General features: G+C 40.4%; 2 protein-coding genes across 6 annotated transcripts; one reads left to right on the top strand and one right to left on the bottom strand.

Moving 5' to 3' along the window:
• Nucleotides 1–14,077: 14,077 nt before the first annotated feature.
• Nucleotides 14,078–23,570, bottom strand: LOC109628727 (protein phosphatase 1D). Of its 3 annotated transcripts, none has more exons than XM_020086039.2 (7): nt 22,854–23,570; nt 20,071–20,299; nt 19,398–19,522; nt 19,094–19,275; nt 18,201–18,428; nt 17,806–17,893; nt 14,078–16,514 (listed from the first exon to the last, which is right to left on the bottom strand). In XM_020086039.2, the coding sequence occupies exons 1-6, from the start codon at nt 23,395–23,397 to the stop codon at nt 17,810–17,812; spliced, it is 1,392 nt and encodes a 463-aa protein (XP_019941598.2). In that variant the 5' UTR covers nt 23,398–23,570; the 3' UTR covers nt 14,078–16,514; nt 17,806–17,809. The 3 variants fall into 3 exon arrangements, with proteins under 3 accessions (XP_019941598.2, XP_019941597.2, XP_069366030.1); XM_020086038.2 differs by having other exon boundaries at nt 17,806–17,989; XM_069509929.1 differs by lacking the exon at nt 17,806–17,893 and having other exon boundaries at nt 22,854–23,554.
• A 6,965-nt stretch (nt 23,571–30,535) lies between these two features.
• On the top strand, nt 30,536–121,564 carry LOC109628804 (roundabout homolog 1-like). Of its 3 annotated transcripts, XM_069510009.1 has the most exons (31): nt 30,536–30,764; nt 35,898–36,034; nt 37,301–37,375; nt 60,908–61,234; nt 97,419–97,576; nt 101,212–101,332; nt 102,560–102,698; nt 102,803–102,930; nt 105,735–105,859; nt 105,949–106,120; nt 109,030–109,235; nt 109,346–109,427; nt 109,537–109,699; nt 109,795–109,961; nt 110,101–110,222; nt 111,517–111,751; nt 112,023–112,144; nt 112,286–112,457; nt 112,728–112,925; nt 113,650–113,676; nt 115,175–115,214; nt 115,418–115,572; nt 115,723–116,076; nt 116,163–116,282; nt 116,383–116,527; nt 117,566–117,718; nt 117,803–118,248; nt 118,757–118,897; nt 119,000–119,221; nt 119,332–119,477; nt 119,588–121,564. In XM_069510009.1, the coding sequence occupies exons 1-31, from the start codon at nt 30,748–30,750 to the stop codon at nt 119,600–119,602; spliced, it is 4,830 nt and encodes a 1,609-aa protein (XP_069366110.1). In that variant the 5' UTR covers nt 30,536–30,747; the 3' UTR covers nt 119,603–121,564. The 3 variants fall into 3 exon arrangements, with proteins under 3 accessions (XP_069366110.1, XP_069366111.1, XP_069366112.1); XM_069510010.1 differs by lacking the exons at nt 30,536–30,764; nt 35,898–36,034; nt 37,301–37,375 and adding an exon at nt 40,836–41,508 and having other exon boundaries at nt 119,588–121,554; XM_069510011.1 differs by lacking the exons at nt 30,536–30,764; nt 35,898–36,034; nt 37,301–37,375; ... (1 more) ...; nt 97,419–97,576; nt 101,212–101,332 and adding an exon at nt 105,423–105,531 and having other exon boundaries at nt 119,588–121,552.
• The last annotated feature ends 2,972 nt before the right edge of the window (nt 121,565–124,536 follow it).

Genomic DNA, 124,536 nt, shown 5'->3' on the forward strand with positions numbered 1-124,536 from the left:
AATATATAGTCTCAAATCAAATTAGGGCCTAATAGACACACTGTAAGAGACGCCAGTCAATTCTAACCATTTTAAAGCCTCGTGAACTCCCAGTGCAAAGTGGCATTGCCTTCAAAATGTCCAATGGCTCATAAAAAAACCCATCTTTTGTCCGCTTAATGGAATTAAGAAATATTTTTACTTCCTAAACTAGTTAAACGGTTGACTCATTGGCATGGCAGACAGACTTTTTATGTTGGAACTCAGTCTAATGCTCAATAGAGTTGACTCCCCATTAAGCCACTGTCGCACGGCTATGACTTTGTTTGTTTAGATTTATTGGATTTACAGGAAGAAGTGTTTTGCTACAAATTCATTTAGCAGGATATCAGATGGACTGACAGTCTGAGCCGTAACTGACGACCGTGTGTGGTGCTCAACTTTGACACTGAGTCAAAATACTTTTTAATGCTGTCACATTTAAGCTGATTTCTAACCTTAACCCAGTTCTTTCTTAATTCAATTACATCAATACTTTATTTGCAGATAAAAGAAAATACATCAAATGGCTTGTTTTTATTAAAAATATAAATCAATGATGTACAAATTGTCAAATTCCTTCATACAATAGTAATTCTGTAATATATATCATTAATAAAACATGTACCTCCTGGATTTTGTTTCATATCATTATGTTTGAATTTATCTTCTTTTTGCTCTTTTCTCATCTGTAGCGTTTTAATATTTCTGTATCTTATGTTGTGTGATCTTCAAATTGCTATGTATATTTAACAAAGATTATTCTGATGATAATTACTGGATTTTTGGGACAGATGCTGATTGTAGAGGGTACAAACTTTTTAACAAATAAGCAATAAAAGTACCCATCAATGAAACACCTGCACAACTTACAAAAACAATAATAGTCACTTTGAACACATGCGTTTTCAGCTTCTTTTTAAAGGCGTCACCTTTAGTGTTTTAATCCCCTTAAGCCCTTGTCAAGAGACCTAAGTGCCTTGCTGTTTTTTTTACAGTTGAAGTGGATCAGAGACGTACAGAGGTGGATGGCTCTGTATGTTAGAATACGAACCTTAAACTGAATCCTGAACATACTGGAAAGCCAATGTCAAAAATTTAAGATGTGAAGTGGGTCACCTTGGTCAGCATCACTCCTGCAGCATTCTGGACCATTTAAAGATGGCCCGGAGACGACTTGCTCGGATGATTTAAATGTGTGTGTGTGAGTGTTTGTATAGATATATAATATATATTTTATATGCAGAATCTTGTAACAATTCAGAATCAGCTGAGATGTCTCAGCCGTCACCTCCAAATCCGACTAAAGGAGTTAAATCAGGCAAAGAGATTAAACTACAGTAGAGGGAAAAAATATCTACATTGGACATTGACATCTGAGTCATTGCACGCAACTGAACTAATCGGGTGTTTCCGTGACACACACACAGAGGGGGGCACGTCTGCTTTATGTTTTGGCCCAGATTCGGTTCAGGCTTTTATGTGTGTTTGTGTGTGTTAAGTGTTTAGCTGGATAAAACGATACAAGTACAGAGGTTGTTTAGAGATTGACAATGTGCCTCCATTTGATTTCCATCCTTTATTTTAGAGCTGTAGAGATGCCACAGGGTAGGGCATGTTAGCCTATAGAGAAATGTAATATGATAAAAGGTATGTCCCTATAACAAGAGGGATGCTCCCATATACGTTACCTAGAGGGTAATACATTTTCATCACATATATACACCACTGTAGATATATGAAGAAAAAAGTTAACAACATATATGAAATACCAAAACCAATTGTCTTTGCGCATATATTCAAAATATATATACAATAATCTTTTAATGGATAATTATATATATCTAATTATACATCAACTCGAGACCTCAAAGACGAGGAATCGTCCTCATTTGTTGTCTCAATGCTTTATCTTCCTGTGTCCGTGAGGAGTTGCCTGCACATGTTGACAGTGTGACCACTATTGCATGTTGCACTGCATCCGATTATTTGCGTCACCTAATTGGAGTCCTAGTATGACCCTTCTTAACTTGGTTCCTCATTTCAGGTGACGGGGATTGACCACCAATGACCCTGTACCCCCAAGGCAACAAGATTACCTAAAGATTCACACAATATACAACTATTTAGTCACCTCTGAGGAGGTGGATTATCAAAACACACTGGCAGAACAATACGACATGGTGATAAAAGCATTATTTTATCAAAAGGGACACTTTAGCAATACCTTAAAATGGAGTACCATCCAACCATCAACCAACGTGACCCAAAAGTTCTGTTAAAATCTGTTTTAACAGATTTTTCAAAAGCCCTTATTAGCTGTCATGTCAGTGCCTGATGCAGCCCACTGCCACACCTTGCCCTTGTGATCGGGCTTAGGTCCAGTCTGTTAACCTGTTATGTATTCCACTCTGGTTCATTTGTGTACAAGTCACATTCTCAATCTGTTTGTCAGGAAGTTTTACTCTTTTGGATTTTCTTGCACCAATCTGATGAAGAATCCTGAATTATTTCGTCCGTCATTGGTTGGATTCAGCAAAATCAGACACTCCCATCTGGTTACTTTATGTTGTAGGTTGATGTTTACAAATTTCACTGTAATTTGTCAGCAATAAGAGGTTGACTTTTTTATTTCGGCCAACCCAGCAAATTGAATACCTAACAAATTGAGATATGTCTCAATTCATTTATAATTATTGGATTGAGATATCTGAATCCTGTGCTGTTTTCAGACATGGACCATGGAGGATGTCCACACAATTGGGTCCGGACTTTCTCTAGAATTTGCCTTTCCCACATAAACAGCGCAGCAGGTTGTTCACAACAACACAGCAATCACTAGAGTGTTCAGGTGCGGGTTGGTGAAGCAGGCAGAGGCGGGATGTAACAGCTTTTGAACTCCCTTGTTTTTGTTCACAGCACATCGACACCAGCGTCGTCCCTCTTGACGCCGATGTCTTTGCACTGCATTTTCATCCTGAAATATTTGCATGTTAGAAACATCATCAACATGCCCACTCACTCATCATCCTCTGAATCCTATGGTGTTTTTTTACTTGCAGGCTGGCAAAAGAAACTGAAGAAAGTCCTGAGCTTGTCACTTACAGATTCTCAGCTGTTCAGTATGTGTCTGAGAGCAACTCTGATGACTTATGTGACTTTTACTCAGAAGCTGCCATGACATGAGGACGTCTGTGGTTCTGAGTGAAACACAACAATTTCAGAATTGTGTGTGTTCTCATATTTGTTGTGTTTTTGGTGCGCTCTCTTAATGCTTGTGCTTTTCCCTCTTTTGTGGGTTTTGTCCTTAGGGGCCACCTTATCAACACTTAAGGCTGTTCCTTCAGTCACCTACTCCTGATTGAAATATGTTCCATTAGAAATCAATCAGGGTTTTTTTTTGTGTACATCAGACCATTCAGATTTTGTATGAGGGCACCAGACTGCGGTCCACATTCAGTCACACCCTGCCACTAAACCTGGGGATACTCTGCAAAAAGGCTGCTTTGTGGTCTTTGGGGGTTAGCAGAGGTTGTATGTTGTGTAGATATCCTCTGTGTTGTGCTGACTATGTGAAAGTGTTGGCGGCAAAAGCGGCAGACACACTCGCGATGACACAGGAGCTCCCAGGCTTCCAGCACATCCCCCCCGCCTTCATCCACACCTTAATCCAAACTGAAAAGACAACACATGCTATTGATACAATTTCAGGGACTTGAGAGCTGCCCCCATTGCCAGCAGGGAATCAGGAATGAGATGACTCAACAGTTTCTTTTCAACACTCTCTCCTATGTGTTTTTGCATCTGTGAGCGTCTGGGTGTTTGTGCACGTACCAAGACCTGGAGCAGTGACACAAACCGTAAAGGACAAACAGCAGCAACAAGGAAGATCAGACACTCCTGTATTATCGGATGGGTTCTTTACACTTTAGGACCTGATATAAAATGAGCATTTGTCTCTTTCCTGTCACATTTATTGTTATGATTTCACATTCACTCAAAATCTTATTAGATTTTTCCTTTAGAGATGATTCATCATTCATTAACACTTTGAAGAATCTGGCTCGCATCTTTCTAATTTTGTGTATATTCCCTTTTTTTCTGAACATCAAGTCCTGCAAATTCAATTTTGTTACCTCTGATGTCAATGAATGAAACAGACAGCTTTATATTTTAGTCTTTCTATTTATTTTATATTTAGCATCATGGCACCACTGCTGATAATCCACAGTTTGATCTGAAAAATGGCACATCTGGTGCCATGCAACTGTCAGTTCTTAAATATCACTATGACATGCCTTTGTTTTCTCCCACCTGGATTATTGCAACGCCCTGTATACATGCCTTAGCCAAAACCTGGTATCTCTTTTGCAGCTTGTTCAGAACACTGCTACTAGTATTTTAACAAATACAAACCGTAGGGCTCATATCACGCCATTTCTGGCATCCCTTCATTGGTTACCAGTTAAATTCAGGATTGATTTTAAGATTCTTTTCATAACTTTTAAAGCCCAACATGGGCTGGCCCCAACCTACATTTCACAGCTCTTGACTCCTTATAATCCCGGTCATAACCTCAGATCAGCCAGCCTGTCCCTGATGGCTGTCCCTAGGTCAAGGCTGGCCACTCAAGGTGACCAGGAACTCCCTGCCGGATGAGATTAGGCTCGCAAACTCAATACCGATCTTCAAATCAATGCTCCAAACGTATTTTTACAGGAAAGCATTTCTAACATGCAACCTGTAATTACTTTCACTACAATAATGAAACTTATAGAGTTCACATATATGATGTTCTTGAGGTCTCTCTCCCCTCCCCTGACCCCACCACCCAATCTCTCTCTCTCTATTCTACTCCCTCATTGCCACCCACCTCTTCACCTCGCTCACCCCAACCGGTCGAGGCAGATGGCCGCCCACACTGAGTCTGGTTCTGCCAGAGGTTTCTCAAAGTTAAAGAGGGAGTTTTTCCTCTCCACAGTTGACAAAGGGCTTACTCATTGTGGGAACTGTTGGGTTTAATATGAGAGCTTCTGACTATGCTACCTATGAGAGTAGGTATTTAGTTAAATCTAGTTTAAAAATAAATAAATAAATAAATTGAATATGAAAAAGGCACAGAGGTAATGACGTCTGATCTACTGAGTAATGTAAAAAACATGGCGGCCTCCGTAGAGAGGGTCCCCTCAATGTAAATATAAAATATTTGAATATAAAGGGACTTTTCTGGGGTAAAGAAAACTACAATTCACACAATTTAGATGAAATGAACTAGTGAAAACATCATGAGAATTATTCTACATTCAATTTCTGGTCAATAGATCCCTTTCACCTAAATCTTACACACTGGTCCTTTAACACTGACCAAGGCGATACTGCTGAGTCATGTCTCACCAACATACATTCACTTATTTCATACACAATTTCTTGTGTATTGGAAAGTTGGACGTCACAGTGAACACATTAACAGATAAACTACAGACAGTATATTTCTGCACCACTGCTAACACATCCAGCTGTACACACCACCAGCACTTCTCATTCACTGCAATCTACATATTGTATAGCACATATCAATAACATAATAATAAGCACTAAAGTTCCTGACTTACCCTTAGAAATGTCTATGCCTGATATTGTCTGTATAAAATATGCTACAGTTTCTTTGCCTTCTATATGATGCATTAGGTTCTTTTTTAGCATTTTTTATTTAACTACTATTCTTTTACTATTAACTTTATTTAACATTTGTTTGTTAATTTTTGTATATATTTATGTGTTTTCATCAAATTTTACAGATTGTTTGTATTGAAGGGCCTTTAAATAAATCATAGAAATAAAAGAATTACCTGAAGTATGTTACATGTGCACAGTCAGTGACACACACACACAAACACACAAGTGCACACTGCATGATTTCTCTGGTCTCAGAGACCCCCACCTCATCGTCCTCAGCCTCATTTTGCCTGAGTTGCAACAGAAGCTGCTACTCATTGTCTTGAACAACAAGTGAAACGGGTCAGGCTCAGGGGTTAGAGGTTAGGGGTTAGGGTTAGGGTAGACCCACATGTTTAAACAGTTTCAGAGTCAATGACAGACCCCGGTCAAGCCAGTATTCCATTGGAGACAATGAAATACTGGACTTGGAGCTGCTGCTTTATCTGTTTTGAATCCTATTTTTAAATAAAATCTAGTTAAATAAGATGTTTTTAACTTTTGCCTTTGCCTGTCTTTTTTAGCCTTCACATTTGAGCGCCACTCCCATGTCTCCTGAATTCCACACTGTTGAAATATCTTTACTATCAAAGGTCACTGAGCCAAAACACCACAACAGCATTCATAATTTCCAGGAGCTCGTTGTCCCTTCTTGACACATCAAAGTCGCTGCCAATGATTTAGGAGATTAAGGTCTGCACACTGTTTAATCAGGGCACTGAGATTAGTAAAACAGCCTTTCACATAACACAGTGCTCTATCTGGGTGTTGGGCAGAATCGTTGTTCTCACCTAATGTGCACTATGATGACCCTCTGGTTAATTATCCTGGCTTTAGAGCTTTGATCAGAGTAAGAGCTTTACAAGCAATGGGAGTCAGATGGTTGTGGAGAGCATGGTAGGACACATTAGCAGAGGATTAAACACAATTTTCTGCCATGGTTACATATGCTCACAAAACTGCATTGACAAACAGATGATTACTGGCTTCAGACACCATAAACTTGTCAGCAGGTCACCTCCGGGCTACTTATCATCGTGTCACAAGATTCTTCACGCAATCCTATTTAGTCCACACCTGCAAACTATGTACTACTCTTTGCGTATCACACGTTTCAATGCATTTTCCCCCAAAACCTGATAAAACATATTGACATTTGAAAACAACAATTAATCATATAATAAACAGAATTCTAAGATAATATTACACTATTTATTTTATAATATGGAATAAATCTATAGTAACTAAGATTACAATTCCAACAAATATTGTTTTTTTCCTCTTGAAAAATCTCTTCACATAATGTATAAAGATAATTTCTGTTTTTATGTCTGTGAAGCAGTTTGTAAACATATTCTTCAAGTGCCATACAATCAATTGTATTAATATTATTACTATTTTATTATTATTATTATATTATTAATTGTGTATATTTATCCAATATCTGTATGTTGCTGTGTATTGTACATACCTTATGCTAAACTGTGATTTAAAAAAAAAAACTTTTTCATGTTCTTTATTCATTGTTGACTAAATACCAAGATACCAGATATAACAAACTTTAATGGATCATTCCGGTCATTGTCTTAATTTGCTAAAAACGTGTACGGTGTTTCTTACAGATGTTGGCCGATTATTAGATCCATCCTTAAACCTGGACCTAAAAATCTCCCTTGACCACGCCCTGTGTGTGTGTGTGTGTGAAATTGATTTTGAAGTGAAACAACCACAGGATTTAAAGACAGATAAGAATCTTAACCCCATCAAACCTCTAAATCCAGTTCCAAAATGAGAGCAAACTATCTTGGGTGACATCTAACACTCGATTAAAAAAATGATGAAAACACATTTTCTTTGTGACTGTAAGAATATAAATAAGGTGTAAGACCATGTGAAAGTTAGACCAGTGGAAGGGTTTTCAAGGTTATCTTTAAAGGGTTTCCCTAAAAGCAGACATAAGCCAATGTCAGTCAGGCACATATCAGTCAGTCAGACAGAAGGCTTAATGAGGTGAATGGAAAAGTTCAGAGAGGCAAAGGGTTAATTTAAAGGTTAAATAATCAAATGAACTAGCGCTAAGTCTTTGCCCTGTTTTTCATAGAAATAGTTTCCGTTTAAACTTTAAACAGACCCAAACCCAGTTTAGCACAAAGCCTCTCACCCCACATTACAAATTCTAATTCAACTCTTTAGGGGCCTTGATACCCCCTTTCCACTGAATTGAACCGAGTGCTAGTGCTGGTGCTAGTACTGGTTCAGAGCTGGTTGACCCTGCAAACCTTCTAAGAACCAGTTTAATCTTTTCTTTTTGGTCTTGTTGGTCATGATAACCCCGCCCCAAGCCCCAGTTCTTTGGCCAATGAAACACAAAGAATTGGTTCCGGACCAGGATGCCTCGGTGGAAAATGCCCCTTGTGCTCTCCTGTTTCAGAATTAAATGGATTTGGTGATTGGATTTAGTGATCAGCAGACAAACCTTTTCTGTTCGCTCGTTCCTGGAAAGGACAGAATGCCAAGAGGGCCTACGGACTTTGAGTAAGCCATGAGCCCTCTGCATCCAGGGTTGGACTGGAATATATTACAATGGAGTCGGAGTCGAACCTGTTACAAAATTGGTTTGACCAATTTGCTTGTTCTGCATTCCCCTCAGGATGAGTGGATGGGAGAATGCTTTGAGTGATTATCAAAACTAGGCTGTTTGGGGCTATACAGAGAGATGGAGATGGTGGCGATCATAAAATGTAACCCCATGGTGATGATGGTACTGTATAAGGAGTGAAGGTGCCATCCATCTGAATGAGTGACTCTTGTCTGATCAAACGATATACAGTATCGTGGAAGTGCATTAATATGGGAACGGTTCATGTGATCCTTGCCAACAACATATACCATACTAACCAGAGGCGTCTCTGTGGTGCCAGACCTCATGACCTCCCACCAAGGGAAGCCATTGTGTTGCAACAAGTCCATCTATTCATCGACTATCGTCAACATCAGCTAATCAACGTAATAATTCTGATTCACCACGAGATGCACATCAACCACATTGGTGCCACGAAGAGTTTAATTACAGCAGCACATTCATAAAAATCGTAATTAAAGGAGAGTCGTAAGTCTGGGAATTTGTTGTTAGTCTACAGCGAAAAATTAAATAAGAATTTTCATGATGAAAATCGTATTTCATCACAATCTTTTCTGGCTTATTTGAGTCAGAGCCAGGGAGAAAAGGAGGGCACGTCACCTCCCATCATGTGGAGCAGTTTCTCTCTTCATAGCACTTACTCCAGAGCCTCCCAAGAGTGGCAGAGGGCAAGCCATTAAAAGGCTGTTGAAACACTACTGATACTGTCAGAAAGAGACAGGAGACGTCTCCGAAGGCTGTGACACTCTCACACCACTACTGTCTGAATCACGAGTGGAGAGGTGCCGTCTAATTTAATCATTGGAAATTCATGGGACAATCTTTTGGGGGAACATGGGGGGTTGGAAGCTACATGTAAATGTTGTGGATGTTGGATCTCGTATCTATGAAACCCATGATGCCTCGTATGGAAGCATCGGTGGGTTGAAAGTGAAAATCTTTAGACATTATGTCTTGTTTCTATTGTATATTAATAAATGCATTTTCTACCTGTTAAAATATACAGTATGCACATTTTTCCATCCATCAGCCGACGTATAGAGACAATCAACCACCAGAGGAAAGGAACATTTAAAATAAGATCTCTTTTTGTCTTGCCCCTTTCTCCCTAATAAGATAACTGAGCTGAACTTGATCAAAATGAGAATTAGACTTTTTCTCATATTTCTTCAATGTAACTCATGAAAAATAACCTTCCTCTTTTCTCAGCCCGATCCCTATTTAAAACCTTAACATGCTCTTATTTCCGTTTCCCTCCATTCATCTTTATTCATCTCAAATAATTCGATTTTTTTATATAAAATTAAGATCCAATAGAAAACCTGATTGGCTTACACATGGGCCTACACAATATCTGAAATTTTTCAGTGATTAAACTAAACTCTAAAGATAAAAAAAAAAAACAAGAAGCCAATGCATACAGCTCATGGAGATGCTCTGCTGCCAGGGGACTCATTTATAAAACTGTGTAGGAGTCATACTAAAAGGGTAATTGTGAACAAATGCTGAAAACGGCATATGTAAAAAAAGATTCAGATTTATAAAACCGTGCGCGCACACACCTGAAAGCAATGATCCCTTTATAAATCATACACACTGACAGTGCAGACAGGGCTTTGGCCGTATGTTTAAGATCATTGTCCTGCTGAATGATGATATGTCACCCAATGACCTTCGATGCATTTGACTGAATCTGAGGAAACAGACTGCTCCTGTAAACCTCTGCATCCATCCTGTTGCTTTCATTAGCAGTGAAATCATTAGTGAATGCAAGTATTTCATGTATGGCTGCAAGTTTCATTGGCAGCCACAGCAGGACCACCAACATGTCCAACTAGGTCCTCTCAAGAGTGGAACGTCTCTTAATCTTCAGGTCCAGATGAAACTTTCACTAATAACAGCTATCTGCTTATGAATGCAGATGAATTAAAAAATAGGCTTCCACCCCCAAACTTTTTGTCCCTCGCTGACAGACTCTATATTCACATGCAGAATCTCTTCATAGATAACACAACTTATTCTGCTTGTGTACTTAAATAAATATATGGCTTATATATAACTTATTTTCATGAACAATATGATCTCTGTACAATAAGAATGAACCGTATTGTCCATTCACATGGAACATCTGTCGTCTTCAGGAGGATCTCTGAATCAGTAAGTTGATGATAGGCCTCTGTCTTATATCTTGTTTTAACTAAGTGAGAAGATAACACACATGGAAATAGGAGGTAAATTATGGAGTTCCAGAAATATACTTTTAAAAATGATTACCATTTCTCTTTGTCCCTGTCTTCTGCTCCCTTGAGTGTTTTTATTTTCATGTCTTTCTCCTAAAATGCTCACGATTTTTTAATCATCATCATAAAGGCCATCATGTGAAATTATAGGAGTGAGTGAAAATGTGTTTGTGTGTGATGCAAATAGATGCCCCGCTCACTCTCTCAGAGCAACACACACACACACACACACACACACACACACACAGTGAGATCAGAGCTCGTTCATGAAGCAGCAGGTCAGAGACTTACTTGAAGAACAGTGGAAAACACAGAGTTTCTCTGGTCACAGCTGCTCAGTGATCAGTTGCTTCATGATCAGAGCAGAAGCTGCAGTTGGTTTGTACCGAGCTGGAGTTTGTTTCCTCTTCCACTCTGACCTGCTCTACCTTTAACCAATAAACACTCATCAGTAGTGATCAGGACCTAGTGATCAGTACATGAAGTAACTCAGTGTCTGTTTGATTCCAGAGTTTATGAGGTTGCATTTAAACATCATGACACATAATGTGTGTGCTCAGTACAACATGAGAGGTGACACAAACAGGACTCAGAGTTAAAGTGACCGGACCGACACAGATTCATGATCCAACACCATCGATTAAAAACTAAACACATGATCATCATCTAAATAATCCCAATAAAAAACTGAGATAATGAATATGAACTAGTTCATTTTCATCTGTATGAACTGAACTGAACTTTATCGGGTCCCTGGAAGTTCAGGGCCCAAGGCAATTGCTGACCTTTGCCTAATGGGCACCTCTTTAAAGACTTATACCTCTCCTAATCAAACCCAGCCCAATTTTGTTACCCTGCTTTTCACCCCCATGTGTCCATCCACCAACCAAACACTTACTAGTAAAAATAACTCTGGAAAATATCCAGTCTCCTTTATATTTGTTCTGTGACCCCACTAAATTAGCCTTTGTCATCACTCATGAATCTGCCCAACCACACACACAAAAAACAAGTTGATAGTTGATATGGCTGTGTGTGCATGGCCAGGTTATTACTCATATTGTGGGGACCTAAATCTAATTACACAGACACATTATGGGGACTTGTCTTCAATATGGGGACAAAAAGAAAGTCCCCATGACAAAATCATGAAATAAGCCGAAGACATGTTTTAAGGTTCAGTTAAAATTAAAGTTAAGGTTTCAGTTAGACAAGAGGTTACTATGGTTAAGGTTAGAGTAGGAAACCATTGTGAGTCAATGTACAGTAATTTCCTCTGAAATCATGGAGATTCAAGTGTGTGTGTCTGTGCAAACTGAAATAATTGAGTATTCTGTAGTGGAGAAGGTAGGAGGCTGGATCCTTGAGCCTTGTTGCTGGGATTGCATTCATCTACATACAGTATCTTTCCAATAAATGCATCACATGTCATGAATATGAAGAAAATAACAGGTTTAACACCATCAGCAGAAAAAAAATGGAGACTCAGAAGTGCATGTGTATTTGTCACATTTGCTTTGCTCTCAAAGTCCCTTGTAGTTCGCTGCGATGGTGCTTATCTGCAGGAGAGGCATGGAGGGGGAGCAGTGGGAGAGGTGCTGGACACTGTGACGCTCTGCTGGCTGATCCACACTGACAGACTGTCTGCAGTAAGAGGGGAATGTCGCATGTTAGGTAGGTCAGCAGATGCTGAGCTGACAGTCAATGAAATATTCAAGTCGTGACATTGCGATCATAGATCTGATGTCTGCGTGTTTCAGAAAAACAGAGTAAGAGAAATGTGTTCTTTAAATACGGTAAATGTCACAGGGTCGTCACGTCACGAGGAAGAAAAATGACTAGGGATGTTTTTCATTTAGGTGAGACCAGGTTTAAGGACAAAGCAGGGGGATGATTGGGACACAAACTCATTAGCTCCAGCTTCGGATTAAATAAAATCGGATGACAACACCTTTCTCTAAATCTTCAAGGGATTTCAACAGGTGTCTAAAGAGCTTCTTATGCTCACCTAAAGGAAGTCGGACAATTGACAAAGAGCCATTTGTGTCTCCAAATACTTTAATCTGCATAAATCCAGTATCAGAAGCATACCGTTGTTGTTATATGTAAAAGGCTATATCTACACAGTGTAATAACCCATGCATGGGAGAAATATGAGTGAGCTCACAAGCAAACAAATGGACAGAGGTTACAACTTAACTCTATTTAAAGCGAAGATCATTTACATGTTCTGGAGCTGTCAAGCATATCACAAGATCTTTATCACTACACTTTGAGGACCTCTCCCTCCCATGTAGGTTACCCTTTTACTACCCTTTTACTTTCACCTTGAGAATTGAAAATCTGCAAACATATGTATCATGCCCAGACGCCCTTGACACTCTTCACCACACCAAACATGAAGTTGGCCATTTTGGATGGAAAAAGAATTGGCGTGATTTTTTGCTTTTTCACATGTGGGAGAAATACTTTCGTATCCACACCCACATGTACAACAAAGGTCCCGCCCTGAATAGCTCCATATGATAATATTCAATAATAGTCATAGCACCCCCTGGTTATAGCAGGACATGCAGTGTTTTACACTAAAATGTGCAGTGTGTAGAATTTAGTGACATCTAGTGGTGAGGTTTCATTTTGCAGCTGAACACCCCTCACCTCACCCTCCCCTTATAAACATGAAACCTGTGGTAGCCTTCACTTGTCATAAAAAGTCAAAAGGTGTTTAGTTTGTTCAGTTTGGGCTCCTGAAAAAAACATGGAGGCCTCTGTAGAGAGGACCCGCCCGAGATATAAAGATTAGGAATTTATATATAAAGGATCCATTCGGGGGTAAAGAAAACAACAATTCATACAATTTAGATGAAACACACTAGTGAAAACAATAGTATTATTTTATATTCAATTTCTACCAATAGATGTCTTGCCAAGAACCTTCAAGCAGCTGTAATGTCAGATATGTTTTCTTCAAATATGTCATCGTCCTTCAGTCGCGAGGCTAGGGACCATAATATAATATATGTTTCCTGTGTTTATCATTGAAATTATTTTCCGGGAATGCTTCATTGAATAAAAATCAAAACAAACAATGGAAATATGCCATGACTGACTTACAAAGTTTGTAAAAATTAAGGCAACTTAAATCAATAATTTAATCTTTTTATTTCATGCATTGAAATCAAGATAAACTGCTGCTGCATGTTGTTGATAAAGACTTATTAAATCAGTAGTTGATCGATTAAAAGCTGTAGGATAAAATATCATAGAGGCAAGTTCAATCACTTCACATCACTGCCATCTGCTGGTAGATCATGTAACTGCCAGTGCACAACTGTGACAAATGACCTTGACATTCAAATTGCACACAAGCTCTATTTTAACAAAGCTGATAGAGTTTACAAGACAGGTTACTGAACAGAAACGTGCTGATACTTGTGCGGACACCAAAGCAGAGAAGACAGTAGCAATTGGAAAATGAGAACTTTATTACAACACAGAAACTGTATATCTGGTCAAAGCATGTAAAGTACAGTATGTATTATATATATATATATATATATATATATATTCGACCTGACAACTAGCTCCAGTGGAAATGAAGCCAGACCCAAGTATTGTAACTGTCAAAATACACCACATGCTCATGAACATCCATCACCTCCGGACACTTTCACAATATACAGAGCAGATCTGAGCATGCCAGACTCCTCACGACCAATCACTTTGCATAATAGTGTACTGTACAGACTTCTATTGCATATGGACTCACTGTACAAACATTGACAAACTGCTCTGTAGTACAACTGGAAAACATTAACCTTGTGGAACGGGTTCAGTATGCTGCAGTAGGAATGGTAAAGATGACGGTGGTGAAGAGATGAAGGTCAAGGCCCCAAGTACATCGACATATCCGAGAGATTTGCACCTGTTTGGGGGGGGGGGGGGGGGGGGGGGGGGGGGGGGGTTGTAAAATTCATGTGAAAGCACCTCTGACTAATTTGTGCTAAGGCAACAATGAAACTTCTTTTTAAAAATAAGGCAAACACATCAGCTAACGAGTAGTTGAGCTGCCATATGAACACATGTAAGACCTTTGACCATTTTGTAATTTACTTTAAAACACGAATCGGGCACTTATTGTATTAAATGTACCAAAACACTAGTTAGAGATGCAAACCATATGAGAACAAAGTGGAAGACATTTTTAAATTGCCTAAAGTGAACCTTACAAATAACATCAGTCACCTTCCACTTTGGTACAGGTAATATATTAATACTGGATTTTACCGAGACCAATACAGCAAATATTTCTGCCTTTTTAAAACAAATGTACTTCTACACGGGCCCAATGAGGATGATAAATGGAGGATGTGCTTGGAATGGACCAATATGACTATCCAGCCAAGAAATGACAGAACAAAGTTTTCAGGGTCAGTTCACTCAAATCACACACATCTACACGTGGTCGGATGCCACTCTGGTAAGTGAGAGGATAGCTGTGTTTCAATTCAGGGGCTGCATTTGATGGGTTGCATCACAGGTGCATTAAAACTTTCTGTGTGTCAAACTTCAGCTCTGTTGCTAGGCAACAGCAATAAGGATGGGACGAGCTGGCCCAGCCCCCCGAAGACTGCTTCCTTCATGAGCCACATCCTCGGAAGGATGCAGCTCTTGAATTGAGATGTGATGTATATTGTTTTTTCCTGTTTTTAAGTGAACTGACACTTTAACGTTTCCTCACACACTATGCATACAATTCACCAATAGCCGAGTAACAGTTAAGATCGTGACAGTGCATAATCAGCCACTAATAAAGAAAAGAAAAGAAAAATGTTTTTTAAAAAATCAATAAAATCAATACCCGCATAATTTCCCCGGACCATTTTTGTCAATTCTGTTCCTTTACTTTGCACCCTACATTTTAACCTATGGAACAAGGGGAGACGAAAACTAAGCATCAACAATAGAAGCAGGCAAGTTCCAAGAAACCACTGGTCTGAGGTATTAACCCTATAAAGAGTGACATGTTACAGCAGCCAACGAGTCAAAACAATGTAAAACGCTTAATTAGTAATAATGATACAAATGTTGACTGGAAGAACGCATGCGTCACAATTCAGGTGGATCAATTGATGTTACGTCAGATTGTAGTGATCCATCTTTTTCAAAATACATATTCTGGATATACTGTACATACTTATAAGTATGAAAATAGATTGTGTCAATTGAACAAATCCAAAATTTCAATTCTTAAAGTCCTGAACACTAAAATTTCAAGAGGGGGGTTGGAAGAAGAGGGAAGGAGGAATAACATCAACACATTTACAATCTCAAATTTCTCAAATATTTACAAAAAAAACAAAAGACTGTAAAAAAGTATACATCTAGGAACAGGCCTGCAGCACAACTGGTACATAAGCAAAGTTGACATGATGCCGATTATCTTTCTAGTCTAGGGGGGGGTTGGGAAAACAAGACAAGATTCAGCACACACACAAGGCAGCGTTGTGGTGCTGTGACAGGAGAGCCAGTTCCTCCGAGGAGCTTCTTTCCCCTTTCTGAGCGTGTGTTTCAAGGGATTGTTCACTTGGTGCTTTGCTACAAGGCGTCTTCTGGGGCAAAGGTTTGTCGGGCGACCGGGCGAGTTCCGGGTGTGTGTGCAGTGAACGGCGAGACCTTTTCAATGGCGGAGCAGATGCGCCACAGTCCACTTGGGTAATCGAGTCTTGCTTTTCGTAAACTTCCTCTGAGCCGTGCGACGAGGGCAGTGTGGCCCCAATAGAGTCAACGTCAGGTAAGAGCTGCGCGGTGGCACAGAAGGCTGCTTCATACAGCCCTAACGCCTGCTCCAGAGCCGTGCAACTCGCTCTGAAACGGGAGGAAGTGTTCCCTGCTTCACTCTGCAGAAATAATCAAAAACAAAATCTTTGTCTTCAAATGCTAATTATTCGTTATTATTATCTAATAATGCCAGTACATTCCTAATAAAATACATATTGTTATGCATACATAGAAATTAATTTAAATTATTTTTGACACAACTTGCCACTCATCAATCTAACAGTAAAAATGAGACACAGATGAAAGCCGTTGCAAATGACTCATGAACTAAACTCATGGAAATAAACAATAGTTTAAAACAATGTTGGATTAAGATATGTTCACATGCTACCACATTGAGTTTTTAAGTGATTGTGTGGATTAGAGGATGTGGTCAGTTGTATGAAAAGGTATTAACACCAATAAAATGATCCGTCTTGTATTAATTCACATCCACAGTATGCATACATAAAGAAGAAAAACTTAATATTAATAACTCATAATATTATTAAGTCATAATTTAGGAAATAAATGTCAAAAAATATGAAAAGAAAGTCATAATTTTAGGCCACATGTCATTTCTTTAAGAAACAATCTGAGTGATTGAAGATTTTAAATCCAGAAGCATGGGTTTTCCTGGCTGCTTACTTCCAAATTTTCTTTATTCTCGTTAAAGTATGATTCTTTTCAATTACGACTTTATTCTCTTAAAATTATGACACATTCTTCTAGACATTTGGATTATATTTGTATTTTCTTGTTATTTAGTTTAGTCTTTAAGTTTGTTGTCAAAGTGTAAAATATCAAGCCTAAATCAGATTTCTTTGTCATAAGCTTTTAATAACAACATCTTAGGAATTACTGCCATTTGAATAGATATCTATAGGCTGACATCAGTAACGTTCAATGTTTCACTCTGTAATACTGATATAGTATTGGTATATATAGAAACCAGTGACATTTCTGAGACTCGTTAGCTATTAGCTGCAGTGCGTGCTAATATCATGGCTTTCTGTTGGCATAAAAACCTTTGGTTTTTAATTTCCACAAGGAGATGAAACTTGATAACGTTACTGCTTTTAAACTGGTTGTGTCACATTCATCAATAACTTTAGTTAACAGTCAACAACACATCTAGAAGAGTAGATAATCTTCAGCTCTGTTGCAGACCATTAACCTAATAATATCAACGATTCCAACTGGATTGGATTACTCGCATGTAAGCGGTTGTCGTTGATTTGCTTCCAAATGGCTAAAGTGATTCGGCCAGGTTCATTAGTGGGTCTGGCTACTGAGCTAATGAGTAAATGTTGTCACTGGCCGGTCATGTAGCCGACACCTCGGATACTGTTTTTGTTACGGAGCAGTCACCTCACTACCACTCCAGGCATGTCCAATCCTCATGTTCTTCTCCATATATCTCATCTTCTTCATAAAACATGCCATCCTCATGCTCCGCCTGTTGGCCCCGAAAACAAAAGAGTGATTTGGTGAACGAGTGGTCCTCGGACGGAAACTGTGTGACCGTCGGTGTCTGTGAACCATCATATTTTAACTGTGAAAGTATTAGAATGACAATAAAAATGGACTGAATTAATAAAAAGGACAATACAGTGAATAGCAAACAACAAACAAACACAGAAATATTTTGTACATCGTCAGAGCAGCCCTGAGGTACTTAACCCCAGCAGTGACCCACTCTGCATTTGGAAAATATCTGTCATTTGGTAAATCCTAATGAAACAATACGAAGCTGTGGCACTGACCTGTGGGACCTCGCATGTGTTATAAGGAGTACCCGGGTATGGAACATGGTCCATTCCAGTGGCCATGTCAACAACGATCTCATCTCGATGCATAGGGATAGGAGGTCCACCATGCTCCTGCAGGGCCAGGACAATAACTGTTGTGTTGTCTGCACGGAGCATGCGTTCTTTCCAGAACAGTAGCGCTGTGCATCCAAGCCGGCGGGCACAAGACATTCCCTTTGGCCCCTTTAAGAAACAACCAGATGAAGAAATACAATTTAAAAAATGCCTTTGTGTTGATTTCACATGATAATCTAAATCGAATTGCTTTCAAGATCAAACAAAATATTCATATTCTCAAAACGTTTGCAAACATTATATCCTCTCAACATTGTCTTTCTATTTTTGCTTCGCATTTATTTTATTTTTTAAATCAGACAAACAATAAAAATCATCACACGCTAAAGCCTTGCACACCGAGTCCTGATGAGTTTTATTATTGTATTCGTTCAGAAAACTCATAGAAGGAGGTAAAATGGAGTTGAGCAGTGAGGATGATTTTGTGATCCTCTCGATTCTTGAACAAAAAAAAAGAGAACATTGGGTCGATCCGATCCTGAGAAGCTGCAGGAACAAAGAGAAACTCATCTGCTGATCAAGGAGCTGCAAAATGATCATGATCGCTTCCAAGTCTGTTTCAGGATGTCAGTGGTCCAGTTTGATACACTACCAGCACTGAGACTGCATGTTAAACGAAGAAAACTAATTTATGTGATTTCAGAGTCATGTTAATTTACAACAGGTCACATTTGGGACAAATAGTAAGGACTCGGTGTGCAATAACCTTATCTGTTTGAAATCTAAAACTAATAATTGATACACAAAAAAAATGTATTAGTGTCATTACGTACCACCATTTTGTCATGACTATAACACATATTAACAGCATTCTTGGGTGGCATCATATTCCATAGCCCATCACTGCCAAGGATGATGTAGCGATGCAGCTTGGGGTCAAGGGTCATTACAGTGGTATCAGGCTCTGGCGACACCACAAACTCCCCACTGTAGAAATCATAGCTCCAGAGATCACCTACCAGCAAATAATACAATAGATCACTTTTGGAGGAATCATTGCAGACATATATTGATTTCCAACATCCATTGTCATTTCATGGAAACTAATCCCAGGAATAAAAGGTCATTTTTCTTTACCAAGGGATCGGGCCACAGCCAGGAAGGGGATCTGGTCGATGACTGTGCTCCTCCTCACAGGGCCATTATGGGTCAGTCTAGGCCTCTTCCACACGACACGGTTCACCCCAGATTTCTTCATTACACTACAATTACAAAAAAGCTACTTAAAGCCTGACAGAAAATACTGCGATATTACAGAGGTTCAAGAAAATATCTGCACTCCATGTGATGTTATGTGACCAGAGTTGTTCTGATACCGATACCAGCATCATGAATGCCTCCAATACTGCCATTAATCAACAAGTACCCAAATCTAAGTACTGATCCAGTACTTTGTATTTTAAGTGTATTAGTTCCACACAATTTTCTTTTCTCAGAAATCACTTCTTCATGCTGCAAAACAGCAGTTGTGCTGTACTGCCTCTGCCCCTTTTTAGAGCAGCGAAGAAGAAGGTAATGTGGTGTTAGCCAGAGCTAGCTCAGTGTCAGCAATTTAAAAGGGGTTTAACCTGAGCCAGGCCATACAACAATATCAATCATCACTTCTATACTGGGTTAGTAGCATTTAATATGTTCTACAAGTTGTTGGTAGCAGATCGCTACTCTGTATCAGCCAATATCCAGATATCAGAGTCGGTATCTCTACTTAGCACCTGAACTTAAGGTATAATTCAAACTTTCACCAACTCACCTGCCACCCAGTCGTTCAATCCTCTCTTTTTCTTTCGGGAGTTCGGGTTTGTGGTCTTGTGTTACTTCAAGTGCCTGGAGCGTGATATCAGACTCGTTCTCTTTCACTCCAACCACTACCGCTGAGTCCCCGACATGAGCAACGTACATGTGAACCCCGCGGATCACGATCACGCTGGCTGTGGTGCCCGATGTACTGGGCAGACCAGTGATGGTCTTCGGCCACTCCGCTGTACAGGGGGAAAAAAAAATATTTAAAAAGAGTTACTTATATGTCAAATATATGGTCACGGGGTGGGGGGGGGCAACAAGTGTCACTGGCAACAGATAGAAATAAGTAGGAATTACATGACTAAACCTACAGTATGTCGCACTTACATGCTACACAAATTGAGACGAGGCAAGTCTATTTACATAGCACCATTCAGACACATGCCTGTGGCATTAAAATACAAGAAATATCTGTGATTATTATTAAAATTATTAAAAACAAAACTACTAGAATGTCTCTCAGTTGAGCACATACCTTGGCCAAGGCCCAACATTCCCCACATTTAAATTCACTTGATCCAGATTATCAGTTGAACACACAAAACATGTATTTTTACATTAAGAACCATAAATTAGTACCTGCTTTTTACCCCTGTTTATTTGTTTGACAGATTACTATGAAACTAGGTGGAAGGATGTGGTGTGGGTCAGGGAAGAACCCACTACATTTTGGTGTGAAGCTGAATCAGACAGGTGAAAACAAAACCTCTTTGGCGCAGGTAAAAACAAGAATTATGTGTTAAAGATTTTAAAGAGTTTACATATGTAAATTATTATCAAACTGCAGCAAATAATGTTGTAAGCTCTGATTTTAATGTACTATACATTTAAGCAGAGCTCAGGTTTTCAAGGAGCTTGTTCCACAAGAGCAGAGAAACTGAAAGCTGCCCCACAATACTTGGTTTTGATTGTGGAAATACTGATTCCTGTCCTAGATGACCTGAGGGGGGCTAGATGCTCTGCAGCGTACAAGCACATCAGAGATGTATTCAACCCAGAGACCATTTATACCATTTCCAACAATTTAGCTCTGGTTCTTCAACCTGGTTCAGTTCAGGATTCTTGGTGCTCCCAGCAATCAACCCACATTTCCACCAGTTTTTGAGTGAAACCATTTTCATCAACAAAGCCAGGGTTGTAAAAAACAAAATAAAATCTCCCCATCAATAAGTAGAACAAGGACACCCTGCAGCAGATGGTCTGGCCCCCGCAGAGCCCTGATCTCTGTCAGTCTGGGATTGCATGAAAAGACCGATGACAATAAAGCAAAAGATTATTTTCATTGTTGCTTAGTCTGCCCTTTTTTTTCTCAATTAATTGATCGTTCCTATATCTATATATTTTCCTAGATGCTTTTTTGCACTTAGCCCGATATGATCCCTTCAGATGTGTTGTTTCATCTCACGAACCACACAAACCCCAAAGATTTTGTTTGCAATTATGAAAACCATCCGATTGTAATCAACATTTCAGAAGCTATAAACAGCAAATTATGATATTCAGAGGAAACTGAACACCTGAAGTTCTCAAAATGCTTGTAAACAACCAATCTGCCAAGCACCTTGATAAACCTGTGTGCAAATGTAGCAAGAAGAACTGGTGTTGTTTTAAACACAAAGGGTGATCACACCAAACGTTCATTACCTGAGCCAAGGAGGTTATGTTTACATCTGAATTTCTTACGTTGTTATTTAGCAGGATTAAACAAAAATCTATTTAAATAGAATTTTGCGGAGGGGTGGGGAAGATCCAGATTCTCAGAGAATACCTTGATGAAAAAAGGGACGGATTATTCTAAGTGTGTGTTATTTGGTGCAAATCCAAGGGAATCAAGGGAAATTAAATGTGGTTTCATAAGTGGACTGTTGGACCTTGGTGGAGGTATACACTCTACTAAGTGCTATTCTAGTTAAACCTTTTGATTATTTGTTAGTTCGCAGGATTACATAAAAAACTACTGCACGGAATGGCACTAAACTTGGTGCAAGGGTGTGTTTAGGGAAGAACCCATTACATTTTGATGTGGATGCAGGGATTGATTTCCGCTTTCTTTAACACTGCAAAATTTCACATTCTCACCATTTTCCCAGAGAATAACTCATATCTTGATGGAAACATATCAGGCACATTTAGGGGACAGACATTTATGAGGGTGGGATATTTGGTGCAGCTTGACATAAGCTAAGTGGACTGCTGGGGCCTTATCTGAGGAATGAGCTTCTTCTAACTGTGTGATGTTGAATCTTGCATTGTATGATATTGAGTGTTGAATTCCAAAAAATGTGAAATTGCTTTTGCAAGCACCCTGGCTGTACTTTTGAATGTTTACGCATTGAAGAGTGTTTCATATTAAAATGGAAATAAATGTGTCTGTTAAATTAGCAGTGAATAAACTACATATTCTTCCACTAACAGTAATGTTAAGAATGAATGTCCACCGGTTTACTGCAGCTGCACTCACGGGCCTGTCATGCAAAAGGTATTTACAATATTTTCAGGTCAGAGGTCACAGACCAGACATCTATACTGTTGTGTGAGCTGTTCAGCCTTGTAGTCTCTGGGTTTTAATGGTGATCACTGGTTTGCCTGTGGGGTCATGCCAACCGTGTGGTGCTCACTGTGATGAGTCTCCAGAGGACTGGTCCTCACATGAGCTGACCCACTCACCCTTTTATCTGAGCAACGATCATGATCCCACACTGACAGTAAACATGAGGTGAACGCTCCACTTACGCAGCTCCTTCCACATGGCGTGGTGACATGCGATGAAGCCTTTTCGGAGAGCGGCGCACACCTCGCTGTGATCCTTCGACCAGAAGCCGCGCTGCCTCTTCAGCAGCTCCCACAGATTGTCCCGGGCGAAGTGTGCGGCTTCCCGGCCCCCGTGACCGTCGAACACGGCGAAGAACGCCACGGACCTGCGCGTGTCAACGACGCGCTCTGCGTCTTTCCCGGCCGGTTCCGGTGCCTTACCGCCGCCGCTGTTGTTATCGCCGCTGTCCTCGTTGGATAAACTCTCCACCCACATCGCAGAAGCGGGACCAGATTCTGCGGCGACGTCACGTTCATCCCGCGCCTCGGTGTCGGTGTGTCCGGCGGCTTCGCCCTCCGCTCCCCCCAGCTGTCCTCCATCAGGCTGCCGCTGCGACTTTGGATGATCCTCCGCTGGCGCCGCCGTCGGCTCGTACTCGATTTTTATCTCGACAACATCCTCCATGTATTTCCTCCCTCCCTGCTCGGAGAACGCGCTCATTCGGAATATTATCGCGTCGTCCATGATCGTGAGCGCCGGCGGGGAGCGACCTACGCGGTTAAAGGGAACATCAAGCTGCTAACTGCGGCTCGAGACCTCGAATTTTGAACCGATTTTGCCGCGATTGTGTGTCCGAAGGCTTCCTTCCTTTTTGTTTATCTTCTCCAAGACGTCCCGCTGTACGCGATGACGTCACGCTCCCCCCACCTATGAATCCAGCGACCACGCATGGCACGCCGGACTGCCGCGGTGCCTTTACTGGCGCTCGGCAATGTCGGAATTACACGAGGCGTTCACATTACAGACCTAACATTAAACCGCAAACTGTCTTAACTGTGACTCTTCGGCCACTCGCGTGATGTTAAATATTTCAAAGACACATTTTATTATCATAATAATTTGATAGTCATGATTTCTCCACATGTTGATTCAGCAGCCGGGCCACATTTGATTGCAGTGGTGCCTTTACTGGCGCTCGGGAAGGTCGGAATTACGTGAGGCGTTTTAATCAACACATCACAAAAAACTACAAAATGTCTCAAAATCATAATTTAAATGTGGCGACGTCACGTTTCATTTGCCAAACACAAATTCTTCGATCATGAAAATTCAACAGGGATTCATAAAGTTGACTCTTGAGACGTTAACGTGGCAAACATGCTAACAACACAACAGCCATGGAGCGGTGAAAGTGTATTTATATGTGTGGGGGGTGACATACATTCACTCATGTATCCGTGTTTTTACAAAGGTACAATTACAGCTAACATATTTTAAATGTTGGGAGAATGTCCATTTATCACAACAGTAGATAATCACTAATCTAATCTGCTAATCTTCTCCACTGGGACCCAATGCAATGGAATAAGTGCAAACATTGTGTTCAGCTAAACCATATTGTTGTATTTTGACCTTTAATTTCCCATTTTTAATTTTCAAAGCACATTATAACTGTGTTTGCTTTTGTGGCAGGGAGTGGAGTGGTTTAAATTAATTAAGGGGAGAGGTCGAAATAACTGAGGTAACAATAATTTAGGGACCAACAACGCCACCTGGGGCCTTGCACCCCTGGATATAATGTAAATCAAAAAAATATTTTAATGAAAAGAAACCTAAAGGGACACAGGTTCATGACTGAGGAGGCAGAGACAGCAAATTATATAATGCAACTATGTTTATTGATTCAAATAATTCAAAGAAATCAGGATTGGACCTAAAAGAGAAGAAAAGAACTGAAGCTGGTGGAGACAAAAACAAAGTTCAGACAAATATAAGGTAAGTAAACAATAATTAGTTTATTAACAGAATACAATATCTAAATTGTAAGCCGGCTAAAGCCAAAAAGCTCTAATGACTATAACAGAAAACTAAAATCAGTGGGCTGGGGCCTCAGTGGGAGGCAGACTATTGGAGAAGTGCCTCACCTCAAGCCTGGGGTGCAACAATACAAAAAATCACAGCAAAACATGCACTAAAAGTTCCCCAGTGCCTACTTGCACGCAACAAGAGTGAGGCCCTCACCACGGTGCCTAGCCCCCCCACTTGACGACACCCAGTCCGCACTGAAAATCAAAGAAAGAAACAAAGAAACTTCCTGAAACAAAGAGAACAAAAAGTTAACAAAACCAACAACCTAATTGATAATTGAACAAAATCTCAAAACATACAGACTCAAAACAAACAGTCAACAGAAATGTACCTAAACTAAGCAAACTTAATAAATCAGGACCAAAGTGCAAAACAGACAAACAAAGGCAAACCTAACAAAAGCAGAACAACAGGTAACCACTGAGCCAGCTGAGGCCTTTTATACTGCACCTGGGCAGGGGGAGGAGCTTAGGGAGGAGTCTTGCTGAACTACCTGGGCTGCGTTCACAATGCTTCACACTATGAAAATAAAGTTTATTTCAAATAGCACTTACTAGATCGCATATCCCTGCCAAGGCCCACCAGTAGCCTTCCATTCAATAGAGCTGCACCAAATTTCACACTCATATAGATATCAGTTCCCTAATCGTGTCAAATTATTTCATCTATATCCACAAATAAGTCCCTGAGAAATATATGAAAATCTATTGTCAAAAAAAAAAACCCTGGCTACGTCCCCTGATCCACATCTGCACCAAAAAAACTGGCTCTTCCATGCATCAATGCAGCTGTTTTTATGTTAATGGACAAGGGGGGAAACATATCATTCTTGGCCTAGGTAATAATCGAATGATGACTGAGGGCCCTGGTACGGTGTCTGACTCATTGTCACACTGTCATGGCTGTCTAAGATGCTTGATTGCATTCTGTTAGTTACACTTTGTTTTTTCCCTCAGAAGCCATGTCAAACTTCATCTGTGAAAAAACCCATTTCCTGTTCCTTTGCCATTTCCAGGTGACAGCCACTGCTGGACCTCTCTCTCTAACACAGCTGGGCTGTTGTTCAGGTGTGTTTGTCTTACTATTGCTTTGTCTTAATTGACTGAATGTGGCTCGTGAAGATATTTACCTGGTCCATTGCTGACGAGTTGCTTTTTGAATTGTTAAACCTCTCTTCCATTGCTTGTTATTGATTGCGTCTCTTTTTCAGATGTTCTGGTATTGGTGCAGTAAAACATCTTATCTTATAAAGTAGGTGAATGAAACCCTGTAGCAACTGAAATATACATTTGCAGAGATACATCACTGTCAGCAAAAACATGTTCCAGTGTTAAGATTGATTTAAAATCATAATATTTCATTTTGACATTATACAGCACATGTGTATTCATGTCACACCATACTTGTTGCCCTATAAATAATGTAAATTTCTCATTAATTAAATGGTATTTACTTGTGTTTGCACATATACTTATATAAATATATGCTAACTCTAGAAGCACAATTTTAAAAGAAGAAAGCAGATGGATCATATCATATGGATTTGTGTTGCATAAAAATCTACAGCTTTCGTAAAGTACCACCAGAAGGAATAGTGTGGGCTATTACACCTTTGCATGAGCTCTTTATTAAGTAGTGCTCCAGTAATGCCAACTGGGGGCAGTGTTAAGCCATTCAAATAAAAGTGTTTTCAACCCTTTTCCCCCAGATTTCACAGTTCAACAACATAGTTTTAAGTTTCATAAATCATTTGAAGGGAGCACACAAAAAATACGAATAGGTATCTCGATTCAAATTTTATCATTGTGATGCATGGTTTTCATATGGAAGTCACGTTTATATGCAGTTTGGGGGAGATGTGGTTGTTGTGACTGCACTGAAATAAGGCTGTTTTTATTCCATTAACACAGGTCTTAAAGGAGACATTTTCAACTCATTGATTACTCAAATAATTATTCAGAAGTAACTGTGTTACAAAATAAAATGCAGGTAACAAAAGAGAAAATATGTATGACCACCTATGGATTCCTCTCAGCGTGTGCTTATCTTTTCTTTTGGATTTCACTCATTCTTTCAGGAAGAATCGGTAGAAAATTCAGAAAGAAACAGATCTTCATCTTTGTCTGTGAGTGTATATGTATGAAAGAGAGAGAAAGAGAGACATAGAAGGTGAGTAAGAGAGACAGAGAGATACACATGTTGAAGTAGAGAAATAGGTATGTCCTTTCCTCTGTGTCTCCATCCCTTCATCCCTTAATACCCGAGGCTCTGACCTCGACTTTATCCTTTAAAAAACCCAGGTATTACTATCCACTTTCTTTGTTTGTTTCTTCCTTCCTTTCTCTCTATCCATCTCTTTCAATTTATTTCCCTCCCTTTCATTCATTCTTCCTTCCTTCCTTCATCTCTCTTTCTTTGTTTGTTTTTTTCTTCCTCTCTTTCTTTCTTTCTTTCTTGTTTATTTCCATTAATAGTCCAGTCCTCAGAGAGGTCTGCACACAGGCCACCACCAATGAAGAGGAGAAGTGATTTCCATGTAAATGGTGTCAGAATGTCATTTTCAAGGGAAGCTGCTGAGAAAATGAATTCCTAAAGACGGAAGAGATTACCAGGGGCCAATGACACCTGGATTGCTTTCTCGCAGATTTCCCCGTGCAGCTCTCATATAATGGTCCATCCATAAAAATAGCTTTGTTTGGCTTCCTGACTGTGTAGATGCTGAAGTGTCAGTCACACCAACCAAAAGGGGGAGAAGGAAAAAGGACTCTAATATTGAATGCATAAGCACCGGTCAATGTTTGATATGAGCAAATCAATTGTAAAGAAGAGCGACCTTGTTTTCTCATCAATATATGGTCAAAGTGTAATGATCAGTTGATGAGGGTACACTGTGTCCAGGATAAATACATTTTAATTAGAACTTGGATGTATGTCGGCTATGATGGAACAGGACAAAGTGAGGCCAGGACCAAGGCTGGCAGGTTGAGCTAAACCCAAACCTCTTTCCTTTTTCTTACAGGGGAAGGCAGAACAGGGAAATACCACCTTGCCAAGGCTTTCACAGATGTGAGTAAGAAGGTTGCTCATCTCACTGCTATTATTCCCAAGGGCCTTTGTTGTGAACAGAACAAAATGTGAGATTCCACAGCTGGATTGCTCAAGTCTAAAAGCATGTGTTACTTCAGAGCTGTGTATCTCTGACAGTAATCTCTCAATAAATTAACCTTTTATAAATTTAGGATATTGAGAGTGATTAAATGCATCATCCATGTTGCTAGGCTGTCACCATTACTGCCTCTGCTTATCTTTATTTTATTTTAATTGTTTATATCACTGATTTTATATTTAACTGTAATGCACTGTTTTCACTTTTTTAAATTCACTTACATCTGCTGTACCATAATTTACAGGCTGTGTTAGTCCCATGCACTACTTTGTGTAGCTTCAGTTATTTATCTTTATATCTGTATTTATGTATCAGTACTCAGGCTCAGTTACCTGACTCTATAATAAGATATTCATTAATTTAATAGGTACGACTAAAAACATGTGATCCTGCAAATGGAAAATGTAGTCGCTGAGTACTATTGATTACATCACCAAAACAACTTTGATGTATCATTCATGAGGTTGTGTTGTGGTAACAGTAACCATGGCAACATATTTCACAAAATAATGAGGGTAAAGATAGGATGTCAAAGTTGAGAAAAGGGGCAGGAATGTCTTTAACTAATAAGAAATATAAAGTATCTGCAATCTAACAAATATCACAATGTAATTTACACTGACTGTAAGGACCACAACAATGAAACTTAATTTTTTGATGATGTCTTTCTGAATCTATACTGAGATTTACCGCAACTGACTTGGTCATTCTGAAAAAGTTGAGCAACAGCCCCTGCTGGAGACTACGTTCTCTCTTGAGATGATTATCTGTCCAATGTCACACTCTGCTCCTGTCAGCGTGATAGATGACCACGATATTGATTTGAGGTTAATTCAAAACCGGGCTCCTAGGGTTCGATGGAGGATCTCGATAAGGGTGCGACTGATAAGGATGCAGGTGAAAAGAAAATTGTTTTGGGTCACATGCCCAGATGCTCCCCCATTGCAGCAACAGACTTGTACTCCTGTAGGTGAGAATTCCTAGAAGCCAAACAGCTAAGTGTTCATGTTTATATGGTTTGACTCCACATTTCTGAATTGCTCAACGGATACAACCCAGTCAGTGGTTGTCAGTGCTTTTCTAGCTGTACCCAGAATCAGATCCAGGTCTGGCGTAGGGGCCTTCACTTACTATGGTCTTGTTCTCTGGAACAAGCTGCCTGTTGACCAGAGGTCCATCACAACAGTGTCACCTTTCAAAAGCAAACTTAAAACAGTTCTGTTCTCTCAAGCCTGTGACTTTTTTTGTGTATCCATAGTCTGTCCAGCTGCTCTTATGACTGTGTGAGTTCGAGTGCTACTGTATGTTGTTTATCTAATTGGTTCATGGATGTGTGATGTCTTTGTCGTATGCTTTGTTGTATAATATTCATGTATTTTATAGTATAAACATATACATCTGTTTTTATATATATTTATGTATTTATTGTATTCTCTCAGTGAAGCACATTGAGTTTCTTCAAATGAAATGTGCTATATAAATAAAATTGCCATTGCCATATATATTAATGAATTCTGTTAACCTTTCTAGTGTGTGTTTGGGTTTACATATTTTTGCGCAGGTCTTACATCAAACTTCGGTTTGGAAATAATTTGGGAATGATTATGCTTCATTGTGAATCGAGCTTTCCTCAAACTAAATACAGTAGCACAGTAATCTTACTAACCGTTAAAAAACATTATACCTAAACAACATACCTGTTAAATTGCCAGAGCCCCTAACACTGATATACATGGTAGACTGAACTGAATAAAAAGCTGCTGAGGAGTGTTGCAGATCAATTCTGCTTACATCATTACACAGAGGACGATGCATTCATCAGCCACTGTGGACACTGTTTTCAATACAATGTAAAACATACATGATTGTTTTTGCAATAAATAACAATAATTGTAGATAGTGGGAGACAGCAGGAATGTTCCGAGCTCCACAGACATGCAAGTCATGTGGACTGAAAACTTTCGGCATACCGGTGTTTGTCTTTGCTATCTCTGTGATGAATTGGGTGCCTTCTCGCCCCTCCACTGTATGTACCTGAATAGGAATAAGCAACAAGCAAAAAATAAATGGGCAAAAAACATTTTCAATTTCACTCAGCATAAGAGAGAGAGAGAGAGAGAGGCAGAATGGTTTTGCTGCAGGTAAATGTGGACCCTGTGGGATACCTCACTGCAGATTTTGAAACACAACAAAGAGATGTTTCCACATATTGCAGCAACATCCTGTGATTCTCTACCGACTGTTGCAGGTAGCATGAGCTGTGATGTTTAATTTGGAAAACCATCAAAGATGTACTGTATGTAAATATATATATATATATATATATATATATATATATATACATCTAAATTCTGTCAAGCCATGCAAAACAGTGTTTATCCTACGAACACACAGAATTTAGTTTTTCAATAGTCTGAGAAGATGAAATCAATAAAACCAAAATTAGAAAATGATAATTTGGTATTGTTGGAATTCAGCACTTTCTGATGTGTGTGAGTTGTCAGGCGTAATCTGTGAGAGTAAATTGTCTGAGTGCAGCCTTAGGACCCTGAGGATATTGGACCTTGGTTGCTGCAGAGGTAGGTTTGTGATTTGTATGCACCCCATCTGATAGTGTCTCCTGGAACACAGATGGATTATTTAGGCTTTTCCTTCGGCATAAGGCTCCTTCTTTTGATTTTTTTTCTATAATTTGATTGTTTTCCTTTTACAGGTCCACAACATACCCTCCTTTTTTTCTTTTTCTCCCTGCTCTCATTGTTGGGCTGCACTTGGACGCCTGCAAAACACACAGGGGCAGAGATTTGGTTCCACCAGTGACAATGGAACAATAATACCGGATGAACAACCTGGAGGGGTAAGTTGCAAAGTTCTATGCGTTTGTGAGGCTTTGGGTTTATTTTCACTATCGTGAGTGCACATGGTTTTGCTGCAGGTGGCTCCACAGAGAACTGAATCCCTTCCCTGCCCATTGATTCATGCAGGAGCAGATGCTGTCCACGTGCTGTGGTGCTGAAAGTTATTTGCCATGAACACAAATTGCCATGAATCTTATTAGTAATCGGTTGATTGCATGTTGCCAAATGAGCAGTGGTTATCAGGTATACAGTGAATGCAATGATTTTTCATGCATATATTTGCTGAAATTACATTAAATGTCAATATGTGTTGAGGTTGATGTAAAAAAAAAAAAAAAAGCTAAATTACAATTTTTTTTAACTTTATAATTATTCTGATTAATTTGAATGTTGATGGATGAAACATGGTGCAATAAATGTACTGAATTAATATTATAACCATATTCTATATGTAAAACTATTAATTGTTATTTTTAAAGGGTAAAATAGTTTGAATTTCTACAAAATCAAGATCTTCAGCCTTTTCTCTCTTTACGGTCTGTTTTCCACTTTAATTCTCTGGCTTCTGATTCTGAAAATCCTTCAGTGGTTTTGAAACCCTGAAGGGATTAAGCGATGGATGTGCACCGAACAGTTGCGAGAATTACGTTCAAACAAATCCAAACATAAAGGGTCACTTAATCTGGTGGATTTAGTGTGTTTGGCTAGACCTTAATTGTAAATATGAGGTTGCACCTAACTGGCTCTTCTGAGTGGACATATTAAAATGGATTCATTTGTTTTAGAACTGTGAATTTAGGTGTTTTTCAGAGAGGGATAAAACTTCTATGCTGCAGTTGATCATCAATATTTTCTTCTGTCCTCTTAACAACCAGATTATTGATCAAATTAGTCATTAATACATTACACCAAACATATATTATCTTCATTGTTCCCAGCCTCAACAGTCAATTGCAGCCAACAGCGTGTTTAGCTGTTGAATTTCGATATCGACATCAGTCATCTGGGACCACTGCCTCTTGTGGCTGCTTCCTGGCATCACCTGTTACTCCTCAGCCTAGTTTTTCCTCTTCCACAATGCCTACTCATGCAGCCAATGGTGACTTTTCACTATGAGCTCCAGAAACTGCCTCTCCTACTTTTAATTTCCCTTGTCCTGCTCTGATAGCTCCCTTAATGCGTTACAGTGGCAGCGATGAAAGTCTGTATTTGTCTCCCTTATCGTTTTTGCCCCCAAAAGACACTGCCACATGTCAGCGATAACTGCCAGGTGCTGATAAGGACTCTCAAGTCTTATACGTGTGCAGACAGCGAGCCTCGTGTGATGTTACAGTACTCCTCTTTACTCCATTGAGAGATTTTTTTTCATGCAGGTGGTTTGTGAGCATGTGAAATATCTGAGTCTGACTGTCTCAGCAGTGCAACCATCTCCCTGCACATACCTCCCACTGTGGCCTTGATTTAGACTCCAGATCTCATGAGGAAAATACTCAGTGAATCATACTTCCTGGTTGTACCCCCTGCTTCCACTCAGCATCCACTGGTCTTGTGCGACAGAGCCTCTGATTTACCCCCACATAGTGTCAATATTGCGCACATAGACATAGACAGATTTGAATGAACATGACCATGTTTATGACAATACAATATTACATTTAAAGTGTAGTAACATGAAATACATCAAGCGTATGATGCCAAAAGAATGCCGGGACATGCTACACGCATGTTAGTATTATATTCCCTCAAATGCTTACAGGTGCATTGAATTATGTCTCCTTTCTGTTGCAGCAAATATATGCATTAACTTTAATTATCCTCCCTACACCTTTTGACACGCTACACTTAGTAAGAAGTATTGCATTGCACATGTTTGTGTGTATACGAGCGCAGAAGATTGCACTTAAAACGAAAGGCGGGGGGAGATGCCGAAAGCTGATTCTGTTCATGCTCCAGTGCTTTCTACAGTATGTGATCTGTCTGCGGTGGTATAGGGAGAGTTCCCACTCTGGCATATTGACAGTATGTTAGATGGTAAACTGTGATTATTCCCCTGTAGACAGAAGAAGGAAGGGAGGAAATCAGCAGTCCTGTCTACTTTGATCTGCAGACTCTCCCCATTAGCTCAGAGCCTGTGCAGATGAGATATTTTACTGTCGTGTCAAAGGAAACTTTGCAGGTGTTCGGTGTGATGCATGTGTAAATGTGCATGTAGACAATAAATGACACAGTGTGATGGAAGTCACAGGGTGTCTGCAGGTTCTTTTACTCTACAGACAGTAAGATCAACACACATAGAATGCTCTGTCCATTGAACTTCCTGTATGAAGCAGTAGTACTACACTTCAGTATGTAATGACTACACTTTTCTATACTAATCTTTACTTTGTGCATCCATGACCTGGTTCTGTGTCCTCCCTTGTACCGTTCCTTTTGCTCGTTTCATTTCAGATAAGTGTGAGAATAACACTCCTCCACTGGAGTTATCAGCATATTGTGCACTCAAGTGCTTTTTCTGTTTCACTCATATAATTTTCTCTCCCGCTTGCATATTTCTGAATTACATCTTGAATTCATTATGTTTTTTGTCCCATCTAAACCCAATTTCTGACAATCTCCGATCTGCATTCCCCTTGTCACAAGGATAAAACCATAAGCAATGCAATGTTATTACCGCCCACATTTAATATTCAGCCCTCAACAAAATGCAATCTTCCTCACTCATTATTATAGTAATATATCCATGTAAAGAGTTTTGTAACAGCAGATTTCAATATGAATGTTATTCATTTGGAATATTACATTAGTGTGGAATCTTATTGGTTCTGGCTTTCATATCTTGTGAAACATCAGCATCTTTACTAGATTGACCGAACACTGTGGAGTCTGTGGGAGAAGTTATAAAAGATCTTATTGCTTTATTGTTGCTGTGTCATAAACACAAATATGCCAAATCTGCATCGGCTACATCCAGAATGAGGCAAATCCAATACAAGTGATGCTACGTAAAGTCTGACAAGTCCACAGCTAGTGTCTGTGACACACACATACCAGTGCTCAGACATTAATACTAATGTCTGCATGAAAACATGCTCACAATGCAAATACTTATCTGTGTTTAGTGGGTTAAACCTTTGTAACCATTGTCAAACCATTGGCATTAAATAAAGATTAGCTGAGGCAGATGGGAATCTCACAAGATGAAAAGTCATTCTGCATTCCATGTATGTCTGTACCACATTTCATCTCATAGTTGATGTGACGTTGCACTAAAATTAAGAAATGCCAACCTTATGGCAAGTTGCAGTGCTAGAGGAAAAGACACGTGATCACCAACTCATGCTCTGTAGGGACCATGAACATGGCAGTCCATCTGGAGACATTTCAGTTTATTCCATCTTTAGATTGCATATTATTAAAATTAAAGTGTATTAAATAATCTTATATAATAAAAGTCACTCTGTCATAGCTTCAGCACAATTCATATTATAGTGGCCTTCATATGAAATATAAATCTGTACATACAGTGATGTATAATATATTTTTAAAAACTCACATTAGTTTTCAAAGGTTCCAATTGGTGTCTCAGACTTTAAGAAAGCTGACATACCAATTATTTCAATTTTAATTAAGTCTCATTTCAACTGAGTATGAGTACATATACAGGAAAAAGTAGTTGCTATATTTACAAAGCTAACACCGTAACACCTATTTAGTAGCTTTATCAATTCCCAAAACAATAAAAGCCCCACCCTCCTCATTACTGTGTGCACAGTACATTCACTTTTTGCAGTTTTGGCACATTTACAATGTTGGCTGTCGGTGTGCGTTTCTCAGAACAATTAAAGTGGCGCATCGAGTCGGTGGTCACAGGGTGCCAAGACATCCCAGGATTCTGGCCGTCCATCAGACAGCGAGGATGAGTTGCAAATCTGTTTGTACCACAGATGGCTGATCAGTAGAACTGACTTCCTATTTCTCTCGCCTGGCGCTGTCACTGTGTCTCATCACTATTCCCACTTGCGGACAAGGGTTTTCTGTTTTGTGTGAGTGGGTGTGTGTGTGTGTGTGTCTGTGTGTTTTGGGGGGTTGAGAATGGGACATGCAGCAGGTAAATGTGAGCATGTTTGCCGGGTGTTTGACTTGGTTTATGTATGAGCACATGCAATTTTTATGCGGGAACTTGAACACAAAGCATGCACGGTTTTGCACAAAGCACACAGACAGCATATTACAGATGTAGGCTGTGTGACTGTAGCAGCTCACTCTGTGTTGGAATATGGTAGGAACAGCAACACTGAAGCACCAGTAATCTGCTTTCCCTCGCTATGTGTGGATTGGATCAGACTGAAACAAACAGTCTCAGAGTTTAGCAGCAAGCTGGACGGGTATAAGAGGACAGTCCATCTGTCTGCCCCTCCTCTTTGTAGTGGAATTTCACACAGCGACGTGATTGTACACACTCAACAGCAGGTTAGACCATAGACTGTATAGAGAGAGTCGGATTAATTATTGTAGCAATGGAACGTAGGTGAAATGACACAATTATTATATTTTAATAATTTACTCTCACTACAAATGAGAACCATTCACAAAAAAAAGAATTAAAGGACCTATATGTACATTTTTGCTAATGCTGCGCAATCAACGTTAGCTTTAAAAGCTACTTACTTAGCAGTTCAACAGAAACTATAACTTCTTTATTCCCAAAACCCGTTGACAGAAATGGAAAGGAACGCCAATGCTGACTGTTTTGGTTTTGGTTATGCAGTATAGCTTTATGCTTCTTCTGGAGATAGGATGCTAACCAACCGTCACTTTTCCATAGAAATCTCCCGGAAAAACATGTTTTTCTTGTAAACACAATAATGGCTCAATGCAACTATCGCAACCCACTTCCATCTTGAAACTAGAAGAGTAACATCACGTATAGCACCTGTAATGTATCTTTACAGTAACACTGGTTAGCAGAGAAGAGCAAAGCCTCTTTTCAGATTTCTATCAAAAAAAATAGAAGCATGAATCATGCACCCCCCCCCAAAAACACAAAATTCATTATTCCTGCAGCATCTCAAGTTCCGCTCGTGTTTGAAAATATAAAATGTCCTGATGTGATATTTATGTCTCTCACTCAGGTTTATTCAGGTCTTTTCAAGGCTTGCTGGGCCATTACGGACCATGAGGGCTTTACCACCACCCCTCACCTTCCTTCTCTTCAGCCTGCTTTATGTCTGCCAGCTGCAGCGCGGCCACACCACGGACATTTCCTCAGGTGAAATATGAAGATCAAAGAAAGCAAAATTGAATTCATTGCAATTTATTTATCAAAAAATAATATCTGAATGAGAGAACTTCAGCACTGTGCTGGTGCAGTAATGCTGCCCTCTTGTGGTGAGAACTTTAAGCCACAGTACTGGATAATTGCTAATTTTTTTTGTCTATTTAATTTAATCTGATCATAAAATAGGAAATTAAGATTAATCCTCAGGGATAGTTTGCAAATCTACTGCAGCTGGGGAGCTCGGTTAATTAAACATTATACAATTATGCTTTCTCTCAGTTTCCCAGTTAAACACAGGGGAGTGACATTTCAGTTGCAAATGATGTTAAATGGTGTGTTTGCAAAATGTAATCTTTTGTACTTGCTGATCTTTGACTAATTATACAAATCTCAAGTTTCCTTTTGTCTTTGGCTGAGCATTAAGTTTTATTCATCTGCCTGGATTTATTTCAAATAAAATGAACTGCTGTAATGTGTATAATGAGAATGTAAATATCCAAGTGCAACATGAAATATAAATAGTTTTACTCCCTCTCAAGATGCTAAATGTCTGATTTTATTTCATTCAATTTAAAGCTCAAGATCATGACCCATGCACCAACTTGTAAATATCAAAAACGTCCTATGCTTTGGGTTACATTCCAAAGTTATGATGCAGTGGTGGCTCCCCCTAGTGGTAGACTTTAACAATATCCATTTCTCTAAACCTCACCAAACCCACAGCCAGAAATAAAGTCAAATATTAGAAAGCAATGATTTTGGCTCACTTCAAAATTAAAGTTGGTGCATTTTATTATAAACTGTATATGTACTGAATAATATTTCCAATAATATCATTTAAATTATTTACAATTTGCCAACTTAAATATAAAGTTTATTGGTTTCTTAGAAAATTGTCCATCATCACTCTATAGTTTCAGAAGTGAGTGGCATTAGATTTGATTGATTACAGTATTGACATTCACCTTATATATTAATTTAAGTTAATGTATTCATAAAACAATCAAACAAACTGAATGAGTCATCATGGATTTTCTCTCTTTGCTAAAATGAATTAAAAAATCATTACTTTATCTGTTTAAGACAATAATCCCCACAAATCTTGGATTGCCAATTGTTTTTCTTGTTCTCCCTTTTCATACATGAGTAAGATTTACTAAAACTTTGACCTGAAAATACTCCATGTTGCAAATGGGTTAGCAAATCAATTCTGTAATTTATTTTTAATTCTCACTGTTGTTGTTCCCATACGAACAGATACAGATAAACACAGAGAGAATCGTGAAGTCGTCACCCAAACATCTGCACCCGAGCAAGACTTTGGATACAAAGGTAGGATCCTTTCTCTAACTGTGATTTGTGCAGAAATGGTTGATATGACTCACCAATGTTTGGTGACTTGCACCATACCATGTATTATCAACGGGATGTGTTTTGTGCTCTAGCACCTCCAAGTTAAGTTATGTGCTGTTTAGTCTTGTTTTTTCAGATTTTATGAATTTGTCCAAATGAGAGATCAATTTGATCACATTCATTTGCTATATTGTTGTTAAAAGGTTTTATAGAAATCTCTGAATCAAGCCTTGAATCAAGCCTTGACGAAGCCTGCAGTCAGTGAAGTGGTGCTCTACGTTGTGCTGAGTCTGTATTTGTCCTTTGAAAGATACAATATTGAATCCAATTCCCAGGAAGAGGACTATGTTTCCTTTTGCTGACAAAGACTCTAATACCACTTAATGCCAGTTCAGCAGCGGTAGACCTTGAGTGCTGTGTCCAAAACCAATGCACTTCAATGCCCCTTTGCTTTGATAAGGACTGTGATATGGGCCGTATTGTGATAGAAAAAATCTTTAAGTTTAAGAGCTCCTCTTTCCGTCTGTAGCCTCTTTGGCTGGGAGATTATAACATTCACTTTAAATGCTGAACAGTCTTTCTAAATATGTTTGGCCTTTCCTCCTTTAATGCACACCATAAAGATGTTTTCTCTTCACTTTAATGGAATAAATGGAGCTTCTTGGGTTCCATCTGATGTAGCCGTTTCCTCTATTGAGATGAGAAGCCGTTTTTATATCTAAAATCTCTGTGACCCAGAAAAATAAAAGATGGCGGTGACATTGCGAGAAGTTGAATGGATGTCCAAGTCGTAACAGCTAATAAGACCGTCAGGATGGCTGCCAGTTTGCCAATTTGGAGGGAGGTCAAGAGGAGCAGGCAGCGGCATGTCTGTTGCATCAGCTTTTCCCCACCGTGCTGCAGTGGATGGCGAATGTGACGGCTGACGCTCATTCCGCTTGGACACTTTGTGTGATCCAGAGCAACTGTGGGGATGTGCAGCGAGAGCCGCTGACAAATAGGCAAAGACATCAACAAGTGGGGAGAAATGATGGACCCAAAGAGCTGTCACAAATGATACCGAAATTGGGAGAGTGGGGAATGGAATGCTGTGGGAGAAGCCGCTAATGGCGACGGCGTGGTACATACACAACCATCCATTTATACATCCACACAGGTCATTCGGTCCACTTGCCTGATATTCTGATGCAGACAGATGATTCCAGGGAGGAACCTTTTTGTATTTTAAATGGACAGAGCAGTGTCTAATAGAGGAGATGCTAAGGGCCAAGTGTGTTGCTCTGTGGAGATTCCAAATTATCTATTCCTTCATAAATATTTTTGGAGATTTGGCTCTGTGTTTTTTGTAGAGATTTTCTCCCCTGGCTCAAAACCAACTGGAGAACTACTTCAATGAAAAAAATAAAAAAGGTCTCAGTGCTTGGCACCGTCTCATTGAAGTCCTTGCCATTTTATGAATCGTGTTGCCATGAAAACGTGCGTGTCTTTGTGTCCATTTTTCACCATCTGTTCCTGGAAATATTGGTGTTGGAGATGCTTTGGATTTTAACCAACTGTGAAATGCGCTGTGGATTTTACCAACCCTGCATTTAGCTGTGAGCGCTGCATCTGTTGTTATGTTAAGGCCGCATGTGCATAAAGCAAAAGCTCCTCCGGTGAACCCATATCCCCTTGTTATTTGTTCTTTAGCCCCACTGTTATGGTTGTTAGCTAATTCCTAATAATGATATGGCTTAAGACTAATTATGTAGTCATTACATGACCAGGACCATATTGTCCTCTACAGTGTTATTGTGCTATTGTTCTCTGTTGGTCTCAGCCAAGTGGGCTGCCAGAGTCATATAGTGGGGATGATACTAAAATGTAAAACATGGAAATAATATTAACAGAGACTGTAGGGGGGGATAAACACACAAGCAATGTGCAGCAATAACTTAGTTAAACCAGAACAATAAGAGAACCAGCACGTATACTTCAGCAATGCATCTGCTGAATAGTGAAAAGAAAAACAGGAACATCCAAGAAGAAAAAGAGAGAAGATGGGAGTGCATACTTTAGAAAGCCACTTAAGTGCTTGTGATGAGGCGGACTGTAATTCTCCCTGTTTTACTGGTTGTTTACAAGCTGTGATGTCTCTGCTTAGAGAGCTGGCTGCATTCAGCGGAGCTGCGAGTGGTCCACAATGACCGAATCAAGGATTTGAGGCGAGAGGGGCAGGGAGGACTGAGTGCATAAACTTTGTTCGGTCTGAATGAGACTTTAAAGAGCAGACGCCTCACTGTTTTGTCTGTGGCGTGTGAGTGAATCAGACAGTTTGAATCTGTTTGATTCTATCTTTTGTTGCTCAGTTTGGTTGGAGATGTGAAGGAATTCTTTTTCAAGTGTATGCTTTTTATAGTAGAAAGGATTCATATGGCTAACCGTGATACTAACATTTAGTGTCATGCAACCTGCAGTCTGCCTTTTCTTATGTGACTGTGCAGATCTTTCTGTGGTGTGGGCAGAAATAGGAAAATGTATTTAGACGTCAAAGTAAAACCGAGCAAAGATTTTGACCCTTTGTAACAGCAGTGGTTATAAAACTGCAGACACTGGGATGCATATTGGGAGATATCAACAGTGCAGGCATCTTGCCCTGAATTAAACAGTGAGCTTTTCCTGCTGCTCCAGTTGCTCTCACACCAGACTGTGCTGCAGCTCTGCAGCCAGCAGAGGGAGTGCTAACCTCCTCACTCAAACAAAAGACATCTATCTCTCTCTCTCAGTTCTGCCAGTGATGAAACTATTAACCATTAACTTTAAAATGTATTTATATTTCTCAATTCAAAGTATATTTAATTCCAGTACAGTATCACAGATGTGTTTGATACCAATGCATCATTATTAGATCATTTATTTCTATTAAAATGCCATCTCATTCCCTCTGTGGTATGGTGAGAGGTCACAGTGAGGAAACCTGATCGATTTTTTTTCTCATGGGAAAAAGATGGCACAGTGCTGATGTTTTCCTGAGTGGATACAACCACAGTGCTCATCATGGCTCAATTTAGTAATTTTTTCCATTTGTTGCATGAGCTTCTCCCCTTTAAGCTTTTAATAAGGACACATTGCGAGTGCACGTCTCTCTCTGTTAATAGAAGGATATAAATAGTATAGAACATTAATCGTGGTCATAATATAGACAATATTAACAGTAGACACACTATAAAGTATGTTTTTGGTTTAGGAATCTGCCTTTTCACTTGCTTTGTGCTTTAGAGGTGCAGCCAGTATGATTGACAGCCATTCTGCAAACAGCTTGACTTACATTTGAATGGATGTTGTGATACATTGTCTTTTATGTGTCATCCATCAGACATTAAACTGGAAACATCCACATCAAGTCGTTTGCAGTGATTCTTTTTAACATGTACGAGGCTGCTGAGTCTTTTGTCAAGCTTGATGCAGAAACCCAGCAGAGCCTCGCGTTGTGCACGTGAATCCTTGTGCGGTTAGATGGTGCCTGACTCGCAGGAATCTCCACTGCGCAGCAGAAAATCCTCTGTAGGAAAACCAGAGCAGAGCTGCTGCGCGCAGAGACGCACGGCGCCTCCATCCAACCAGCGCCAGTCCCACCAAACCAAACCCGGCGCGAGAGAGAAGAGAGGGGGAACAACTACACGTTTAAAGCCTTAAAGTGAACTCAAGCGGATGCTTCTTCTCCTCATGGAACTATAACAGCGTCATCTTATGGCCGATGCGTTCCGCCAAGTTGTCAGCATTTTGGAGAGAGGAGTTCGTCAGGAGATAGAGAATCCAAGTGCGGGATCGAGTGGATTAAACCCGCAGCGATGGCCCCGACTGATGTGAACTTTGGTTCCAGCAACAGTCCACTGTCCGGGGAGCAGCTCTGAACATTATTTTCTGTATCACTGCGGAGTTCAGGAACTCTCCTCCAACCTGAAACAAACCCATCGCCGGCTGCGCAGCGCCAGAAGTTGAGATTTAGATGAAACAGACACCAACCAGGGTTCATTCTCTCTGGATTTACACCGGTTCCAGCTGCCTGTGAAGGATGCCTGCCCGTCTGTGGGCAGTTTACTGTCTACTGGCACTTCTGCAGATTTGTTCAGGTATGAGCTGATCATTGCCAAACACATCTTTTCTTTTGAGAAATCTCCATTTCTATGCTGCCTGTGAGTCATGGTGATACATTTGCAAAGTTGGATCCGTCTCAGCCCCCTGTGGATATTTCAGGTCACCTTTCCTCTGTGCAGCAGGATCAGTATTTGGCCCTTGACCCATGCTGCTTTCCGCCTGCATGCTGAAAGTGACCCATCTATCTATAATTGCTGCAGACGGTGGGACACAGCCTCTTCCAAGTCTTATCACACCATGTGGAAATAGTTATTCTAAATGGAAAAAAAAGTCAGGTTTGTGTGAAGAGTGTGTTGCTTTAATGTGTGTGATAAAATCGGTTGCATCAGTGGGTGCATACTTAACATGAGCTGCAGGTTAATGAGGAACAGAGAGACTTACCTTGGATACTCCCTCTGCACCAGTGAGGGTGTGTTATTTTCACTGGGTAGAAAGAAGACTGCATCCACATGTTGTTTCTCCTCACTGGATTCATTAACACACAATTAAATTCACTTTGTCAAGGTTTAACAATAAGAAAAAGAAAATCTAATAAGTGACTTTAGCTTTTAGATATATTGTAAATATGCATTTTTAATTGGTCTATACATGCACATAGCCGGCAATTTTTTAACTGCAGGGCTAATTTTGTGAGAAGATCTGTTGCCTAAGGAAGTTTGTTTCATGTTGTGTTGGTTGGAGCGCTTAACACATTTTGCAAATATAATTACATACATATTTACATACTTTTGTCACAGCAGATGTTAGCCACTTTGTTCCAGTCAAGCACCACCCTTTGCAGATGTAGCCATTGAACTCCCCCAGAAGACATCAGGAACCAGAGATCCAAAGCTGGGAATGATTGCGTCAACCCAGATCCTTTTCAATAACACATATTTTTGATATATTTGGATGTGGTGTTGGGAACAAGGTGATTGAGCCTGGAGAATTTTATTTGTTTTTAATTTTGAAGGGCTCAACCTATGGGAGGAGTTTATTGATTGTCCCTAAATAATGCAGACATTTGAATACAAGGCACATAGTTGATAGGCCTATAGGGAATAATGATAAAATCTGTCCACCGTCTTTTAAACACATGCTAAACCACAATATAGATTCCAGAGATAAAGCATTAGCCTGATGTATTAAATTAAAACATACACAATCCTGTTGTTGTCATAATATTCAACAATAATCTAAAAAAAAAAAAAAAAAAGACTTAAGGAACTCCAGTACACAAGAAAACCCAGAAGTCAAGAATCCCTCATATTCCCAGCGGGCAGCAGTCTTGTTCACTGTGTCAGACAAAGACAGCTGTCAGTAACATTGACTGCGGCCACAGAGTGAAAAACTGTTTTCAGGGCTCGTGTCTGACACTGAGTGATGGCCTTTTCTTGCTAGAATTCCTTTGACTGAATAGAGAGATATTTCTTTAAGCTTTATTTTCTCTTATATCATGAGGGCTGGAATAAATTTGCCCACATCAGAACACATGTGGGTTTAACACACCCTAATTCTTGGATTAACATATTGTAAAAAGGTTTATTTATATAAGACTTGACTAAGATAATGTTCTTCCCAGAGCCGGAGGAGCAGGAGAAGTTAACATGTGGATATAAGACAGGCTTTTAGCGACTCCTCTCTTAAACATCAGTGGTAACTCAGAAAAAGGAAACACACTCAGTCTTGCCTCTCCACATCAAGAGCACTAAAATACGTATGACGCCTATTTTCCATTTCGTTGTTTCTAAATTTCCAAATAGAGAAACTTGGTAGACGCTCAATTCAGGGAGTTTCAAGAAGGTTTGAGCTTTTTTCAGAATTATTTCATCTGACCTTTTACCATTATTAAACATTTATTCATTGCAGTTAAAGTTGCACCTTTGGTACCTATTCATCATATTTTCTCAAAACACAAACTGTCAACATAGACCTCAGAGTTCAGTTCAACCTTTATTTGTGCTAACAGTAATTTTCTTCACATTGAGGGCCCCTGACATGAAATAGCACAGAGTAAGAGTATTTGCTATTCAGTGGTCGTCTTAACCACTGAATTTCAGTCGCAGTGGACAGATTCTCACTGACTGGCCCAGTAATGTAGTTTTTAGCCAAAACATGTGCGGTGGGATAAATGTCATAAGCTGTATAGTAACTGTACGTTGGAGTGGCCCTGTTTGAACCTATGAGAGAATGTGTTTACCATATCCTCATCCCACCACCCATACATTACAGGGACATTGTAGCTGGGATAGCTGCCAGGTTTACGTGCCCATCCTTGAAAATGATCCCCCCTTAACAAGTTTCACTCAGAATAATGACATGTTTTCTTTTTCACCCTGTTTGTGCTTGATACTCCCCAACTCATTTCCTTGTATGGTATCTTGACTGCAGCATAAAAAGGTACACTGGTCCCTCATTATATGAGAGCCGTGGTGTTAAAGAAACTTTATCATACTCAGAGCTAAGGGGCACCTCTGTTGAGAGTTTAATCTCCACACAATAAACCTGTCAGTGGTAATTGGATGATACATAATAATCTAAATGATTGCCATTAAAAGCATATGCTCGTGTCGAGATGGCTTTGTCCTTTTCGTCCTGCGGATCTTAATTATGCATCCCCAGAGTGATGCTACGAGTTGGCTCGTCGTTCTACCTGCTTTGTTTGATGGTCTGTAAACATTATCCATAAAAAGGAAACATGGGAAAATAAAAGAATGGCCCGTCCTGCTATTCCTCTTGATGGCGGTCGTTTCACACCTGCACTATCAGAGTACAGGATTTCGTCAATATCTTCATAACTCGACAAAGAAAATAACTGGGCTAATTACTTTCGCTATAAGTGACCGAGATCCTCCGAGGATTGTTTTACCTGAACACCTCATCCATTTGTTGCCAGCAGAGAAGTAAGTACAAGAGGGGCTCAGAGACCAGCAGAACAGCCTAATTCCATCACTGGTGTGTGCAGCAACCCCATAGGGAACAGTTTAACCGAGACATCTGGCTGGCCTGTTGGAGTTAGTTGTGCATAGGTCAGAGTTCACATGTATTTACTCGTGATGCTTTGGCAACTGACACTCAAGGCTACAAGAGGTTTACTGTTGTGACCCAGAATACTGCACAACACTAGTTACAGAATGCTGGACCTTAAGTAATGATGGCTTATTTGGGGGCGGGGGGGTGGGGGGGGGGGGGGGGGGGTTGGCCTGCTGTGTTGTCCCTTACGCTAACAAGACCCCCCATAGCCTTTGTCATGTGACAGTGATGGGCCGAGTCTTGCTGCTAATGAGGACTTCTTCACCATGGATGATGGGGCTGATAGGACATCTTTGTATGGCGACAAGTTTCCTTTGTGTGTTGGATGGAACTGTCAGGTTTCTTCTGTGCTTTCTTAGAAATAATGCAACTAATAAGCTTCACTGGAGACCATTCTAGTAGGAGAGCATCTCCAGTAAATATTCTTTATTTGGTGGAGCACGCCAACATAGGGATAAGTAATAGAGTGAAATAAATGTGTTCACCATGTGGCTGCTCCATGTGTCATTCATACTGACTGAGAATCTGCTGAAACTACTCTTTTTACAAGTATGATGGTTTCTTGCTACATTATACGGCATGATTTCATTTCTTACTGCCGGCAGTAACATTTTCTTTCTCATCCATATTTGGGATCCATCAAATCTGGTTTATGGTTTTATATATATATATATATACATATACACACACACATCAATTTTTTTAAAGAAAAAAAAAAACCTAAGTATTGTAAGCATCCACAGTCAGTCCATGTTGAAATTTTACAAATGAATATTGTTTCATTCCAGTGAAATTTCCTGAAAAAAGCTTGGAAGAAGGTTTTTTCCACCAGGAACTGTTAAGGTAGAAAAGCTCAGACTGTATCTCTCTTGTCTCTCAAACCCCTGTGGACATTGTTGGAATTGTTTGGTTCTGACTGAACGTGCATACATGCATATGTAATGATGTTAGCGAAAGCTTGTTTTCAGTGTGTGCTTTCGAATTGTTTGCTGAAAGCTGCGATTCATAATTGCTTCCCTTGTTTACTCTCTGTTTTCCTGTGGTGCTGAGAGGCCGTGAGCATGGTTTGCAACCCCGGGGAAGGGGAGATACTCAGAGCTTTAACAAGTGCCTGCAGGCCTGCAGTTCACAGGTCATCACACTTTTGCATAGGCAGACACATACATTCACACTCCTTGTTTTGTGATGGATCGATAACTATATGCCTCTGCAGCAAAGGTAGCTGTTCTTTTGCCTGGAGGATCCTCCTACACCCCTTCTACTATCTTCAACCTTTTCTTCTCATCTATGAAAAAAGAAAACAGATTTAATTTATTTAGTCCCCATTTTCAATTGGTTAAGTTGGCATGGTCTTATTAAAGCACAGTAATGTATTGCTTCTCAGTTTCTGGCTCATTTGTGACATTGAACATGACTTATAGGAAAAATACAGAACTCCTCTGGCAATTGGAAAGGAGTCAACTGCTTTATTTTAGAAGGTATACCTGCATTTAAATAAACCTGTAACCTATAAATAGGTAATATATATCATTCCCCTAAATATGACTTGTTTATTTCATGCATCTCTGGGAGATCAGTGGAAATCAAGAAAAAAAACAAAACACCCTATCTCCCAATGTTAAAGAAAGTGATAGAAAAACAGACTGCAGATCCACGCCAAAATTCAACAATTTCTTACTTGCCTCATACTCCACCCTTCCACCAAGCTCCAAGACAAGCCTTTCAGAAGTTTTTGTGTTATCTTGCTAAACAAACAGACAAATGACATGAAGTTTCATGGTCACTGCTACCTCACTTAATTGTCAATGTTTCTGTTAATTACACAGATAAAAATGCGGTTTTGCATCAGAGCACACTGTGAAAACTAAATTAAAGTAGTAGACTAACACCACAGCTTAATTATTTGTGCTCTTTTGAAGATCTTGTGCTTGTCACCCCCCAGGTGCTGCTCTCAGTTCCTCGCCAAACAAATAAACTGCCAAGAGATCCTTATAGTGAACCACTCATCTAAATATGACTAGCCTTTTGAGATCAGAAACTCCCCTGGGTCTGTGGTTTTCTCCGGGTTGTTTGTACTTCTTTAGCCTTAGTTTCCTGCTCTGAGGCCAGTGTCCTATGACTGTTTGCTGAGGCACTTTGGATAATGACTTCTGCAAATAAGTCTGCTCTCCATAGTCTTGAGTTTTCATAAATAATTACAAAGGCGCCCGCATCTGAATTTTGTGGTTAATATGCGAATCAGTGTTGTTTCATCCTTTGGTCATGAAGGTGAGCTGATTATGTTGTTTTCGACAAACTGTTTATCTGAAACAAACTGTTGTGGCCTCCTGTGCTAGCAGTGGTGTCTTTCAGAGTGATGCTGCATCCCTTAGGATTTCTGATGGAGAGTAATTGGGAGAATTAATATCTTGAAAGGACAGCTTTAAAGGTCACCGTAATGGTATGGCCTCGGAGATGCTTCTCAAGGATACCACTCTGTCCATCTACTCATCTCCAGTCAGGCGACTAATAATCAATAGTATAGATATTTGTTTCGCTTTAGGTTTTCTGCTGTTTGTCTTTACTTTCAGACTCAGACAATGGGTGCATTCTCACTCATATCAATTAGGCTGGCTGTGACAATTAAATACAAGATTAGTTAAGGTAAAAGAATGGTTCAGTATTGTGAGAGTACTCCGTGCACATTAGCCCTCTGCCATTCCTTCAGTCTTTCTCATCCTTCATTCAACTCACATCTCTCCCCACCATTACCGACAGGGTTCAGAGCCCACTATGTGAAGACTGCAGCATAAAGAACTGTTTTCCCACCAGAGCCCCTCTCGCTGAACAGCCCAAAACATGCATACATTGCTTTAATTAGCAGATCTATCTTTAGATTTCACATGATATGTCAGAGCTGATGGTTTTAATAGATTTTGATTTATAACTATACAGCCATGACACCTTTATATAAACCTGTTATTTAAGCAGAAGTGGAGTATTTCAGTATTAGATACATATGTGATAATACAAAAATTACTTTATAATGTTTATAATGTTGTGTTATTGTTTTCCAATGTATGTGGCATGTAGTTGTCATGCTTATAAACCTCCAAATGTCTCTGTGCAATAAAACAATCCACATTTAAATCATGTTTGAAAACTGACTAGCTTATAAATGTGAATTTGACATAATGTACTATGAATGGAAGTAGCACAGTATGAACAACGTGCTGTGAAAATATCTAGAGACTAGCTTTGGCTTTAAGTAATGTTTTTCACGAAGATGAATTTGATCATGCACCAAACATCTTGGGAGAGCGGTTGAGGAGCAGCCTTTTCTAAAAAAAAATGATTCTGACAGCCCTGATCAGAGTTCGTCTAAACCAAACCCAGTGCTTCACATCCCAGTAAGCCTCCAGTAACAAGATGAAGAGAGCAGGTGGATCAACAGGCCAGTCTGAGTGGCCTTTCCTGCTTAGTGGGAGAGAGAGAACCTACTAGTTACCTTAATTAAAAAGAGGCTGATGTCGGAAGGCACACTCTCATGGCATCTCAGGCATTTTGACTCATTAGCTGGAAGGAGATATTTATACTATGCAGGAGTCGTATGATGTCTCACCTATGAATGACAGTGTAAAGGGAGCATGTTGACCAAGACAGATCCTGTATCAGATTGGTTTTCTTAGTATCTAAAGCTTATTTCTTTCATTCACCATGATGAACTGAAGCAAAATTGCAGCGCCGTAAAACTTTTTTTTGCTTAATTGGTTTGATACATGAACAAATAGCAGCTAAAAGTAATTTGCAGTTAGCGCTAAACATATATATTTAATTTTATATTTTATTTATATATCCCTTTTGACGTATGACATGCCATATGATATTCTGTTGTTATAGTGACCATCATTGCAGTATATGCTTATTGGAATCTATATTGATTTGGATTAATTAGTTTGTTGTTTGCAGGATTATGCAAAAATTACTCAACTCATTCCCAATAAATTTTGTGACCCAAAAAGGGCTCATTCAATTTTGGTGCAGATCCCTGGAATTTTTTCCCACTTTCTTTAATGCATTCTACTGAGTGTCATACTTACGTATTCATTTATTTTACTTCATTCTGGTATTTCCCACGACCACTTCAGAAGAAAGAATCGAGAATTTTAATTCTTGAGTTTGTGTTATCAAGACTCAAGACACATAAGAAACATTTAACGTCAAAAGGAATGGAAAAAAAGAAAGCCTCTTCGATCTGTTTTTTCTGAGCCTACATTCCATTTTCTCTCCTGTTGTGCTGGGTTACAGTGCAGCAGAGGACTTTCTTTTGGAAGTATAACTGGGGGTATAGCACTGTGGAAGCATAGCCACTGAAATCCTGTCATTTTTATAGAAAACTGCCTCAGGTTAATGAGGGAGTAAAGAATGTGGACAGGTACGGAGTCAAAGGAAGTGCAATCTGTGGTGGCTGCGTTTTGAGATGCATTAATTAGCTCATGTTCGGAATATGTATGTTTGAACACAGAGATAAAAAGAAACTTCAGACAGTCATGAATCCTGCAGACATTTTGTTCTTATTTTTCACTGCAATAAGAACTGAAGGAGAAGGCTCCAGCTTAACTTCTAATCATCCAAATACCTGCGCTATTTCCTCACATCAAGGAGCAGCTTTACTGTGACATGCAAGATCGGCATCCGCTGCTGTCTGCAATCTGATTTTAAAACTGCTTTATTGCAATCATGGGTTTTTTCTTCATATCATTGCAATTATATTTAACAGTCGAATGGAACAGCTATTTAACCGGCATAATCACAACCTTTTTCAAATTGAAGGGAAAGTGTTGCACTCTCAACACAATTATTTAGAGCACAGCAAATAACAGTTTACATCAGAAACAACACTTAAAGCATTTATGTAGCAATAGTTACGAAACAGAGAGACGTGCAGACCCACACCCTTAAACTCAATTCTACACAACAGAGCAAACCAGGCTAAAGAGCTGGGCCATACTTTATGTCCACAACCAACAGAGGCCTCTGTGCCAACGAGCGATCAACAGCAGCACCGCACATGAGGCCAAATCAAAAGCTGTTCATACAGATAAATTCACACATCACTGCCAGATGAGCACTTTTAATCACCTCTTTAAAAAGAGCTTATTGAAGCTCCAAACATTTCATAGGGGGAAAAAAAAGGATTGAAGTCTGTTCATAAAGAATTTGCTCCTTCATCGCTAAAAGGAAGTGAAAAGCAATTTGTCAGGAACGTGGCTCGAAGGATATTTGCCCAGTGGAAGTGACTGACACAAGCAGGATTGCTGTGAAGAAGGGGTCAAGATATTATGGAGTTCCAGGCGCTGGTGCTCATCCACGTTGAACTCCTGACTTCGCGGCTGTTTCCACCATAGTGCTTTATTGCAGCTTGTAGTGTAACTGTCTTTGCAGGTCGTGCTTGTGTCTGAAAACAAACATAAGAATTGGGTTTCCTCTTATAAACTACAATTTTAGAATCTTTCCAAAATGTTTAGACACTTCCAGTTCTTATTTTTGTGCTGTAATTCACAGTCATACTAAGGCTTTGTCAGCACCGTCAAATGCAGTTTTTTGAAAGCAAGTGCAATACATAACAATGTGGCAGCAGCAGCAGGAGCGGAACTAACAGCTGTGTTTTGATAAGATTTACATTTGGTTCCTCGGCTTGACGGCTGCCAATGAGTCAGACACCCGTTACTGTTTTTGAAATCGTCAGACTGTTGCCTCAAGACACAAAAAGATTTTGAGAAACAATGAAATGCATGTAAGTTTTCTCTCCCAATTAGGGTTTTCATCTGTGAAGATTTACATGTAAAAATCATAGTAGTGTATTGTAACTTTAAAAAATTAAACCTTTGCTGACTTTCTCAGTTGCCTATAAAAGCCTGTGGCCTCATTCCTTTGTAACAGACTCAACCCAAAGGATGTGAAATTCAAGCTCGCTCCCTTGTGCCTTGTCTCATTGCCTCACTTTCACTCCACAAAAGAAAACAAATAAAGTTTTATCTAGTCTGGCCAAATGAGAATGTGACCGATGACGGTGGAATCCTATAGGGTCAATATCAGCTGATAACGACATTACGGTTTATAAATTCCAACTAAACATTATTATAGTGCTGTGCCGGAGCTTGAGAGTTGGTATAGTCCCAAATATAATAAAACTATAATAACACTGTGACTTAAGTTTCCTCATGCAGGTTAGTTTCAAGTTGGACTCACTATCTGCACGACAGATGCTGGTGGGCCACCTTATCGGTGGATCGATGGACTGTCCAATAATTAAAGTGTCCCAGTCAGTCTCTTTAACCAATTTGTCTGTGTGCCTGTCATTTGAGGTGCTGCATGGGCATTGAACAATAGGTGCAGGGCATCACACCAGTTGGTTCCACATATTGGCCATTATGTTGCTGCCGTCCTCTTGTCTGCAGTCCCAATCAATGCCATGGTGACGAGGGCAAATGACTCCTCCTTCTCTCAGGAATCTTTGAACTGGAACAATCCAAGTCTGGGCATCATGCCACTATATGGCCAATGCTCAGGATGCTCATTCGTGCCTCCTTTATTAAAGTTAAAGTATTTATCAATTGGAGAGTCTGATCTGAATTGGAGGGGCACCAAATTCGAGGAGTTAAACTTACTCAGATGTCAACAAAGAATAATTTGAGTAGATTTTGAAATTATTATTTATCCTGTATAAAGTTTTTGTGCATGGATTTACTAAGACACACAGCTAAGGGATGACAGGTAGCACACATAACTGAACATCAGTATCACGAGAGGGAGTGCAATGTAAGTTATGACATGTGATATCTGGCTGTGGGTCCAAACAGAGCTGTGTCCCTACCTGTAATTGTGAGTCTCAGATGGTGAAATAGATTAAATACAACACTCAACGACGTTTGTCTTTTGCTGGTGGATGCTAAATTTAGCAAGCTGGACATAATTAAGACTTAGATCAAATGGGTGAGTTAGGTGTAGCCCTGCCCGACTGGGAAACAAAATATATGAATGAATTTAGTTGCTTTTTTACCCTCCTAAAAATCCATCATGGATTAAAAAGACATGATGGTTAAAAAAGTCGCTGGTTCTTCCATTGTTGATTGCTTACGACCTGAGGTGTTGGACACAGATATGGATATGTATCACTTAACAAACGGACAGCCAATCACAAAGTGTCAAATAGTGAGCTTTAGAGGGGCTGGTTGGTGGATTTCGTTACCTGTGGACAGAGTATAGGCCAGTTGTTTCCCCAGGGTTCCATTCTTTTTGCTAAAATAAGCTCATCTGACTCTCAGCAAGAACGGATTAAGCATATTCCCCAAAACAGTGAACTACTCCTTTAATGACAGAATACTATTAGTGCCATCAAATGGGTATTTGCTTTTTCCCCCAAAAGTGTACACACAGGTTATAAACAATGCCAAAAATATCTGAGTCAAACTACACAACACCGAACTATAGTCCTCTGTGGCTCAATGTACGCTCTTACTAATGTCCTCTCAGACTATTACGCTAATGTCATAATTGCTTTTAGTGTTAATGCAGTTCAAAAACCAGCCAGAGCTGTGGCCACTTCATTACAGAAACTGTGATTGAGCTTTAGAAGACTGGTTGAAAGTCAAATCTGGCAGTTTATTCCTGTATTTATATCTGTGGTATTGTTTAATGGGCATGTCCAGCACATGCACGTTTCTGTATCTGCATGCAGACATTTATGAAATATGATTTCTGTAGATGGGTTTGGTGCTCAGGGTGAAGTCTCTCCGCCTTCACAGTACGACAGCCAGTTCACATCTGGACTGCCACTACCAGGGGCGCAATTTAGACAGAAAATAAATGTAGGTCATGCAGACATGCTCTTGTGACATGCAATAATGCAGCATGAAACTGATGTAATATTCATTCATTAATTGGGTTAGTTTAGCAAAAATGTTTTAAATATCTTACAAGCCTCAGAGGAGATAACGGAAACACGGCTGAAGATGGTCAAACGTACATTACGCAGTCTGTTCAGCTGATCATACAAATGATAGTAGTCTAAACTGTAATGTGTAACTGATGAGCTGTGCATCGGTGAATCACAAGTGAAACTAATATAAAAGATTAACCGAGGGAGGGTTTGTCTTTTCGTTAACAACAAACGATCTCATTGCCATTTCAGCGCCTGCTCTGTTCATGGGAAGTTTGACTTTCAAGCTCTGCCTGAGTGATAATCAATGGCCTATACAACCACTTTACTTTCCACTGAACAGTTAATGGAGTGAGGATAAGCCTCTCAGATGGGCTGCTGGCCTTTCCAGGCAGTTGTGCTCCAAAGGTGTTTCTCATCACAAATATCAGCCACCTATGTTTGCTTGTGCACTATGTTGAAGCAACATGCAGGATTTGGTCCGTATATAAAAAGCCAAACATGTAGACTCCTGGTGACAATATTTGACATTACCAGGCGACAGTTTTAGCAGTGCTTGGAATATACTATATATACTTGCAAGCTATTATTACATTCTTATAAACTGTAGGAATTTGGTATAAAGAACTAAACCAAAAGCATTTGTAGTGTCCATCATATTTAGCCTGATGGATTTATTCTCCAGTTAAAATGTCCTGGTGACCTAGTTGGCTCAGATGTTTATCGTGCACCAGCAATGTTGTGGTTCGTGTCTGCCCTGGGGATTTTATTGCTTGTTACCTTCCCAGTGAGCATTTAACAGATGGCAAGCCAGAGACTATTTTTTATAGTTTTGTGTTGAGAGAGTGTTTAAAAAAAAATCATACTAAAACTATTTAGAAAATGAATAAACACCATTATTTGCAGATAATTGTCACTGAAAGATCTCCATAAAGTAATTTAATATGAACACTTAATCAATTATTTGATTGACTGATGAATCATTGTCAATAATTTGAATAAGCTGGTTGGACAATCAAGTTATTTAAAAACATGATATTGGAAATTTTAATGAGTGTTTTTCACTATTTTCTGACATTTGAAGACTGAATGATTAATCGATTAATCATAAAAATACTGGACAGATTAATCAATAATGACAGCACTTGTTAGTCTACACATTATAATATGAATTATCAAGCCTTTGTCAAGCGTTTTCCTCATTTTCACTCAGCTCATATCTTGCACTGAACATCTGGGTGCTGCAGTTAGGAGGCGTTATCATTGCCCATGACCTTGACTCCCCTCCAGAGACTGCTACATTGTGCATTCCGTTGTTAAAGATATCGCAGGAGAAGGAAACCCAGAAACACACTACTTCCGTGTGATTAAAAACCACCTGTACAAATGCATATTGAGGAGATCATATGTTGTAGCGCAGAGTTAGAGAGTGTGGTCGCAGACACCTCGTCCCAGACACACACAGGCCTATAGAAACACACACACATTCCTTCCCCCGCATACTTGAGTGAATGACAGTGTTCAACTGTTCCACTTAATTGTAGTTTATACTGCCTGAGAAAGAATGTCAGGCATTTATTGGTTCCCTGTGTTTTACCTTGCAAATGAATGAGTGTGTGTTTGGAAAACGTGTCTCCACGGGATGAGCAACACAAATGGTTTGTTTTCCACTTTTCTTTGTTATTGAAATAGTTTGAAATGTAGAGAAATAGGCCTATTTATTTCATTGCTGAGTGACTTAGATGATAAGATTGAAATTGTACACATTTATTTTCAATAAATATAAAACACAGTTATAGAGTAGCATTAAGACTGAGGAAAGGGGTAAAGCCTGCATAGTTCACTCCAAATGTTTAAAAAAGAAATGAAATACATTCATATAAGCACTTTGAAAGCTCAATAATTATAAGTCAGGTTTGTGTCCTTGGTTGCAGCTTCATATTAAACTAATGGAAGCCTGGGTAGCTTAGCCTGTAGAGCAGCAGTCTTTCAATCTAATGGTCCAGGGTCCATGTCTCTGTTCATGTGGTGCAGAGGTCCAACACTTTCATTTGCCTAAATTTCCTTCAGGGTCAATTAAATATCTATCTATCTATCTATCTATCTGTCCATCTATATCTATATCTAGTACCCATGCAATCAGTGTTGATGGTCTCATCTAATTCTCAGTAGCAAATTGAATAAATATAGAGGCATCTAAGTTTACGCTTAAGCTTTTCTCTTAAACGTTTAAATTTTAGCAACATGATGCTTCAGTGCCATCATTAAGACAACTGCTCTTATTGTGACTATACCACAAAACAATAGAATCATCCATCTTTTTTTTGCAGTTTCTCTTATTTGATCTGTGGTCTGACTTCATTTATTTTTCCTTTAAGTGTTTAAATGACAAGTCGATCAATATGAATATTACTGATATCATCGTTGGAAACTTTTAAAGCTAAAGCTGCATATTATTATTCAATATGGAGAAGTTAGTTGTAGCTGAACATGTGTATGGCTTTCAGAATAACCGTTGTATAACCTTTTATTGCAGAGTCTGCACAGTTTTATAAAACAGGTCCCTGGTCTCACTTAAAGCCCCTTTGATGTAACACTGGATCCACATTAGTCAGAACTTGGCCTAAGAAGAGTGGATTTGTTGGATGTTTTTTTGAAATATCTGTATAATCAGATGTGCTTTAAATACCAAAGGCTGTGCAGCTATGCAATGCACTTGCATAACATAACCCACTTGTCACACTAATACTTTGTTGTTCAGGGTAAAGTGTCACCGAGTGGATGTCTAGTCTGGATCAGTGAAGTGCATTTTTAGGATGGAAATGCTGACAGCACTTTTTTTCAGGCAGACACAAGGTTTATTCTGCACTATACATTGTTTTTACTTCTGAAACTGAAACTTAACTCTCAGTGCATGTCAGGAAAAGGTGGAGGAGTTTCCACATCCTGTCTGAAAATCTATTTCAAAATACTGAATCAATGTAAAACAACTTGTGAAGTTTACTTACTTCAGTTGAGGTTTTCCTGCAGCACACTTTGGTGCTATGGTGGTGTTTGGTTATGACTCTGTGCCGACGACAGCCGTGGACGACAGCCGTGGCCCGAGGCATCATTTTTTGTGTGGTCCGTCTGTCCATGTATCCGTCTGTCCTATTCTTGTGAATGTGATATTTCAGGAATGCCTTGAGGGAAATTTAATCACATCTGGTAGAAATGTCCAGTTGGACTGGAGGATGAATTCATTAAAATTTTGTAGGTCAAAGGTCACATAAATGTCTAAATGGACAAAATGATGGCATAATGACATTTCCAAAAGGTCAGAGGTCAACATCAGTGTTGTACAAATACACCCATGATTTATACAGCTTATCCTTTTGAAGCTCATAGGGAGTCAACTGGAGTCATTCTCAGTTGATAGTGGGCGAAAGGTGGTGTATCCCCTGGACAGGTCTCTAGTCCGTCACAGGCCCGACATACAAAGAGACAAACAACCATTTAACCCGACAGTCAAATTAGGGGAGCAAATCAACCCTAACACAATCTGAGTGTCTTTGAACTATGTGGAGAACCTGGATAAAACCCACACAGAGAACATGCAAGACTCTGGACCAACCGGGATTCAAACTGACAATCTTCTTGCTGTGAAGAGGCAATAGTGCGAACAACTGCACAACCATGTTTCTTCAAATACACCTTTTATTAAAATCCTTCACTTGATATATTATGAGTCTGGGCAGACATGGATGTAAACTGCAGTTTGCTGGCAGACATTTACAACCATGAGACGGTAATTGTAGCCTCTGAAACTCTCTATTGTCTGCTCTCTGTTCTTTTTGGTTCTCTGCCTTGTTGATCCGGCCTTGGATAGTTGTCTGTTCAAACATGTGGTGTCATTTGACTCACGAGGGCGATGCTGTGAACTAAGAAGCTTCTGCAAATCTGTGTCTCACCATTAAAAGTGTGGACTTTGATCCATGGTCTAGACCACGGGTCACAAAAAAGGAAAACTAAATGACTTTCACAGACTGAAACAAAGGGAATGCTGTAACAAGACATAGCTGTTCCATTTATTGCACACTCTTAAGCCCTTCCACAAAAATCAGCGTCCCTTTTAATAGCCGTGCCTGACTGCTACTCTCTCAGAGTGTTGTTGGCACTCGAGTACAGGTAATCCTCCAGCACTACAGGGAGATATTTACCATTTCCACCAGCGGGGCTCAGGTAGGCTTCGTGTCAGAGTCACCGAACAAGCTGAGTTTGTCACACAGCTGTCAGCTGCACCAAAGGGTGGTACTAAGTCTGCGGTGTTCAACATTAATAAATGTCACCCACTGCTCTTCTTGTACTCACTTGTTTGGGAAAACCACACAGACAATTATTCTCTATCTTTGAGAAGTGAATGTGAGAATCTGAGTTAAAAACTGGAACCCAAAAATCCAATGTTCCAGAAATGTGTTGGTGTGTCTATGTGTGTGTCTATGTATCTGTCAGTAGTTCTCTTTTCTAAGAGTTTTACCTTTGTACAAAGTCATTCATTACACTAAGCAGACAGCTGGAGCTGGTGCAGTGCTAATTTGATTTTGATATTTGATATTTCTCTGTATATTTCTTTGGTTTGGGTCCAAACAGACATAGTAGCCTCCTTTCATGCACTCTAAATATATACAGTGTAGCACTGTAAATGACACTGGGGTAGGTTGATGTAAGACCACCAACGTTGCAGTAAATTACACTCATATTTGTCACATTGTGTTATTACAATTTCAGTGCTCATGATTTGTTGCTTTAAAACCCCTACCCTCCCCCATTATAACCTCTCCCTTTCCTTCTCCCTTCCTCCTATAATTTATCCCCTCATGCTTTCTTTTCTGTAAAATATTCACCAAGCCTACTTGAATAAAATACAGAATGCCTAGATTATCATTCCAACATACTATGCCTTTCCATTCACTCCTTTTTTTTCTCCTGCACGTTTTATTTAATTCTCTATAGAGAGATGCACATTTTTGGAGAAAACAGACTCCCCGTCCTCCCTCCTTTCTCACCGACTGAGACAAAACTACAGACATGCTCATTTCTCTTTTGTGTTTGTAACTCTTCATCCTCCTTCATTTCCTAGATCTTCACTGAACAACATAACTGCCTCAGGGATGACTGACAGGAAGAAAAAAAAACACATTTGTAGGGGTACAGGTGCTACAAATGACCTTTAGTGTGTATGTTCTCCATTGTGCATCTGTGTTCATGTTTTTGCATACTGATTGTATGCTGGCTGCTGGCCCTTTGCAGATAAAACCTGGTCTTCTGGGGGCCCACTTGTGGCGTGCTGATATTGCCTTTCTGTAATGCCAGGAAGCTTAGGGAGCTGCCTGGACCCTTAGGCATCAGCCCAACACAATTAAGTACAAGGAAAGCAACATGCAGGCTGTGAACAGGGACCGAAGGCCACATTGACCCCCCTTGTTTATATTGTTCTGTTACACATTTAAAAGTCTAGACGTAGTGTACAATTTGAATTAAATATTTATTTTTATTTAAATATAGATTTTTGCCCACAGCCACGTGAGTGATTTGGCTTTTCTTTGTCATTAGTTTTGACACCTAAATGTTTTTCTTCTTACATGGTTTAGGATTGTTTTCCCCCATTTTCTAAATTATTCAGAAGTCTTTCAGCATCAACTGTTGGTAAGAGGCTTTGTGCTGTTTCAGTAGGGCGTGGCAATATGGCTAAACAAAAATTAACATCAGTCTTGATAAATGTCCCTTTTTTTATTTCAAAGACTGATTTTCTTATCGGCAAGGAATGACAAGCACTTGATAAAGAGCAAAACATTTTACGAATCTGAGATCAATTATGTGCTATATCGCTGTCCTGAGCTTGCACAATTCAAAAGCATTATATCAATAACTATTGATGAAAAATATATTTAATACAATTGATATTGTTTTATTACCTATGCCTGTGTTTTAGTTAATCAAATGTATAACTACATTTAATAAATCACTGAATACATTCAGAACTAGTAGCATCACTGTCAGCCTCAATTGTAAGCCTTCTTTGTGATAATCATGAGATATTATGAGCTGTACACACTGCCGTGACATTAGCATTATGCTCAAAGCACTGGTACAACATCAAAGTGCTAGCTCCTTGTTTTAATTCAATTCTCTTCATCTACTATTTTACTGGGGAGGATGCATGAGTTTAATGGGTGCTTTCTTGGTTCATGTCTCATTCTTCCCTAGTTTTTGTGGAAATCTGTCTGTACCTCTTGCGTACTCCGACCACGCTTACACAAACAAACAAACAAACAAACAAATCAACAAACAAACAGATAGCTGTGAAAACCTTATTGGCGGAGGTAATGAATCCTATATGCATGGCCCGTGTTTTTATTATATTCTGCATTTGTATAAAAAAGTGGGGCATGTTTGGTTTGGTAATTTTTGTCAGATGTTCAGTTCATTAGCATGTACCATTTTAGCTAGCTTGATCACTTAACATAAACGCAAAAAGAGACAAATGAAAGAAATAATTTTATTGTAATAATCCGGCAGTGGACGAGCTTATCTCATCACATTGCTTTAGTTTGAGTACTACTTCCTATGTAATATGGTTTTGGATGCAACACATGCAGTCAGCATACAATGTATTTTTTATGTTACGCCTGTGCACTTATCATGCCAGATTTTCCCAGTGTTTTTGTGTGAGAAAGGGGGGTAAATTACACCTCTAAAATAATATCAAAATTTCCATTATAAGCTTGTGTGAGATAGAGGTTTATGCAAACACACAAAAGTGCACCATTCTACCGAGTGGATAAAAATCTCGCCCGTGTCATGTGCGAGGTGCTCTATCTGGGTAAACACTTGTCTGTGTCAGATTTATTGGTTGCAGCAGGAGTGTAGGAGCTCATCACTGTCGAGCACGGTAGTGATTATCTGCTTTACAGGGCCATCGGCACATTAAAGCATGACCTGCTGAAGGCTGCGTAATGCTAGTGTTTGCAGCTGCATGAAAGCACAGAAAAAGTGTTCCCACAGCTGTAAAAGAGGTAAAACATTGGTTGCATGACTGACATTAACGCCACACTTCCGGCGCTCTTCCCAGCCTGTCTTCACTCTCTCCATATGTTGTGTTGTTAGCAGTTTCTAGCAGTACCACGGGTGCATTGCCAAAACAATAACATATGCGATTCCTTTGTAGAATTCACAGCAGATTCTCCTGCCCTTATACACTACTGGAGGGAAAGAGGTGAAAGAATGAGCAGGGGGTCTGTGTTTGGACATGGTTGGTGGTGGGCTCGTGTTTGAACCTGGCCGTGTAAGGGGGTTGGAAAGAGAGGGATGGAATTCTAGATATAGGGAGGCATTGGAGCTGCGTACCTGGACCTTATTAGGGTGGTTTTCTTTGTCCTTTGCCTCACAGGGAACTCATTGTTATACACAGACTCTTTGAAAAGACCATGAGAAGAGCATGATTGACATCTCAACAGTGTATCAGGGAATTAGAGGCGATTTTGTGGTTGTTAGTGTGGAAGTATTGATTCTATGGCATGGCTTAACAATTTCAGAGGTTCGGAATAGTAACATAAATTCACACGGAGAAACACACACACACACATGAGTGGTTATACACACATGCACACAAGTAACTCCAGCAGCTGAGGATGGAGATCGTTGCTAGTTTGCTTGGGATATCAGTAAAGACATCTACAGAAGAAAAAAAAAATACCACAAGATATAGATGTAATATCAGATTTTCCACCATGTTTGTTTCCCTCGTCATTTATGAACTACACTGTGAAAATACACACACACATTATGCATTTGGGAATGTTTGCTTTTCCTGTAATATTAGCTATAGTCGCAGACGTTTCAGTATGTGTAAAACTATTGGATATTTAAATTGTAAAATATCACATTGGTGGAACCACACAAGACACTGTAATCCCATTATAAATTTAGCCTTGGAGCTTTTCTCAAAAAGCAGTACACGTATTTCTCTGCAAATGCTTTGAGGGTAGACATGTTTTGAAAGATATTACTTACTGAGGACTTAACATGTCAGCATTGTTTTTGTTTTATTTCCAACGCCTCATGAGGTTCCAACTGCTGAAACAAAAGCAATACGTTTTATGAATGCTTTGTGACTGGGTGGTAATTATACTGTCAATATTTTTAATACAAGGCACTTGTTATAATGCACCATATCTAATTCCTTTAGAGCTGCTGCTGTTTTGATTAGTTTTGATTAGTACTCCTCTTTATTGCATAGAGGGACTGAATGATGGATTTCACAATGGCTATTTGCAGTGTGTTTTCTTGTGTTCTATTGGCATGTGCAGCAAGTGTTATATGGCTCATTTGTTAACAAATTGTGTACTTGAAACTGATCGCCATCTTTGTTTTATCACCTCTACACCCTTCCAACCCTCTAGGGTCTCGTCTTCGCCAGGAAGACTTCCCTCCTCGCATCGTGGAGCACCCCTCTGACCTCATTGTATCCAAAGGGGAACCCGCCACTCTCAACTGTAAGGCAGAGGGCCGTCCAACCCCCACGGTGGAATGGTACAAAGATGGGGAACGCGTCGAGACGGACCGCGATAATCCCCGCTCCCACCGTATGCTGCTGCCCAGCGGGTCACTCTTCTTCCTACGCATTGTCCACGGACGGCGGAGCAAGCCCGATGATGGCAGCTACGTGTGCGTGGCCCGAAACTATCTGGGCCAGGCGATCAGTCACAATGCCTCACTGGAAGTAGCCAGTAAGTCCTGTTGGTGTGTGTAGGTGTGTGGTGGTGTGTGTGTCACAGTAAGAGCTGTTCATTTTGGCTATTCTATTAAATGTAATGAATGTACACAGGCATAATACATAAATATCCAGATAATTTATTTTCCAGTCTTTCAATGTGCATAATGATAGCTCATATATTAATATATGTCGTAATTGAAAATTAGGATTATTTTGTAAATCAGACAGTCTGTGTAGTGTCTTAAAGCAAAAATAATTAACACTGGAAATAAATGTATACTTATTACAATAACAATCAACATATTGAGTGCCTTCACACAGCTAACGGATACTTCTAAAAGCCTGCTTTAGTTTGCTACTTTTTAACAATATGGGTCATTTTTATGGTCGAGGGACAGGTGGAAGTTCCCAGTGCGATCCACCTGTCAGCAGGGCAACAGCTGTGTGTCTGCTTTAGTCCCAGGGTTTAAACCAGCATGCTCCTAACAGGTGACGGTGTCTATACTCGCTGAATCACAGAGTTGCAAGAGTCAAGTGTGTGCCATTACCAGATTAACAGCCTTTCGCTGCAGTATGTCTCAGGCAGGAATCTGTCAGGTTGCTTGCAGCGACCAAACATATGTGCGCATGTGTATAAAGGTTAGCTGTATGTGATGGAATGAGGCCTGTGGAGAAGCAGGGGGTAAAAGGTCAAGGTTTACGACCGTCAGAATAGGGTAAGTGCAGATGGTGTGTGAGTCCCAATAGAACAGGGGTTTCGCAAGTCCAAAACAGTGGGAGCAGACTGGTAAACAGAGTGAAGAATGCACTGAAAGAAGGAAGTGATGGTGTTAAGGGTTAACAACTGCAGCCAAGCCCCTGCACACTGCATAGCTCCCCCAACCTTCACTGTCGATCCCCTGGTCGGCTCAGCTGCGTCAGCTCGCAGAGCTCTACCCAGGCTCGGTCTCCTGGGGAGATATTCTGCAAGGGTTTTAGAATAATAATAACCCTCTAGTATCCGTTTCACCTTTTGAATTATAATGAAAGAGATGGTCAAATGGTATGATGGTAATGCTAGATCAGCGCTCCTACCCTGAGAAGCTAAGCCCTCTAGGGGGAGAGTTTATTACTGGAAGTTCACTAAATTTACTGCCAGGTTTTGAGGTCGAGAGGCAAAACAGAGAGGACTTGTTGAAGCTGCCTGGATGAGTTATGTCTCCCTACTTCATCCTCAGAGGTCACACAGATTCATGGGTCACTCAGGGGCTTGAAGGTAAAACAGAATCCCCTTTGGCGAATGCTGCTGAGTTAAGGAGTTTAGAAAAGGACTGAGGAACTGGGGAGTGTTAAAAGGAGGATTGACCCTAATCTGTCGATCCGCGTGTCAAATAATTTGTCTAGTCTTGTTAAAGTGTGAGTTGCTTATTTTGTAAGGAAAGGAAACTGTATTCACATTTGTTTGATAGCCCGTGCATGCACATAACAGTTTCATCAAATTACCATCATGTTTCAATTATTATATTTGTCACTCAAAAATCACTGAGGCAATAACACAAACTGACAAGGCTCTAATAATAGAGCCGACTTGTGAATGTCAATACTATTCAAGAAAATAACTTGAAGAGTGAACAGATATAAAATTAACACCATGTGCTAAGTGAATTACATCTGTCATAATAATTTTATACTGTAACTCCATCATAAAAGTGCTATCATAGAAACATATGCCTAATAAATGATCATCATTTATTTCTTTGTTGTCAAGATCCACTAAATACAGTTTATCGTTAATCAGTATTCAAATGATTCTTAAGTAAGATTAAAAAGTTGTATATTTTATTAAGTTGTCATTTGAGAAATCAGGAACACAACTGCAACACAACTAAATCCCAATCCTCAACAGATTTTAATTATACCAATGGCTGTCTGTCTGTTGGTCAGTCCGTCCACCACCTAGGTCTAGAACGAAATCATCAGGATCCATCACTTGCCTTGAAATATGGAAGCATATGTCCACAGCATTTGAATCCAAAACAAATTTCCCTACGGGGACCATAAAGTATATCATATCGTATCATATCGTAAATATTCTACATATTTTCAGGGCTCCCAGATGATGCATCCAAATGACTGGTGATCCTCTGACTTTCCCTATGGAGCAGAGCTTGGGTACCCTTTTTCTACCAAGGTCCATAATAAATTATGAACACATGTCTGACACTAAGCTCTCTAAAGCAATGGATTGAACTGCTTTTCTTTGATGAGACGTCTGATGTCAGATGGTAGTGATGATGACAGAGCCGGTGACTCAAATAAGTGGAAATAGCAACAATTATACAGCATGTAAGCTGTGGGTATTTGTTATGTCTGTTGTTACACCACAGGTTAAAGTGGACTTTTCTTGTGGTGTCTTTCAATGTTTTTTCAATATCATCTGCCAAATCATTAGTCTGTGCTGTGATGGTTCTTTAAGGGAAACTGAAACACTTAAGAACAATTTAACTTTGCCCAGTTGTAGGAGCTCTGCAGCGGCAGCAAGGCTCATTCACAACTTCTCCTTCTGATTGAGATTATATCTCAGCTTTAAGCTCACTCACCTCAAAACGTCCCTGTTTAATGTTGCTTCTGACAGAATGTGACACAAAAACTCAGCGAGTGAGTCCTTACAAACTAGACAGTCTAAATGATGCTTGTGGCAATGAAATGCAACAGCTACATGTTTGTCTTGTTCCACCATAATCTGTCAAGGTCAGAAGGGACCACCCTGAAGCACATATTGGTCTACTATTTGATGTGAATAACCTCTTAAACACAAAAAAAACGAAATGCTGTCATGTGAATTTTGTTTGTATTTCTTGATCTTTTTTATTTTAAATTTCTGAATCAATGCATTGCCTTGCAGGCCAGACTGTCTCATGGGCCGTATACAACACAAAAGCCAGGTGCTCTCCACCCTTGCCTCAGAGCATTGGTCTTTTAATCCCTTATTGACAAACTAAATCTGAAAGCTACAGTGGAAAATAAATTACCTCTAAAAGCCTTAACTAAATTCCATTTCATAATTTACTAATGTATCATTTTCTACTGCTTCTTTGATTTAAGCCAAGTAAGGGAGAGATGATGAAAAGTAGGGATGCTGCTGACAATAGACTGTGTCGGTGACTGACAGATGTAAAGCGATGGGAGAGGGAAAGGAGTGACAGAGACAGATGGAAACAGAGGAGAGAGGGGAAGAACTATCCGTCCTTCAAGGCACACAAGTGAAACTTGTTTGCACAAAATTGAGGTGACATGGTAGAGACAGTGACAGATGTAGTATGTCGCGGTGCCTGAAGTGTGACCTCAGGGTTGAAATACTAACACACAACATGCTACCAGCACAACGTGCACAGGCACAGGCTAGTGGAGCCCTCTCTGAAAGTGAAAGAGATGAAATGAGAAAGAGAATAAAAAAAGACATATAACTTAGTTCCTTTACAATAAATGTCACAGAAGACACTCAGCATATTTTCTTTTTTTCCTCTGCCTGCGGGGATCCTAGAGGACCCTGGGAAATGAACACATGTCCTATTGACCTCGGCCACTTGATTCAATCATGGAGCGCTTTATTGAGGTGAAGGCAAAGTCACAGCCTGTGTACTCTAAAGGTTATTGAATAGTAGACCTGTTTTTATGTTCAGTAAGGGAGAGAGGAATAAATGTTATTCTTAAACTAATTGGACGCTGCCATTTGCTGAAAGAAAGTGAGGCTTGCGGCAGAGCGGATGGTTCGCCCACAATGCTGCAGTGATGAAGTAACGAGCTACATGCAGGGAAGGAAAACTATACAGCCACACCACTGCTCATGTTTATGAGGAGAACGACAGAGAAACCCCCTCTCCATCTGTCTTTATATTAATTATGATACAACCAAAAGTATTTCACACTTAATCACAACATCATAGCGAAATATCAAGTTATACATCACAAGAGATCACAAGCTCCAATGCTGCTGTATAAGAAAATGCTGCAGAAAAAATGACACAAAAATCCTCACATTTTTTCAATCCTCACCGAAATTTAATGGATTCTTCCCTCGCCCATAGAGCATCCTTCCACCAAGTTTTGGTTTATCCTTAGTTTTTGCATAATCCCGCTAACTAACAAACAAAAAAAGTGAAAACATAACCTCCTTGGCAGAGATAATTATAAAACCTTGATATTTTATATATTTTCTCTGACAAAGGGCACTTTTCCATAGAAATGTGTTTTGCCCTTGTCAATGAAAACAAAACGAATCTGCTGAATATATCTTTATATGTGTTCATAATCTGGTTTATCAGTCAAAAAGTCTGATGCATTTTGGTGAGTTGTGCTACAAGATAGTTGCTACAAGATGATGAACAAATAAATAATGGGTGTGGATTTAGCCAGAGCAGATATCTGTAGCTTATCCCTCATCTCTGCCTGAGGCTACATCAGCCATTACTAGCTGCATAACATACAATCTTTGACCAGGCAGGTTGCATTATGGGTGATTTAGATGCCAGGTTTGACAAGGAAGAAGAACATGTTGAAAAGAAGGTGATTCTTGGATGATATCTGTTTCTGCTCAAAATAAAGAGTCCAACAACATTGAAAGAAAAGAAAAGAGTGAAATGCTAAATAAATGGAATACTATTTTATTTGATCAAATTACATATTCAGTATATCTACATAATTATATGTTTACGTAGGAGTAAATTGAGCAATAGTAGATGAAAAAGAAAGATAGTCCACAAATCTTTATCGAGGTACAGGGCTTTTATTTCTGTCTCTTACACTTTCTCTATATCTTATATAATATAACACACAATTCTCCATTCAGTATTTCTATGTTACCACCCTAAACGCATGCAGCTTTGAGGGAAAGCTACTGGAAAACATGTGATGGCTTGCGGTAATTACACGAATGCATTAACATGACAGACATGTTCACTGTAACACCATACTCTCTGAAGTGGATCATGGGATATGCACAGCCCAGTCGAATTTTGAGATTGACAGCTTGAGGTGGGACCCCTGCTTCGTCTCCCCGCCTGCTCCTCTTTGATTATAATCTCAGGCTGGAAACGAGCGGCTGCAGGAGACGTACGAAGCCGTTAAGAGGGAGGCGGATTCTCGGAGGTCAGGTTCCCTCTCTGCCTGCCCCTACCCATTAACTAAGGGTTCCCTACTTCAAATGTCTGTCAGTGATGCTGACAACATCCTGTCTGTAGTCGCTGTGGATAAATGCAATGAAAGATCCTTAGTGGCAGTAGAGTTGTATGTAAAGTTGTCATTATCTCTCTATATGGATGAGGAGTGATATTGTTTGATAGACAATCATTGACACATTGTAAATAATCTTTATCCATAGCCACACGTCACTGTTTATTTCCAATTGCCTGTGACAGTCTGTGAACGCCGCGATAGGCTCTCTCTCCCTGTCTCCACTTCATTGTTCTGTCCCAGTTGGCCTATGGTTAGATCAGTCAGTGAGCAAGTATCACACTCTGGGGACAGCTGGATTGTGTTTACAGTCTGGAGACTGAGGCGAGTGCACTGCAAGTATTATCCAAACAATTTTAGTCACTATATTCCTCTAGGCTCAGCGTTTCCAAGAGCCAGATTTGTGCCAGAGTGTCATGACATGGGGAAAGAGTTTGTTTTGCTTGCAGCGGCTCGGTGGAGAGAGAGGAGAGGGGAAGTGCTCGAGAGACTCTGACAAGGTCCATATGGCTTCTTGGTGTATGTCAATATTATCAGAATCCAAAGCTGTTCCTTTTGTTTGTGACTGTGTGTGCATTGTGTCAGGAATGCACAACATCATTGAATTATACCTTGAGGCATTCTCGCATACCCCTTCCAATGCCCTAGCTCGCCATGTCAGTGTTTCCTATTAATTCTATCAATTTTGGAGGCCCGTCATTTTTAAATGTGTCCTTCCAGTTTTATAATGACCCAAAAGCATTAAACACTTAATCTTAACAACATAAGATATCTATATTTTGCTCCATTGCTGCTGTATAGCTGTGTGCAGTGTTTTTATACATTATGACTGTAACACACAGACAAAAAGAAACGCTGCATTAAAAATGAAATGAAAATCCTGCATCCACCCATTTATTCAGATCTTCAACATAATCATAGGTTTTTTTCCTTGGCCCATAGCACCTACTTTTACCAAGTTTTGTGGTAGTCCGTCCTGTATTTTTGCATAATCCTGCTAAATAAAAGACAAACAAAGAAAACATAACCTCCTTGGTGGAAAAAACTGTAAAACCTCGATATTTTACAAATTTTCTCTGACAAAAGGCTCTTTGCAATAGAAATGTGTCTTACCCTTGTCAAGAAAAACAAAATGAATCTACTGAATCTAGCTTTATATGTGTTAATAAACTGGCAGACACTGTGAATCACCATTACTGTTATAGTTTCCTCTACATTACTACTACGCTGAAATTGCTGACGAGGAGAAATGAGACAAGAGGGAAAAAGGAAGAGACTGGGGGAGTCAAATCAACAAATCTGTCTGTTAAAGACAGACTTTTGTGTGTAGCGTGCTCCTCTGTGCCTCTATGTGGGTGACATTATGCATGTGATTAGGTACCTCTCTCTATTTCTTCTGCATTCCCCTTGCTTCAAATCATGTCGGGTGCCTTTTTTTTGTGGTTAATGTATTCACTTCAGGATTGTTGACGGGGAGATATTGTTTAGCTCGCCCCATTTCCCCCCTCCACACTAAATCTTTTCTGAACCTCTGCGCTGGTTGCATTTCCCCGCAGCCTCGGAGCTGTTATAAAGAGAGACTTTATCTATTTCCGATAAAACTCCATGGTTGTTGTGTCGGGTTACTCTGATGTCATATGCATTTTATTCCCTCGTTTGCTGAACTGCAACACAGCAAGAGAAAACTTCCCGTAGGGCCAGATAACCAGCACTTATGCGCTTTGCTGAAGAAGTGCTTCTAACAACTGCGATTAATTAAGAGGGAAACATCGTCATCATGTCACAGCTTGCAAAACAACTGTACTGACATAAACTATGATACGCTCAGTGTGTCTTGTATTTTACTTGTGAGTTTTTCACAAGGCTCACAGCATGGTTGAATAATCCGGCTGTCACTGAGAGAAGAGGGATAGCGTTTTGGTTGATATTAGCTTTATCCATCCAATCTGTCATTCCGTAAACCAAACTCAACAGCATCCACCAGCCGTAACTGTGCTCAGGGTTAATGCTTTTTTTTTTTCAGCCTTACGTCTGTTTTCATTTGACCAAGCTCTCTGCCTGCTTTCCCAGAGTATCTCCTTTGTGTGGTGTCATATCAACCAGTAAAAGTTAGAGTTACAGTCCCTCCAGGGCGTGAAAATGAAAAAAAAAAGATCACTCACCCAGATGTGCACTGTGTAATTGTAGTTTGATGATTTGTTGTGTGTGTTAGTGTTTATGATACAGATGCCAACTTTTTGGACTATCATTAAGCTAATCAAAATTCTTATGTGATGTAACACAGACGAGCACTTTTACTTTGTCACTGCCAACCATAATCAAATATTCTAAATGAAAACCAGACAGCCAAATTGCAGTGCAGTGAAATTATACTCAGTGTTTATTGTTTGTTTTGAAACAGTGTTGAAGCAATTCACTGTAGGGAAATAGATCTTTTCATCACCACTCAGTTTTGCTCTCTTGCCATATCCACTACGGCACAGAGCCTCTTTCACCTCATGAATTAGACCTTTATTAAAATGGCCAGTATCAAGACACTCCTTAAAGTTACTTCACCAGTTCATCAATAGTTGCAACACTGTTCATCTGCCTTGTGTCTTTTCCTGTCCTAATTACTAATGCTTCCAACATTTCACCCAAAAAACATAAACATAATAAGCTGCCAGCACAGATGATCCAGGGGCTCGTTCTTCAGAAGGATAATCTCAAGCAAATATTCTTCAGGATAAATGGCATTGCTAACATTAGTTTGCAGGCTACATACTCAACTAGCTGGTCAGCTGTGGCCCGGTGAACAGCATGCAAATGTCACTATAGTCCATTTAGATGCTGTTGTGGTCCTCCCTATTCAATATCTGCTGAGAACACACTGTCCGCCAGGGACATGATTTATATGGTGCAGGTTAGTTGACTCAGCCACTCTCACACTAATTTCTGCAATAACCCTTTTTATACCTTTATTTCAGTGACAATAATAAAAATGACAAAAGTTAAAATATATATACACATACATATATATGTATATATTTATATATATGGGGAATGCTGTAATAGGAGGCAGGGCTTTGACAAAAATCCAGTTGAAACTGTAATTATTTGAAAGGTGTTCAAACCATAAATTAAATTATTTTTTAGATGTGGAAATAGATGTCATTTTAAAATATCATCAACATAATGAAGGCTGATGAAAGAAACATTGGAGGACAATGTTATGATATAATACACTTCACTAAATACTGTATCACAACACAGATTTCACACTGTACACAACCAAGGCCGTACACTTGGAGTCTGAGATGATAGAAGTTGCTGGTGCAGCAGCAGAGAGGTTGTTTTTGCAGCATTGTTTCTATTGCCTACCCACCACAACCCGAGACTCTGCTATCTTCTCTAATAGGCTTGCAGATGTGGTGATTTATAACATGCAGCAAAATCGAGGACAAAGAATGTTAGAGAGAGAGGGGTGGTTCCTCAATGGAAAGCTGAAAAATGAGACGAACCGTTCCAATGCACTGCAGCCACCCTGGTGCCTGGCTGTCAGTTCTGCATCCCCTCTTTTCTGTCATTTCCCTCCTGCTCCTGTAGCATCGCTTCATCTCTCCCCAGTGGGAATACTTTGGAATGAGCAGACAGGTTTGTGATGGAGCTGCTGTTGTTGAAGCCACTCGCTGAAAGCTTTGGTGACCAGTGATGTTTTCCCCATTATAACACTGGCATGCACGCGATGTGTGTACAAATTGCACTTTATGCACTGTATGTATCTGTGCAAGGCACAGAGGCAGACAGTGAACCAAGGGTGTGTCTGAATTCTGTCCTGTACTTAAAAATATGAGATATTTTTAGTTTTTCATTTTACTATTGTACCACATGTTAAAAAGGCTAAAATTATTCGAATTGGATTATTTTTTTCAGTACCTGAAAAACAACTGATTGGCTAAAAACACTGTGGCTGAACTTGACATGTAGCACGGCACTGCCACTTTAAGCATCTATGCTTTTCCTACCTTTTATCTTTCGATCAACAGCCTTTTGTGATGTTGACATTGCGGAATTCAAATAGGCAATTTCAATATTTTTCCAATTAACCGTGTGTGAATGCAGTAATAATACATATTCACAATCTCTTTGTTTGCTGAGCTGGCAGCTTCCTTCCACAACACCAAACTAAATTTCCCCTTCTCTCTCTAATAAAGGCCAATTTTCAAGGTCTCAGTTTTTATTATGTGGGTAGGGACAGTGAGACGAATGATGTATGTACAAGCTCCATTACTGTAAATTTTCACTCTCAAAGATATTAAAGCATATTGTCTTCAAATGCCACATATTATGAAAAGATGGAATATTTCATTACGCAGAGCTCTGCCAATAACACCATCCTCTCTCCTAACCTCCCCCAATCTGTGTTTTGGTTCTTGGTGGAAAACTCCCTTTGCTTTGTCTCCCAGACTTGTCAAGGCTATTGCAGCGATATAACAAAAAGAGCACAAATACAGACGGTGTGAAATGAGCCACTGGGAGCAGGGAAGATAAAGCCGAGAGGTATAGGAAAACCAAGAGACACTGAAGAGGGACTGGAGATAATTAAAAGGATCATCAGAGTGATATAGTAGCTCTTAGCACCAGTACTTCATATTCTTCATATTCATTTACACACCTTTGAATACCTTTCTCACGTACCTATGCCAAAGATGTGCTCAGGACATAAATCTGTGTCTCCACCCCGCCCGTACCTTTAAGTTGAGTTATGCAAAGCACGTCTGGAATCAACTCATTTTCAGAACAGCAATCTACTTGCAATTCATCACAATCAAGCGTGAAAAATGTGCTATTATTCAGCTGAGATTATATATTTATTTCTATGTTGTTTAGTATAACATCCTGCATTTCTTGGAGAATAATGAGATGTAGGTTTTATTGTCGAGTTGAAAAATGTGTATGGTACAAGTGCAACTGTTAACTCCTGGAATCTAGTGGTGTTGCCCTGCTGTGACTCTATTTGTATCTATAGTGACACCAGTGCATGTGCACCACCAATGAAAGCTCACAGCTCATCTTTCAGGCTAATTTCATTGTAATATGTGTTCATGGACAAAAATGGCAGGGGATTGGCTAATGTTGTCTAAACAGTGCTCATAATCTATCACCTTCTTTCTAGTGGCCTAATTCACTTCTACAGATCAATGAATGTCATGCATAACTTTTCACACGGCCACCCTGCAGTGATGAAATGGTGCTAATGGCGCACTGCTTGTTCCTGGTGCTTGCGATCATCACAGCTCTGCTACGGGTCTCTGAGGTCAGAGGGAGGGACAGCTGATTCAAATGTTTGACAACCTGTCAGCAACTGTCAGCAACCACATTTGTGTGTGTATGAGTGTGTGTGTGTGAGTGTGACTGTGTGAGAGAGAGTCAAAGAGTGGAAGACGAGACAAAAACCACCTGTTACTATGAGAAATGTCTTTCACCACCACCACCACTCATATTCTTGGTTCATTCAATTTCAGCCTGTCTGTATGTTGCTTACATCCTGATTCTCAGGAACCATTCATCTTGTCAGCTTCACATTTAGATTTAGCTGAAAGGGATATCGCATAAAAATTACACAAATTGTTGTTTTCTTTACCCTAGAATGGGCCTTTTATATTTGAATATTTTACATTGGGACATTGGGAGTGGGTCCTCTCTATGGAGGCTGCCATGTTTTTTACAGACTTCTTTTTTCAAACTAAACACATTTTGAGTTTTTATGACAACTGAAGCTACCACAGGTTCTCTTTCATGTTTGGAAGGGGAGGGTGAGGTGAGGAGTATTCAGCTGCAACATGCAACTTCACCACTAGATCTCACTAAATTCTCCACACTTAACCTTTAAGGGCCTCAAGTAGTGCAGCGTTAAATTTGGTGCAATTTGAATGGATACTAATATTTATAAACTTTGAATAAATAGCGAGCAGTGCTCTGTAGCAGCAGTATGACTCTGAGATATAAGTGACATTGTTGATCACGACAACAGTGAGTTCACAACAACAGCGAGTTCACGAAAACGATGAGTTTCAACAAACTTGGTACACAGCTCTTTGTTTCTGTGGACTGAGCAGCCTTTCTTTACTTGTCTTGGCTCAACTACTGCAGATCAATTTTACAGTTTCAGAAAGAAAACTGCAACCAGCATTACCACAGGCCAAGCAAACACCGCAAACAGAGGTTTCATTGTCCAAATAACAAAAATAATAATTCTATTCATCTGATGATTACTCATTTCTGTGGAAATGGGAAATCAAAATGCTCAGATGACCTATTACTGCTTCCCTCTCAATGACACTACTCACGCACTATGAATGTATATGTTACAGGATGTCACCAATTGATTTCTATGGTAATCCTGCACGTAGGCATGTTACCCAAGTAACAAGCTCTCGTTTCATTTTAGACCCAGCCACTCACCTCTGCCCAGTTTCCTCCCTGCTGTCAGCTCCACCGCTGCACACAGCAGTTCTCATTCACATCAGCATCCCTCTGTATATATACTGTACCTCCCTGTTTCCACTCACCAGTTGTCAAATTGTCTAAATGGTCATTGCCAAACCCTACAAACCTTAGTTTTTAATCAATGCTCAATGCTTTCTCAGAAACATCACGTGAGATCTTCGTGTGACAGATTTACAGACTGATTATAAGGATGTGTGAAGTACATTCCTATATGATATCCGAGCAGCATCCAAGCAGAACTGGCTAATTATACGTTCACCAAATTCTTTTGAAGTAAGACAAGTGAGGCAGGATTCATCGCTGATAATAGGGTTGATCAGGTACTTGGAGTTTCTGCAAATCTAATCTAATTCTGTAAACATTTAAAAGCCACAAATTTAAGACTTGAATATTTTTCAATGTTTCCCATGCAAGCTTTAAATAAACTGCCTCTAAATCATGATGCCTGGACAACTGAAATCCCCACTGACACTCATGAAAATTCCTGCGCAACATTACCTGCTGTCTCTTTGACTGCCTGCTGAATTTTTGGGGTAAAAGCCCTTTTCACATCTCCCATGAGAAATGTCTTGCCAAAGGTCTTGCACCAAAATGTCGACAGGCAGTAAAACACACCCACCCACACATAACAGACAGAGGCACACACATATTTTTTTTTTCGACCACTCCGGAGATGCGAGATGCTTCCCAAGATGAATAGTTGTTTAATTGACAGCCGGCTTGCTAACTGGTTCCCCTCTCTGACAGATAAGGACGTTTTTTACAGTAATAGCCATCAGACACCTGCACATCTTGTCAGTTTTGCCTTGAAGTTTGTTGACAGCGTGTGCAGACACAGTGAGTGTGATGTCGGAGCACTGTCAGTCTGATGTCTTATATACTGGCTGTCACCTATTCTCCAGCACTCATGCAAAGTGCCATTTAAAAATAGACTATATGGCAAAGGCATGTGGTGTTTTTGTTGGCATGCGTTTCTTTCAGCATGTGCACCTCTAAAAAAACATTGGCAGCAAAGTATTTCAGGGCCAGACTGAGACATTATATCTGATTTAATTAGAGCTTTTCATGCATTTATTTACTTGTAGCTTTGCAAGCTTTTTGCTTCTTTGTTTATCTCAATTGCACAGTGTCCATTTGCACTATCATTTTAATAAGCTTATGTGCAATAAATAAACTTAACATTCTGAAGAACTGATATGAAATATACTGTACACAGACATGCCTCATCTTTTCTTTGTATATTTTCTCTCTCTGGCTTTTGTGTGTTTGAGTAGACCTTGGTCCTAAGACTGCCTCTCTCCAGCCTCTCGATCTGCTGCTCCTCTATTGGCATTGATTATCTCAGACCTGAGGTATCGTGTGTGTGTATGTTTGTGTGTGTGTGTGTGTTCTACCGTCTGTATAGGCCGGCTGCATACTGAGAAAGTATATATCTCTAGAGGTTCCTTAATAGAATGGATACTGTTGCCCGCCTCACATTGCCATGGGGGATGGAGGGAGTGTTGGTGAGGAGGGATAGAGTAGAAGAAATAGGGGAGAGGGCAAAAGATGAGAGTATCCGCTTCTTACTCGCAGATATGAATGAAATCCTATCTGTTTGATTAGCCCTTTGACTCCACTGATAACAAATGCTTCTAGTTTAAGCTAATTGAATTATGTCTCCTCCGGCGATATCAGGCATTGTGACGTGTTGAATGTGGAATGTTTGGAACCACTAAATTAAAGGGTCACTTGACCAAAGTGAAAAAGATAGATGTTTCCTCACTTACTGTAGTATCTATCCATGCAGACAGTTGCGGTCTTATATGCTCATGTTTTGAGATTATCCGTCTCTCAGAACTCTGCCTCTACCCCATTACAATGGAGCAGAATGGAATTCTGTATGTGGAGTTCAAGCAGTGAAAAATATTGTTTTGTATAATAAAGTGCAAACCTTTTCCCTGTCTGATATCGATACCTGGACCTTGAGGATCGGCAGATACTAATCCCATAACAATGCTTTTCAAAATAAATTTCACAATAAGCTTGACATGTTTGTCAGTTATTTTATTTTGTGGTATTCATCGCGTTGTTCTAGGAGAAGGAAATTGTTATATCTGGTTGAAACTAATATACTTTAAAGACATGGTATCGGAATGGTAATTCGTCTTGCTCCCTCGATACATTTTCAGTGTTATCACAGGCATTTCAGACGTTGGTATCGGTATCAGAACATCTCTAGGGATTCAAATTTTACAAGAAAGTAGGTCCAATGATAAACATAAAAGGGAAAGTTGATAGATTATCAGTATAAAGGGACCCCTCTGTCTTTGTCAATGAACACCACAAACAAAATTCCAATCACCTCCATTGGATTGGGTCAGCAGAAGGAATCTTGGAGAAGCTGCCATAAAACCAAAACTATGATTACACACCATCCCTAGAATGGGAACATGTTTTTGTAATTTGAGTCAATTTGTCCAAAGTGCTTAAACAGGTGAGGGTTGTCATTATAAGAAATATTCTTTCTGCACCACTTTTTCTACAGTTTAATCCTGTATGTGCAGGAGCAGACAGAAAACAGAATGTGTGTGTTTGTGGAGCAACAGCACAGCAAGATGACTCTACAGTACCAAATTGCTTCTGGGAAGGAGAAGTAGGCAAAGCTTCACACTCCCATGAACACGCAGCAGGGGATGTGCTGTACATTGTTTACAGTATACACACTCTGCCATGTTTAATAGCCCCCCCACCCTCACTCCCATTTGCTTTCTGATCAGAAAGACAAGCTCACAAACACCAGGACTTCCAACAGCCCCATGTTAGTCAGTACGCTTCAATGGATGCTAATCACATGGGCTACCTTCAGCAGAGACACCTACTGAGTCTAATCAGGGGTTTCAGTCCCAGTAAACCTAACTGTTCCTTTCCGTCTTAAATAACCGTAAATACTACCGAGAAGGTTTTGTATGTTGGCCTCCCACTTTTTACTTTTTATTCAAACCCCAGAGCAGCTGCATTTTTATATCAAGCAGAGCGGAAATAAACTGTGCATCCAACAACTGACCAATTAATTTGGACACATGCTGCCATATGTGATGGTGAAATGAAAAAAATATGTTCAGAAAGAAAACCTTTGTATATACAATAGAACTCAGATGTCTTTAGTGTGGAATGTGAGATGGTAAAACCACAGACAAGTGGAAATGACAGTCACTGACCTTGACTAGACCTCAATTTCATCCTCTAAATGCACTTTTTCTCTATGAAGCCTATAGAGACATGAAAGAAACTCCCTCTCCACGGGCTGTGAAGGACGACTTTTCATTTTGAGTCCACAATGTCATGGAGTGTCTTCCCAGAAAAAGGTTATTCCTATCCCTAACTGCCCTCGTTCTCATCTCTTCCTATGTGGATCCAGACAGTCTACTAAGAGAGAGACAGCTGGACGGATTACAGCGAGCTAATTATAAGCTATCTATCCATAATTGCTGCGGATTACGCTATTATTCATGCAGAGCTTAGCCAGACAAAATGCCTTAAACACCATTACATTACGTAGCACATATTGCTACGTGTTATTCACTATTTATGCAGCTGAAACTGAATACCGCATTTAGCCTTGGAAAGAGTAGAGACTAACCAAACCCTATTACCCAATTACAGCTCTCTTCCTTTTTTAGACTGTACATCATTGATGACTCCATTAGCTTTGTGCACTGAGGGTATTGTTGGACAGAAATGAGGAAATGGCTTGTTCCATTCAGGTAACAGATCGATCAGTGAAACTAATTCGAGGAGGAGGGCAAGATTTGACTTCTTGGCTGGCCTTAGGATGATGGACAGACAAGTTAGTGGAGGAAATCCTTTGAGCAAATAGCAGAGCTTCATCTGCCTCATTAAACTCTCCCATTTGCCCCTCCATCCACTCATTTTCTTTATATATGTTATACTAATTGAATTGATTATGTGACGGTGAGGGAATTATTAAATGTCATCTTGGAAATCTGCTTCCTCCTCTTCTTTAATTATCCCCATTCAGGTACGACACATTGTCAACGATGCAGTAGATCAATGGTCAACAGCACAAGACAAGTTGTAAAGAGCAGCTGAGGGCAGGTGTTAAAGCGCAGCCACATGTTCATGTAGCCCAACTGATTTTATTTCAAAGCCAGATGTGATGTTTGGCTCTTGATCCCTTGAGCCCTTGAGTGTTTAATCTAACAGCATGCTAAATATTGAGTTAGATGTATATAAGAGAATTATCCATCTCCAGTCCTAATATGGACTGAACAAACAAGATCAAAACATCTGCCACCTATTCTTACGACCAAGAACTCTCAATAGATGTATGCAGTAAGACTGTATAGAAAGATAGACAACGCATCTCCACCTTCTCCCTTTCAAGGACAGGGCCTAGCAGGCACTGGCTTCATCTGATATCTGATTGGCCCCTAAAGTGCCCCTGAAGTGTCAGTGTAAGTGTACTAATAATAAATTAGAATTTCTATTCTCTAAACCTTTTGAAGTACTCAATGAACATGCACACATGTGGTTGAACAAGAAGCAGTTTTCAAAATCTTTTCAACGTGAGGCTTTGCTCAAAGCTATAGAGCTAACAGTAAACAAGGAAAGTCGAAAATGTGAACCTTGCTGAATCAGTAATCTACACAGATCTCGGACATACAATTGGTCCCTCTGGGTAAATTGTGGCCCTTTATGGCCCCTGATTTAGATAATTTGTAGATCTGCCACTGCTCCCACTGTTGAGAATGAAGCTAAAATATAGCTGATGTGCTTCCATCTTACACTAATGGCATCTTTTGGAGTCATAGTCTGCACTGTAGGGATCAGGGGATGGAGCAACGGTGGCTACGTCCAGCTGTTACATGCATTCGACCAATCACCGTCTGTGGCTCATGACGTTTCACCCTATTTTATTGCATCAAATATGGCGACCAAACCTACTGTGCAAATGAGCGCTTGATCAGTGCCTACCCTAAATGACAAAAAACACCTTGTGAAAATGAATTTGACATGTATTTTGACTTTTTAGTTTACTCGATGTCCCATCCACAAACATGGAGGAGGCTGGGTTTATGACCTATACTGTAGCCAGCCACCGGGGGGAAATCAAGACACTTTGGCTTCACTTTTTGGCAGGCGTCATGTCGGCCATTTTGATATACAGTCTATGATATTTGCCAGTGTCATGTATCTTGTAATGTGTGTGTCCACATTTTAAAATGTGTTATTCATAGCACCATTAGAAGTGAATGAGAGGTAAAGTGAACACTCACTTAGTATGGTACAAGTGGGTGAACGTCCTTCGATCCATCTCCCTCTCTGTTGCCAGATCAACGGAATGCTATTTCTCAACCTTGCTGGTTTTAAAAAAATAATCTGTTTAACAATATGTTCACTTTGCCTCCTCCCACCGCCCTGCCCATCAGAGCAGCTGTCTCCGTGCATGTGGTGCAGCAAGCCAACCTGAACGTTTTCTTTGCACTGCTGCTAAAACCAATTAAATTTACGGCAAAGAAATCACCTGATTATAAAGCTGCTCGGTCTCCTCCCAACCCCTCCTTTCCCTCTGGGCTGCACAGTACATTTGAGTGTGCATCTGTGTACGCGCGCCACCGAAGGCAACATTGAGCGCCGATCAGGTGGGAACATGACATACTTTTGGCTCTGGAGTGTGCCTGTCTCTTTGCTTACCCATATGGGCACAGCACTAATTAAATCCAGCGGCTCAGCCATTCACACCACTGGCTGCTTGGCAGTGAGCGAAAAAATCTGTTGGTGTTCTGTCAGGTAATATGACAGACGCAGCAGGGAGAGTTTATGTGCGTGTATGTTGATGTCTGTGAGAGACAAGGGGATGTGATCAAGGCTGTAAAGTGAATTTTGTGTGCAAGAGTGAGAGGGGAGGGACCTGGCCTGCAGAGAAGAAATATTAATTCTAGAATAATATTAGTCGATGGGAAAATCAAATTGGCTGCTGATGATATAGACATCTGTGTAAGGGGTTAATAGCAGAGAAGCCATCATGTCAATCGAGGCTTCCTCACCCAGTCGACCCTGCTGGGGTCAGACTGGCTGGCTGCTCCAGAAGTGGGTGTCTCTCTCAGCAATTTCCAGGCCTTATCAAGCCAAAACGATTTAGACGTGTGCCTCACCTCGTCCCTGAACCCATCATTCCCCATTGCTTTCTTTCAGTCCCTCCAAATGGAATCTTATTATTGTGTTATAAATAAATACGGTCACTCCTCATATATGCATTTTTTCATTTCTATGAGTGCATCCTTTCCATTCTGCTTTCCACAATAGCAAATGTTGTTTTACACTTTTTGTATTTGAGTGAGACCTCTTCTCTGCAGTGATTTTCTAATTGTCTCCTTGATGTGCGTTTGCCAGTAATTTCACAGCAAATGTGTAAAGGTTTTTTACCCATTGTGTGTGACAGTATGCTTGAATGGTCTATGGCTAGTGGGTGGCGCTAATGTGTTGGTGTACTGGTGTTGTGTTAAAAGGATAAAGATTTATAGGGGGGGCAGCATGTGTTCTGTGTTCCACACAACAGATAAGCAAATGGAAATTGGGTCCATTTGTCACTGCCCAGTTTTGCATGGAATGCAACATATACCTGTGGAGTGTCGAGGTCCAGCAGAGAGGTGACAGTTTGTCCCCGTCAGTCTCTTATCGGCTCCTCTGTCACACTCGTCTTTGTGAGCCTGCTCCAGCCCCCTGCACACACAGCAACTGGCTCAATCCTCCACCAAAGGAGAGAACAAGGCAAAGAGCTTTACCTCTGTTTGATTTCCTGCTCACACATTTTTGGATTAAAAAAACTTATCACATGATGACAGGGTCTTGCTTTAATGAAAAGCTACATGAAGGCTATGAGGACGACTGCATCCTGAAAGAGAAAAATCAGACAGTAGGATCAAATTGGTTTTTAAACAAATAATCAGGGTCTTATTTTAATTGAATCATTTGTGGTCTTTTATAAGTGCACACTACTCAACAGTATGTTTTTCTTCTTTCTAATAAACGAGTTACAAAAGAAAGCTCATAATTTATTAAATCAATTAAATTGAAAAAATTAATTAAGAAGACAATCCACTCATCTAAGCGTGTTTTATTATTGAAAAATAACAAGCCCAATGTGATATCAGGGACAAAAAAACTATAGTATACTACACTAATATATAGTGACTATGGACATGTTTACATGGGAACCAGTATTCCAGTATTGACCAGATTGCGACAATAGTCTGAATAAGACATGTAAAGTGCATTTTCTGATTATCTTAATTTTAATAAGGTCATACTATAGGAATAATCATATCAAGATATGTGTCACTGACGCATTACAAGTATATGCAACTCCAAGACAACCTGATATCGTTAGTACTCTCTTACCCCACGTTCCCTTTCAGTCAAATTCATATAATGTCCCCCAAAATACTTAATAAATATATAATTAAATAAAAAAAGAAAGTGCAAAACCAGAGACGTGGGTTTGAGTCCCACTTGTGGTGAGGTTTAGGCAACAAAAACACTTTGGTTTAGGTTAGCAAAAGAACTGTGGTTTCAGTTTAATGCTAAAGTAAACATGTGCTCCAGGTTTTTGTTGAATATTCCAAAATGTTACCCAGGCTGTTATCTTTCCCTAACTTCCCCTAACCAAGTTCTTGGAGTTATCTAAACTTACAGTAACCATAAGGCTCAAGCATATTGTATTATAAGAACAAATATTGTAGGGAATTAATAGATAGATGATATCAGTGAACATTTTCCAAATACATTCACTAATCACAGTGAGGGACTTGCCAGATGCTTATTAATAATGTTTAACCATGTTATGATAATATGGTCCAGCAATACATTTCAATCCAAGCATATTTGTTGCTGCAAATTAGCAGCATATAAATGTAATCTCTAAGAGACAGGACTGTTTATTAAGCACATTTCCCCTATAATTTCCTCTGGGATACAAGTTGTGGCACAAAAATAAATGGGGGGAAAAAATCTCCTCATGCACAGTAAGTGCTGCGTTTACCAGAAGCAACACTGGTTTCTTTGGAACATGGAGGACGTGGCTAATTATCATGTATAGTGATAGCTTCCATGGCTGCACAGACAAAGAAAACTCAATCTTCAGCAATATGAAACCTAATAAAATGTACAAAATATTGCACTATATGACAGAATGTGCACCTGTATAGTCTCATGTACAGAATTTAAAAAATGTGAGGTACAAAGTAAGCAGAATCTCTTTTGAGTCATTTTTCTAAATTGTTTAGCCAGCAGTTTTTCTTTTCATTTTTCTCTCTAATTCTTTTCATAAATAGAAGAGAAAGACGTCGAGGCAGAGACAGACACGAAGCCACAGTGCAGTTGTGTGGTTTACTCTGGTATTCTGCTGACATGGGATCCATTAGCTGGGTTTGAGGGATGGGGGTGGAGGTGGAGTGTGCTCAACAGGACTGGGAGAGAAAAAAAAAAAAAAAAAAAGAGGGAAGCGTGGGCCTTAAAAGTCAGTGAGGCAGAGCTATTCCGTCGCTGCAAGACTTTTCAGCATTTTTGAGGCAGGAGAGATGGGGAGGAGCAAAGCCTCGTGAGATGGTGAGATACTGAATCTTGGAGGAAACAAAGGAGATAAGAGTAAGCACAGATTGAAGCTGGAGACGGGAAAACACAAGGGAGAATGAAAAGTGATGAGGGTGTGCAGCACCATACATGCAGGAGAAGACAGAGGGATGAGGAGTAGAGTTGGTGGGGGGATGATTCTGCTTACTTAGGAGTGGTGGAGAACCAAAGCAGCATGGTGAACATATGAGAACCGCACAGTACAGCTGTGTGTTCAGTGTCTGCTGCTTTCAGACTGGACATTTTCCTTCTGTATGTGAGAACACAAATGTCCAAGTCAGTTGTCTTGGAACTTTTCCCTGCCAGCACTCTAGTAACATGTCTAGAAAATGTCTGAGTGAGCCCATGTGACAATACAGCAGGAAATTCACGGCGAGTAAATTGGCGTGCCGGTGACGTTTCTAAGACAGACGCAAAACTAAAAACTAGAGTGGCACACAGTCTTGGGCATATCTCCGCTAATAACCAACAGCATCCTTGTGAAGGCACATTTAAATTTAATATACTTTACTTTATATTTACATCGAGGGGACCCTCTCAAAGGAGATCGCCATGTTTTTTTACTGTCGTCCAGACTGGACAAACTACACACCTTTTGAGTTGTTATGAGGCTCTTTGTACAGGTTCTTTTTCATGTTTGGAAGGAGAGGGTGAGGTGAGGAGTGTTCAGCTGCAACATGCAATTTCAATACTAGATATCGCAAAATTATACACACTGTACCTTAGAGTTCGTAGTAATCTAGTGAGTAGTTTTTGCTGGCTAACAAATAAACAAACGGAGATGAAACATAACGTTCTTGGTGGAGGTAAAAACGAAAATAATCAAAATATCTCATAACATTGTCCTCATGCGATTTTCAAAAGTGAAAAGCACATGTCTGAAAACAGCATAGACATATACAAGTGTGCACACGCCTTAAACCAACATTGTCAGTGATGCACACTACTGGCTTCACCTCGGTTTGCTAATTTGCTCCAATCCAGTCAGGTGAGTCATCTAATGTTGCAGACGGACCGAGCCAGGACAGGTGTATGCGTTTCAGCATTTCTTACTCATGGAACACCTCATGCTGATGATAAGGCATGGGTGTCTGTGCACACACTTAGTGATCTTTCCTGTGGTGCCCAAATGATACCCTCCATCTCTGTCATCACCGGAGCCTTGCACGGCAACCGAAGGGAGCGTCATTGTCAAAGGGATTGAAAATGCCTGGAGGCTGGCGTCGTCAGACAACACATCACTCAGTCGTATTTGCACGGAATCAAACATTGACAGATGAATGTTTTGTAGCCACAGGGCTGCAGCAGTGTTTGTGATAGGGATTTAGAGAATGACACAGGAGGGGATGGAGGAAGAGGATGACAGAGCCACTGTTTAATTAGGTTTATTTTTCAATGGGCTTTGTGTTATTACTGATGCATCTCAGGGATGTGCGTCGACCACTTTGCTCACTTTTCCAGCAACGTTTTTACATGCAAATGCTCACTCTTTCCCAATTGTGCCCCTGACCACAACATCAAACGGAATGAGGTATCAGAGACAAGACGGGGCGATCCATCCAGTATCAATTTTTTTTTTCATATAATCATGTTTTTCTCTCTTCCTTTGCATATCAATTTTTGGCCCTCTGCAATTCCCTCCCCCCCATACATATCCATGGACTCTCCTCGTCAGAAAGACAAATTACCCAGTGGGCTGCTCTTTTAGCTGTGCTTCTGTACAATAATCAATTTGAGGACGAGAGAAAGAGAAGGCTGGAGAAACGTGAAATTATTCATCAGGGTTCCTCAGTAGAGCGGCTGCGGAGGTGTGGGGGATGGTATAGGGGGCTACCTCGTCCTCCGTGAGATAATTAGGTAGAAGACCAAAAAGCAGACATAAGGGTAAGACTGCAGGCCAGCGGTGAGAGGGAGGGAGAAAAAAAAGACAGAGATGGAGAGTGGTAGGTGCAGAGTTAGGGGGATCACAGCTTGCCTGTGAGAGCAGTTTGTTGTTATATTTGGAAATCTTGAGATGGTGTTTAGGTTGTCGTCCCAGCAACAGACAGATACACAGGAGAGGATGGAGCATAGACAGCTGGGGCTGGTGACGAGTGAAGGGGAAGTGCAGAGAGGAGGAGGAGGAGGAGGAAGATCTTTGAGGGGAAGTTAGCTTCAGTTAAACTACTTGGAAGAAAAAGAGGGATAGTGCAACTAGAGGAAAAATGAGCCAAGCTCTCTCTTGTGGTGGCTGTTTATTCAGAGACCTCTTGTTTCCTACCAATTAAAGGGGCTGGGGACTGCTTCAGCAAAATCCTCCTGGTCCCCCTCCTCCTCCTTCTCCTCTGCTCAATCTGTCTTCACTCCCTTCGTCTTCTGCAATGTTTGCTCCATTTGCAATTTTTGATAATTTAAACATCTCAGAATGAATAGTTGCACATGTATTTCTTACCTCCTATCTTCATCCATTTAATATTTTCTCTTATACAGTTGATATTTACATTATTGAATAATGCTTGCACTATATTTAGAAATCCTTAAAGTGTTTATCTTGTCATAATTAAGTGTATTAACTAAACCAGCAGGCATTTACTCTGCTCTTATCTACACCATTCCCTCTGCTGCGATGACCCAATTTCCCCAGAGGGATCATTAAAGTTTCATCTTTCACCCCTCGTTCATTTCTCTCCCTGTTCACTCCTCCCCGGTGCAGCTCAGTCCAAACCAAACAAGCTTGTCGCTCTACGCCATTTCTCTTCCCGTTCCCACTCTAAATCACCCGTCTTTTAGCCTCTCCATGACTTGAAGGGATTAGAAGTGCCAAGAACTACTGTTTCCAGGCTGTTTTGTAACTCCAAATAGTGCATATTGTTATACCCCACGATTATGTGGCCCTATGAGGCGATCAACATGTAAAATCACTGACCACCACTGAGACAAAGATCAGAAAGCCTTTAAAACAGCCGAACCATGGGATTAACTATCATCAAACAACACAATACACACACAATGTTAAACTCCCATGCTGTGGCCCAGCAGTCCCCACACAGGAAGCCTCCCTTCTGATCCTGTCACAGGAGTTTTTAAAGAACCTCAGTCCACTGGCCAGGTGCACCTCATTGATGACCGATTGGTTTAATCAGGCTGGAGCTAGAGGAGAGACAAGAGAAAACCAGGGACACAGTGCAGGAAACAGATACAGCCGTAACAATATGTTGCACTTGTGGATTCATTTATCTGTTATGGATTTATTCCTAAAAACCCTTGAAGTTAATGATGATACGAGGGTTTATATACTGAATGTTTGCACAAAACTAATATTCTCTTTTTTGGTGTTCACTTAGAGAATAATACATGAAGCAGATTGAAACCTGGCCATTTTGTTCACCTGCACCAAGTAGCCATAATGTGCTGCTGCACCTGCCTGTACACATCATTACCATCATCAAACACCTGATAGGCTGCACTAAATAGTTTAAAATCAGCCATAATTCAATGTATTTTACCTTCATGCTTCATCTCCCCATATAACCATCAGTTGTAGGACATAATGTACAATATACAGCATCAAACACAGCCTCTATATGTGCCTCATGTGATTCCGCCATCTGTACCTGCACTGTCAGCATCTTTCCCTGCCACGATAACGTAATTTCCCCCCCGTTGAATAAAACAAATTTCTGTGTTGCAGTCTCAGTGTCGGATGCATGGCTGTCAGTCAGAATATTATGCAGTTCTCTGGAATACAATGCCTTCGTCTCAAATGTTCATGTGAAAAAAGACCATGATTCTGTGTGGTATCTTTGTCTGATTTATGTCGTCCCCCTTTTTTTTGTCAGTCATACTGGAGTGTTAACATACCTGCTCATAGCCTCCTTCTCTCCTGGGCCCTGAGTTGTCTCTCAGATTGATGACACGGGAAGGACTAGGGCACCTCAGGGTACATTAGGATGCGGAACATAGCGGTAACTGTGAGTGTGTGGGTGTGTTATGTGAGTTCTGTGCACATGTGTGTGTAACTTTGCCTATTTTGGCAGATGCCTCGCCATAAAGCAAAAAACCCCACAACACTACATTGCAGTGACTGTTGAGTCGTCTCGTTCATTGTTGCATCTGCTGTAGCTCTTTGTTTCTTTGTGTCTGTATCTCTACCCCTACCCGTGCTTGGATTTCTTTGTCTTTCTCACTTTGTTGCAGTACATCGCCCTCCCCGCCGCCAACTCTTCTTCATCCTCCTCCTCCACTCCATCGCCTCTCTGTTTGACCTGGGAGCACTCATCCTGTGGAGCGTCTCTCTTGGGTTTTCCTTTTTTTTTTATTATCATTATTTCTGTGTCTCTCTGCTTTGTCTTTTTACACAAACAGAAGGCCAGGTAGGAATTAAGGTAGAGGCTCATTTAAACAAAGAGACGCCCACTAAGCAGCACATGCCCTGTCTGCAATGTGTAATTGCACGTACCCTTAAGTTGGACCCTCTTTGCTTTTTGTGTACAGTTTAGAGAAGGTGCTTATTTACAATTCAGTCCCAGCCTAGGGAGATTTTTCCAAACACGGTTGCTATGGTCATACAGCTCAAACAAAGGTTTCTATGGACGAGCATAGTGGAAAGCGTACTGGAATAGTTTTGTCTCAAGGTCTGACTGCTGTCTGCTCTCCGGCTCTTTTGTTTTGAAACACAAAGCCAGCAAAGTCTTTCTTACTAATCTCTCTCCTTCAGCGGGATTCACTGGCCTTATTAGTGGAAAAAATCTAGACATGTGTTTTTGTCTGTGCAAGAAAAAAAATCAAGATAATTGACACTCTCTCACACATACACTCAAACACACTCATATACCGGCTTCCCTCTGCTAACCATATTTTATCTACTCGTTAATGTTCCCAATTACTCTGTCAAACACAGCCAACGTTTTGCAGTGTGGCACGCTTATTGAAATGGTAATGCAACCATCTCAAAGTGAAACTCTTTCATTCGCTGGCTTCTAAGTGGATTTATTCATGACAATTTACAGGATTACACTAATGAGAGGGTTAAAGGGTGGTGTGTGTGTGTGTGTGTGTGTGTGTGGCTTGTCTCTGCTTTCATGCGAGGAACTCTTGCCCTGGAGAGAAAGGCCCACATTTCTACTGCCTCCAGCACTCTCCATTATTTAGAAGAAGAGGGTTTGATTTGGTTTTGTACTGTTTCTCAATCTCTCTTCACTTCCTGCTACCTAAAGGATTCAGGTGTCGGCTATGGCTGTCGCAATTATCAGTGCAAACAGCTTGTTTTTTTTCGGAGGTTTTATCTGATTTGAGTAACAAACCAGTTTATATCTCGATTGTCTCCACTGAGTCAGTAAATTGCTGCACACCCGAAACAGGCCCTGAGTGTAATAAAGCAGGGATTGTGTACCATGGGACCAGACCGGATTGGCCATCTCCTTGCAGGAGGTCAGGTCCCAGTGGGGAGGTGTTGTTAGTACAGATCACAGTATGTGGGTCAGTGTATTGCCTGTTCTCTAGCACGATGTCACCCAGCTGCTGTCATCACATTGTCATGCACCTCTCTGTGTCAGCTTACCTGATGCTAATTAGTGTCATCCACCCAGCATCATCGTTTTTAACTCCTCCGCCTCCTGATATGATTCACAGCCAAAAGAATTGTGTTTGGAATAATTAAAGGGTAGCTTCTGTGTGACAGGAGATTGTAATTATATCACTGTCCGTCTTTATAAAGTCTGAGCTTTAAGAGGCTTAATGTTGTTTTTTTGCTGTTGTTAAAGAGCCAATGCTAACATGGACAGCTTTAGGAAACTTTTCAATTCTTTCGTTAACTAATTTTGTCTGTATTTCTATCACCATTTCTCTACTACTTAAGGGAGCTTGCTAAATAGCATGACAGCTGGCCCGTCACCTTACAGTCACTGCAGCGTCCAGTCTGCCCATATTCCTCTTGTAAACACAACAATGGCTGAAGCTCTGACTATCACCAATCCCATGAGAAACATGTCCACTCTGCTGCAGAGAAAGCTGATTTGCATAAAGGACCTTTAAATTAAAAGAGTTACAGCTTACAGTTAACACTGTTGTGAACTCATAAAACCCCTTCAGGTAAACAAAGGGTTAAATAGTCTCTGAAGTGCAGAGTACTCACAACATAACTGGTGGCAAGAGAAGACACCACCCACACATATAAACATTCTATTTGGACTTCAAAAAGATTCAGTCACACAAGGTTTGCATCATCATAGCATTGCAAGTGACCAGTCCTCACAAACATAAGACTGTGTAGAAAACACAAAAGAACAGCAGCTTGTTCCCCTCTGTAAACTTTATTTTGCCAACACATTTCAGAAAAGCTTCTTTCCATATTGTGCCCTGAGGGAGGAGACACTTCCTCGAATGCATTTACAAATGGACCAAGCTTCTAGTCCGTTTTATTCGCTATTCATTTCTGTTTGCTTAACAGAAGCTTTACTACAAATATTAGAGCTTTAGTGAAACGTATTAGTAGAACGGTCTTCTCAGTTGTTATTTGGGCCAAATAATATAACACAAATAATATCTAGAACTTTTTTTGTTTTGGTATTGCAAGATCCTCAAATTAAATGTATCAAGTAGCCTGCCATTGTTGCATGTATGTGAGGTTAACAAGTAAAGTTGAGTTACGGTAACCAGTTTATAACCTTGTAATAGCAACAACTGGGTCCTTTAAATACAGGATTTGCAGAAAACCCAACACACTTTACTTACCAGTGAGGTTGTGCCTGCACTTAAGGGTCAGAAAATAACGATTATGGTTATGGTAGCGTGTAATATATACTGTATATTATTGTTTATGCACATAAACTTATAGGTCTGATTCAAATTAAACTAAATATGAATATTAAATAAAATATTAGAGTGATAATATTCATATTAAATAAAATATTAAAGTGATACCATTCCTATTCAAATGTGGATATTGTCACTATAAAACTTTAATAAATAAATACAGTTTTACAGTGATAATAGTTACTGTCTTAATGAGCTAAATCTGTTTGGTAATAGAATGTGAATCACCTGACAAAGGCCCCGTCGGGGTTGATGGAGCACTATGCTGTGTCCCATAGCCAATTATGTTTGGTTTTTAAGGTTTTTGAGTTTATGATTTGTATTTTCCATTTTCTAGAAATTCAAATCAGCATCAAGAAATGGATCTTATTTTCTTTGTACTTTGTCCTGAACATTTAACTATGTGCAAGTCTCTTTTCAAGTCATAATAGCCATCTAATCAGACCTCCATAGATAAGCTGATCAGTGTTGTGACTATGCTGTACAGAAGTTGCCAGGCAACAACACGGTTAATTGAACATCATACACCACACTTCCAACAGCATCACACCAATGTGGGCTTTCGCTATTTGTCTGGCTTAGAAATAACAGTTTGTGAGTGATGTCTTGCTTTATTTGGTCTTAATGACAAAGCTTCAAGGGCAGAGCGGTCTTGCCTTATGTTGCCTGCCCCAGAGAACATAAGCAAATGTGGGAATGTTTTCAATAGAAACACTATGTATCCAATAAAAAATTGTGTGTGTCTGTGTGTGTGTGTATGTGTATGTGTGTATGCTTATAACAACTTGGACAGCCTATATTTCCTCTACCTCTCACAAATGTCTTGAATTGATAAAGTCCTCTGCAGTTCATAAAAACGTCTACAGCTCTGGTTCTTAAATCATAAAACAAAGGTTGCAAGTAAAGTTTATACAGTGTTTCTCATTTGATTCCATTTTACATTTGACAGAGGTTTTGTTTTACACTGCTCTCGCATGTTGCAGGATAGAGAAGGTATTACACATGCTTGATCTCTGAACCTGCACCACCAGCGTTAAATCAAGTTAGTGCCTCGGTCCTCAGAGCTGATCCAGTGCCCTTTTATTTTTTATTATATAAATTTATGTTGTTGCTGCTTAGACTGTGGAGCAAATAAATTCCGCTGTTAAAAATACAATTGTCTGCTTTGTTTTGACTTATCATCATCAAGATAATTGGAGAACAATCAACACCTTAGCAACCAACAACAGGAACCAAAGTCAACCGTTTGCACTTTAGTGAGACTGACAATTTTTCTAACCCTATCAGAGCTGTTCAGCCTCTATTTCACCCAGCTCCTCTGCCGCGTCGCTAATTCTCCTAATCTGCTTCATGTCCGTCTGTCTTTTCCTATCTGCCCTCTCCTTATTCTCAGCTATGCTTTTCCTCTTTCTCATCCTCCTGTCTTCCGTCTAACGGAGGGATAGGATGAGTGGAGGAGATTAAAACGGAGGTTACACAATCCTTTTAGCTGGTTTTAATGTTTGCCCCTCACGAGTGATATGTTCAGCACGTACATCAACAGGATTAGAGTGTCAGAACATCCAAGAGCTGATGAACCGGTGCCTCCATACTTGCACGCACACATTCACACACCATCATGGTAGAAATAAAGCCCCTGTCAGAACGCAGCACCTTTATAAAAGGTTGTGTATGTTTACTGCACATCATTTCTGATGTCTATGTGTTTCTCATAGAACAAAAAAGATTGAAAGAAACATGACAGTAGGTTTGAAACCAAGCCTTAAAGGGGCCCCCACTGCTACAGCACTGTCAAAACTGTTGTCAATGTGTGACTATTCACAAACCTGTAAAGCCATCATTCTATAACAATGCTAGTTCTGCTGTCGGACAGACTAACATTGTTGATTTGTTGCTGTTGTTAGCTTATAGCCCTGTACGGAAAAAAAGGTAAACTATGGGAGATAGCTCTGGCCTTTGGGTGGACGCAGATCGATGACTTTGTTTCCACCCACTATTAATCAAAATGTGATTGGTTTATTCGCCTGCCACTTTCTATACAAACACACTTCTTTAGGCAATCCTGCTGTAACCAACAAGTAAGCCAAGTGACCTTCAATGCACCTAGCTCTGCTTCCATTGTATTAGGATAGTATTAAATGTCAGTTTATTGAAGAGACTAAATATAACATTACATTACATTTCATTTAGCTGAAGCTTTTATCCAAAGCGACTTACAATACGTGCATCAACCATGTAACCATATAACATTTAATGAAAGCGTAAAGGGCTCCCCACTAGGATAAACTAACATTTTGTGTCACAGAGCTGTTTTCACCGCTGTCTGTGAGATATGGCGTTTTATGACATTTTCACTGACTTCCCAGGGAATGATTTATGGGTCTTTGAGAAAAAAAACAGGCATTATACGATGATAAGATTTAAATGGAGTGTGGTCAATTTGGTGCAAGTTGATTGAATTTAAGGAGACTGTTGGGCCTTGGTATGTGCTCTACTGAGTGCCATTTTAGTTAAAATATGAGATCAGGAAGAAGAGAGGGGATGATTTGCCTGCACACTCACATTTTTCTTTTATGAATGGGTCTTTACACTGTACAAATATAGCCCCTGGTATGTCATTTATATGTGATACATGCTGATTATCACACACTACAGTATTTACTCTGTAAGCATGTGTGGTTGAGTTACCTCTGGTAGGCTTAGAATAAAAGATATGATATTAATAAACTAAATCCGATACAAGTCCAGCAGGTCAACATAGGGCTAACATTGTTAGCATGTCTTCCATGATGTGTATGACGCTGGAGCCATGACCAGACAGAGAAAGCTGCAGGGGAAGGTCTTGTTGATTCTGAGAAAAGAGAGCAAACATGTTTAAAAGTAAAATTAAGCCTCACAAATAATGTAACCGAGAGCTTCACCCCATTAAGTGAGCTCCCATGCTGAGTTAACTGGCTCGACAAACATATGAGATCTGTATGGTCCTGCATGCAAAAAAAATCTGTTTACCCTGAGACTTTTTGAGTAAGGATTTCTTTGCAGAAAATGAAAGTCAAATAGGGGAACTTGGGGAAGACAAACAGGGTATTTTTGTTTCCTGTATAAGCACCGTGCGTGTGTGTTGTCTTGTTGGTGCTAGTGCATTTTCTGCAAATCTCATGTGGCATAGTTATGATACCATAATGCATGTATCCTAATTTGTATGTGTGGGACCTGCATTTTTTATTGGATTTGCTTGGTTGCAGTTCATATTATGTTATTGGTTTTGGTATGTGCTTGTAAAGAGGCACAGAACCCAGTGGACCTCGTGTTTAGGGGTATTTTTGTGTGTGTCTGTGTGTCTTTCTTCGATCTATCTGACCAACTACTACACACGAGCTGCACATATTGGTTTTTCTGTGGAGCAGCTGTTAATCCTGCAGCTTTCTGTCTCTCCAGACTACAGCTCTGTAAGAGAAGAGCACAAGGAGGAGAAGAGGAGGGGGAGGAGTGAGGGAGAGGGAGGGAGATGGGTAGATGCAGAGAGGTAGGGGGTAACGGAAAGGTCAGGAAAATAGATTGTGAGAAAGTCAAGGATTTCATATCTGCTGGGGATGTATGATATAGCTGCATTTTCACGGTCAGCTTTGGGCATTTATTACATTCATGTATTTTCAGGTGAGTGCTCTGGGATATTTCAGTCAAAAAAGGTCTGGCTTGTATTTGAGCTGAAATTCATGTTTTTAAGCACTGGGAAACATCAAGAATTCTGCACAGCGTAATAGATGCCAGTACTTACTTTTACGACTTACCCTTGGAATAATTTGTTTTAGTGCGGTCTTGGTCCAAAGTATGTCGGCACAGAGAAGGAGCCATAATTCCTGCTTCTGCCTCTCGATTTCATTTTAGTGTTTACATATCACCGACACAGTCTAGTGAAATACCTACAGTATGATTATGAGCACGACGCTCTTCCATTTTTAGCATTTCCTTTTTATTTTACTTTTTTTGTCAGCATTTCATAAAATATCAATAGAACTTTTGAACCATCTAGAGGAGGCCAGTGAGTAGCAAGATGACTCTTGAATGAGTGACTGATTGAATCATTCAAATATTATAATTAATGAATGAGGTTTTGAGACTAATATGGTTTATATGCTTTCTACTAACAAAAGAGGAAAATGTATTGTCTGGTCACAACGTGCTGAAACAAAAACAGATGCCAAACATTGGCACTGTAAACATTTTTTTTAATTTTGTTTATAAAGGCAAAGCAACTTACAAAGTCCCTTATCATTTCAAGCCTCCTTGATAAAATGTGATTGGCACTTTTTTTATCTCTGAAGTATTGACAGCTACATGAGGTTGCTGGGCAACCAGAGGAGATTCCACAAAGTCAAGAATAGTCCAGAACGTAATCCATCCTTAAAACCACAACCTTGCACAGATTAAACTAGAATGGTACTCAGCGGAGCACATACCTCCGCCAAGGCCCCACAGTTCCTTAAATTCAGATTGATTTGTTTCATCAAGACACATAAATAATCCTTGGGAAAACTGTGTTTAAGTAAATGAAAAAGAAATTCCTTGAGTCTTGATCTGGATCCTTTCCTCAAGTTTAGTGGGAATATGTTCAGTTATTTTTTGTATAATATTGCTTAGAAACCAACAGATATACGGACCTACCATCCAACAAACATACAGCGGTGATTATATAACCTTCTGCAGGTAAAAACTAAATATTGTGTGTTATTCATTTACTTTAGAGGTTAAATAAATGGATTTTCATTATTTGTGGACACTCTACTTTTCCAATCTTAATGCTTCTGTGAGCTGAGCTAAGCTAACTAGCTGCCGTCTGGAGCTTCATATGTGCAGACATGAAAAAAGAATTAAAACTAGTGGCAAGCATATATCCCAATATGCTAAACTATTCATTTCCAGTTAATATCAAGATAAACCAAAATAATAAAAATTCTGATAAATTATAATACTATCTGAGTCCAATGAAACAAGAGGTTGTGTCCCTCTATTTAATTTCCTAAAAAAATTAATTGGTATTTGTCACACATTTGACAGCTAATTATATTCTTCAAACTCAAACACTGCTGACTATGTGATCCCATTAATGGTATATCATTTATAGACTCAACAGTTATTTATATGTCGTGAAGGTTCTGATAAATTCTGAAATATTTAAAAATATAAAACAAATCAAACAATAATGTGGAATTTCCAATGACTACTCTATTCTTACAATCTATCAATGGACTCTAAACAGGTGTTTGGAATTATAACCCCAATATGATGTGAGTTGGAAGCAGAAGCAATTACAGTACAGTCTGCTTTTGGCAAATTGCTTTTGGCAAATCTTAGCTAACTGATATTTAACAACTATTAAATCAGTGGCTTACAGTATTATGCTGACTTTGAGTCTTGCAAATGATTCTGCACCAAAATAGCTCTACAATTGCAGCGGCACTACGTAAAAGAACCTTGGAAACAAATTAAAGCAACAAGGGAGGGTAGGTTTAGATTGTGGTGACAATAGCTGCCTCCGCTTAGGATGATGTGGTGTGATAAGGCTACCGTGCCTGCTCCACTCCACTCCAACTATCTGTTGGGTTACATAGTCTTCCTTTTTCGTCCGGTTGGACTCTGCATAGAGGATTAGTGGAGCTCGACTACAGTAGGCCTTTCAAGCTCTGCGCTCAGGCTCCACAAGACTAACAACAAGTCAGACACTGTCAGATCCAGGTTAGGGAGGCCAAGGGCTGATGCTTTGAAGTGGGCTTTGAGATTCTCATCTGGAGGGATCAGTTGGAGGGAGGGGATGGGGGGGGTAAGACAGCGAAAGGTGCAAAGCTCCAGCTAAACAGGCAAGCTGGGCTGGCTTCAGGAGCCACAGAGGTGGTTTTTAGCTGTTATGAATGGCTTCGACTCAGTGGAATCCTGGGAAATTCACACATACAAACTCCCGAAATAAACAAGAACATGATGGCGTGCAAAGCATTAAAATACAGATGCAAGACTGTAGGAAAAAAGGGAGGAGAGGAATTCTGAAAGAATTAGCTTAAGATTTTGAAGTCGACATGGAGATGCAGGAGAAATATTAATGACCTTGCAATCAAAGCATTCTGAGGAAAAAAAGAAAAAAAATTCAGAATGTGACTTGGAGTGATTGTCCTCGGCATCATTCTTCAAACCTAAAATCAGGGAAGTCATATCAGGATGTCCACATGTTCCTAATCACCATAAAAATGTATGCGTCCTTTTTTTTTCATTCCCCCTCGCTATGGAGCCTGGTTTTTACAAAGGCCATTAACGTAAGGGATTTAGGGCCAGACACAGATGTTAGCTTCATCAATCCTAGGAAGTAGATTGTCAGGATGTGTTTACAGATAAGCAGAAATTATATGAATTGCGCAGGAGATGACCGCTAATGCAAGAAAGCAGAAGGAACTGGAAAGGATGAAACTATCGTCGCATAGTTTAGGTTTTTCAGAAGCACTCTATTTTCTTTTGTGTTTGCTTCTATGGTTTTTACTCGGGCATGCATAATTTCCGATTATAACGTAACAAGCAGATACATTTTACCATCTGAGAATATAAACAGTCAGTTTTATAAACACATGTTCTGGATTATTTGTGTGCTTACCCAGCACATTCGTATAACATGCGAAAAAACCAGCCCGACTTGGCCTCGTTCAAACACATAAACATGCACGCTTATGAGAAAATTCTTCGCTAACCTTGTAATGCTTCCTCTGGTTTTTAACCCTTATGTGTTTTTTCGCTTTAATTCTTATACTAAGTACGGCTATTACCAAAGATAAATCTTTAACAAAGAGAGGCAAGAGGAAATAGTCCAGGCCTTCAAATAGAGACATTTGGACCTCACAAGATAGTAATAACAGATGTGTAATCTGAATGCTCTTGGTATTGTAAGATAGTATCAGCTAATCAATCAACACACACACACACACACACACACACACACACACACACACACACAGTACAGGCAGTCGAGATGGTCTCACTTTCTTCCTGTCTGATGTAACCCCAACCATGTTTTTGTGTCCCTCGAGGAATGCCTTTTATCATGTGACATGGTGGTGTTGGCGGCGGCGGGGAGGTGGTGGTGGGGTTTGGGGGGGGGCGTCAGACAGCTGTTTCCCATCAGCACTCACTCAACTGCAGTCAGCCAGTCGCAACCCTGCTCAGGAGGATCAGAGGGGCAGAGCAAGCGATGCGGAGCTCAAAGAGTTGCGGGGGCCAAAATACCTCCAATTAGAAGGTCATCCCAATTTGTTTCCCCCACATGCACTGCGTTCATCAGGCATCTCGGGCTCCGCATTCTCTGCGTGCATCCTCAGGCTCGGCGTTATGTACAAATCCGCGTCCAGAGGTGAATGGGTTGCTGGCATCTGGGAGCGATTATGGCTTTTCCTCATTGTTTCCTGTCTTTTCACCCCAACACAGCTCAGCTCGACTGAGTTCTGCCGTTTCGCCATAGCTCTGTGTTGCCTCAGCTCCCTCAGCTTGTAAGCCCCCATTGTAATGTAAGACTGGGAACACTTAACAACAGTCACTCATGCACAGGGCGTCCACATTAGCACATGTTCACCTCATCAGCAGAAGGATTCTGCTCAATTATATGTAAGAAAGGGTTGTTTTCATTTATGATGTATGCCTTCCTGTCTTACTTTACAATGTCATCTATGTCCGTCCTTCTTTTGAATTTTAATTAATTCAATTATTGATTTAATTAGAAATCTTTTTGACACACTGAATATTTAAGAATCCCTTGTTATTCTAAGCCTGCTCCTCCTCATGCCATTTAGAAGTTGAGACTGTACAGTAAAGATCTTTATTTGCAGTCTATATTGTAGAGGCTGGACTACCAGTGACTACTGGAAATCACAGTTCAGCTTCTGGCTGCAAACTCTTTTTTTTTTCTGTGCGCAGGCTACTCATAGAAAGATGACAAATTGCTGCGGTAGCTTGATGCTACCTGCTTGGGGAGCCATCTGGACCTCACCTTTCTGCAGTGCTCTGTCGCAGTGTATCTTTTGGCCTTGCTGTCAACCAGTAGGACAAGCAGCCTCCTCTGCAGCCATTCTCTATAGAACTTGTCTTAGTAAGGAAGTAAGATGCTGTGAGATTTTGTCAGTCACAGTATTATAGTTGTATGATTAAATTAAGGTAGTAAGTATGAAGGTAGACTGATAGATGCAGATATATTGAATATTAATAATTCATCAAAATTAGGGTAGTTTTTGTGCAATGCTCTTAAAGGAGTGTTGGACAAAGTTAGAAAACAACCCTTCAAGATGATTGGCTTTCCTTTTGATGTCCTTTTGTTTTATATACAGTCCATGAGGCAAAATCCTACGGTTGTATATCAAGCATCAAGTCCACAATATCCTGGTGGTTTAAGTCTTAATAACATTGTTTCTTGATGAATAATCTCTATAAACAGAGTTTGAATGTGACTATGCAGAAAACATCCACAAAAGGTATTACTGTTTATGTTTTTTGTGGCGAAGCATTGTGTGACTTTTGTGGTAAAGAAACTAGTCTGACTGTAAACAGTGTAGGCCGAATGGAGGACAGTCTTGGCCTGTATATCCGCTGTCTATACCTGAAGCCCCAAAGTATCGGTTGTTGCCCCCAGAGGCTAATTCATCGTCAAGCAATAGCCAATGGGCTACGAGATTGCTTGATGACTACTAATAAAAGTGAGTGTTGCCTTGTTGTTCTTTCAAAAGTGGTGAGAAGTGACAACATTGCCATGATAGTAATTACAAAATGATAGACAACAGAAAAAAGATAATATGATAAATGAAAAGAAATCCCTAAAAAAACTGCATGAATGTCACAACTTGTCAGCTCAGAGTTTTAAAAACCACGTGTGAAAGCTGTGAATACCACATCAGTCAGTCACAGGAATGGGCTCTTCTGTTCTTGTTGACACAATAAATACACCCTTAAAGGCACCAATGTGAGCAAATATTATGCTTTTCCATTGTCAAATCATGGTTAAACATCATTAAACTCCCCTCTGCTCTGCTCTTCTGTGTGTTTTCCAGTTTTACGTGACGACTTCAGACAGAACCCTGTGGATGTTATGGTTGCGGTGGGGGAGCCCGCAGTGCTGGAGTGCCAACCGCCCCGTGGGCACCCTGAACCCACCATCTCCTGGAGAAAAGATGGAGCCAATTTAGACGACAGAGACGAACGCATCACAGTAAGAGAATTTAGTTTTAAGTTATTATAAGGCTGCAACCAATTAAAATTCTATTTTCATAATAATTTCATGTATTTTAATTGCTTTTTCTAGTTAATTGTTCAGTTAAAATGTAAGAAATTATGAACATAGGTGCATAATGTTCCGAGAGCTCAAGGTGACATATTCTTGCTGAATAATTGTCTATTCATTCATTCATTGATAATAAATCAGATTTTTCTTATTCTGACCTTTTTCCTACCTATTTCAGCCAAAACATATGTATTACCATCATGTTGGACAAAACACTGACTAGCTTCTTAGATTAATACATCCACATATAAATCATGCAAGGTGTTCAGATAAACAGAAGTTGCCTGGTTTACATCGTTGGTATTTAGTTGCCCTTTTAGGAACTCTGAAGAACCAATTACCTCTCCCTTCAGTCATTTTAAAGTGTAGAAGAGGAAGTATATTAAGTCGGGATCAATTTACGGCCACAAGAACACTAAATATAAACATCATCTTTATGTGTGTCCACACTGGAGTGGACAAGGCTTTAAAATAAATTATGCATATGATGCTGTTTTAAATAAGTTGTGGTGAAAATCATGTCAACTGAACAAGCTATAACATGATTTTATGTGTGATGGCTGTGGTAAGTACGAACAGGCTTCTCATTCCTTTAACTCAAACATATAACCAGGTTGGAGCTACTTTTTTTTCTATGTGTGTGTGTGTATTTATGTGAATGTCTTTGCGTGCTCCTGCGGGGACACACGGAGAAGATTCAAAGCTCACTTTAGTGCGGAGTGACAGGTAAAGTCTCCCTGGGGGACTGTGATGGACAGAGCAGCGATGTGTGATTCAAGGAGAGGCATGGATCAGAGCCGTGGGGAGGCTCCTCTGTGGGAAACACAAAGGCTGCTCTCTGCTTTGTACTTTCTGCGTGCCTGTCTTTGTCCTCCCTAATCATCTTTTCTATATGGAAATATGTCTTTGCCGTGAGAGTTCACTCAAAGACGTCACTAATACTGTGCAAAGACCTAATGAGTCCACAGCAAGTGATTCTTGAGTATCTCCTTCGTGGTCTGGACCATCGTTTATTAATACCGATATGTACATAAAGTTTTGAGTTAATACCTCAGGACAATTTTTAGAAGGTTCTCAAATGCATAAGTGGGATTTACAGATTTGAATTAAAATGTTTAGCACTTTTACGAAGCAAAATATATTTAAATCACACTCAGCAGCTTGTGTGTGCCCTCAGGGCACATACAGTATAAGGCAGTAGCAAGAAGAGAAAGAAAAGACTGAAACAGAGCAGAGATGGAAGTTGAGGTTTCAGTGTCCGAGATGGAGGAGAGACAAACCACACTTGGATTTCTTAGCAATGGAATTGATGCTAAAAATGACGATGGGTCAGTAAATGGAAATAAAAAAAAAGCTCTTAGTCTGCTCTTTAATCAGCTGCTAAAAGTTGCTGGTGCAGCAGTATTTACAGAAAACAGCAAAAACATTGCAGAAGAGTAAGTATAACATGAGTCAACGAGCTAGATGGTCTTTGCAGTCCTTGAGGAATACTGCTGACATGATTACACGGCCACAAATATTTGATATTGGTTCATTGGGGGATGAATATTACAAATACTCAGCAGGCTGAGTGTCCTTGGATGCTCAGTGAATCTGAGACCCATTTCTTTTGGTGGATAACCTCATTCACCTGAATATAATATACTATTCTTTTGGTAGAAATATTAGAAGTCACTTTATGATATTAAAAACAATATGGCAAAGATTATGAACCAATACCACATCTATCCACCGACAATCAAGTAGAAAAAGTAAAGAGCATGTCTGTGTTACGTTGTTAGTGCTATTGTCTATTCTTGTGTGTGTAAATAAGCTGATAAATTGATGGAGGTGGGCTACACGGTGGGGCAGTGGTTTGCACAGTTGCCTTACAGCATGAAGGTTATTGGTGTGAATCCCATTTCAGGAGTTTGCATGTTCTCTATGTCTTTGTAGGTTTTCTCAGGTTATTCTGGCATCAATTCAACGTTAACAAAATTGACTGTGTGCGGATGTTTCTTCTTCTTCCTTTAAATAGCTGTAAGATACGTTTACTGTCTCTACCAGTACTGTATCAAAAAATGCAATGGTATGGGCTGGGTTTCCAACATAAATGTCAGGCCTCATCCATGGCTCATCAGCGACACCCCTGTTACTGTCCCGAAAAAAACATTTTTGCATTGGCTCTAACGTGAATCCAAACCTAATCCACTGGTTCCACTGAAGACTTGCTGAATCAGCAATACCAGTTCACCAAACCTCACATAGAAACACACGCACTTTCCTTGTGATTACTAGCGGGTGGCACTGTGAATGAGAAGTGCATGCTGCACAACCACAAGCTGCACCACAGTTGGTTAAATCTTCCTCCTAAAAAACCGCATCATTTGCAACAGCTCTGGAACATCAGCCGTAGTTAGGCCACTGCTAGTTGTTATTTATCTGGGGGACGGTGTGTGAGCTGCTTGTGGTAGAAGGTTAGCCTGGAGCAGGATGACTAATAAATGAAAGGTTGTTGGGTTTCATCCTTGCAGCAGCAATTTAATGATGTATTCCATCTGCGAGCTGGCGAGTGGAGAGTGCCCACTGAGCAAGGTGCAGTCTAGCACGACACAGAATCCCCCGCATGCTTTATGGACACGGCGCTGCAGGCAGCCTGACCCCTGACCTATTTTAAAGAAATAACAGAGCCGGGCCACTGCTAGCTGACTAGAGACACACACCGCTACCTTAAATCATAATAAGGAGGCTGAAAGTTTAATTGAAGTTGATGCCCTGGAGAAGGTTTTATAGATGTTTGGGTGCGAGGAATGTCCTCGTGTTTGTTTTGAGGTCTTCAGATCGCTACATTTTGCTGCTTTATTTTCATGCCCGCTCGCTGCTGCCAGGGCATCACCTCTTACACTGGGTGTCTGCGCACTATCAATACAGTAGCTCACATCCAAAAGCACCATGAAGACAACTACAATAGTGTGTGGGGGCGTGTGCTGGATAGAATATGAAAAGACTGAAAGCAGCATGGAGAGCTTGCAGTATATCTTTTACCTCTTTGTTGTGTGTGTTCTTCTATGTGTGTGTGTGTGTGTGTGTGTGTGTGTGTGTACGAGGAGCTAAAAAGTTTGAGAAAGGCAAAGTACGATGACTGAACATCTGAGGAGCGGATCTACAAAGACGTGCTGTCTTTGTTCCCAGGGTTCTGTGCTAATGTAGCACTAGATATGAATTATGTAATTTTATAATGGATGACCTTCTATGCAGCTTGAAAGGCAACGCAAATTCTATTCTTCAGATAAAGAGAGGCATGCACAAGCACGCGGATATAGACTACACCACTTGTCATCGAGGGCATAAATATTTTTTTAATTTTTTTATATTTTTAGATGGAAGATGTGATTATACATGGGTGGCATCCTGCATTAAGTTGAAGCGAATTTTACCCCAAAATTTACAGATTGAATGCATATTATTTACCCTCATCACAAATGTGCCACACTCGCTCAGTAACTGGCAGACACCACACATGTGGGTGAAAATGTCTTGTGCAAGCACAGCTGTGCAAATATGTTTTTCGTGCTTTCTTTCAGATCCGCAGTGGCAAGCTGATGATCACCAACACCAGGAAGAGTGATGCAGGGAAATACATCTGCGTAGGAACCAACATGGTGGGGGAGAGGGAGAGCGAGATCGCCGAGCTCACTGTGCTGGGTACAAATGTGCAGCTTTGTTGATTTGCATTACACAGTACTTCACTTAGTCTGAGTGGCCCCTCTCAGTTCTCACTGGTTTAATTCGCCAGGCGCTGTGTGAGGTCTTAGTTAATGGGTTATTACACCCCAGTGACAAACGTTGATTATGCTGGACTAGCGTCCCATGTGCCAGATATGGAGAGGTTACCAAACCACCACACGCTGAACTTGTAACGCTGATGGATTCGGTGCCACAGCCTCTCGAACATTACAATATGCGCTCCCCCTGACAACTCCCACCCACAAACGCTCGCTTCCAGCCTCCATTCTCCACCCCTCTCTCTTTTATGTTCTGAACATTTCCCATCAGAATAGAGCTCTTATCTGTATCACACAGTTCGATGACCTTGGTTGAGGTTGGGAGTGTACGGTCTAGTGCCTCATAGAGCTGTTCAAGGCTGTGAGAATAATCCTGCTGAATGCAGAAACAGGTCAAAATACATTGTTCTACAGGTTGTGCATAATAAATGACTTTGGAGATTGTCAGAGGATTATCACTAGAATATCACAGTTTCTCAGAGTCTGTAAAAATTCCCTCCACCAAGAGTTTTCAGCCCTGCCCATTTGTTGGTTTGTGTATTTGTTTGATTTTTAACATGATCAGGCAACAATAATTTCTGCTAAAACGTGGGGAATAGGTCAGTTGAGAACCCATTATATTTTGCAGTGGGTCTGGATCAGGCAGCTGATGTAGGATTACTTTTTTTCACTTTCTGTAATATTACAATACAGCGTTTTTCCTAGGGAAAGACTCATGGATGAAAAAAGTCAGGCGTATTTAGAGAACTGATGTCTATGTGAAATTTGCAGCAGCTTGATTGAATTCAAAGATTTTGATTCTGCTCTTCTGAGTGCCATTCTAGTTGAAATGTTTAGTTAATTTTGCACATTTTGCCAGATTTTCCCTATTTATCAATATTTGATTCTGCTTTTAAAATAAAAAAAAGGATGTGGAAAAAGTGAGATATTACTTGGAGCTAAATATTACATAAAATTTTTCAATATTTACTGGTCAACCAAGTACCTTGATTCAAAATCATGTTGATTTGAAACTATACAAATAAAAAGAGACTTCATCCATTATTACACTTGGAACAGCAGCAATTACATGAGATATAGAAATTACATATATTTGTCAAGTAAAGGATGTAAATTATATGAGCTAAGCTATCGTGTTGCCCTCCAGAGCGCCCAACCTTTGTAAAGCGGCCCAGCAGCGTGGTGGTGTTGGCAGACGAGAGCGTAGAGTTCCACTGCGTGGTTCAAGGAGACCCCGTTCCCACTATCCGCTGGAGGAAAGATGATTCTGAGCTGCCTAAGGGCAGGTAATGCACAAATTCACTCTACATACAGTAATTTAACATGAAAACACGGTGTCACAGCGTCGTCTTTCATCTCTTGATGGTGTGTGTGTCCTTCTTCCCTGCAGATTTGAAATCCTAGAGGACCACACCTTGATCGTTCGCCAAGTGACATCCTCGGATGAGGGCTCGTATACGTGCGTGGTGGAGAACATGGTGGGGAAGTCTGAAGCATCCGCCACGCTCACTGTACACGGTCAGTACAACCTGACCGTCTCATGTAATGTCCTCTAACTTTGCTGCTGCCTTCATTTCCATACTTAACACTGTTCACGCGCTGCTTTCGGGGCCTCAAAATTTATTTTCAAGGACTTTGCAAAACGGCTGTCTTTGCAAATAAAAAAAATCTGAAATTTTCAATTCATGACCTAGTTCTCATTATTGTGCCTTGGGCTGCAGTTTCTCACAACACAGTCCTGACAGGCAGAATCATCCCTGGGGTATTTGAGTTTTCTTTTTCTTTGTACTTCCTGGCTGGAGGTCACATAATGTCTGCAGCAGTCACTAGTTTTATATGATAACAAGCATATAGGACTCTGCAGCAGTTTGTTTACAGTGTGTCTCATGGTTATGTGCCGTATAAACTGAGAAGAGAATGCAAAGTAAATGTTTATGTGGCCACAGAGGATGGTTACGTTGGGTTTAAACTGTCCTGCCACAATGACAGCCTTTAATTTTTTTAATCAGTCACAGGAAATGAGCGGTGAGACACCTCTCATGGTCGCACACAGACATATCTATGCACATAAACATGCACTGCAGTGACACAGTGGGTGTCTTGGACTGCAAGGACAGTAGGACTTAATTAAAGATAAGGCAGGGCTAGTCGCATGCTGGGAAAGGATATGGTTCCAATTACACTGTCTTCCTCTCCCACCCAAAACCTGAGAAGCAAGCATCATGGGGGAGTAAAGCCAATTTGGGCAGTGAATGAGACAAGGGCCTCAATAAATGGCAGATGAGTGGAAGTTGTACTGTGGGAGGAAACAAGAGAGCCATCTTAGTGAATGTGTGTTTCATTATTAAATGAAAAAAAAAAAAATCTCTGTCTGGCTTAATCGTAGCTGTAGCCTTAACCACAGGAGTATTTTTACTGACTTGAAACATTTGTTTGATATTAAACATTTGCCATTTGAAACAAATACAGCAGGCCAAGGAGCTTAAAAAGCTTATTTTAAGGTTTGCACAGTTTCCAAGTATGAAATTAAATGACTCTTCTTCCTTGTACTCATTAAAATTATCTATAAGCTTCCAGACACTAACTTGGGAGAAACCTTTTAGATAAATCCAATCAAACAGCTAAAACATGAAACATGTCTTCCCAGACAGGCTGCTTATAAAACCCAGCTTTTGTGCCCCTACGCAAAGTTGTGCACTTCACTTTTCTAAAAACACTCTTTGAAAACAAAAATGTTGTGCAATAACCACAGTCATCTCCTCGCAGTAGTTCCAAAACCAGTGGGTTAGCTAGCCGATCATTTCATTATAAATCTAGTTTACAGATGTCAAGAGTTGTCCCCGCCTGAGAATGTGTCTCTGAGCAGCTCCGTTTAGGAGAGCAGAGTCCTGCACAGTACCGCCAGCTCCCCCCTTCACCTCTCCTTTCAGACATTATCCTCAACCCGCACAGGTTTATGTCCTCATTAGGGGATTGTATCTTTGCCTAAATATGCCTCAAGGCCGACTGGCTATGTAACTCAAACCTGCAATTACATTTTCTTTTCACACCTCATTATCAACAAGCCTGCTGGGTCTAAGTGGGACTTAACAACGCTCCATATCTTTTGACTTCTTTGACATACATAAATGTATATAATACATGACCAAAAATATTTACTGTTATTGGGTGTTATCAACAGACATGTCCCATACATACAGGCTAGTAATATGGTAAAATGTTCCAGTGACATTCACCCACTCACACATTCATCCAGTTCTTCTCAGCAGCATTTTGTCTATCACACTATTCATATTGTCACCACAGCCATCAGGGGCAATTTTGAGGATGGAACCACCAACCCTCTGATTAGCAAACTCAAAGTAGGTTCAGTGGGCTGTTTTCATTTTCCCATTTATTTCAATGAGCACAGTAGGTGCAGAGCATCTGTTCTGTTATGCATGTTATCAGCATTCAGAGCTGGGCTGGGCCTATGGGAAGAAGTTGAAATCTCAAACTGGGATTTCAACTTAGAGCCTTCTTGCTGAGAGGCCACAGTTCTAATCACCATGCAGCACCTTTCAACCATACATTTATATTTAGTGGATAAATCTTAGTACGGCCTATTTTGTAAACCGCAAGAATAAATAAGCAGTGGGTTCCTGGTTTGTGTTAAGCTGCACGAGGCTGCATGAGCTGGATCAATAAAATAAATGTGTGTTAACATCCTACTGAATTAACTAGCAGAGGTTTAGTACGCCCCTACTTCATTAGTTCATATGTGAGACGGATGTGCCTTGATAACAACCATACAATGACCTGATAACAGTCAATTTGGATGAAAAAACACAGGTGCAGTTAGACTTCTCCTTGCATCCCTATGTTACCGACTGTTTCTTTCATGGCTTTTCCATTGTGCTGACTCATTCAAACATGTGCCAATACTGTTGAGTGTATCATTGCAGCTGCATGTCCCTCTGTTCATTCTGGTTATTCATTACACTGCTCTGTTTTGTGTTTTTCCCTTGTAGTCAACACTGGTAAGTTGTCATCCATCCATCATCCACCATCAGACAGCAACAGGAAATCCTGAGCCCCTGTCATTGTCCTATCAACACTGTAATTCCATCCACCAATACAGTATGTAATTCCTGTCATGTGTAGGTAAATGTATTTTAAAAATGTGGTATTTTTCCATTCAAACAAAGGTAAATAGTGAATGATGTTGCTACTTACACACTTAGCCTGCTTTATTCCTTGAGCTTTCTAAGCACACTGACGTTTTTAAAAATGGTGAATGTTTATCAAGCTGCCAGGTAATTATGGCGTCTCCTCCTCTGCAGTGCCCCCAGCATTTGCTATACGCCCCAGGAACCAGGTGGTGACGGTGGGCAGGACGGTCACCTTCCAGTGCGAGGCCACCGGCAACCCACAGCCAGCTATCTTCTGGCAGAGGGAAGGCAGCGAGGTGAGCGTGACCCTCAGTCTGTCATCACACTAAATCATCGCTTATGAACAGGTTTCCAACTCTATGATCTCTCTCTCTTTCTCTCTCAGAGTCTCCTGTTCTCTTACCAGCCCCCGCAGCCCTACAGCCGCCTGTCTGTCTCCCAGATGGGCAGTTTGACCATTACTGATGTTCAGCACTCGGATGGCGGCTTCTACAGCTGCCAGGCTCTCAACATCGCTGGCAGTGTTATTACCAAAGCACTGCTGGAGGTCACAGACTGTGAGTGAAGGGGAAGGAGGGATGGCAGGCAGAGGGGTGGGTGGAGGGGTGTGACTTTTTGTTCTGCACATTTCTTCCACTTTTTTTTTTGTCTTTTGAATAGGCGGACTACTTTTCTGCTGTAGTTCTGAGCAGGTTTATTAGGCTACAAATTGGCCCACGTTGCAGGCTGGTGAGAGGTGCGTCCCTCAGGTGTTGTAGTTGGCCTTGGTTACTCACTGTCAGGGGAGGGATTTCAGAACGTGTTGTTCTCCTGTCCCCATGGCAGTTGTAATGTTTAGCCTCACTTATCACAAAGATACAACTTCTTAGTGGTCATAGTTAAAGAGATACTGTACACTTAAAAGTGTATTTGATTAAATATATTAATGCTGGTTTCACACATATTACCACATTTTTAACAGAAATCTACATTAATGGCTTGAATGTGGCTCAAGCTACCTACTGTTTCAAACTGCCTCGGAGCTTGCAGGGCCAGTGCTTACACAGAGTCATTTTTAAATCTATGCTGAAACTAAAGTCCTAAACCACCACATCCTCTCCAGCTCCTCAGCTGTCTCACACACTCACACTGTTTGAACTCCTGGCTGAGACAGAGACCATGGTTGTCTCACCAGCCACTGCTGCCGGCGGCTCAAACAGTTTGGGACAAGAGAAGCTTCTACTTGCATCATTTCTATCAAAAAAATGTATGTTCTGCTACTGGAGTCGTGTCCTATAGCTAGACAATGATGATGTCAGCCTTAGCAAGCTAATTGGTGTGTAGTAAGCTATGTTTTTATTTTTGGGGGGGTGCCTTAGCCCCAGCTTTTTTATTTTACAGGGGGGGCACAAAAGATTAGGGGTGAAGTTACACTGAAGTAATATACATAAAGAGGTCAAGGGGAAATAGTATAATTATCATTTGTAAGTCTAGTTTTAAATAATACTACATCGTCTCTGTCCTTTTTGGCCGCAGATATGTGTGAATTAAGACTGCAGGATTGACACATGGTTTTGATCATAGGTACCTTGGTACCTCATATACTGACGTGCGTCTGGGGGACTGTCAACTAAATCCTAGTTGGAGAAATAACTGTGTTAATTGTTTGAAAAAAGCAATTTAAATGTGCTCGCAGGCCCTCACCAGTAATTACAAACCATCGGGAAAGTCCACAGACGCCCAGTTAAATGACCTGTGTGATCAGGAATACATGTGTCTGGGTAATTTTGTACTACAGTATGTACATATATTAAATTAATGAAGATAATTGCCTCAGGGTTAAGCAGACATTTACTGCATCTCCACATTGAGTAGTTAGGTGCAGCCCTCTGAGTTATAATGGATAATCTGCTGCTCTTAGTTTACGCTCTGCAGCCACCTAGCAGGGAAATGAGAGGTATACGCTCTGTGTAAAAAACTCCAATATGGGTAATGGCAGTGGTAACAGATGGTGTTGTGTGTTTTATGCAGTTTTTTCATTGGTCTGTAGCGCTGCGCTCTTGTCTGAACCTGTCTCTCTCCGCCCAAATTCTCTCCATCCCACCACACACTCCTCTCTCTCATCCCCATTTGGAGTGGTGCATTTGTATGGAAATAACCAGTGTGCATCACTGCAGGCAGTTTTCAAAGTGTGTTTCCATCACCTTTTTTTGGGTTATATTCCTATTTATTTATTTATATAGCACCCTCTGCCCCCCATTCACAGGATTTTAAAATGTAAGAGAGAGATTGGGAGAGAGAGAGAGCTCCGTTATCTAAGTGGGAATGTTATTAGTTGGGCTTTGCCGTTGTGATTGGAGTTGGCTCCAGCAGCACCTACTGCCGAATGAACGATTAGTTGCTCTCCGCTGGAGGGGAAAAGTTGATTTCTTTTTTCCTCCACTGCCTGCACAACCAGCCAAAGCTATTGTTCTCTCTCTTTACCAATTTTCCTCTCAGTATCTTTCACATCTTATCGGCCTTTCTGGGTTTTTTTTTTGGTTTTTTTTGGCAGCATTACATTTTCATTTTCTCTACTTTCATCTTTCGTACTCTCTCTCTTCAGCTTTGATCTTTTGCGAATGTCAATTCCCACTATCCAATTTCATAATGTACTATTGACAGAATGCTTATTGCTCTTTTGGAATTTGGCCTGTATTCAGTAGCGATGGTACGGATACAACAAGGACAATGCAGGGAGAGAGAAAGGGGGCAAACCATCAGTGCAACACAGGTCACTGACCAGAATCAGACTGGAGATGTTGGAGTTAGATGATATGATGGTACCAGACACAGCTACTGTTTTGACAATTGACATAAGAATACTGCCCAGTAAAAGAAAATTACTTTCTTTTTGTACCAACAGGAAATTAAAGCATTTTATTACAGACATAAATCATGAAACTCCATATCATCTTTACAAGGCAGGCAAGGCACTTGAGTGTAACACTGGAGATTGAGAAAAGTTTTTTTATTCCATAAGCTTAACATATATGTTACTGTTTTACAATGACCAAAAATCTCAAACCTCAAATAGGAGCTTTTACTTCCCTAAACACAACCACAAAAAACATGAACATGTTTTAGTTAGAGTGTCTATTATAGGGAGAGAGAAATTTAGAAACGACACAGCTGGTGTTGTCTGCCAGATATTTGGCTTTTAATTAAAAAACAAAAAAGACAAATACAGGTTTGAAGTTTCCTCCAAAATGTTTTGTTTGTAGCAGATTGCACTGGACCACAGGATATTGCCACCATTGTTCAAATGGCATTTTAAATCTTTGTGAAACTGCAGGATGGTATTATTCATTAACCAATTAAAATGTTTTATTTTACTCTTGATGTTAAATGTTTTGGGCTTTTTGGTACAGTTTGCAATGTATTATATGCTACAGGGCAAGTGTAAACATCATGAGTGTTAAACACTGCTGCTTTTGTTTTTTAATAGCTGGGTCAGACCACCCTCCTCCTGTGATAAGGCAAGGACCCATCAACCAGACAGTTCCTGTGGACAGCTTGGTCATCCTCGGGTGCCAAACCGCTGGTCCACCTTCTCCTACAGTCCACTGGAAAAAGGATGGCAAGCTGCTGTCTCCAGTGGACTCTCGCATGTCCACAACAGACACAGGATCACTGGAGATTCGCTCTGCTAAGGTAGGGGATGAACTTAAAGTAGTTAAAGCAGTTAATATTTAACATTTACAGTGACTGTGCTGAGTTAATCCAAACCCCAAAATGTCTGCCCCTGGGGTATCTCTCCTCAGCTGGGAGATACAGGCTTCTACACTTGTGTGGCCTCTAGTCCAAATGGAGAGGCTTCCTGGACAGCATACATGCAAGTGGAAGGTGGGTTATTCATATGGGCACAAAGTCAGAAAAGTTGTTATTACAGTAAAATTGTACTGTAACAGTCATGGTTAATGTTTTCATGAACTTGTCTGGATCCCTGGGGCAGAGTTTGGAGTCCAGTCCACTCATCCCATAGACCCTAACCTGATCCCCAGCGCTCCATTTAAACCTGAGGTGACTGACATCAGCCGCACCGCCGTCACCCTGTTGTGGAAAACCAACCCCGGTGCCGGTGCAACACCTTCATCTTATCTAATCGAAGCATTCAGGTGAGACATGCATAACTGCATATAACAGGATATATAAAAGGGCTATTGTCTGGCTTCATTTTTTTCACTTTTTTATTCCCTCACCTCGCCTGCAGTGATATGTTAGGCAGCCGATGGGTGACCCTGGCCGAGCATGTGAAGACACAGTCCTTTGTTCTGAGGAACCTGAAGCCTGGAGCTGTCTACCTCTTCATGGTCAGAGCGGTGAATGCCTACGGTCTCAGTGACCCCAGTCCGATCTCAGACGCTGTCAGAACACAGGGTCAGTGTGGGCTCCTATTCAAAACTTCACATAGAACAGATGTCTGTAAAACTGCAAGCAACTTTCATGTTTGCTTGGAATGAGTTCACTTTAGTTCATCGTTGCTATTTCATGTCTTTCCTTTCTTTGTTACCAATAGACAGCGCTTCCACCATGCAGGGGGTGGATCATCGTCACATCCAGAGGGAGCTGGGAGATGTAGTCATCCACCTGCACACGCCCACCGTCCTGTCATCTTCTGCTGTCCGGCTGCAGTGGATGGTGAGGGGACCATACCATGTCAACATGAATCACTTCTGTGCTACATACTGTCTATGCAAAGTTAGGGCAAATATGGGAAAAGGTCAAATGTACAATTTTACCAGCAAATGTAAACACATACTGCACATTAAAATAGGATTTTAAAGGCTTGGGGTCAGATGTTAAAATAACCTACACAGAGTTTTTACCAGGGGTTTTAGAGCATATTTATTCTCTCTGACATGTTTTCATATAGTCTGCCAAGCAACATGAAGAGGTGAGCACTCAATGATGATTGAGCAAATACACTTTGAACAGAGATTCAGTGAAAGCATTTATTAGCAGTGAATAAATCCACTCTACAGTGGTGAGTTTATCTTATGTTCATTAAATTGAACTTACAATTTAATAAACATGTATTTCCAGTGTGTGGGTGTGTATGGGTTCCAATAAATCTGTTTAGACATTATGGGGACTTGTCCTCATGGGAATAAAAAGCAAGTCCCCATAATGAAAATCATTTAATTTTAAGGTGAATACAAGTGTTAAAGTTTAGGATAAAGTTGGTGTAGCTGAAGGGTTCCGTTTAGGCAAGTAGTAACTATGGTCAGGGTTACAGGGTTACAGGGTTAGAGTTAGGGGTTAGGGTTAGTCTCCAGTAACTCATTGTAATGTCCTCTGAGGTCATGAAGACATAACTGTGTGCACATGTCCTTACTTTTTCTATGGGCTGTTTGAGAGTTAAGATTTGTTTTTAGGGTTAGGGTTAGAATTAGGTTTAGGTTAGGCATTTTGTTGTGATGGTTAAGGTTAGGGTAAGGGACTAGGGAATGTATTATGCCAATGAGTGTCCTCACTAAGATAGAAGTACAAACGTGTGCCTGTGTGTGTGTGTGCGTGCATGCGTATGCGTGCCACCCCCACAGGCACCCTTTGTCATAATTGGTGTGGTTTAACTGGAAAGTGTTTAATTCTCTCCTGGCTTGATTTAAACTAGAGCTTCCTTAGAGGAAACTATTAATGACCTGATATTGTGGTTTACAAAGAAAATTCACAGATATGGGAAAAATGCTAATCTGTATTAGCCCTAAAGGCAAAGTAAATTAACTGAGTTTTAACAGATCCTTCCTGCAGAATGTTCACAATATGACGCTCAAACCTCCCAGATGTGTGTTAGCTTAACTCACATGCAGATGTTACTGTGAACATCAAACTTAATAATAACCACAATGGAATCACTGTATCTCTTGAGAAAAAGCAGCTCTCGCTGTTACATATTTTGACATTCATGTTTTACTTCTGCATGTCAATTCAGGTCGAGCAGCAGTCCCCGTACACCCAGGGCTACAAGGTGCTGTACAGGGCGTCTGCTGAGCACGGTCAGCCTGAGGGGCAGTGGAGTTTCCTGGAGGTACGTGCCCCACGAGAGGACGGTGTGGTGATCAGTCAGCTGAAGCGAGGATCCATCTACGAGTTCAAAGTGCGTCCGTTTTTTGACGAGTTCCAGGGAGCTGACAGTGAGGTCAAGGTGGTTAGGACATTGGAAGAAGGTCAGTCAGTTCAACAGTATTTCACATTTTTGTTGTATAAATAGCTGATAATAGTTGAATTATACTGGTGCAATTCTTTAGATATCTTTCAATGTATATCTGGATAACAATGCAGACATGTATATATATATATATTTATATATATATATATATATATATATCTTTTAGTTGTATGCAAATCTGTCAGAGATGCTGTCCCATCTCTGGGATGCAGACAGGATCAGATGAGTGTTTATGACTGTATAGTTAACAGTATGTTTCATTGCTTCAGCTCCTAGTAGAGCACCCCAGGGTGTCACAGTGACAAAGAGTGACACCAATGGAACTGCCATCCTCATCACTTGGAAGCCGCCTCCACACCCAGAGGAGGCAGGAGTCATTCAGGAGTACAAGGTGAGAAAAGAAGCCCCCCGCCACCCTCTCCTGGGCTAATGCCTAAGAATCTCCAGTTAAAATGTAAATTGCATTTTTGTGAGGCTGTTGATGCCTCTTGTGTTGTCCCTCAGGCGATCACTGTTATACTGTCTTCAACAGATCTGGTGCCTGGGTAATGAGAGTCGCTACCATGTGAACCAGTCGGTCGACGGCTCCATCTTCTCCGTGCTCATTTCCAGTCTGGCACCGGGAATTCGCTACAGTGTCGAGGTTGCAGCCAGCAACGGTGCAGGGCCTGGGGTCAAAAGCGATGTCACTTTCTTTCAATTAGGTAAGAATACTCCAAAAAAGTATACTTCAATAACTTAGCTTTGATAAACTGGGAAGTGTGTCAGTGAGAGTAGCCTTATAGTATTTCATAGCATAGAGTTCACAGAATTTTGAATAAAGCATCATGTTGTGCTAACTTTGAACAAAGCCTTTGTATCTTTGCTGCCCCATTAACATTTTTGAACATTTTAAAATCTCCACTTGTGCTTCTTCTTCATTTCTGTTTTTGTTTTCATGAGGTCTGTGTTTCTTCTATTTTTGCTCTGGTCAGACTCTGCAGGCCAGATGATGGATATCAATGTGGAAAGAGACACATTTTCCCAGATCTCAGATGTGGTGAGGCAGCCAGCGTTTATTGCTGGCATTGGCGCCACCTGCTGGTTGGTCCTCATGATCTTCAGCGTCTGGCTCTACCGGCATAGAAAGAAGAGAAGTGGCCTGAGCAGCACATACACCGGCATCCGCAAGGGTGTGTGTTCCTCTGTTATATGTTAGAGTGTTTTGACAGATAAATGTTCAGACACACACATTTTCAACCTATACATATATAGGCCAAATGCTTCTCTGGGTATGTTTGAAGGTGTCTGATGAAAAGATCAAGCCATGACATGTCACTACTGAACACCTGTCGTCATCTCTGTGATATTAACCAATATTCTCAGATGCAAATAAGCAGATCACATCAAATGTTGAAAAATACTCTCGCTCTAATCTTCCCTTGATGCAAAGACTTCTGGAGCAAATTTGCATTCGCGATTATGCAGACATTGAAAGGCTGACCTTTAGTGGCTCATTTGTAAAGTGTCATTCCCCCAACATGGCGCGGATCTTGAAGGCACAGTCCTGTCAACCTGCCATTACTATGTCTGCTACAATATCACTATCATTATTTTCTCCTCCTCTCCTCTCCCTTTGGTTGCCTGTCACCCCCATTAACCTTCATCTGGACACATGTGTCAGAGACTGAGTCAGAGGCAAGGCAGATGACATGTTGTTATTTAAATGTTTTCACACTTCAGATCTCTATATGAAAAAGATGTGCATCACACTTCAGATCTCTATATGAAAAAGATGTGCATCACACTTTAGAGGTTATATGCATAGGCACAAAAAAAAAAAAACTCATACTCTGAAGCACTGAAGTACTCTGAACTGGTGTCACCCTGTTTTCTCTCTTTTTTCTTTCCCTACAGTCCCATCATTCACCTTTACACCTACAGGTATGTACAGCATCTTTTCAGTTACTTTAATATGGACAAGCATCCTAAGCAGTGGTGGCTGGTGATAAAATGTATTTGGGGGGGACAAACAAACTGAAGCCAGACTCAACAAAAACAACACAACACACAATATGCCAATCCTGTGGCCTTCACCAGGCTGCTGAGCAATGCTAAGCCTGCTGTCACTGTGTTGTCTAAATAACTGTGGTAACTTTCATGCCGTTTGTATTATTCAGAGATGTTTTAGGTCTTGCACCCCCGTCATTATCTCAGTAGCTCTGTGCTGACACTTTGAAACAGGGGAAGCAATAAACTGAATCACTTAACTCTATTTCTCATAACAAGAGCGAGAGAAGCCCCTGGGTGTAGTCTTATCCTCGGGTCGGCCCGGACCAATCTCCCTTTTTTTCTTCAAGTGAACGCCTTGTGAAAGAGAAATTGCCGGATTTGCTGCAGTACCACTTGAAGTCATCATATCTTTGCCGGTCAGCTCGCAGCCAAAGTAATTCAGTGAGAGCGGATATACCACTCACATTAGATTAAAAACTACCTAGATCAATACAGATTCGCTGTAAATAAAAGTGGGAGTGTCCGCAGAACAAAGAGCTGTGTCCCATGGAAAATCTGCAACAAACAATTAAAGGGCAGCCTCAGGACTTTTTAAAAAACTTTTTTGGCCAGTGCCCCAGACAAGGCATTATAAGTATTTAAACAGAAATACACCAAATACAATTTGAAAACATTCTCACAGGTGCTTATGGTTTACCAGGTGCAATGTGCGAGTAAACTAGTATTATCTAATTAAATCAGGTTTAGCATGTTTATATTGTGTTTTCTCAAGATGTTGGAAATGGGTGAAAACAAAACCTCCTCCTAGAGATAAAAATGGGAAGAACAGTCGATTGTGCCAAAATGGTCCAATTACGTAAATATCTCACAATTATCTCTCATACAATAGATAGAATATGGCAAAGAAACACAAGCTGACTGAATTAAAACATCAACTAGAATATTAGCTACAATGGAAGTGATTAGAAAGAAGAAATTCAAGTAGGAACTTTACCTGAACATGAACATATATATTTGTTGCAATGAAGTGTGGAGTTGGTTGATATAAAAACACCTGCTCACTAGGTTGGGTTCATTTGATTTAATAGGCAAAAAGTCGAGTGCATTCTATGGGAGGAATTCTTATTTGTTTCATGTTTCACTTGTGGCGGATGAGAAACTTTTTCAATTGGTGGGTTTTCTTTTAAATCAGTGTCGGTGTTGTGCTGAGAGAGTAAAGGCGCAGGCAATTATTTGTGTTGTCTTCATATAAATTAAATCAGACAGTCGCACTCTGTGCCCTATGGAAGAAAATATGTATTGAAGTGTAAACTTTAGACTTCAGACCTTTGCTTAGACTCTCTTTCATGTGTTCCTCTACCTTTGGCACTTCTTCTTTTTGACAGCTCATCAAGGTGTAATGTTTTTTTCCTCCTGTTTCTCTTTGCAGTTGCGTATCAAAGAGGAGAATCTGTGTGCAGTGCTGGCAGGTGAGTGATATTTTTGTCCCTTTGAGTTATATAAAGACAAAGAAAAAGAGGAAATGCACTGATGCTGTGGGAACACTAGGGGGAGGTGTCTGCCTGCTGTAAACTGATGACCTGAATGCTGCCACCCCACACTCTTCTCATGTGTGATTTATGAGGCAGGCAGCAGGTTTTGATTGACAGCACTGTGCTCTTCGTCGTTGCAGACCTGGCCTCCTCAGCATGGGAGAGCCTCTCAACCAGCTGTGGCTGCCAGACAATTGGCCAAACGCATGTGCCAATCACAAGGACTGCAGCATCAACTGCTGCAATAATGGCAACGGCACCAGTGACAGCAACATGACAACATACAGCCGACCAGGTCAGTGCAAGACTGAGTTCACATCTCAGATCATTATAGATTGCATCAGCGGACATATTGTGTGTGTGTCTGATAAAAATCAAACATCTCCCAGAAAAGGTCTCTGACTTCATGTGTCCACGTGCTGCTTTGTTTCACCCCCCTCTGCAGCTGACTGCATCGCCAACTACGGAAACCATCCAGAAAATAAACCGCTTGCTTCTGACACGGCCATTTACAGTGACGTGAACCTCTCCAACAAGCTCAATGAGATTAAAACCTTCAACAACTCCAACTTGAGTTACCCGAGTCCAGGAGGGGATTCAGCCACATATGAGCCCATCCCATATGCCACCACGCAGCTCATTCAAGCCAGCATCAAGAATAAAGCCTCGTCTGGTGGTGCTATTGCAGAGCCTATGGACATGGCCTGCTGGAAACAGCCCCCCAACCCTCCTCCAATACCGAAAGAGATGGTGGTACAGATGCAGTACAACATAATTGAGCAAAACTTTCTGAATAAAGGTAAAGTATGGATCAAATCGATTTGTTTAATATATATTTTTAGGAGAAAAAGACGTTTTTGAATTTGCTTTCTACTCCGTCTTCAGATCACCTGCAAGGAAACGAAGGAATGATCCACCCAAAAACCATCGCCTACAGCCAGAGCCGTGATCACAGCACAGGAGGCTCGCACCACAGCTCAGAAAGGGGCAGCAACAGCACCTCAGGTGAGGCCAGCAGCTATACTCTGATGGTGAATGTTGATGAGGCGAGCTGCAAGTCTGTGCCCACCTCAGCCATTTTCTTTCCTTTCTGTCTCTTTCTCAGGGAGTCAGAATCAAAAGAAAGGGACCCGGGCACCAAAGATCCCAAAACATAATGTGGTGAGCTGGGGAGAAGCCCTGTCTCCTCCTCCCCCTCCTCATGTTAATGCTTGGGACTGTGACGAGTACAGCCTGCCCATGGAGAGGAGGTAAGGAGAGGAATAAAAGACACACACACACAAGTGCAGGCAAGTGCTACATCCACACTACTAGATTTTAGTTTGAAAATGCATCAACTCTGCGACAGATCTGCCTGTTGTCGACACCACTCCAGAGTTTTAGAGCCGCTAAAACGGAGAAGTTTGGAACCGCTGCTGACCGTGCACATCGGTCATGATGTAGCCATTGCTGATTCATCTGGCTCCTCACATGCTCCCCTTCCAGAAGAAAAGAACAGGCATTAGCCTCGGCAACCAGTGTAGAACTTTATGTGAATCATCACAGCTGTTGCGCAGTTAAACTCCATTTCAATGATACAACTGCTTGCACATGTAGGAGACGAGCTATTATTTGAGCAATCTGCTACAATTACCGTGTCCAGTGGGAAGGTCATGCCTTCCTTTACGTGAGTGTTCACACGATTCAGGCGTGTTATATGGACAGGGATTAAAAATGATATAGAGCCAAAACACTTGTGTGGTCAGAGATGTTTTAGTTTGAAAACAGCATTTTCAAATTATTCTTACTAGTATGGATGTAGTCGTGCAGCTCCTGTAGTCGTAAGCCTGATATAAAATTCGAATTATTGCTGAATGTGTCATGTATAAACTACAATTTCTTTTGCTCATCAGCAGGCTGCAGCCCAGCAGAGTTAAATGACTGGGGGAAAAATACATCAATAAAGTTATCAGACTCACACATGCTTAATTGGATGTGCGCTGTGAACACTGTCTGTCAAAACACGTTGTTTAACGCTTTTTACCAAACTAATTATACAATATTTGTCACTAAAAGTGCTAAATGAAATGCAAAGCAAAGAGAGACACACTGTCACTTTGATTTCAGCAATACAAAAGCAGATGGAGCAGAAAACTTATTGAACACCTTTGTACATTTCTCGATAATGGAAGTTTGTGTTTTGATGCAGGACCAAGGCATTTACATTCATTTCTAATGGGCTGTGACTAATGCACACGCCCCTAGTTCCTTTAGCCAGTCCGTCATGTCAGTTGTCTTTTTCTTGTAAGTTTTGTCACAGAGGAGAGAATAGAAAGCTGTCCTACTCCACCAGTTAGAGGGGCGGTGTTATGTCCTGCTGAAGTGTCCTATAGTCACCCACCTTCCACATCACTGCAGGGAGACCTGAGCACTGACCTGCACGATGGAAACAAACACCTGAGGTAACCAGATTCAATATTCCTGACCCTGCATTCAACAATTGTTGTGGCAAGACTGCAGAGATTTTTTTTTAATCCACTTTCCAGCCAACACACCAGCAGCCACCCTTGCCCTGTCTCCCCAACCCACACCTACAGCTCCATACCCCTATGTGTGGACACTGATGAACAGGAAGAGGAAGATGAGGAGGCAGAGGAAGAGGCAGACGCGGAGCTCGCTGACAGTCGGTACAGCCAGCACCACAACGGGCAGAGGCACAAGCACCAGCTGCACCACCCCTCTCCACACAAGCTGCTCTTCCACGGGCTGGACCAGACCCCAGCCTCCAGCACCGGGGATCTGGACAAATCAGTCACGGGGTCCATGGTGAACAGCTGGGGCTCAGCATCTGAGGACAACATCTCATCAGGCAGGTCCAGTGTTGTCAGCACTTCAGAAGGATCCTTCTTCACAGACGGTGACTTCAACCAGGCTGTAGCCTCTTCACGGGATATCGTAGGCCTGCGCATGTGTAGATACCCAGAGGAGTCAGGTAAAAAAAAGGCTTTTGCCTACTCTGTGTATTCTTTGACCACATGCTTTTTCCTTTTTTTACACGTAAACTTCCAAGGTTCTTCTTGTATTAAATTTTTTAAATACATAGACAACATGTCTTTCCCTCTATCCCATTATCCACTGCACATGACCAGAGTCTCAAGACAGGAAGACATGTTCATTTATTTTGGGGGCGTAGTTTTGATATGAGGACTGATAAGAGGGGCTGAGATGTATACTTATTGTCAACCACATGTTTGGAAAACAAGGGTTTTCAATCAGTTACCGTGGTGTTTTCAGATTATTTAACTAAATTAAAATTCAAAATTCAAAATATTCATGATAAAATATGCAACAGTCAGATTGCGTTACTTAGTTTGCTTTGGTTCGTAAAAACAAAAGTAAGGACACTTGATTGCTGAAAATATCAAATTATACTTTACTGATATTTGTAGCATTTATTCAATCCAAATCCTAAAATTGTGCTAAATCTGTGATGACTTTAGGTCGGCGGCACCAGCGTCCCAGCAGCCCCCTGTCCACAGACAGCAACATGAGTCCCGCAATAACACATAAAAGGCCCAGGAGGCATAAACAGAACCAGTGTGGTCAACAGGGCTACGAACCCAAAGACGTCTTCAATGATGGTAAACATTAAACCCAGACACAGATTACAGAAATTACTGCTCTGTATCTATTGATGACGCTTACAGTACATTTGGCTCTCTATGCTCTGCTGTTGTCCCCAGACTCTTGCATGCCTCTGAGTTTCTCCAGCCAAATGTCCCATGGCGACTATAAAGTGAGGGGGGCCACGCTGCCTCGGATGGGCTCTGGGGATGCCCGGGGTCGGCGAGGCAGCACAGGGACTCACAGGGTGAGGGACGGTACGGTTGAGCCGAGAGATAACCAGGACAAGCACAAGACTCCTGTGGGAGGAAAAGGAAGTAGCAGAAGCCGACAGCACTCAGGTACCGGGAGTGGATTTTAACACCTTCTATGCAAACTGTGAATTTTTTTTTTTAATAAATGATGAAGCGTCTAGCCAATTCAAATGTTTTATTTCTTGCCTCTCCCTCAGAATTCGGGGACATCCTTCTATACAGTCGCCCCTCTTTCCCATCAGGCCAAGCTCAGAGGGAGCCTGATGATCCCAATTCATCCACCTTTATGTCGTGTGGAGACTCAAGGACCAAACAGGGAGGACAGGTGGGACAGGATCAAGAGGTGAATCAATCAATCAAATCACATTTTATTGTGTAATATGGTTGTTTTTGTGTCTGTGTGTTTCCTCGATTACATATGTTAAATTGCCCGACCCTGTCATTTTTCCACAGTTCCTGAAAAGCTAAGAAGCAACGCGAGCACAGAAGAAATATCCTCCAGCTGCTTCATACGAAGGACTCTGCACAACACATGCTATCATTTTCTAATTAAAATTTCTCATTAGATGTTGGAAAAAAAAAAAGAAAAAAAAGGTGCTCTCATGTTTAAGTCTGTGTGGACTTCAATTCGATGCACTGTTTGTTGTTTTGCTCTTTTTGGGTGACCAGCTTCCAGGAGCGTGGAGCACTGGCTGCTCAGTTAAAGTAAAGATGAATGCACATTCGATGGCTGTTGTGAGTGTCTACAAAACTATCGTCCATGGCGACTGCTTGACGCGGTCCACATGATCTTTGCTCGTCCGTTACTTATTTTACTGTAGTTGATATTCAGTCATTACCAGCCATCTTGTAAACTGTTGAAATTGTTTACTGCCACAGAAGTGCTTCAAAATTCAGATTTTATAGAGCGGTGTTAATGTTTTCTAAGTGATGTACATCTTGTCTTTGTATTATTTGTTCTACTTTGGTTATAAAAGCACAATCACTTGATTTTTATTGTAAGTCATTATTATAACAAATTTCCGTCTGGAGGAAATCAGTTTTCAGAGTCTGTGTTAGTCTTTTCATTGGGTGAGTTTCAGCTCGGGAAATTGTCGATTGTGGTTGTGCATACGGTTGTGTTCATTTGAGCTGCTTTCATTCAGATTTGAACTGTCTGTTGTTTGTATTGAGAGATTTGCATGCAGATTCACCTGTTGGAGGTTTTACTCAACACCTCGGCTTCTTTGTTCCACCCTCCTCGGGAGAGTGGAAAAAATTCTGATCATGGACTGGTTCCATTTATCATTTGTCTCCACCGATCATCTAAACCTGTGTTCCCACCTCTGGCCATAACTTCTGGAACAGGGCTGGACAATGCACCGTATTTATTGAATTACTCAGCATGTATTCTTTACAGGCTTAAATTCACTCAAAGCAGTTTTCAGTAATACAATTGCCTGGATCCCATTTGATATAAGTGAGAACAGCCACAGCAGCGGTTCAGCTGGTCTGTCTACAGTCCGGTGCAGAGGTGTAAATCCTTGAGCTGGAAAAATTTAAGCCAATTCTAGACAGTGTATATTAATCAGGCACTTATTTAAATATATACATAGATATATCTCTATATTATTGTCTATTTATCTTTGGAAAGTTAAATGTACATTGTGCTGTAGATGTTGGTCATATTGTCCAGCCCCGTTCTGTAAGTTATACAGTATATGGAAAAATTATGTCACTTTAACTTCTCTGTTTAAATAAATATTGCTGTTCCTTAATCACAAACAATTAATGGTTCATCTCTCTTCTGTCACCTATAACCTTCATGTCCTCTTTACATCAAACATACACGACTTACCACAGAGAACTAGACACAGTGAAAACCACTAGCGACCACGACCCTGAAAACTGAAAATGACTCTTCCTTATTTCACTGAATGTATGATGAATGTATGATAAATATGAAACACTCATGTAAAACCCATCTTTAGTGTGAGACCTTGGAAACAATTGCTGCACACAAAGCACCAAAAATTATATCATAACCCCTTTGTGTAAAATATTCACTGTTTTCATTATTAAGTTTATGCTTAAGAAGTTTGAATGAATAGATTTGGTTTATAAAATGTGAAAGTAATTATAAACAAAGAACAAATGTGAAAAACACTGTATTATAAGTGACATCAAGAGGATTCTTGGAAGTAAACTACAGTGGTTTTGAGCATAAAGAGCAAAAGGAATTTAAACCTTAACATTCTTGTGAATGTTATGGATCTAAATTGAAAAAGTTGTAATCTTTGCCCCATTATTTATAATTAAAACACCTTCCAAGATATTTGTTCATTCATGTTTTTAGGTCAGTTCCTGATTTCCAGCTGTCACCAGGTTTTTTGCTTCGTCACATCGTCCCATGGGTAAACCCATCCACTTGTGTGACTGGGAGGTGGATGAGGAAAAGTGGAGATGAGGAAGCTGTGAGGATGTGATGAGACGTGCTGTTTAATTAACCTCATTTAGGAACCTTCATCAACAGAGCACCTGTGTGCTGTTGAAAAGAAGAAAGTCTTTTACAGATGTCTTTCATCGTGTGTGTATGTGTGTCAAAGTGACTCCCAAGACTCACACAGTAAGCGAGGCATCATCAACAAATGACTGTATAATTATACAGAACTCATTGTGATTTATTAACAAGATAGAGCCTGAATAAACTCTAATAAGCAGTGATAATCGAGGTGAGACATCCTGTGACCTCTGTGATCTTTAATTTGAGATTGTTTTACCTCTAACATCACCCACATGTGACTGTGACTAACTATGAGAACAAAACAGCTATGTTACTATTACACTACTGGAACACTGAGATCTTGCAGGTTGCATGATTCCTGAAAAATCTGCTTTGGAAAATATTACTTTGTTCTTCTTCCGAGATCTTAGAATTAGAGTGAAACTGACTGAATCATAAGGGTCTAACTCTAACCCTTCCCTGGAACCCTCTTATCCCACCCCTTTAACTCTAAAGGTGTTTAGTTTGTTCAGTCTGGACTAATGTAAAAAACATGGTGGCCTCCGTAGAGAGGGTCCCCTCGATGTAAATATAAAGTATTTAAATATAAAGAGCCTTTTCAAGGGTAAAGAAAAATACAATTCATACAATTTAGATGAAACGAACTAGTGAAAACATCATAAGGATTATTCTACATTCAATTTCTGCCAATCGATCCCTTTCACCTAAATCTTACACACTGGACCTTTAATATCTGCTGATAATGTAAATGGGCAACTTTTGACAAGTTTTCATCATCAACAAATCTTTGATAAACGAATTCATGAGAATGAAAGAGATCAATTATTGATGGTTTACCTTGTAAATCTGTCAGTGTATTAAATTAAATCTGTAAATACAATCTCCAGATTTATCGCTTGTTTCTGCAGCTGCACTGACCAGTACAGGACTCGGAGCCACAGCCATAATCATAATAATTAAAGTCTTTTAGAGCCCCACTCAACCTAGACAACAATTAAACTCCCTGCTTGGCTGTTTTCCAACTCTATTACTTTTGCCTTTCAGGAAGACATACTGCCAAGAATAAGAGGATCAAAGGTATCAAGGATAGCCTCTTCACCTTGTGGGAGAGCACTTCTCAGTGAAGTGCCAGTTTGGCCCTCGTGCGTACAATACTTTTACATGAGCAGAATGAAGAGGACATGGAAAACGTTGTGGGGAAAGAACATTATGAAGAAATATGATGTAGGACTCTAAGCAATTTCCGAGCCACTCTCATCATCTAAATTGGTCTCATTTATTTTACTGTTTAACTTAGGCTCCTTTCATACCTTGTTTGGTCCAGACCTTCTGACTTTTCAGTTTAATCTGAAACAAAGGTGTGAGTCCAAACCAAGGGACAGAAATTTTGTCCAGTCATAAGAAGTGGTCTCGGTCCAGATCAAACTAAACAAGGCTTGGAGGATTAACCTCCAAAAAGCTCATTTGGCCCAACAAATTGTGCATCATCTCAAATTCATTGGAACTTCAAGGTTCAGTGTGTAAGATTTAAGTGAAAGGGATTGTGGCACCGGGGTCTCGCCACAGCAACCAGAGACGAAACCATTCAAGTTTCATCATCTTTTGTACTCAAACTGAACAAACATTTAACCAACTCAAGTCAAAGCGTCCAGCAGTTTATGCTGTCATGGCAGCTTTGCAGCTCAGCCTAGCTTCTCATGAGTCTCATGAGTCTTTTGTCTCTCTTTCCCTCTCTGTGTGTTCCTCCTTGTGTGTCTCTTCATCTGTCTCTGGCAGTTCTGCTGCTGCCTTTTAAACCTGAGGATCAATCAGCTAACAGCCCTCAGCTGCACTGATTGATCCTCTGGTACAGGTGGAGGTGCTCTCCGAACCGCCCTCCGTGCCCCCATCAACGAACTCAGGCAAGGCAGCCATCCGTTCAGCTGCAACATGCAACTTCACCACTCGATGTCACTATACACTATGAACCTTTCATTTTTCGAAAAAGCAACAGTCTCAGGGTTAAGTACTGCACCTCAGTTCAAATGGGAGGACTAGCTCCCATATTGACAATATGGGGACGTCAGACACGCCCATCTGCAAACCAACCATATCGGTTGACACAGCCCACGTAGGTGATGACGACAGTGTAATGTTGTAGTGTTTTACTGAGTTGTGTAACTCTAAAAAAAGATAATTTAGTTTTGACATTGATTACACACCATCCACATGAGAGACGGAAGCGCTTATCACTCGGACAAGCGACATAATAACATATAACGTGTACAATGTTCTCTGTGAGGAGAATCAAATGTACTTTTCTCATGTAATTGTCGTATTTATGAGATGTGCCTATTCCAGTGAAGCAGGTAAGAACATAACAGCTACTTTCAATAAAGCCTGTGGGACCATGTGATGTGTGTCCCACTTGTGGATGACCTCTTTTCACAGTTACACAGCTGTCAACAGCTTTGAATCGGTCATCTACTGTTTTTTTTTTTCATGCAATTAACACTTCAAGCTCGACTGATGTGACTGGTGTGGCTAAATGGTGGGAAGGTGAATATTTTTGTGGAAGCTGTGGAAGGATACGTCCACTCTGATCAACATCACTGACCCATGATTGCTGTGTAATCAAATCAATATTTTTCTATAACTAAAAACATCAACCTCTTCATTATTGCCTCCGAGGATTGTATAGAACATGTAGAAAAACTGGAACATGCATGGTCATTAATGAATGGAAACTTATTAAATGATTTTTATATGTTTACAGAGTCATTCATGTGACTGCACTCTTCATGAATTATTCCAAGAAGTACACTAATAGAATTCTGAAAGGGGTTCAGTTGTGTGTTATTTCTTTTTGTAGAAAACCATTCCTCACTGCTGTGAATGGCTGCCGTCATCCACATCTATT

The sequence above is a fragment of the Paralichthys olivaceus genome, chromosome 15 (genome assembly GCF_024713975.1).
Source record: "Paralichthys olivaceus isolate ysfri-2021 chromosome 15, ASM2471397v2, whole genome shotgun sequence".
In the NCBI taxonomy this organism is placed as follows: Eukaryota; Metazoa; Chordata; class Actinopteri; order Pleuronectiformes; family Paralichthyidae; genus Paralichthys; species Paralichthys olivaceus.

What these genes read in the sequence shown, in the direction of transcription:
- LOC109628727 (XM_069509929.1), bottom strand. Translation starts at nt 23,397, where the DNA reads ATGGACGACGCGATAATATTCCGAATGAGCGCGTTCTCCGAGCAGGGA. An exon ending in GGCTGTGGCCCGATCCCTTG is followed by an intron (nt 19,276 to 19,397) that starts GTAAAGAAAAAT and finishes ATTTGCTGGTAG; the next exon opens with GTGATCTCTGGAGCTATGAT. An exon ending in ATAGTCATGACAAAATGGTG is followed by an intron (nt 18,429 to 19,093) that starts GTACGTAATGAC and finishes TGTTTCTTAAAG; the next exon opens with GGGCCAAAGGGAATGTCTTG.
- LOC109628804 (XM_069510009.1), top strand. An exon ending in ACTGCTGGAGGTCACAGACT is followed by an intron (nt 106,121 to 109,029) that starts GTGAGTGAAGGG and finishes GTTTTTTAATAG; the next exon opens with CTGGGTCAGACCACCCTCCT. An exon ending in ATTCACCTTTACACCTACAG is followed by an intron (nt 113,677 to 115,174) that starts GTATGTACAGCA and finishes TTCTCTTTGCAG; the next exon opens with TTGCGTATCAAAGAGGAGAA.